Source organism: Oculina patagonica, chromosome 3, assembly GCF_052425735.1.
Source record: "Oculina patagonica isolate OP01 chromosome 3, crgOcupat, whole genome shotgun sequence".
Taxonomy (NCBI): Eukaryota; Metazoa; Cnidaria; class Anthozoa; order Scleractinia; family Oculinidae; genus Oculina; species Oculina patagonica.
Window position 1 is genome coordinate 27,954,854 of NC_135760.1, and position 144,179 is coordinate 28,099,032.

Below are 144,179 nucleotides of genomic sequence, written 5' to 3' on the forward strand. Positions count from 1 at the left end.
TGTGTAAAGTGCCACAGATCACCAGGAATAATATTCTACTCACCCTGAATCATTCTCTTCCTTGCCATTCCTTCTGCTCGCTGAAGAGCTAGTGGATCAGGAAGAGGCTGGGCAGGCTGAAAACACAAAATGCGTAGTAACAGCAGCAGCAGCTTAGGATATAAAGTCATATTACAGCAAGCTCTGATATTGTCAAGACCTTTTCTGACCAACTGCCAAAGTGCAGTGCAGTGTCAATAGTGAACTTTTAATATATAGATTTAGGCAAGCCTAAAAGCGAAGCTCCCCATTTTAACAATGTTTCCATTCGGATGAATATGCGGTCAAAGCTAGCCCATAGGTGCAAGACAAATTTAAATCGATCATCATTAAAATGAGTTTCTTACGATACAACAAAAATAATAATCTCGAGGTAGAACAACTCATGGCCTCGTAAAAATTAATTAACCCATTGACGCCTGAAGGTTTTACACACGCACCCACCCTTAAATACCTGGCTATTTTATGGCATTGAACGCAAACACACGAGTGGAAAAAATAAACCATTTGCGCAGTAAATTCAGACAAACGATTAGTTTCTAAAGTAAACTTTTATTCAAACTAGACATGTTGAAATACCAATTTATGACTAAAAAAAATTCTCAGCCTTGATAAATTGATCCCAAACCAAATTACAAGACAGCGATAAAATTTTATTCACCTCCAATCCGCGCGTAATTTTGGAGCTCGCAAAAACACGTAGACTTTGTACAAATTCTTAAGAAAAATCATAAAATAGTCGGTTAAAAGATAGGTTTTCAATCTGTTCAACTGACACTGTCATTAACTCAATAACACTGAGCTTTTTGAGGATGCTCATCCTCTTTGCCATGGGGTAGGTAATGTAACGATAGAAACTTCGGGAGCCAATCCGATCACGAACAATGCAGTCGATTTACCGTTGTGACAATCGATCATATTTCGATGGACCACAGATATATCCAATCTTCCATGCATGGCTACCGATAAATGCCCGGCAACACTCGGAAAAATTTTGTGTTGTGGTCAAAATGTGCATGAAAATAATGGCGCATTGCGAGATGAATTCACAACCTTCCAAGGTCGTGCTTTTCATCCTGAACACGGAAATTCCCTCTTTAGGACTTAAAATGAAAAAAAGGCAAAACACCAATTAATTTTAAAGTGGGTCAAATAACAAAGTTCACAAAGTACAGAGTGCTAAAACCTTGCTGGCCGCAAAAACAACCCTTCCAGTGTGGTTTGAATGCAGATCATGGACTTCTTGAATAATCGTGGACTATGTGTGGCTTCTGAAGACTTTACAAAGCAAAATGGTAATGTACAGTGTTGCTTCGAATTTGGATGGAATTTTTGGAAGGATCAGTTAAGTCGCGGCCGGCCACCGAAATTCAAAACCTTTCGCTTGTGTAAGAAATCAATTTCCATGCAGAGTGTCACGTCTTTCAAGTTTTCGATATTTTGTCGGTTTTAAATACATTCCTTGTCTTGATATGAATGAAAATAAATCTGAAACAGAGTTTCTTTCAAGTTTCTTTGATTTGTCCATCTCTTAAACTTAAAAGTTCGAAATTTTTAAGGCAACATATAAGATTTAAGACAAAATTTACAGCTGATTATAAGCATCTTTACGGCGAGTACATGTTGTGTTATTTATTTACATGTAACAGCCGTTTTTGTTTTGAATTGAGAATTATTGCAGTACTTCGAAAAGAAAATTGAGTTTTTTTTATTGAAGGTTAAATGGAAGGAATTGAAAGTATTAGGAACCTGAACCTGAGAACCTGGTTTAAAAATGTCACGCTAACCGCGAATTGTGCTATAAATTAACCTTCTTTGTATCCAAGTATTTTGAGATAATTGTAGGTGAAGAAATTTTGTTCACTGAGGGTGGGTGCGCATAAGGTTTTGAGTTTTTTTGTACCACGGTCTTCTGAACGATTCTGTCAATGCTTTACAAACTTCGGATATCTTTATACCACTACCAGCATCCTCATGCAGTCTGTGACTGCCTGTTATTTCTAGGTGCAAAAAAGCGGTAATTTGAGATGATAAAATTATCTTCAAATCACAGCGGAGTGAAAAAGCAAACAAAACGCTTACAAAATTACAGAATTCAGACCACTAACTTAACACTAGCACCACTTTCTAAGCGCTCCTTTACTTTTAATGTTAATAAACATACTCCTTTGTATATTATGAAGCACTGTTGTAATTTTCTAAAACGATAGACACAATTCAAAACAAAGCAGAGAGCTCTAAACAATGAAGTCTCCCGAAAAATACATATTCAGATAACAACAACTGCGCATCTACCGTAAAAGCCCGCAGATAAGCCGCACCTTTTTTCCAAAAAATTTCGCTCGAAATCGGGGGTGCGGCTTATCTGCGGGAACATTCGGAAAAGGTGCCGTAAATTTTCGGGAACTGACACTAATTTATGGAAAATTATGTGAATTAATATAACATAAAACTACAAGAGAGTACCGGTCATTACTTTTGCAAGTTTGACAGCTCCTATACTGTTTGCAGTGTCAACAATGGCCATTAACTTTAACAGTAATATTGATACTTTACGAGCGAGAAAATACCACGAGTATTCACGAGTAAGATGGCCAATAATTTGTTTCTTACTCATTTTGCACTTTGATGGAAAATTTGTCGAACTGATTACGAAACTCCCTTCATGCAACGAGTTTATCTCCAATAGATGGCTCCCAAATCTCTTTAATTTAACGATATGATAGCCACGAAACCCGAACGCCTCCATCGCCATCTTGTTTTGCTTTACTCTCGCCCTAGTAAGCTTTTGTTGTTGTCACACAAAAATCTATGGAAAAACTACATTGAATGAAGAAATACCTGTCAACAAATGCCAGAAAAAGATCACCCATAATATGTCAAAGTTGGATTTCATTATATTAAAGAGCTCAAATTGTGGGTAAGACTGAAGTATTTTCTGTTTCAATGTTCACTGAGTTAACGTTCGATGAAGAAGATTTCCTAAAGATTCAACTTTAGATTTTTGACTCGACTTTGGATTTTCTTTGATTTACTTTCAAAAAACTTTTTTCCAACATTCGAGTTGTTAAATTCAGGGTACCGTTGCGGCTTATCTGCGGGTGCGGCTTATCCGCGGTAATCTGTTCGCCTTCAAAAGCCTAAAATTCCGCACTCAAAATTGATAAATGAGAAAAACTTGAAAGAAACATTGTTCAGAATTTGTTTTCAGTTAGGATGAAGCAAAGAAATGTGTTCACAAGCTTCAAAGTATCGAAATATTTCGAGCCATGCTGTACTGCACGGCAGAATAAATTATCCAAATGTTTGTGATGAAGGCAAAGTTTTAATTTTAGCAGACTGCTTTTGGAGTCAATTGTACACTTAATGGATTAACCGATCCTTCAAAAAATTACATCCAAATTCGAAGCAATAAAAGTACATAAGAGAAGTCTTGAGAGGCTGCATTTAGGACGTGTTCAAGCCCGTGATTTGAATTCAAAACGCACTTGTAAGCGCCATTACGCCATGTCTTCGCGGCCATGAAAGGAAAGATGAATCCTTCTTCAACAAGGTTTTAGCACTCTGTACTCCATGGTTTTCTGTTTTAGGGCCACTTAAATATTCTATAGTGTTTCTCCTTTCCGTTTTACAGTTGATTTCAGTTTACTTTGGCCGCCCGCTTTGCGAATTTCGTTGGGAAATTGGAAACTTTTGCTTATTACGTTGCAAAGTTTGCGAATCAAATTGTGAACTTCGATACAAAGTTCCCAACTTCGGCCCGACTGAACTTTTCAAGTTTGGTAGTTGAGAAGAAACAAGACATGTTGCTTGAAATTCATGGCGATATCTGAACTCAATGATTTTAGAGCTGGTCAAGGAAAGTTGAAGCTTGAAGTGTAAGACAACGTTTCGCATTAGTGATCACGCAAGTGATTTGCTGATAAATAAATTTTATGCATGCAGAAATTTGGTGAAATTTTAACTTTTTTGTATGAAAATACACATTTAACGATTTCTGTGAGGCATCATCATCAATTTTAAGTCTTCTGCGTTTGTAAGCTGCATAAAACTGGATGGTTTACCCATATGTTAAATTGATTTTAATCGAAGCCGACGCGATGCGACAGGGAAGACTAATTTGTCAAGACAACATGTTTACGGCTCGCTGAACATAAAAGTTTTCGAACCTTTTATATTTTTATTTTTATGACATTTGTTTCCAACAGTTTAGCATAGCAAAGCCCTTTTTGATAAAATATTTACAGAAGGTTTTAATAAATTTGGGCCGAAGTTGGGAACTTTGTATCGAAGTTCGCAATTTGATTCGCAAACTTCACAACGTAATTGGCAACTTCGTAACAAAGTTCCCAATTTCCAAACGAACTTCGCAAAGCGGGCGGCCAAAGTAAACTGAAATCAACTGTAAGTCCCAAAGATGGTATTTTTTGGGTTCAGAATCAAAAGCAAGGCCTTGGAAGTTTCTAAATATGTGCCGCACGGCGCCATGACTTTCTTTTACATTTTTCAACGCACGGAATAAGACGAAAAACCTTCTTTCTAGGACCCCAAGAGTTCCCTAAAAATATGCGCAGAAAGCAAATTCTGATTGGCTTATTTGCCCTTATTATCTATAGAACAATAGGAGAACCAAAAAGTCTCCAGGGAGGGAGGGAAAGAGCATTTGCCACGATGCGGTTTTTACGGGCGGTTTCAGGCAGCACAGGCATTTTAGGGGTGGTTTTCGCACGGGCGGCACAGACCGCCAATGGGTTAAGAGTTATTAATTCTCTTCTTTCTAAGGGCCTCTTCACATGAGCCCGGTTAACGGGCTGTCTCGGTTATCAGGACAGATTTTGACGTTTGTTCATATGGAAAATTTTAGCCCGGTTGACAGGGATAAAATTCAAGAAACGAAACCAAAATTGCGACACATGAAGTTGCATCTTTTGCGACTATCGTAGCTTTATCGACCGTTGTAACTTTACTTATAAAGCTAATTCGCATATTTCTAAAGTGGAAATATATACAAGGAAAAATTATGCCATTTTGACCGGCCAGTTACGAAAGGGAAGCTATTTTTTTTCAAAAAAAGTTGCGTCCCGGCGACCGGGCTGGAGCGTTCATATGGGAAAATTTCCTTCCCGGTTGCCGATATCTCGTTTGCAGAAACCGAGATATCGGTAACCGGGCTGGCCCGCCTTCTCATATGAACACATCAAAAATTTTACAAAGAAAATAGGAGTGAGCCGATATCTCGGTAACTGGGCCAGCCCGGTCAACCGGGATCATATGAAGAGGCCCTAAGAACAGAAAGAAATATATCTGCTGGCCCAAAGGTGCAAGACAAATTTAAATCGATCATTGCTAAAATGCTTTACGGTACAACAAAATTAATAATCTCGAGGTAGAACAACTCATGGCCTCGAAAGAATTAATTAAGAATAATAAATTCTCTGCTTTCTAAGAACAGAAAGAAATATATATCCTGGCCGGCAAGACAAAATTAAATCGATCATGGTTAAAATGAATGACTTACAGTACAACAAAAATATTAATCTTAAGGCAGAACTCACAGCCTCATAAAAATTAATTACCAGTAAGAATTCTCTGCTTTCTAAGAATAGAAAATAGTTTCGCAATCTTCTTATCAACGTCAATATATTTCGTGGACAAATATTCCTGTCTCTTTCTTGCCTGTATTTGCATTAGATAATCAGTAAATCCATAGCAAAATAAAACCAACTTAAGGGGAACAAAAAACAATAAACTGACATGTAAGTATAAGCTTAAATGTATTCATATTAAAGCGACTGAAAACAGCAAAGTATTTAGGGATAGATCTCCTTAGATCTAAGCCTCGCCGACCAAATCTATCAAAACTGCGCCCAGAAAGTAAGAACATGAAATTTTCTGTCATAAAATCGGGCTCAGCAATTCATTACAGGTTGTTACCTTCAATCAGGGTCCTGTCTCTTTCTTCAGACAGTTCAGAGGACTTGATCCATGCAGTGGCTAGCTTCGTTTTAAAACTAACTATGGCTGCCATGTTGGGGCGACGTCATCACACGTGCCCGCGAGCCATGCCACTAGCCAAAATGACCATGAAAACTCAAATGCATCGATTTATGAGTATGGATGCGGGAGCTCCGCTATAAAGCTTTCTCTATTTACTAAATATTGTACCTTAGCAGAAAGTACTTTTCCTTTCCACTTGTGTCCTGATAATGATCTGATGGCCAACTGAGAAGGAGAAAAAAAAAACAATAACTAGACCAGCAGCAAAAAAAATTCCTGGCATTTTATTAAACTAAATCACAAAAAAATAACACAAAGGGATTTGTACCAGCAATGACAGAAAAATAATACAAAACTACTCTTAAATACTGGTGCTATTATGTATAGATGGTAAAACAAGTCTTACTCGTCTCTCCTCTTCATTCCTAAAGACATGGAGAGTGAGAAGGTAAAATGTTTAGTACAATGTACATATGTAGTTGGCTTCAAGGTACCAGTATAACCCAACTTCTCTCAAAAATGCAAATTCTCCTTTTTTAAAACTTGCGTTAAATTTTATGGTCTTTCTTTTGCAAAACATTTGAAAAAGAAAAGCTTTTATGGTTTCCAAGATAGAAATAAAAAATGATTTTAAATTTGTAACTACCACCAACTGAAGGTGAACAAGTTTCTGTCATTCTGTCAGAGAATTGCCAAAACTGAGACACATTGTTTGAGGTCAATGTTTGAAGAAACGGATGCCGTGTTAACCTTTTTCTCCTGCCTAAATTAAGCTTGATTTTTTTTAGATTTAACTTGATTTATGGGTTCATGAAGCTTTGTAAACATATTCACACTTTTAAAATGTGGTGAATTTTTACCATTTTGACAGATCTACCTGTAGTCATAATCTGTAATTATGGTATTAAGCTTTCAAAAAATATGTACGGTTTATAGGGTTTTTGTTAAAACAACGAACGCTAGAGCGGACCATGCACAGATGGTGAAGTGGATTAAACTGATACCTTAAGCTACACAGCGCTTTATTATATAATTATTATTATAGGTGAACCCCTATTAAGTGGCCACCTTTGGGGAAATGGTATTAAGTGATCACTTATAGGGTGAAATTCATCAGAAATTTGCATATTAGGCATGATAGTTATTATTTAGTTCTTGTTTTGTTTTTGTTTTGTTCCAACATTCACCCAAGGTCTTATTTTGCAAGAAATATTTAACATTATCCTGCAAAATCGCGCAGAATATCGCCTGATACTTAGCCGGCGAGGCCGTAGGCCGAGTTGGCTAAAATCAGACAATATTCCACAAGATAAAGCAGAATAATCAGTGTTCTCCCTAGGATGTTGGGAACGCCAGGCGGTATTTGAACTGTGATTTTTCATTGTCAAAACCTGATTTGCACAAATTTGCGATAACTTGTTCCCCCAGGTTACTATCACGTTCTGTCTCTTTTCCAGAGTAAAAAATTATCTAATTTTGCTTTGAGAAGCTTTAAGATTCTGTTTTGAGCAACCCGAGTGGGCTGACTTCACCGTTCTTTCCAAAAACGCGAGAATTTCGTTTAGTATTACATGTACGACAACTTGAAGTGCTGTTGTGTTCCTGTGACAATTTAATAAAGGTAGCTGCTGTTCAAGGAAACAAATGCATCACACTCACACGTTTGAACATATTAATTCAAGGGTAAACCACCCTTATAATGATATTAAAGGTGAGAAAACACAGTAAAAAAAATAATAAGTGATATCGTCTTTGCTTTAAATGTTAAGTGGGATGGCAACTTGGATAAAGTGAAAGTGAATGAAGAAGCGTTCTCAAGTTGAATACTCGGAAAAAAAAGATTTTTTTTTTCAAGTTCCCCCAACGGGAGTCGAACCCATGACCTTCCAGAATACCGGTTGGACGCTCTAACCACTGAGCTATGGGAGACTCGTGGTGAGCGAGGTCATATACACTGTACTAGGTTCTTATGTGTGACACCACAGGCAGACAAGTCTCTGTGTTTGAGGTCGCGTGACGTAAGTGTCACGGTATGCGCTACTTAATCCCATACATTCACTGTGACCTCCGCTTGAATTTACTGATCGTGAGAAATGCTCCATAAAATACTGAATTTCGTAATGTCTGTGATAGCAGCAAACTGCATAACCTTTTTTGCCGTGCACTGTGGGATGGGGAAAGGGTTAATTTTGTTGCTGGCTGGCGTAATCTGACCATTGTTTTCGATTAATTTGAATTTGATGAGCGACCTCTGTTGGCAGTTTCCCACATCCTCTGACGATGGCGATTTCGCAGCGAACTTGGAAATTCGCAGCGGCTTTTAAGCGTGTTAGAACCGAGCGATTGCGGAGATTTTTGGCAGAGATCTTTGAAAATAACCTATCTTTAACTTGCCCGAGGCTGGATGGCGAGCGACGCGTGGAATTGGAGAAATTGGCCAAAAACTTGGAGGCTTGCCAGCCTTGTCATTTTTTCTTACTTTAGCTGGGGGCGGTGACTACTATTGAGGAATAACGGCCTCAAAACCCAATAAAAACACAAAAGATCACATAAAAGATGAAAGGTAAGTGAACTTTATTTATCTGGCTTACAGTAGATCAAAGTTTGGGATGAAAAGATGCGAAATTCAGTATTTTATGGAGCATTTCTCACGATCAGTTGATTCAAGGGAAGGTCAATCGTTACAAATTGCAGTGAATGTATGGGCTCAAGTAGCGCATACCATGGCGTTTACGTCACGCGGCCTCAAACACAGAGACTTGTCTGCCCGTGGTGACACCTGTCCTGCCAACCGCAGGCTCAAATATGTCTAAATGATAAGTGTGGATTAATGTAAAGTGGGATGGCAACTTGGATAAAGTGAAAGTAAATGAAGAAGGGTTCTCAAGTTGAATATTTGGAAAAAAGATTTTTTTTTTTTTGAATAATAATTACTAGTATCCAATTTGAGAAGAACATGCACTACACAAGCCAAGAATATGTTTGAACATTTTTATAGAAAAAAAATTTAAAGCCATTGTGCCCGGGCCAATGCAATGGTTGCAAACAAACGGTTTGCAGTTGGCTCCTCTCAGAAGTGTTGATAACAGTACCCTGACTGTTTTTGCTTAATTACACCCTAGATTTAAAGCTTAACCGAACACCAGAATAAGTTACCGTATTTAGCCGTGTATAATGTGCGCCCGTGTATAATACGCACCCTAATTTTTGGTGTACAATAAAAGTAATGAATGCAGGAATAGACCTACAGCAGTATTTTCTGAATGTTGTGATTGAAAAACTGTATCCTTTCTGAATGTTGGATATCTTCCAATTCTAGCCACAAATATAATATAAGTTGTAATGCTGGTCGCAAAATGGTGATTTTAATTTTTTTTGTGCCCTGTCTGTAAAAAACGCTACCAAAAAAGAAAGAAAACAAATAAAAAAATTTATTCAGTAAAAAGGTGGTATAGAACATAGCTGAGCATATGAATGAATGAACTTTCTACTGAATAACATCTTTGTATTGTACCTGAATGTGACATAGGCATGGTTTGCTCCTGGGGGTAGTTTCACCTTTACAGGTCTTACATTCAGCCTGTTAGCTATCATTTTCTTGAATTGCTGGGAAAAAAGAAACAGTACACAGTAAAAGATAAGTTATGCAATAGCAAGCTTATCACTGGTCCCAATTTCCTCTGTATTTTTTCTAAAATTAAAACAAAAATAGATCATTTAGCAGGTATTATTATGCACGACAGAATGCTTTTGAATTCTAAGAAGTTTGTCAAGACAACATGACTGCCTGTAAGTCAGTGGAATCCCAATATCTCAAAACTCGAAAGAAAACGAAAATTGCTTCAAGAAATCAGGGTTAAATTGCAGAGAAGTACTATCCAAGGGAAAGGAAAATAATATTGGTTCAAGAAATCAGGAGTTTTGAAAAACCAAGGGTTTGGGAAATTGGGATTTAACTGTTTAGTAACAAGAATCTGCAAGCAGTTTGTAACCGTGCGGTTAGTGTTTGACCACCTCTTTCAGTTCTTTGGCTAGAAAGGCGCGGTGCCGCACAGTAAAAAAACTTTAGAAAAGCAGTCACTTCAGAAACACACAAGTCGTGTTTGCGTCAGTCACGGAGTGTGTGTGACATGAATTTCCTTTAGCACGCCTGGCCAGAGAAATGCCTGCTTACGCATGGAATGCAAGCAAATATTTATATTGTACAGAATGTTCAATAAAATAAACCCAAACCAGTTCATTAATGGCAAAGTGCATCGTTGCTGAGTCTCGCGCATGGTTTGATGAATACAACTACCGTGATTCCCTGCAGGCGCGCCCTATAGAGGGAATCGAGTATTGCATTAAAAGAGGTCCATTTCACGCCAAGTCATCAAATCTTGCGTGACCGTGACAAAGGAGCCGGCTGGGCCACGTGGGACTGGAACGATTTACCGACAAAAAAAAAAAAAAAAAAAAAAAAAATGCCAGCCAGACCACCTAAAAGTTCCACAATACGAGAACTGGTGAAATACATGTATAGAACACAGGGATGTAGAGTTGGCTGCCAGCTAATTTCACTGGCTAAAAGAGAGCTTATGACCAGATATATAAAGATATAAAGACCAGTAAAGTCAGCTGGGCTTTTTAATGAGCCAGCTTACGGTAGTTTTTTCTTAGCGACATCCCTGAGAACAACCTCACTTATATTGGTGGGATACAATTCATACACTTCAATTGGTTGTAATACAAATGAGTGCCTTACACAGCTATTTTTATTTTATTTTTGGTTTTTGAAGTTTTGCTTTGTTTTCTCAAAGATTAAACAATTTTTTTAGGACACAACAATTTTCATCCAGTCAGACTCAATGATATCCAAATTATATTGAAAGATTACAGTTAATATTTAACCAAACATTTTGTTCTCTTTTAAGCTTCAACTCTAATATTTTGGGTAATACAATTAAGTTCTCATTGTTTTAATTTATTTAAAACTCTTCAATCTCCCCCAGAGGGCGTGATCCTTCTGGTCTGCGCCAGGGATCAGGACCTCTGGGTTAGTCTGAAAGCCTGCCAAAAAGACAGCCAAATCTGATTGGCTGTTGAAACCTTGTTCATTTTATCCGCGATCTCAGGCACAGGCTCACAACCACACTGGAACCAGGATTTCCTGGTTGCGGTTTTAAATGTGTCCAGTGCTTTTGAGTCTCCCAGCTGCTGGTCAAGGGAAGTGCAGGCTCTAGGAACAAGACTATGTGCTCTTTGGTTTCAGTGCTGACCCGTGTCTGAGCGAGCGAGCTCAAGGTTTTGAGAGAAACAAAATTTTATTTTATTTTATTTCATTGTTCAACGAGAAAGGCATGTCTTTTTTTTTTTCATTGGACGAGATGCTTGTCCATCGCATGGTTACCCCCAGCATTAATTCGCCAGTACCCACTTATTACCTGGGTGAAGAGAGGCACTATAAGAGTGAAGTGTCTTGCCCAAGAATACAATATCATGATTCCGGCCAGGGCTAGAACCTGGACTGCTCAATCTGGAGTCCAGCGCACTAACATTAGGTCACCATGTATCCCTTTTAATGTTAAAATGTCAGAATATTTTCAGGTTTGTTGTACACAAACAATAAAAAAAATCTTATGACTGAATTTTTGAAATTGAACAATATTCAATTTTTTTTGGTTGATTTATAATAAGCTTGGTCTTAAGCGGCACCCGGGAAGGGTATGGTTTTCAAACAGTTTAGTCTGGGATGGGGTATAGAAATCAGAGAGTTTTGGTCTAGAAAAGGGTAGCATTTGGTGGGAAACTGATCGGAAGAGAAAAAGATTGACCTAATCGTAAATAAAATCATCACAGCATCTTTGTTGACAGCTGGTTTCCATTAAAACACTGATAGTTATAAAGTTCTAAAAAATGCAAGTCTGAGATAGGGTAGGTATTTTCGGTGTCTAGTCTAGAATAGGGTTGCGAAAATCAGCTGAAGGCGTTCTGGTATAGGGTAAGGGCTTTAGATTCCCAGCGGCACACCCCCACCCAAAAATATACAGGGTGCCCCCCCGCCCCCCCCGGGAGTGGCACGCAAAAAATGAATGTGTGTTTCCAGAAAATATCCATATCCCCCACGGATGGTCGTTCCGTTTTAACCCCCCAAAGGAGCTGTGGTCATGGTTCGTACAACTTCAGACAAACAAAATTCAAGGCCTTTTCAAGGACTTTTCAAGGACAAAAAATTGTTTTCAAGGACTGCGTTTTATTCACAAAATCAAAAGTCTCCGATTTCTCCGTCCTCTTTTTTATTTCTTAAACACTCAAATAAGTCATCTACAACTTTTAAATAGTTCAGGCTTGGTTGAAGAGATCATCGTGATGGCATTTAACATTTTTAAAACGACAACAGTGTTCCTTTAATGTTTCTCGCCTTTCATGTGAGACTTAAAAGCGCTTTCTCCCATGCGTTCGATGTCGATTACTTTGTTGCAAACACAACACAAAGCCTTGTGCTTGTCGCCTTTAATTAAATTCTTTAGCCCAGCTGAACTTTTCATCAATTAACCATTTACGATTGAATACACATTTGCCCATAGCTAATTTGAATCGCAAACGAAGGAATTCAAAACAACGCTACATGTTTACTCACTATCGGCCATGTTGCCCCTTCCAACAAAACCGACAACCGGACAACCCCACATCAGAGGCCTGGTGCAAGCCCTGGTGCATGAAATTGAGGCAAAAATCTAAATCATCCTTCATGTAGGGGTTCGCGTTTTATACCGACATTTTCGCAAGTTATTTCGCATTTTAGAAGTCGTTCGTGAACAAATTTTTCTTACCAAAATCATTTAATTTATCAGAAAAGTAATAGGGCGTGCAAGAAGTCCTAAATTTCAAGGACTTTTCAAGACCTAATGAAGAAATCAAGTACTTTTCAAGGACTTAACCAAATTCAAGGACTTTTCAAGACGACTGCTAAAATTCAAGACCTTTTCAAGATTGTACGAACCATGTGTGATGGACCCCCACCCCCACCCCCCCAGGAATTTCCAGGTTTCTTTTTTCACTTTTTTAGGCGGTGACGCCTATATGCTATCGCCCGGTGGACGGCCGTGTATGCGTTGTGTATGCGTGCGTGAGAGATTACTCCAACCGAGTAGCACTGGGAACTAGGCACTTTGTTGTTTACTCAGTTTCGGTACGCCATCTTTGATTGTCAATGAGTATGAATCAACTTTAAGAGCATCCATCGGCAAAACGCGTTTGATTTCTAACGTACAGTTAAACGGAGTTTTGGGGTCAGGGGAGAATGATGTACTGGATAATTGTGAGCTCGCTTAAAGAACTTTTTTACCGTTGTACGTGTATTCGAAGTCGGCATACATGATGGCAGACTAAGTTGTCTGATGTTGAATTTGACGAGTGAAGGCCGGTTAGTGTCATAACTTTTGAAACCTTTCCAAAAGGGGAACCGATGGCAGCAGTATCTTGATTAGATTGCAAAGGTGAGCTATCTGAAATCATTGTTTGCCTTGACGTGCTTTGTTGTCGATAATATTTAACTTTAAGTTAATTTTCTTTTCTTTTCCCTTCGCGACTCGCCATCTTCCTTTTACTGCTTTTGATAATATTTATTCGGGTATTTATCTCAAGCCATTAAAAATAACACAATGACGGTATCCGTACTCCTATTTGTACGAGAAGCCAGAGTTCAGAAAGAACTTCTACCCTATTGCTGATTTAGCTGATCTAAAATGTTTTGTTTGATAAGTTGCATAAATGCATGTAAGTGATTCTAGTAGCCCGGTAGTAAGCGGTGTTGACTTCATTACATTTCAGACCATTTCAATACGGAAATGTCACACAATCTTCAGTATCGACTAGGTGTGGAAATCAATCCTGGGCCTTTCTGTTGCTAAATGACGAAGTTCATAATGATTTGATGTATTTATCTTATCATACTGTAGGTTTGCAATGTATTGGAGGTTCGTTTTGTAGTCAAGGCAAATAACAATAAAAATTAATAAGAAAAATGCAATTTCTGGGATCATTGTAACATGTTGTAAAGCGTCATCGCCTGTGCATGCATGTATGCGTGCCGGTTATTTTTTTAAGCCTTAACAAATTTTTAGCATTGTACGCTTATTACAGGGCCTCTGATATTATGCGACGTAGCGATTTCGCATAAATTATTGATGTCAAATCGCAACTTTTCGCGTAGTTCATCACAAATTGCATAATTCGTACAAAATCTCACAATTTGAGAAAAAGATAAAGAAAATTCTCGCTTTAACTAAGTCTTAAAACAATTTCAACGTTGTTTCAAGGTGGTTTACCTGTCAAAAAACCTCGGGAAACCTCTGATGTGGTTAACATTACTTCGGGCAGGCAACTTCCTTTTTCAGTTTCAACTTAGCCATAACAACATTCCCATAAAATAATTTGCTCTCTGTCTTTGCTTTCTTGTAGTGCTGGAAATAATTTTTCTTACTTGAAAGGACATGTGTCCTTCTAAACTTTAATTTTGAACGGACATATTGGAAAATTGGTCTGACACTAATTTGCATAAATGTGATTTGCATAAAAAAAAGTAAAAAGAATGTTATATAAAGAGGTGAATGTTAATGAATGTCAATCAATAACTTCTGCTACAAAAATTATTCCTGTTTCAAAAACTGCTTCTGTTGAGTACATCAGTGATCAGAAGATTCTTCTTCTAATTAAAAGCAGTTAAAATCCGAAGACAGCTACTCAGAGAATCATCAAAAATCAACAAACGTGAATAAGAGTTATACAAACAGTCACCATTAGTGGTTGATTTACAAGCGACCACATTCTTTCTCCAAATCCAAGACAAGGTTTCAGAATACTTTATAGCTTGAGGATGTAACGTGAGAATAAATCCTTTGATGTTTCCTTCTGAATGTTTTGATTAAGGAAATTTAAATCAGCTTCTACTTCTACGTGTGAAAAATTCATCATGTTCATTACGAAACAACATCGAGATTCAAAGGTTGCTGGGAGGAAGACGTTGTCATTTTTAGATGTATGATGTAAAAATTTGGAGCCGACCAATCAGCTTCTCTGGTTCCCACGATAATAATGAATGCAAAACCATGATGTCTGTGCGGCAAAATTTTCACGGCACTTTTGCAAAAACGTTCAGTGTGACACAGGCTTTTCCTGTAAAATTGTTTGACATTTAAAGAATGTGCATTTTTCAGAAAATCTTTATTCTTTGTGTATTTGTGTGGATTTCCCTCTAAAAAATCTGTAAATGCGGTTCGACAAAATGCAATGTTTGTTGCCTAGCACGTGACTTAATACTTCCCCATGAGACAGGTCTCAAGTTATGAGACAGTATGTTTGTTTGTTCAACAAAATTTGCATAAACCTCACACTTTGAAAACAGTCAAAATAAATTGCTGGAACGAGAAGGACCGCTATCTGCTATCTGGCAAGTTGACAAATTGTTGACTAGATTTAAGTTTTATTGAAATGGAAGCTGCTTAAAATCACGGGAATTAAATTTTTGTCTAGAACTTTTGTGGAAAATTATACTTGTTATTCACGTAGCTAGTGTGCCTGAGTGTCCCCTGTTTCAAGTATAAAAATTCGCGCAGCATTTCGAATATAAAACATTCGAATTTACTACGGTATTTTTTAAGTACTTTGAAGCTCTTATAAATTAAGTCGATGGGTGCCAAGTCACGCTCACTCGTCACGCCCGGTAGTTTTTTTGGGAAATAATAATTATTGTTCTTAGCTGAAACATGTCAGATTTTAGACAATCACATGAACTAACGTTTCAGATATCAACCATTTTTGAGAGCAACAGTAAAAGATTTCGATTTCAAATCAGAGGCGTTAAAAACTTTCCAAGACATAGTCACGTAAGTTCTCAGACATCATGTCCGAACATATTGCAAAATTGGCCGGACATTCGGGCATATTTGATCGGACAATGTCTGATGACCGACAGTAATTTCCAGCACTGTGTATTGTATTGAAGTTTACAAGGCAAATGGCTGAATTCAGAATGTTTAAATCCTTCCATGAAGTCAAAAACATCGTAGAGTGTTTGATCGTTCGACACCGTACGCTGACATGTGCGCCTTCATTAATTCAGTCAGCGGTAAAGTCTTCGACGTTCTACTACGTTATGTAGTGTACACGGAAAGCCATTTGATATTGAAAGAAACGCAAATGAGGTGAAAATAATTTAATTTAATTCTAATACAGATATTTATCGTTCCTTTATGCTCTAAAAATCGATGGCGTCTGCAACAAAACCAAATTGTTTTGCAGTCTTCATTGTACAAGATTGCACATGCTATAATTTTTTTCGAAGAGATATACCCTTTATTCGAAAAACCGTTGGCTATCATATTTCACAAGAAAAAATACACGTTAATTAAGCAGCCATACTTTACAAAATAATTATATCATCGGTAGCATTATAAAAATCTACCAATAATATCCCAGTTAAGTTAACAGTAACAAAGGCATACCATTCCTCCTAAAAAATCTTGTAGAAAAAGTGACTTCCGGACGTTATCTTGTAGAGTACAGAGACCGTTATATACAAAAAGAAATTCAACTATTTTGAAATGTCAGTTTGTTCAAATCAACATCACGTCATGCTTAAGGACGTTCACGCTAATTGTTTATGCCCATCATTACTGCGCATGTTATTCATGTCGCAACGTCACGCCACGTCACGCATGAGCGCGCGAGCTGAGAAAACTTTTCAAACACATATAGGGTGGGTAGCCGTTGCATTAACTTGGCTTGCAGTTTCCTCTCTTGAACGGTCGGTGACCCCCACTTTTTTCAGGATATACCACTTTTACTGATAAATCTCCACTGATTGACAAAAAATAAGCGAAATTTCAATGTTGAAAGTTTGTTATTTTTTCATTTTCTCCACTTGCGCGTTACCAAATCAGCCACATTTTCCAGTCTCGAGTTTTCGCAAATCCAATTCTTTAAGGCAAGATTTTCCTTAAGGGACTTCAAAAGCGAAATATATTTGTACAATAGACCCACTAAAATAAATTCAGACAATACATCAATTTATTTAAAATATTTTGTCACCAAAGCCGCTGAGGTCATATCGAATGACAAAGTGAAATTTATCCAAATACACGCCCTCTTTCGGTTATCGTATCTCGGAAACAATGTCGGTGACCCCCACTTTTTTTTACATTTCTGATAAAAATAAGTAACAAAGTATCTTTGGTGAAATTTTAAGAAAAATTGCAATGTTGGAAGATTTTCGCGCGAACGTCCTTAAACTCTCTATTATCTCAAGCTGAACGAATGACCCCATCAACAAGGGCTCCAGTAGCATCCAGGCCATAAACCGCACGATCCTTAAAGTACCATATGTACACAACATCGTTCTCCTCGTGAAAACGTTGAACTTCTTCCATGTACCAGCCTGGTTTCCAATTTGTACCCTCTTAATCTTTCTCACTCCACAAAACCTCTAACCTTTGACCGACAACGAAAGCCTCCCTGCCTTTCAATTCTTCCGGTTGATCTCTAAGTTTCACTGGTGGTCATTTTCTTCTCTGTGGACGTTCCATACCTTTTTGACATTCCTTAATACCTTTTCCTTTTTGGCTTTAGATTTCTTCACCATTTTGCTTTGACCTCCGTCATTTATTTTGCTGCTTCTTTGTTCCAATTCATCAATTCTCAGCCTTGATGATTCTTCTTTCTCAGCAACAATAACTCTTAAGGACTCGAGAGCACTTTGTACGTTTTGCTTCTGCCCACTGTCGACATCAATGGATGGTGTTTTCTGCGACAAAACATCCTTTAGGCATGACGTTCTTGTGGTAAGAGTATTTTCTTGCCCATGTCCAAACTTTTCTCCTACGACGAACAGTAATTACATTAAGGTCATATTGGGCTTTACTTATTTGTTGAGCCTGATGTGTAATATGCACAAGCGCTCTCTTGAGAAGGCGGTTTCTGGGTACCCTGCCTTAAGAAGCCCTTCTCTTGTGACAAGTGCTTCATTGGTTCCGACCTCTAAAACACGGCGAGTCCTTAAAATAAGCCTCAGCTGAGCAACGGACAACCACATTAATCCAGCACTAGAACTTGGTATTGATTCCATATCTCCATCGTAGAGTTAACCTTCGTCCAATTTAACTTGATCCTTTTCGCGTGTTTCGTTTTCTGCAATGCGCCGCACAAGCTCATGTTTCTTGCCAGTAGTAAGTAGCCCAGACTCACTGCACATTTTCACAAGTGTCTCTCTACTTTCGTTTTTGCTTTCTCAAATCTTTGGGGTTCCTGCTTGTTTTGCCATCTGGGTGCATCCCGGTTGAAAGGTTTAGTTTCGCAGTCGACTTCCGTTTGTTAGTGACAACGAACCACAGGTTTTCATTTTCCATAGGCGTTTCTTTCCTTGTATTTGCAGCCTCAACTTGCCCCACTGAAGCTTGATTGCTTCCGTGAAACAAGGGAACAAAATGGTTTACCACGAACTCTTTAGAGCGGTCAGGCCAACCAAGCGTGTTTCTCACAATTCTGGACTGATTAAAGGATTGTCTTGGTTTGAAAATGTTCTGGAACACAGGCAAGAGTTTATTTTTCTGATCTGGGTACACCGTTTCAAAAGGAGCCCCAAGGACACTCCCTAGGGCCATTATTTGCAGAGTGCTGCTGTGAGAATAGTTCTTGCATGGTCTCATGATCTCATTGTCAAAGGCTCTTTCAAAGCCATAATCACCATAAACTTTAGAAGAACTTGACGAAAAGCAAGTAAGGTCGCACAGTGTCTCTACAGACATAACACCAGGGCCAGTAGGAAATTTCCGAAGTAGGAAATTCTTGCGTTTACCAACACAGGGTGATTTTGGTAGAACTGCCTGTTCTTGGCAAGTTCAAGACAAGTTCATAGTCGCAGTTTAAGGGCCAAGGTTTCTGATTGACAAATCGCCAGACTAGTCGAATTAAACAAGCATTTGCATTCACCGGTAGATGTGATTGGAACGACCGACATTCCGCGGATATTTGCTGGAATGATTTGCCGAGAGACTTCATCCACATGTAGTTTTTTTTTTTTTTTTTTTTTTTTTTTTTTTTTTTTTTTGTTTTTTTTTTTTTTTTTTTTTTTTTTTTTTTTTTTTTTTTAAGGTCGGAAATGTTTTAAATCATATTCACCAACTCTCCAAGCAAGACTTTAACTCCACTTTCCCTTCAGTTGCTCGCATGCCCTACAGAATGCGTAGAAATCGCTGCACACAGCTTCCAAACGTCGCAGATCTTGAGGCGCCATGCTTAACTAGCTACACCCAGTTGTCATACAATATTATCTGTACGCGAAGTAAAGCGATCGCAAACATGTCATGCACAAACAATTTTTGACAAAGCGTAACTGATTTAAAACAGGCTCTCCAATTTCCCTCTTTCATGAAATAATTTAATAGCGCACGGCACCGTTGCCCCCAATGCTTTTTGATTACATTTTGACAGCTTTCTAACAACTTTTACATGGTTTCCATTTGAGCCGGCCAATCAAAACGTACGAACTGTCAAGAGCGGAAATGTCAACTTGTCAAATCCGCCGATCAATCCCATGAGAGTTTAAAAACTGCCAGTCACCTTGTTTTTAACGTTATCACAAAGATGTCAGATCTTCTTGTTTATGTGAACGAAAGTATTTCTTGTTCAGTGAAAATCGAGAATTTTGATATTAGCCTGAAAACGTTTCGTCAGGACACTTTAGATCAGCAGGTCAGCACCGTGTTGCCACCGCATGACAAGTTCACCAGCGTATCGTCGTTGGTGTCGAACAAGAAGCGGCTATTAAATTGAGCCAGTGCATGCTAAAGGAAGAAGCAAATTTCGCAGTTTACTTGCTTAGAGAAGAAGTGATCAACTTAAAGGCCAATGAGCCGGACTTAAAACACGTACCAGCTGAATCAAGAGATGGTGATCAAGATCAAGTTCCACCACAAAAAAAACCAAGATCAGTCATCAGCCGGCACTCATGTGCGGACCCAGCACAGCAACACTACGACCTTCCTCTGCACCCTTTTCTGCGGCTAGAGCGCGCAATGTTAAGATATTTAAGGAGCAAGAGATCAATGAAAGCACAGGTATGAAAAAGTCGTACTGACTGTTTTGGAATGACAAAGCAGAAGAGTTATGCAGGAGCAACGCCCTCAAAACCTTCAAGCCTGGAGAGATCCAAGGAGCAATCAATGTTGCGTGGTCACTTAAATTTTAAAAGATGGCAGAACTCAGAAGGGCCCAGGATGCCCTTAGGAAAGTGACAGAAGCTCGAAGAAAATTTTTGAAAGTTGAAAGCCAGCCTGCCGAGAGTGATAGCGATGACTCAAGCTAAGCTAAGCGGTACCAATTTGCTACGGCGGCCATCTTGATTTATTTCGCGTGCAGAGAGCGCGAAAATGAAGTGAATTATGCCCTCTCCAAAGGATGACCGTGATCTCCCAGCAAACAAAAAGACGTTTGAGACTAACATCTTGAATTTCTTTTTGGAAAGGCCATCTGTTTTAAATTTTATGGCGCTACAAATCAAAAATTCAGGTAAGTTTGTCTAGCACACTTCACGTCGTTTGTGGACAACCCTGGAAAATTGTTCGCGTTGGCACCCCTTTACCCCTCAGAAATTTCTACCTTTTAGCCCCCCACCCCCTAGGAATTTCCATTGACCATCCGTGGGGGGGGGGGGTATGGATATTTTCTGGAACCACACAATATACAGAAGCTATCTTGTAGACCTGCCAGTTACCAGCAGTTAGCTGCAAAGGTTTGGACAGGAAAGTGAGATAAAGGATAGGTACAGAAAAGATTGGAAAACTGTGTTCAGCCACCTTAACTTATGATACTACGCTTATCAGTTGAGTATGCAACGAGGGAAGTTTCGTGTCCAAGTGCAACAGACTGCTGAGGTTAATAGCACAAGATGTTTCCAATGCAGGGTGAGACGAAAATAAAAAAGTCAGCTTGCCCATCATTGCCTCTCCTGGCAATTTAGGGGTAATTTGACAAGGGATTTTTTGGGGGGTTATTTTTGGTCCAGGGATTTTTTTTTGGGCAATGTCGGAGGACTTAGAAATTTTTTGGGGTCCTGATTTTTGCTTCCATTCGATCATCCCCGTCATTTACAAGCCGGAGTACCCCCTGGGCGGCAAAGCAATACCATGGATTGGATTATTTTGAATGTTTTAGAAGCAAAGATCTTCCAATATAATTTTCTGGAAGGACACAATTCCTCAGAAATAGCCGTTACTCATCTTAACACAGAGGAATATAGTCGCCACGTTCAAGTTGGCGACTATGAAACCAGGAGGAGTCTTAGTCGCCAAGGATGCAGTAAGTCACAGTTTCAAGCCCCAAATTTTTCCCTCTAATTTGTCTGGTGCACATTTATTTCTGAAGGTTGTCATAAAAAACAATGTTTCTTTGCTTTGTGTTGCTTGCCCGTCGGGCAACCCGTGATCAGAATACACTAGCCCGATGGATAATTCCACTAGCCCCGGGCTATCGGACAGCACTTTTGTCGCGCCCTGCAATGGAAACTAGCTGCCACCTCTGACAACACAACCCTCCAAGTTAAGACCATTTTAGTCGCCATGGCGACTAAAATTTTGGACCTGGCGACTAAATTTGAAGCAAGGTCGCCAGCCTGGCGACTAAAATTGAGAGGAATGATTGAAAGTATCAGCTTAATTTGGTGACTAAAATTTTTCACTGGCGACCAAAACTTGAGTAGTTGGTGGCCAAATGACCACTAAGGAAAAAAGTAAACTTGGAGGGTTGCAACAGCACAGTTTTAACAGTATAACTTGGGCGCGAAACTTCCCTCGTTGCATACTCAAATGTTACTTTCAAGGGACTCGCGCTATATAGTGAAAACAACTGTCTGAATGCACGCGCAAAATGGCGTAAACAAAAGTAGTACTACGCTAGTGATACAGTTATCAATTTAAAAAAAATGTGCTGCCCTTACTAACAAATAAATAAAAGCTAACCGCAAGCAAACCAGAGTGGAACTAACCGCAAGAAAATCGGAGTGGAACTAATCGCAAGCAAACCGGAGTGGAACTAATCGCAAGCAAACTGGAGTGGAACTAACCGCAAGCAAACTGAAGAACAAACGTGATGCGTTTTTTTAATAAATTTGTCATTTTGCGCGTACATCGCTTTGACAGTTAATTGCGCCATTTTTCGCGTGCATTTAGACAGTTGTTTTTCTATATAGCGCGAGTCCCTTGAAAGCCATGTGAACTACCTTGTAACCACATTTCTTTGGCAAATTCTGAAGTTCAATTTTGTATATCTCAGAAGTAAATTCGTCTCGTTTGGTGTAGAAATAAGGATCAGATTCTGCTTCTTCTTCGTCAGGTTCGTCGTTTATTACGCCATCTCCATCTTTGTCCAGTTCGATGTCGTTGTCTTCTTCTTCTTCTCCGTCTTCTTGTTCAGGAACATTTTCAGGTTTGTCATCCATACTTATCACAATATCCAAACCATTCACAGGTTTTGATTCATCAGCATTATTAGACTCTGAACTGGCTGAAAGTTCGTAGCTGTCCCCATTATCAACGGCCGACGATGTTTTGTCTGCGATTGCATCACTGCAACTCGTGAAACTTGCTGCGTTCGAACCCCAACAACTGGCTTCTGTTTGCAGTTTTGCAAACTGAAACAAAGGTGGAAACCCAGGTATCGGCGACAAAACTTCCTGTTTAACATTCGGTGTTTCCTTAGTGAGTTGAGTTGCCTGGTTAACAGTCGAGGGAGCTACTTCCTCCGCACTATCGAAGTTCTGTTCGTCGGCCATATTGTATTGACATGGAGTGGTTACATGGCCGTATTTTTACATCACTTCAGTAGATTTAGATTTCATTGCACGATGCAAACGTTACAACCACAGGCAGACCACCCTGTGTGTTCGTGGTTTAAGCGCAGTTAGTCAAAGGCCCTTTGGGCTGTCTCGTGTTAGTCAAAAAGATATTAAAATATAGTTTACTAAATAGTTATTGAGTTATTTTTTCAAAAATAGCTCTTTAGTCGGCCTGTAATAAGTGGAGTATGTTTGTTTGTCACACCAATCAGATTTCAGGTACTATCAGAACCAATCAAATTGCAGTTTATAAAGGCGAAGCAATCTGACACAGTTGTAGTGAGCGATTTCGTTCGAAGATTTTAGATAATTAGAAGGAGGCGGATAGGGCCCACAAGTGCTCGGCAACAGCAACCAGGACGAGCAACCCTCTCGAGCAACTTGTTGCATGGGCAACAGACCGAAGATCCCGAAGGATCCGAGTGTGTCAAAGGCAAACGAACGGGAAGAACGAAGTCGCCGAAGACTCGAGGAAATCTGAAGACGTTCAACTTTCTGCTCTTCTGCTACATCACAAACCTCGCAGCAACAGACATCGATCTTCACGACTCGTAAATCCGAACCAAACCCAATTGGAACGGCACTGCAGAACACACTCAAAGGGAAAGCAAAGAGAAACGAAGAAGCAGAGTGGAGGAGCAACGAGCAACAACGGAGCAACGGAGGAGCAACTGAGCAACTGAGAAATACGGGCAACTTTTGGGAAACCGAGCAACTTGTGGAAAGCCCTAGAGGCGGATCGAATCGGTGAGTTGTGAATTAACCCTGGATTAAAAACATTTTTCGTAACGCTCGCCTGCTTACAACGCACACGCCGTGAGCAAAAGGCTCAACACTAACTTGTTATTCGTCTTATTCGAGCGTACGTTTGGAGAGGCTAGCTTTCCTGACCGTAGTAAAAAGTACATAAAACATTTGCTCAAAGCAGATTTCAAAAAATGTTGTCATTACTTTTGCCGCCCGCTTTGCGAAGTTCGTTGGGAAATTGGAAAGTTTTTTACGAAGTTGCCAAATAGGTTGCGAGTTTGCGAATCAAATTGCGAACTTCGATACAAAGCTCCCAAATTCAGCCCGAATTGTTAAAAACCTTATGTAATTATGTTATCAAAATGGGCTTTGCTATGCTAAACTGTTGGAAAAAATGTCATAAAAATAAAAAACTTTTATGTTCAGCGAGCCGTAAACATGTTGTCTCGAGCAAAGTAGTCTTCCCTACCTCGTCGCGTCGCGTCGCGTCGGCTTAAAGTCAATACATATAGGGGTAAACCATCCAGAAGACAAACGCAGAAGATTGAAATTGAAGATTATACCTCACAGAAATCGTTAAATATGTGTTTTCATACAAAAAAGTTAACATTTGAGCAAATTTCTACATGCATAAAATTTATTTATCGGCAAATCACTTGCGTGATCGCTGATGCGAAACGTCTTGCACTTCAAGCTACTTCAACTTTCCTTGACAAGTTCTAAAATCTTCGAGTTCAGAAATCGCCATGACTTTCGAGCAACATGTCTTGTTTCTCCTCAACTACCAAACTTGGAAAGTTCAGTCGGGCCGAAGTTGGGAACAAAGTTTCCAATTTCCCAACAAACTTGGCAAAGCGGGCGGCCAAAGTAAACTGAAATCAACTGTAAAACGTCTCGTTCAAACATTTAATGAACCGGTACAAGTATGTACTTTGCTGTTCAAAGCAACTTCGATCGATAGCTAAAACAGAATAAGAGCGAGCGTGCCATTCCGTGACAATTTGAAAACTCAATTAGTTCTTGTTTGTTGAATAAAATTTACGTTGTGAATGAACCAAAATCTTTGTTGAAAAGTTCTGACAGGAAACAAATTCTCCAGGTGTACTGTAGACTGTCCACAGCCTCTCGATTTTTCAACGCAAAAAAGCAAAAGGAAGCGAGCGCGAAGCGCGAGCGCGCATCGCGTGCTCATCGATCGAAAAAGCACGAAAAAATAGAGGGCGGTGGACAGTCTAGGTGTACTGCGCTTTAAAGAACTTTCCCGAAGAGACTGTTTTTGATTTGATTCGTTTATTACTTCGTTTATTACAGTACTTTTCGTTCAATGACTATATGGAGACGTGTCTTTTTCGAGAAAAACAAGGGTATCGTGTTACGTTCGTTTAAAAAAAACAAAGGTATCATGTTACAAAAGTGAGAAAAACAACGGTATCATGTTACAGTGTTTGGCAAAAAGCCAAAAGTATTCCCTAACAAACAAAAGTAACACGTTACGGTTGCTACAAAGCTAGTAACAAAATGAACGCTTTAAACAGAATAAGAACGTGCCATTTTCTGACATTTTGACAATTGAATTAGTTTTTTGTTTTTAAATAAATGATGAAAATTTACGTATTGAATAAAACAGTTCTGATATATCAAAATGCACGTAATTTTTTTTGTGCAAAAAAGTGACTACGTGTGCCGCCATACACAAATAGCCCAACCCATGGCATAAACCATCTCAACAGGACAATCACCCAATTTCACCCCAAACCACCCCATAAATCGAAAAAATAACTCCTGCACGCTTAGCGTGCCTATGTTTTCAAAATAGCTCTTTGTCGCCACGATGTCCCGTGAATCAGTCACTCAGTGGGTCAGTGGGTCAGTGAAGTATGTTTGTTTGTCACACCAATCAGATTTCAGGTTCTATCAGAACTAATCAAATTGTAGTTTATAAAGGCGAAGCAATCTGACACAGTTGCAGTGGGCGATTTCGTTTGAAGATTTTAAATTTGTAGGAGGCGGAATTGGTGAGTTGTGAATTATCCCTGGATTAAAAACGTGTTTTTCATAACGCTCGCCTGCTTCCCGGGGGGGGGGGTACTCCCTATAATGGCCTATACGGGGAGGCTCCGCCCGAAAGGGGTACCTTTTTCAGGCTTCAGGTATATAAAAGGGTAGGGATTACACAAGTTTAGGTATACGAAAGGGTATAGAAATCTGTCATTTAGGTTTTTGAAAGGGCTTTTAATTAAAATATTTCGAACAGATGCAATTTATGGCTGTATTATTTCAATTTATTAAGCGCTACTTGAAAATGACAAGAAAACGTCATGTTTTAAGTCTATACCATGACTTTCAGGTATATCAAAGGGGTACCTTTTTTCATTAATAAGTATATGAAAGGGGTACAATTTCTGGCAAAATGGTATATAAAAGGGTAAGGGGTAAGAGCTCGGGGCGGAGCCTCCCCGTACAAAACTTTTTTGAGTACCCCCCCCCCCCCGGGGCCTTCTTACAACTAAACCAAGATACCATTTCATTCATATTTCCTATTCATAGTCCTTTCTCCGACTACCAGACGATTCTCACAAAGCCGACAAATCTAGTTGAAATATTTACGCTTTCAAGTTTGGTTAAGCCTACTTCAATTTCATTCAAATGAAAAATTTTCATGCGTTCGTTTCGTAGCAAGTTTTTCAAATTCGCCTCTAATTTCGTTTAAGGACGGTGACTTGTTCTGCGCATCACGCAATGCTCGCTCAAAATGACGAATTCAACTACGCGACCAAGCGCGCGACTAAAAATCAAGAAAGTTTTCTCTGCGACGAAATCCAGTTTATGGACATATCCTAAGCCAGGAACCGTGGAAAAGCAACATATCAGTAACCTCTATTGACCGCTAACCACTGAATATGGCTCACATTAACAGTTAAAAACAAATCGCTAAGCGCTAAAACGTTACCCGCAAACTGCTAACCGTGACAAATGGCGTAGTGCACGCTAGCCTGCGTTGCAGACGAACAAAACCCCGGTATAGTGCGTCTGCGAATTACTGCACGAAAGCTTGTTCCGGCCCCCCCGCGTGTTACCAGGGATTTCTATAATAACCTCTGATTGGCTTTTGAATAGGGCCGTTCTTTCGTGCGTCGTAATTGGTCGAGTGCATCATGAGAAACCATAGTTACGCGTTCGATGAATACCAGATACCAGATACTGTAAAACGGTCTTGTCATATAATTTGTAAATTTGCCGTTCTGTATTGGAATTGGTCATCCAATCTATTTCGCTTTTCACTTGTTTAGAAAGGGCACGATATGCTGTCAGTTGTATTATTTGGAGGCGTTTAAAGTTGAGTAGAGCCATAAGACATTGGTCTGCACGGCTTTCCGTTTGTATATTTTGCCCGGATATTTTGACACCTCTGTTTTACATTTGTCATATGTAATTACTATCGCGGTTAGTCTTGGAACATTCATATTTGCAAGATATTTTTTGAGCTTTTGAAATATTCCCTCTGGTCCTAAATTTTCCGTGAAGATGTCGACTACTTGCATTCTGCATTTGTAATGCCGGGTCCGGCTGTTTATTGTGTTGCAAGGTGTGTTGCTTCTCATCACGGATGACTGATGTTCGTTGTGTGACATTCTTTCACCACAAGACAAATGTAGATTATTCAACATTTATACCATGACCTTTTTGCTTGTCAGTTGTGTTTGCTTCTTGTCGTTATCGTTGTTTTCTTTTTTATCAGATAGTTCGAACCGGCTGCTTTTTTACCGCTTCAAACGCTAATTCTCACCGATCTGGTCCGATCTGCCGTGATCGCCGCCAAGTTTGTTTTGTACCTGGTCTTCGTCGAAAGCGTAACTATGGTTTCTCATGATGCACTCGACCAATTACGACACACGAAAGTACGGCCCTATTCAAAAGCCAATCAGAGGTTATTATAGAAATCCCTGGTAACACGCGGGGGGCCGGAACAAGCTTTTGTGCAGTAATTCGCAGACGCACTATACCGAGGTTTTGTTCGTCTGCAACGCAGGCTAAGTGCACGCGCGAGATGCAAATATTCAACTCGCTAGGGAGGGGATAGGAAAAATGCAACAGACCCCAAAAGCGATTTCATAGACCCTGAAAACAACTGGTATAACTTTTAAAAACGCGTGGTGACCCCTAGTTTTTATTTTATAAAATGTAAGTGGTAAGTCTATAGAGCATATGTTTAATTTTTCATTAAGTGAAAAAAAAATTAGGCCGATTTTCTGGCCGTGCAAGTGAGAGCTGCTGGAGTCAAAAATGGCTCAAACGCAATTATTTTGTTAATAAAAACGTGGATCAAGCAGTTCCGAAGAAATTATTTGTTAGTTATTGTAAATATTGTTATATTTAATGTTGATTTTATCAATGAAAACCAATTTCAAATGGAATTTGCAAGGAAATTCTATTAGCTTTACTTTATTTTAAAATGCCACGTCAGCACTTTTTTCCAGATTTCAAACCTAATTATCTCGAAAATTTGCGTGGCTACCCCCATGATTTTCTTTTTGAATTTAAGTAGCACTCGGTAACATCTACATTTCTTGTATAGTCATCGGCCGGGCAAAAATACTTTGTCCTGACAAAAATACTCCGTCCTTAAAAAGAACAAAAGTGGAGTGTTCTGTCTTCAGATTGTGGCTAAAAAAAGGTTTCTTACCTCAAAGCGTTTCTAGAGTCCGGCTTGTTTTGCTAAATAATTTCCAATCAATTTCGGGCAGTTCGCAGCAAAATAGTGGCGTACACAACTCCAAAGAAAAACAACAAATTTCAACGATTCTTTCTTTATCTGTCGCTTCCTTTGGCACTGTCTTACTTCCATTTATGCAAGTAAAACGTTTCTGATAAAAACTTGCTGCTTTAAAGCATCATTTAAACAACAAAACAAGAGAATAGAGGCGAAGTCGTTCAGCGAAATTCGACAAACAATTTGCGGTCTAGAAAAGCAGCTGAATGCCCTCGCCTACGGCTCGGGCATCCACTAGCAGCTTTTATAGACCTCAAGCGTGCATTATTTTCTTATAGAACATGGAAAACCATCTTCTAGTAGGTAAATGGAGCACAGCTAAAAGCATAACATTGCCGGTGGAATTGTGCATCAAAACCGGCCGCGGGAAAAAAAACTGTTTATTGTGTGCAGTGTGAGAACAATTGATCTATATATTTTCCCGACGAGTATAGCTAACTGTCGTGGGTCGTGGGTCGTGGGTGGAAGTCGTGGGTTGTGGGTGTGGGTAAAGTCGTGGGTGTGGGTAAAAGTCGTGGGTAACGAAAAAGTCATAAAAAATACTGAACAAAAAAAAACATTTGTGAGAAATAGTTCGTGTATTGCTTTTCTGACGTAGAGTTTCGACCCGGCCAAGAGACTCTTCAGAGGCCTTTCTGCTCAACAAACTTGTTGGTGTGACTGTTATACAAGAAACACCACAAAACACCCTTGAACACCGAAAATGTTTTAACACAGATTAAAAAAATGATTTGACTGAACTAAAATAAACGTTAAAAATCAAAATAAGGTAAAGATATTAAAGAAACAAACAATTGGTAAGTGCTTACAATATTGCATTCAGAATTCCCAAAGATTGATTGCTCACAACTGGATTAAAATCAAAGACTTCCGATGATATCAACGGAAAATTCCGTAGTCGTCCGAAAACTTTCAAGAGTTTCCCAAACATAACCCAATATTTTAAGAAAGCTGCCGAACAGTTCCGAAGTCCATTGCCGAACGTCGGTTTTCATACTAGAAACGCGTTACTCGTCGGGAAGAATATCGGGATTTTAAGCCGGACGGGGATGATATCGAATGGGGGGAAAAATCAAGACCCAAAAAAATCCCTAGGGCTTCCAAAATGACCCCAAAAAATTCCTAGATCAAAAATTGACCCTCAATAATCAACAGCAAAACACGTTTGTTTATACTTTATTCGCAGAACTACGCAGCCAAGGCACTACCACAAATCGTCAGATTGTTTTTAATACCCAAAAAATCCCTACTCAAATCAAAAAACACTTGCCAAATTTTCCTACCCAAAAAAATCCCAAAATCGAAAATTTCAAACCCCCAAAAATCCTTCGATCATCCCCGTCACTTTAAACCCCGAGTACCCCCACCCCTGGGGCCGTCCCCCTCCCTGTTCCCGATGTTTTGAGGGGAGGGAGACGGCTGTACACACTAACAGACTACAATATACTTGCTCGTTTTAAAAATAAGCAGAATAATTTGGAAGAAGTAGTATAGGCAGAGAATTCTATGCATTGCGTCGGGTGTCGGTTTAAAAAGAAAGCTCTTGCAAAATCTCTCACGCCAAGCTCTCACAAAACCAAGTGTGTTATCAGAAGTACATAATCTAGAAGTCCACATCTCTTTGTGCTATCTGATTTGCGTGTGTCCTATTTTTAGAACAGGCCTCGCGCGCGAGACGCGCGAGAAAATTACGTAGACGGCTTTTGGCGCGAACTAGTAACCAATCGCGTAAAAGTATTTTTTACAGCGCGCCTTTGATTGGTTGAACAAACTTCTGAGGTTGAGCAAAAAGAGCCTAACTGCTGAAAACAAGCGAACGGCACCACGAAATTTCTTACTTCAAGTTGTTGTTTATCAAAATGTGCATTTAGTTAGGATTTAAACCTACCGGATACGAATCACTGGTCTCCTCTTCTGTCATGATTACAGCATTGAAGTCACTAAAAACATTGGAGCATCTCCAGTAGAATGTGTTGTGTTTTGGAGTCAGAGTAGAGTTGGCAGCGAGCGTAAAAGAAACTGACTGCTTCGACCGGCTCAATTTCAAAATGTAAAGACACTTCAGATCAATGGAACTCAAGAGAAAAAGACGGCTATTACATATTGGAGATGCCTTTTTACATCTTGGTACAGGTTTATTGCTTTTGTAGAAAAGTCCGGCTGTCCCTGAAGTGGTTAAAATCGAGCGCGACGACTGTACACTTAAGATACCGTGAGCCCACTGGGCTTTAGTTACTTTTAGTGGTGCCGCGACTGGTGCCGCGCTCTTATTGCGCGACCAAAACGGTCAAAAAGCGATAAAAATGTTTCAATCTTGCGTGCTTGCAGTTAGTTTCACTCCAGTTTGCTTGCGGTTAGTTCCATTCTTGTTTGCTTGCGGTTAGTTCCACTCCGGTTTGCTTGCGGTTAGTTTCACTCCAGTTTGCTTGCGGTTAACTTTTATTTGTTAGTAAGGGCAGCATTTTTTAGGTTTGCTTGCGGTTAACTTTTATTTGTTAGTAAGGGCAGCATTTTTTAGAAAATTAATACTGAACGGCTTTCCTTACTTTTAAGGGACTCGCGCTATATAGGGAAAACAACTGTCTAAATGCTCGCGCAAAATCTGTAAATGACGAATTTAGACTACGCAATTTCTGTAAAGAACGAAGAAATTTGTATGTACAGAGGTCGCTACGATAACACTTTTGATTTGTTAGTGCGAAATATTACCTTCTTTTACTCGTTCTAAATTTGTTAATTTGAAAAAAGATTGCCTTCTTTGACTCGTTCTTAATTTGTAAATTAAAAGTAAATTCACTTACCGTTAATAATACTTTGAGGCCTTTAATTCCACTGCTTTTTGTCCTTTAGCATTAACAATGGATGGTTATGCCATTTTTGTCTTTGGAGAGCAAAACTTTCATGTCCCTTAAAAGTAAGGAAAGCCACAATATTGTGCCGTACGTAGACGCTACGCATTTCATTCAGTTTGGCACTGTTTATCAGAATAAGAATCAACGCAGAGATTATTAATTTGTTAAATACAAGTGTATTAATAGCTTGTTAAACTGCTTTTCGGTCAAAGAGTATTTTTGAATCAGACAAATAGGCTTAGCAAAGTTGCAAAGCTTCTATCAAGACTTTTCAAAACATTTAAGCTTCTAGAGAATTGTTCGGGAAGCCGAAATCGATTTAAAAGTGTTAGGTTTTGTGGCATATTTGTGCTATATTTTAGTTTGACTTCATTTACTTTTCTTAATTTTCTGCAGTGTAAATTAAGCTGAACATTTCTTGAGTGCTGTTCATTTTAAGCGAAGCTATTTTATTCGGAATTAATGTCTTGTCGATCAAGTCGCACTCGACATTGAAATCAAATCCGCGCGTATACAAACAAAGATTTTGTGAAAGATTTTTCACGGTTTCTTAAAGCCAAACAAACTTAAGTAGAAAAAAAAAATAAAAACGTTATTTACCGGCCTAGGTCGGTCCGTATTGGGAAAAACTGTACCCTCGGTCTTGAGCACGGCCCTCGGCCTGCGGCCTCGGGCCGTACTCAAGCCCTCGGGTACAGTTTTTATACCTAATCGTACCTTTTTGGTACGCTTCGGCGGCATATCAGGCGAGTTTGGTCGAGCCATGGTTCGAGAGCATGGCGAGACCAAACGAGTCTGATATGCAGCCGAAGCGTACCAAAAAGGTACGATTAGGTATTTACCGTACCCAAATTCAGCCAAAAATCCGGTTATATTTATCGCTCTGTTGAAGCCATGCTTGCAAGGTACGCACTGCAAATTGTGTTGAATTGATCTTCAACACTTTTGCCAAGTTCCTCTTCTGCCTTTTTTCTGCTCGTTTGTTTAGAGTTTCATTCTCTTAATTTTCAAAATCCAACTAAAGCGAAAAATTTGGAAATTCCGACTCCATTTTTTCAGTCTGAATGTCTCAGTACTTGTCGGCAAACATCGGCGCGGCGCAATTGGCGAGCGCGCTCAATTTTAGTTTTGGCGGGAAAGTTTTTCTCTTTTTTCGACCGCTAAACACCGCTAAACTTAAATAAGGAAGTTCTGTTTTATTGGTAAAACGCCTTTTCAATTCATCGTACAGAAAAACTACTTTACATCAAAGTGACCGTGATATGGTGGCATATCAGGTCAGTGACTTGATATCGTAGGATATCAGGACAGTAGATCGCGCTTCTGATTGGCTACTTGCGAATTTGGGTACGGTAATTCCCAATACGGACCTCCCGGCCGGCAAATAGCATATATGGGGGCAAATAGCATATATGTATCACTCGCGTAGTACTACTTTTGTTTACGCCATTTTGCGCGTGCATTAAGACATATAGATTACTTCATGGAAAGTGCGCGCGTACGGTGTTTACGCACGAGTTGTTGACGTATCAGAAATCGAACGAGTGAGCGGAGCGAACGAGTGAGATTTCTGATACAAAACAACGAGTGCGTAAACACCGTACAAAGCACTTTCCATGCTGTAATTTGTTTATTTTATAAATACAGAGATTTTTCCACGCTGAACTGTTTTTTTTTATTGTTATACGGACCCCGGTACAAGCACACAACTGATGAAAGTACCCTAATTTACAAAATGATAATAACAACAAAATCGTTGAAAAAAGACATTTCATGAGATTATTCTCGTGTCTTAAAATTGTTCTAAATGGATAAGAAATCGAATATCAAGAGTTTTTCATTCAACAAGTACAAAAATGAAATACAGAAATAAGAACTAAGACTACGTAACTGTGCTATTGCAAGGGAGGGCTATCTTCATCCGAAGAATCTAAAATACGTTTAACACGCTTGAAGGTGTGCTTTCTCGTTGCTGAGTACGCATTAGGCGACTGACTTACTGTGTTTATAGAAATGTTAAAGTGTCCTCCATTAAACACGGCTCCGCTAAATACACTTGCTCCAGGCAATGGCGCATCAGGTTTATTCATCGCGTCAGGTCTCTTTTCGGAATAAATTTTGTAAACGGCAACTGGATCTCTTTTGGGTGGACCGTTTGGTGCTGCGAAGGCCTTCAGTTTAACAGCTCTGACATTTCGAGGTTCAGCTCCCGTTCTAGTTTTCGTTTGACGTTCAGGATACTCTAGGTATTCAGTTCCGTCGGCTTCCATGTGAAGTTCCACGTCGCCCCAAGTCATCTACCCATGTTCTTCACAGCCTCTCAAACCAAAATGGACCGAATTGAAAAGCCAGACTGTGATTAGCAAAGCTTCGGCATTTGAGATTCCCAGTAAATTCTTTTCGAAAAGAACATTTTCCTCCACATCAGTCAAAGCTTCGGCTGCGTTGGGTTTGTTCCCTTTGCCTTCATTTTTCAGTTGTTTGCTGCGAGCTTCCAGACATTTTCTTGCTTGATCAAACACACGCTGAGTATTTGCGTTCTCTTTATAAATACCGGTTAAAACTTGAGAACAACCCTCGAAGGCTCGATGGTTCATAGTCTTGGCCATCTTTTCTTTTCACACTAAGAATGAATTCACTAAGGTAACGGCTGAGCTCTTCTGGTTGGATTTCTTCAATTTTTCTTTGTTCGTTTTTCTCCAGCAGAAATGTAGAAAGCAGCTTCACATCCCGCTCACTCGACCCGCTGCGTTTTTGCTCGAGTGTTTTTGTTTTCCTGCTCTGTAATATATTCTTCGATGGGTTTACTTAATGGTTTAAACCTACTGCCAGAAGATTCAGCCATAGTTGTTAATGAGAACGTTTTAAACCGTCCAAAAATAGACTGCGAAAGGCCAAGAACCCTGCAAGCGATAACTTTCAAGCAGTGAAAAAGCTAGCGCCATCGACAAAGCTAACACCGTCATTGAAAATGTTGATGCGTTTTGACAGCCGCCTTCTGATTGGACGAAACGGGTTTCTCACGTGTGAGAAAGTCGTTTCGCCGTTGTCATTGGCTGCGAGAATTTCCGAACCGTGTTTTCAACAGATCAATTCTAACTGTAAATCTCAGTATGTATATAGTTGTTTTCCCTATAGAGCGCGGCACCACTAAAAGTAACTAAAGCCGAACTTTTATTTAAGGTAATGTACCTGTTTACATATAAATGAAAATGCGAGTTAAATTCACTGAACGATCATGTTTTCATTGATGCTTTTCCAATATACCTCAAAGTATACAGTTAGTTGGCGCCGCAATTAAATAAATTATAAATTTTCTATTTGTTGTTGAGTAATTAAGCTTAAATACGACAAAACTTTATACTTTCCACATGAAAGTTTAAGGTACTTATGTTCATAACTCTCTCGTTAAAATACAAATATTCCGCATGTTTGTTTTGGGAGCTCGCTAATGGAAACCGGCGACCGGTTGCCTTTTCACTTGCCTACAAACTTCAAATTTCAACACTGTCAGACGGTTATAAATTAAAATAAAAATTTAAGAGTAATACGACTGTAAAAACGCTAGAGTTAAAAATAATGGCCAATGAAAATAATGTGTTTTCAATTGTTGTATCGCTCGCTTTTCGAAAATATTCCCAAACAATTTTCAGTTAGCAGTTTTAATATCGAAATTCAGAAAACGAGTGTTCCAAACGAGCTTCAAGTCGTGGTTGTTTTTGTAGCTCAGGAGCAAGACAATGTTATTTTGTTGATGTAAAGACGTTCAGCAAAGCGAAACATACTTTCTTTAACCAAAAACTAAATATTTTATTCTACCAAAGGTTTCGTTTTCTTTGGTTTTTGTTCCCCCGTCGAGCACGCATAATTTGCTGTTTATCACTGTATTGAAACGGAAAGCAACTTTTTCCATCTCTGGTTATCATCGGATGTTTTTCCATCACAGATCTCATAAAATTAAATCGATGCTTCCCCTTTATTTGGAGTATTTTTTTGAATTTGTTTTTAGTTTTAATTTGTTTTCTGAGTGAAATGTTTGTTGGCAAGGCCACACATCATTTTCTCACGCGTCTCGCGCGTCTCCCGCGCAAGGATGTTCTAAAAATAGCACACACGCAAATCCGATAGCACGCGCCCCAATGCTAAATGTGGACTTCTAGATTATGTACTTCTGGTGATATAGATTGTAGTAAAAATGCTGGCTGAAACATTTCCGCGACCGAATCAAACATTTTATAGCTTTGGCCAACAGGCGAAGCCTTTGTATCTATTTTGTAATAAACCAAACGTAAACAGAAGCGCCTCTTTGTAACCGCAAACGCGACCATCAAAATTTCCCACGGAAAAAATGTCGTTCAGTCTGCAACGCACAATGTCACGCAATATTTTAAAGTCACGGTTCTTGTGGGGTGGGGGAGTGTGCGAGAACAAAATGCTAATCGCAACGCAGAATAAAATAAAATTTAAAATTAGTTTTTATGTAAATATTGTATCTATGACTCTTTTCTTCAGCCGTTCTTTTCTCAGACAAGGGACTTCGTAAATGTTGGGACTTCGGACAACTTCGGAACTTTTTATCTTCAGTTTTGGTCCATTGGTAAGCGATCAATCTTATCGCAAAATTCTAGGAACTGATCATGCCCCATTTCAAATAATAAATAAATTTAATAATAATTAACTTATATTGCGCAATTATCAATTTAAAACTTAAACAACTTATTTCTTTAATATTTTTACTTTTTTAAATGTTTTAAATTTATTTAACTTTAATTGAACCGTTTTGTTCGTATGTCTTTAACATTTTCGGTGTCCCGGTGTGTTTCGTGGTGTACTGAAAGGTCCTTTGGCCGGGTCGAAACTCTACGTCAGACTAGCCGTACACGAACTAATTTGTTTAGTTGTTCAGTATCTTTTATGACTTTTTTGTTACCCACGACTTTTACCCACACCCACGACTTTACCCACACCCACGACCCACGACTCCCACCCACGACCCACGACAGTTAGCTATACTCCCGATCAAGGCGTTTCTGATCCCAGATTCTACGCGCATTTTGATTGGTTCTTACTTATGATCTATCAGAGTACAGACACATAGTTGACGTCACGCGGTGGTGTGACTCGCGCGCGTGATCAGAGTTCATAGTCCAAATCAGAGTTGTCGGCAAAGTTTTTCAAACTTGCGGGGCCACAACAAAGCAAAAAAGTTCAGCTTAATTACAAATCTTTACTGAGAAACAATACGCCAAGCATCGTTCACCTTTCGAAGCATTTAACAAGCTTGAAGAAGACAGTGAATTATTCGAGAAAATATCCGAAATCTATATGAAAGTTTGACCGGTGTTGTACAGTCTGTTCATACCACATTTTGACGTCATCTGTGATCTATTACTGAACAGACGCACGGCAAAATGAAATCTATTTGTTAATTTGAGCACGCTTACGTATACTGAATTTGATTGCACGGCTCTGCTAGCTATGTTATAATAAGGCTTCGAAAAAGAGCTTGATCGTGAAGCAGAAAGTTGTTGTCACATGCATGGATCCCGGCTGGTGTTGGCACTTTCAGTGTACAGTCGTCGCGCTCGATTTTAACCACTTCAGGGACAGCCGGACTTTTCTACAATAGCAATAAACCTGTACCAAGATGTAAAAGGCATCTCCAATATGTTGTAGCCGTCTTTTTCTCTTGAGTTCCATTGATCTGAAGTGTCTTTACATTTTGAAATTGAGCCGGTCGAAGCAGTCAGTTTCTTTTACGCTCGCTGCCAACTCTACTCTGTCTACTCTGACTCCAAAACACAATGCAACACATTCTACTGGATGCTCCAATGTTTTTAGTCAGGGACTTCAATGCTGTAATCATGACAGAAGAGAAGACCAGTGATTCATATCCGGTAGGTTTAAATCCTAACTAAATGCACATTTTGATAAACAACAACTTGAACAGTAAGAAATTTCGTGGTGCCGTTCGCTTGTTTTCAGCAGTTAGGCTCTTCTTGCTCAACTTCAAAAATTTGTTCAACCAATCAAAGGCGCGCTACTTTTACGCGATTGGTTACTAGTTCGCGCCAAAAGCCGTCTACGTAATTTTCTCGCGCGTCTCGCGCGCGAGGCCTGTTCTAAAAATAGCACACACGCAAATCCGATAGCACAAGACCCATTACCAGAGATGTGAACTTCTAGATTATGTACTTCTGGTACAATACAAATTTGCTCGCACTAAAAAGTAACGAGAAATACTTTGCGCATCGTGGAATTTTTCAACGCTACATATTGTACTATAAAAATTAGCGAAAAAATGGAGCGACATTTCGGTGACTAAAAGTAAAGGTGCGAAATAGAATAAATTAAATTGTAACTCATGTCATTCCAGTGAGGTGTCAAAAATGATAATGAGAGAAATGGTGCCAAGATGACACCAAAACGTCGTTCCGTTTTTAGTTAACTGTATTTCTAAAAAAGTTCGGTAGAAACAAGCAGTGAGAATATCGTCACATGTTTCAAAGGGCAATGTTCTGATGAGAAAGATGACGATTATGAAGTCATTGCGTTACGCATTGTTAAAATGAATTCATAACAATGAGTGAAAGCAGACGTTTACGGTGGTTGTTTCTCTCGTGAAAACAGTTGCTTTTTCCCACTCGCTTACATCTGCACTGACCCAAGAGCAAGCCCTGGAAGGCGAATTTCCTTCCTTTCAACATTGAAATGCAAAGCATTCAGTCAACCTTTCCTTAGAAATCATTTCCTTTAGTCTTTGTTCGTTATTCCTCTAGTGACGAATGTTCATTTTGCCGATGTCACACGCACACGTGGACCGTTTATTTTCCTATATTGCAGAATTAGCTGTGGCTTCTACAATCAGCACAACCAGGACTTAACGCATAAACGCAGTTATGAAAAGAAAAATGACGCTCATGCGAGCTTCGTCTACATCTTCGGCCATTACATTAGCACAAGATCACGTTGAACTCCACTGCGCATCCTGAATCTTCCATTCGCGCATAACCACAATTCCTTGCGCCTTTGAACCCATAATAATAATAATTTATTTCTAGTGCATTACATTAAAAATCTCAATGCCCTTACAAGTAAAAACGATCAACCCATGGTTGATCATTTTTAGGCGAAGATGACGTCAGTCCATCGCCTTGTCATGAAGCAGTCGCTGAAATCTGTACTCTGTTGCGCTCGACCACCGAGTAAGACTGGAAACTTACTAAACCGTACTGGAAAAACAACAATCTACAACAACAACAACAACAATCTTTTTATTTGTGCCCAGAAAAGTTACAATAAATAAATACAAGCAAGAGGAAAAATTTACAATAAAAAAAAGAGCACAGCCACTTAGAAATAGCTAAGGCTAATCGAGCTAAGTGGCTGGGCCAAGCGGAAAAAATATTGCAATTAAGGTTACACAGTATAAAAAAAAATAGGGCCCCAATGGGTCCATGTGTTTTGCTGCTAGAGCAAAGTCTTAGGGAACATGTTGATGAAAGACAAGTGAGTCGAGATTGAAATCCAACGTCTTTTATTGTCTGTCACTTGTGTGCAGGTTAATAATTGCACTATATTGTAGTCACTTTGTGTTAATTCAATCCTGATAATTTTACTGATCAAAATTCAGAAATTATAAATAATCGCACGCGCACCGGCGTACAACAACAGAAAGACGGCGTTGAACGTAACGCAAAGTTCATTTTGAAAGCGAAAGTTTACAAATAATTATTATCATTCGTCAGTCATCCCTTCACGCATGAACACTCGTCGAATTTCAGTGTCTTCACAACAAGATCGGAAGATCGATAAGGACCAATTTTTAGGCGGTGACGCAACGCCTATATGCTGTGGCCCGTGGACGGGCAATGTTACGATTACTCCAACCGAGTAGCACTGGGAACTAGGCACTTTGTTGTTTACTCAGTTTTGGAACGCCATCTTTGATTGTCATGAGTATTGAATCAACTTTAAGAGCATCCATCGGCAAAACGCGTTTGATTTCTAACGTACAGTTAAACAGAGTTTTGGGTTCAAGGGAGAATGATGTACTGGATAATTGTGAGCTCGCTTAAAGAACTTTTCTACCGTTATACGTGTATTCGAAGTCGGCATACGTGATGGCAGACTAACTTGACTGATGTTGAATTTGACGAGTGAAGGCCGGTTAGTGTCATAACTTTTGAAACCTTTCCAAAAGGGAGACCGATGGCAGCAGTATCTTGATTAGATTGCAAAGGTGAGCTATCTGAAATCTTTGTTTGCTTTGACGTGCATTGTTGTCGATAATATTTAAGTTTAAGTTAATTTTCTTTTTCTTTTCCCTTCGCGACTCGCCATCTTCATTTTACTGCTTTTGATAATATTTATTCGGGTATTTATCTCAAGCCATTAAAAACAAAACAGTGACGGTATCCGTATTCCTATTTGTACGAGAAGCCAGAATTAAGAATTAAGAAATTAAGAAAGAACTTCTACCCTATTTCTAGTAAGCGGTGTTGACTTCATTACATTTCAGACCATTTCAATACGGTAGTGTCACACAATCTTCAGTATCGACTAGGTATGGAAATCAATCCTGGGCCTTTCTGTTGCTAAATGACGAAGTTCATAATGATTTAATGTATTTATCGTATCATACTGTAAGTTTGTAATGTATTGGAGGTTCGTTTTGTAGTCAAGGCAAATAAAAATTAAAATGAATAAGAAAAATGCAATTTCTGGGATCATTGTAAAGCGTCATCGCCTGTGCATGCATGTATGCGTGCCGGTTATTGATTCTGCGAAAGTTCGTTTTCTTAAAGTTTTAGAAATTTGTGAAGTTGGAGGATTCACTGAGGACTGCGTAGCCGAAGATGCAGTGGCTCGCTGGACATCAAATTCTATTTTTCACGGCGTTTAATTAATCTTCACAAAATAAACATGTGGCGCCAGCGCGTCTGGCAGTCTAAAATTCATTTTTCAAAAAACTTTCCCTTTCCAGCTATTTTAGCGGGGCTTATACTATAGTACCTACCTGTCAGTCGTAGAAAAGCTGAAATTTAAGGATGAACTGTTTATTAAATGAAGACCGTATTATTTTTTAATAACTAGTAAACAAACTGGTCGCCACGCATTTAAACACGAACTGACGAATGTTGCATCTGATGCAGTGAATCTGGTGAATGAGAACTTCCTTTAATATTTCTTTGTTTTCGACGGTGTGCACCACTGAATAAGTTTCTTTCCCATTGTGATGTTACTAGTATTAATTCGTTTCTAGCTGTCTTTTATATAGCTCGAATACAGCTACAATTAGCGGTGCAGCCTACCAGCATGGCATATTCCTTTCCAGCTGTCTTTGCGTGACAAGTTACACGTTCATACATTTTATTTTAAAATATGAAGTTCAGAGTTAATACAGTACTAGTATGCTGTAGACAGTGTAGACAAGGTGAGGGTAAGTTTATTTTCAAAGCGAAAGTTTACAAACTGTGCACTAACCGGTCCTTTGGAGAAAATATTTATGACCTTCGGCGAGGTTCCAAGTCTTCGCTCTTTTCGTAAATGATGAAAACTGCAGAATAATTTTCTCATAAAACTGGAGTGGTCGCGCCACAGTTTGTTTTCTTTCCCAATGCGATATACTTTTAAATCGGTTTTCTGTTTTCCAACGTGTCCAACGTGGTTTGCGTTCGAATACTTTGGCCCGTAACTTCGAATGCGATCAGCGCTACGGTTCATTGGTTTCGATTTTGTTTGTTCATGGATTTGATTGACATCGGTAGTTCAGATTTCTCCTCTGTTACGGCACTTACACCTTACACCTTACGGTCCTTACGGCACAAACTTCAGCTCTCAATGTGTTTTGCTTGCAGCCCTTGCGGCTGCAGCAAAACACAAAAACGGGACACGATTACCATTCACACACACACACACACACACACACACACAGGGAACAAAAAAAAAAAATTGAGATGTCAGCAACCTGGATCGCCGCAAAGAACACAAAGCGAAATACTCCTGGGAAGTTAGAAAAGGACTAATACAAAGTGTAAACGAAAGAGAGAAATTTTATTTCATGAGTTATATAAGATTCGGTAAACAAACAACTTTACACTTGGCCTGAGAGAGTTATGATATATCAGCCTTAAACCAGATGTCACGCTATAAAGATAACGCAACTTTTGTCATACAAACAGTCAATGCGGAAGTTGTCAGCTACTTATATTTAGTATACAGTACGTTAATTTTTTTGACAAATTTTCTGAAAACTATTCAGGAACCCTTGAGAAACGTTCACCTCGGCATGCATTGCGTGCTGTTTATTGGCTGCCCTTGCGTCAGTTCGCGATGGCGGGTTTCGAAAGCTTATATCAGCAACGCACGCGTGGCAATGGATCTATATGGAGTCACCTTATATGAAAGGGTCATAGCTTTTGATGGATCACGAGTAAAGTGTCTCCTTGAGTGACTATCGAGCGTGTTTTCAAAGCTATCTTTTCTTTGTTTCTTTGGAAGCCACTACATAGCGCTGTGGTACATTGAGAGGTGGAGCGAAGCCATCTGCGTATGAAGTGTCCTCGAACGACACTGAGTAGTCATCTTGAGGCTGCAATCGAGACAAGAATAAAAAAAAGAAAAAAATGTTACCAGAGAGGTTGTATCTTGATAGCTTCTTTTATTGCTCGTTTGGTCAGAATGATACAGTACTAAGTATCAGTATTCTCAAACCTGAAGGGTGCTCATTGCAAGACAAGCATGGTTAAAAATACATGAACCTAGAGGAATTTGCACGGCAAAGTTTGTAAAAATAACTATTCAAAGTGGCTACGATACGAGCCACTAAACTCGGAAAATTTATTATGAAACAAGAATCGAAAACAACAAACTGACAAATAGAGATTTGCTAAAACAAATGATGTTTAACTTTCCACAATTCAGTTCACTTCACTTAGTTTCATTGTCATCTAGCTGCTCATCGAGAGCAGGCCGAAAGGGCAAGTGATAGAGTTCCCATCGGTTGCAAATTGTTTTCTTTCTTTTTATTTTTCCTTTTTTTGAAGATTAGGCAAAATAATAATATCATTAGAAAAAATAAGTTTTGGTCTATTTCAAGAAAACTGACATTAATACAATATTTCGGCTGGTAGTTAAGCATGCATGTACTGTATTTATTCGGCTATTAGCCGAAACCCTAGACTTTTAGTTTTTGGAACCAGTTAAACTGACAAAAAATAAACCCAAATCACTCAGCTATAAGCTAGACCCAATTTTTGCTTCAAGCTATAAAACAGTCCACATGCAGCGAATCAACATATCGTTAAATTACAACTATGTAATTGAAAAACAACAAATCACTGACAAAGAATGAATTTACTGAATAGAACCGTACACAAGCGTGACAAAACATTCACATGAGTTCAGAATCCCATCTCAAACAATCACGCATTCTTCAGAAGAATTAAGCAGTTATCGATCATCATGTCAAAAGCTACTGGTTTTATAACAACGAAACGTTCAAGTTGAAAGTTGTTGCCGAGGTAGAAACAGTTCAGAACAACTGCAAAATTGCCAGAGAATACGGGATGATTCCTGATGATTCAGTGAATCTTCAGTTCGTCGCAATTCGCCAGCGAAAAGATCAAGCAGGTCAAGCGGGTGAACTTTAAATGTCACCAAAACGAAACATGTGCTGTTACCAGTATTTGTCGAGTATCCTCAATTCAATGAAACTCTTCTGAAGTGGTTTCTTTTAGCAGAGAAGTCGTGGTATTTTTAAGTTTTCGCTTTTGAACAAAAATATTACATGCAGCCGATTTCTGTCAGATCGTGTTACAATGTTTACCAAGCGCGTGGGAACGACCGCTTCTGATTGGCCAGTTTCTGGTGTCGCGACAACTAGTCAAATAGATCGATTCCTTCTTGACCCTTCTTCTCTTGAAAAGTCACGTTAGCAGTGACTCTGCAAATTAACTAAACTTAAAGAAAGGAACAGAAGGAAAGGAACAGAAACAGTCTCAGGCAGAAATAATTATTGTAGAAGAGATTGCGAGGACATTGTTTACGACATGCGGGATTTCGAATTCCCTCGTCAGTTCAAAAGACGATCTCATACGCAAACAAAACAATAATATTCCAGTGCGAGCTGATGGAGGAATTGTTGAATTTTAACCAGTTCTCAGTAAAATTTGGTGAAAATATATCGTCTTTGTGTACTTCATATATGCGCATGCGTTCAGCACAAAATTCCGTGTGCTTGGGTCTACGCCTGGAAGAATGCATACCACAAGGAGAAAATTTGGTTTTCAGAAACAAATATATAGCCTTTGTGTACTTCATAAAAAGTAACACGGATAAAGTTCGCATTTTAGCCAACCCCCTACCCGCTTCACAAGATTAATTGATTAATTCAATTTGATATTAATTAATTAATTCAATTAAAATGTTTACAGGAATCGAGTGAAGGAGGGAAGGAGGGAAGGAGTGAAATCGGGCCCACTCACCAAAACTCGGAATTTTCCGAGTTAAAAAAAGTTCACTCGAATCGACACGAAGCTCTCTTCAGTCTAATTTTACTGCAGTTACTTGTTATGTCACGCAACAGGGGAAGTAGCCTGGTGTAAAACGTTTTGCATAGGTGATGCACAATGTGCGAGCCAGCGAGGCATGCGAGGGAGAGGTGCGAGGCACGCAAGGCATCTGAAAACAGGCGAGACACTTGAAAACACGCGAGCCGCAGTTTGTTAGTGAGTTTATAGAAAACCTACCCACAAAGAAGTGACTTGTCACTAATTACAGCTATTTTGCACACTTGAAATGATTGAAAGGTACTTACCCTTGAAGGAGGTTCGTGAATAACCGCCTTGTAAAAACACGTGGTTTGTGGGTACAGCGCCATCACAATCTACGAGTTAGAGAATCCATGTGAATTTTTGTTGTAAAAAGTAGATTCTGGTTTGACAAGACAAGATTGAAAACAATGATAAAAAACAATGATAAAAATATGTATAATACTGTTTTACGTTTTTGCCGTGTGGGTGCCCGGTTAGGAGTAGAAGTGATTGATTCCCTTTTTTAACACCTGTAAGGGTTAATGGCTTAAAGGGTCTACGTCACGAGGATTTAGCAGATTTTTTTATCCAAACCGCTCTGAAATTTGTGGAAGGCAACTTTACCCATGGAAATCATTATCTTTGAACATCTAAAGGAAGATGCAACGGTAATTTGCTGTGACGGGATCAAACCACACCTAAAAATATTGATTTTTTTGAAGACTCGCCGAAACCATTTGAAAAATAAAGCCTTAATGTTTCAAATCGCAATCCATTTCCATCTGAGCCAACCGCAGCCAAAGACAATTGTTTACAGTTGACGTGATCTAATAAAGCAATTGTTCATGAAAATGGACCATTATTTTTAGGTTTCTTACGACACAAATATAAATTTTGGCTGTTCAGAAATTTAGTAAAAGCCATGACAAAGCACCTTTAAGAAGTTTAGAAGGCAGTTCATTCCAAAGAACAGTCCCGAAATGACCAAAACTGCGTTTAAGATAATTAGTTCTTGGTTTAGGTACTTGCAGGATATTCTCAGAGTAACCGATACTGTAGAAAAAATCACGAGCGGAAAACAGATCTTGCATGTATGGGGGCGTTAGTTTGTGAAGTGTTTTGAAGACCGCAGCAGCTTCTTCCATAGGCGCATTGTGTACTGATTAAACTACCATCGTTGGACATTTTCGGCAGAAACGTGGTGGTATTTCATAACAACTTGTTGACAAGTCAACATTTGCAGTGTTTGTACTTTTTTCACATAAGAATGGTTGTTTCAGTTCATCTACAAGGATTTGGCGAGTACTGAATAGTATCAGAGTTTGGGAACCGTACAGCACCCAACACATAAAATGCAAAATCCCGGGTCTACTCCCAGGGGTTGTTTACCTGATCTGTTTGAAAAAGGGCTTGGGGGTGAGTTACCGGATTAGCCTTCATCTTGGGCAGCGGTATCACACGTCGTCTGCTCAAGTGATGACGTCTGCAACAAACAACAAATGAAAACAAAGTTTGGCTGAGGTATAGCGCAATGATTAGAAATATAATGCAATCTCGTTATAAAGGTGGTGACAAACGAGGGTGGGCAAATGCGTGGGACACATAAATGTTCGTGTCCATGCCGCTGAAATGGAGAAACATTTGCTGCGGACACAAAATGTTCCTGACAAAACCAGAAACATTTTTTGTCCGGGCAAATGTTGCGCGTGCGGGCAAACGGGAAAACATATGGGTTCTCGTTTGCCACCTCCTAAACAAAGATGCTTGGTCCAAGACAATTAAGGTCATATTCTCTTGTTACTATTCAAATTTGAATTGTCACCCATGAAGAAAACAGACCCCTTAACTTTAAACTGACAAGGTAACAATTTTCCACGAGACCCGGTATTGCAGAAAAAACAGTTTTCTTTTCTGAGGTATATACTGTATACTTAAGTAAAAAAATGATCCTCGCAGTGAAATTGCAGTAAAAGAAATTGCAAAGAAAGAAGCCTAAATAAAATTCAGGGCTTCAACGGGAAACCTTGATTTCTTTTTTCAGGCTTTTTTCTTTGCAATTTCTTTAATTGCAATTTCACTACGAGGATCACTTACGAAACATAAATTCAAACATGAATTTTCTTATATTCTTTATTCTATTCTTTCTATTGTGTATAAATCATGATAGTACAATTATACACTCTGGATGTGTATGATACGTCTAAAGTCAAAAGAGATAACATAAAAATGTATATGCTTGGACTTTATCCAACATCCCGTGGTGTCTATTTTGTAATTCACTGTAGATCTAAAAGTGCCATCTTAAGCAATTCCTTAGCAACTGCTCTAGATCTGTAGTTACCATCTTTTACTTACTCTTTGCCGTTTCTTCCGGCTTCTTCGTCAATGTCATCAACATCATATCTTACAAACCGAGTCAAGGTTATGGCAAACACATAACAAGCGTGGTCAACACAGGAACAATAAACAAACAGAGAAAAGGTACTCAAAAAAGTTTTGTACGGGGAGGCTCCGCCCCGAGCTCTTACCCCTTACCCTTTTATATACCATTTTGCCAGAAATTGTACCCCTTTCATATACTTATTAATGAAAAAAGGTACCCCTTTGATATACCTGAAAGTCATGGTATAGACTTACAACATGACGTTTTCTTGTCATTTTCAAGTAGCGCTTAATAAATTGAAATAATACAGCCATAAATTGCATCTGTTCGAAATGTTTTAATTAAAAGCCCTTTCAAAAACCTAAATGACAGATTTCTATACCCTTTCGTATACCTAAACTTGTGTAATCCCTACCCTTTTATATACCTGAAGCCTGAAAAAGGTACCCCTTTCGGGCGGAGCCTCCCCGTATAGGCCATTATAGGGAGTACCCCCCCCCCCCCCGGGAGGAAATGTTAGGTTATGTGTATTGGATTCCATCCAATGTCATTATAATATATAATACGGAACTCCAAATGGTTAATCATTGACTGTGCTGTGGACACGTGCGTAAGACATTGATATGTCCTATTAGTTCGCCTTCGTCTGCATTGTACACGTGTTGCTTTTTTTCCGAGCTTATGGCCGACAGAGACTCAGGCTTCTGGGCGGCGATGCTCATTGGTTTTTACTCCTTTTTTCGCAAGTCTAATCTTCTTCCCAAATCTGCCAAAGATTACGACTCTTCAAAAACACTGTCACGCGAGGATATTATCGTTCGCCCTTGGGGTCTAGCGATCTGTGTGCAGTGGCCCAAGACCATCCAGTTCAAACAGCGCAAGTTACTCATACCGGTTGTTCGCCTTCCCTCGAATCCCCCCTTGTACCCGGTGCAGGCCTACGAACGCCACTTACGCCTATTCCCCGCACAACCCTTCTCGCCTGTCTTTCTGCATTTTCGTGCGGATCACGCAACGCCCATCACGCACTCGATATTTACCGCCAAGTTAAACAAGTCCCTGAGCCTCGCAGGGCTCCAGGCCACTTACTACTCTGGTCATAGCTTTAGGCGTGGGGGAGCAACGTACGCCTTCCGTTGTGGTGCGCCTACCGAACTCATCAGTTTCCAAGGAGACTGGTCTTCAGATGCTGTGCTGCTGTACATAGCTCAGTCATTAGAACGTCGTTTGTCTGTGGCACATCGTATCGCGAAGAACACTATTTCATCTTCTACCTGATCCTCCCATTCAATTCACCACGCTATTATTATTATTTTTTTCTCTTCTTTTTTTTTGTCTCTGTTTGTCTGGCGGTTTGGGCGGGCCGCATCATGAGGGGGGGGAAGGGGGGGGGTCTTGGTCTCTGCTCCTCGGCTCCCCCTTTTGATGCGGCTTTGCTTTTCCTGGCAAACAATAAAGTTTCATTGTATATATTTTATCTGTGTGTTTCCTTCATTAACCTGCGTAGGATTATAAACAAGATAACTAATGAATCGACACCAAGCTGAACAGGACAAAACAGATGACTGCTGATACTGGTTTCACTAACCCAGTCATAACCTTTACGACTAATCAGGCTACCGTGTGCTACCTGTTAACAGGCTCACTTCACGGTCTCACTCAATCCAGTTCGAAGTTGGATTCTGATTTCTTTTCTTGGTTTTACCAGGTTGTCATGACAATTTTGAGGCACTCAAAAGCAAAGTCTGAATTTTGTGGTTGAGAGCAAGCAGCACCAATTTAACATTCCGTTTAACTTGACATAACTTGCGCACAGCAGTTTATGGCAAAAAATACTGCCTAGCAACAAAACAGCAACAGCACTCAATGATTCTTCACACTTCAAGATCACACACTAACACTCCCTATTAAGAGTTAAATAAGTAGTTTATTTAAAAACTAAAAAAAAAATTAAAAAGGAGTTATTGTAAATTATAGATTGCAAAAAGGTACTTATTTGAGGAAGGATTAAAAGAAACAATTTCTGCTAAGATCAACTGTTCTTCGCCATCAGGTGTCCGGACACGTGCAGCAACCTACAACAAATAGTACTAGTAATCAGTAGGGAGAGGAGGGAGAGAACATGAAACACTCAGAATTGGTAGGAAGGGGATGTAGAGTCATGCAGGGAAATTTGAAGCGAAGCACGCCAGTGGTGCACCATCAGGTCGAAGAAATTTGGTTGTCACGTGAGAGTACTACCGCCCACCAAACCACCTGTTCGACTCTGGAGAAGGGTGAGGGGAGTCACAGGGCCCCCTTGATTAACGTCAGCTTATATCTTTGGCATTGAACATCCAATGCAAATGATGTGATGGTCAATTGACAGCTGTCAAAACAAGGTATCTGCTGACTAGTAACACATGAACATATTTCGGGCTCAGGTACAAAGCTCCTGAAAGCTTGTCGAGGTCATTTGGTTTTAAGTCTACTGCTGACCAGGTAATGGTTTTCCATTGGATTGCGGACCTCAATGAAAAATTAAAATTAGGACTTGGTCAAGTCCTAATTTTTTACTTAGCCTGAAAACTGTATCATTACAGAGATTCAGATTAAAATAAAGGGCAAAATAAACAACAGGAGAGCAGCTGGAGCCACTTTTAGGGTTGGCTAAACAACATGTATAAGATATTTTTGTGCCGACTTACATGATCTCCCTGTTGAGCTACATAGTTTGCTTCAGCTTGGATGCTGCCACACAGAGGAGGAGGGCTGGGGAAGAATAATATTTGTTATTTTAACATCATTGTTCGCATTTTTAAAAATTAACATAAGAGAGTAAATAAAACTGCTGGAGCGATCTGTGGTCGTAGCTTAAAATATAAAAAATGGTTTAAACAGATCTAAAAATATAAAGGATACTCTAAATTTCTGATCGCCTTCTGCGGTCTTCTTCAGAGAATGATGGATTTAGCAAGGTTCGCAGAATTCTAATAAGTTGCATTGACGTTATTGTTCGTTGCCCCCCTGGGGAGCAACTAGCGATGCGTAAACCCTTGGGAAGGGCGCTCTTTCGTTTATAGTGTTTTTGTCGAGGAAAGAATGTAAAGACTCCAGAAACAGGCTTTTGTTCTTGCTGCTTACACCTGTTTCAAGAATTTCGGCATAACTTGGATGTATGTCTTGGCTGATTTCTGCATGATGTTTAATCGCGGAGTTGATATTTCCATTTGTTCCGGGCTTGTGTTCGGATCCTCGCGATTTCCTGCTTATTTTGCTTTCCCCAACGTATGCGAATGAGCATGTCCTGCAAGTCACTTTGTATACAATTCCTTTCAACCGCTCTTTATTCGGTCGGTCCTTGGGCTTTTTGAAGATATTTCCTAACGTTCGTACTGGTTTAAACGCTGTCTTGATGTTTTCGCGGCTCAAAATCCGTCGAACACGCTCCGCCACCACTTTGGTTGAACGGGAAAAGTTTCTAACGCTTTCTCCTCAACTTCTTGCATTACAAGCTCTGCGATCATCGCACTGACTGGCGATCCCATGGCACATCCCGATACCTGGTGGTATTGGGTTCCCTCGAATACAAAATAACTGTTGTGCAGCAAAAAGGAGAGTAGATCCAGGACCTGGTCTTTAGTCAGTTGTGTATGACTTCTCCAATTGTCAGATCCCTCGAGTTTTTGCTGAACGTTATCTATAGCCATGTCGTTTGGTATGGAGGTGAATAGTGAAACCAGGTCAAACAATACGACCAGCTCGACATCAGCCACTTCCTGGTCACTTACGAACTTTGCAAACTGTTTAGCGTTCTTGACAGAATATTCAGAAGGGAGGCCACATACTTTGATAGTTCGTAGGTCGGCGCGCCAATACAGCTGTTTATGGGCCTCAGTGGTATTCGCGTTTCAGTGTTTTCCGGGAGAGTGAAATGATCGTCCATTTGACTGTTTAAGTTCCACTTTGTGGATCTTAGGCAAACCGTAAAACGACACTGGTGTGGAATCAGAGGGGCGTAGTTTTTAGTTTCACTGAGGTTCCCAAGTTTTTCGAGGTCCGAGAATTTTCTCTGTAGCTCAAGCTCTGTTTTCGAAGTCGGATTGCACCTTTTGTCGGTGATTGGCATATAGACGTTCTGATCTTGCAACATCTCCTGGACCTGGTTATGATAGTCCACTACGCCCCTGTTTTCACATCAGCGTCGTTTTACGGTTTGCCTAAGATCCACAAAGTGAACCTTGCAAATAAAATCCATCATTCTCTGAAGAAGACCGCAGAAGGCGATCAAAAATTTAGAGTATCCTTTTTTCGACGTTTAAATAGTAGAATAGGGGTTATGTGGACAAAATTTGGAACCACATATTTGTAAACTCTCAAGGGACTTTTTTAATTTCTCAAGGGACTGTTTTAATTTCTCAAGGGATTACTTTCCGCTGTGGGTGAACACTTGCGATCTCGGGGAAAAAACGTGACTTGTCACATTTACAAACGTTATATAACAATTTTAAAAGTGACATGTCAGCTTTCTTATCTCAACGCACGTGTGTCTGAAAGGCGAACTATAAAAAGCGTCGCACAAACAATGAATTGCGTAACTAAAACACGAATAAATAATCACTAGTATACTAAAAAGAACAAATTGTGTATCGCCATACAGCTACGATTTTAATAAACTACATAGGCCTTTCGACCGTAACGGTCCTCTTCAGTGTAGTCACTAGCACTTACATCGTTTAAAAATTACAAACGTCAAAAATAAACCATACCAAAAAACTCGCTCTTTTCAAAGATATTATTGAAGTTAAAACAAATGCAAGAGATGGGGGCTTCTTTTAGCTTAGGAGCGGTTAAAAATTACTTTATTACATGAAATTTTCGCGACACGTTAATTTCGCAATTTTGAGGTGCTCATATTTCGCGACACTAAAATTTCGCGATTTTGCTAAAATTATGTATTTTCAATCACTTTAATTTCGCGTTCTTGAGTAAGACACAATTTACATTTCCTTGGCAATATTATTTAACGTGCCCTTAAATTAAACAAAACGAGTTTATTAAAGGAAAAGTAACGTCAAAATTAACAAAAAAGCAAGGGAGGGACTAAATCTCGCCAATAGCAACAAAAGAGCAGTTCTCACAATGTCTACAAGTAGGTCATGCTTGTTCGTGCAGAGTTCAGACTGTTCTTGGGTCAATTGACGACAACATATATTTACAGTTGTACATTGAAAATTCCTTCCTTCAGTGGTACTTAACTTATTCTTTCTTTATTATTGACATAATGTGAGTCAATTAATTTTCGCGTCATGTTATGTTCGCGACACTTATTGTTCGCGTCACTTTAATTTCGCGATTTTTTTGGAAACGCGAAAATCGCGAAATTAACGTGTCGCGAAAATTTCATGTAATAAGGTAGGCCAAATTTGGTCGCTACATGCAAGCGCCATTCTATTTCGTCATCAGCCTAGGTCGTTAGGGACGAGACCTCGCGTTGATAGCAATGTTGCATGAATCGGCTTTACAACATGCGATCGTATCTACGCAGTTCGAGTGGAATTTCAGTCAAAGACAGCAAAATTCTTTCGTATTTCATCTTCAAATATAATTCGAAAGCATTCACTGTATATATGGCTGTTTAATCCTGGGTCTTGATATCCGACCCTCGCAGAGCCTAGACAAAACGCAGCTTGAGTGTAACGATTTGTTTACGCCGCAATTATATGCGCAATGTTTTCTGCGACAGTAGTCGGAAATATCCGTATTTTTTTTCGTGCTTTTTCGTGGAGCAATCGTAACGATGCGGCCTTGAACACATCGAACAGCGGTCTACCTATAACAATTCAAATATGGCGTCGCAAAAACAAAGCGTCGAACGCATATTTTGCTGTTTCATTTGCTAATTTCGCTGCCGTAATCGACTGCCTCGAAAGGTCCTTGCAATTTTAAAGTATAGAATTGTCAGATCTCGGTGAAATTTGCACTGTTTATTTGTGTAATGTTAAGGAATATGTGTATAAATACCCGGCGCGGACGAGCCATTTTTGACAAAATTATATGGCTGCATTTCCTCCGCGAAGATAGGAAATTGTTAAACTAAACTACATTAAAGAAACTGTAATGATAAGTTCGAAGAACAATGCACAGGATAAACCTTTGACTCATACTTCATGCAAAAACGTCGATATCTCGAAGAGACTTTGATTATATTTTTAGATCCGTTTAAACCATTTTTTAAGCTAAGAGAGTAAAGTAAAGAGTATACTTAAGGTGGCTTAATACAGTTTTGAGAGCGCAAATCAGTCCAACCTTAAATTCTCTCGTACAATCTTCAGAAAAGTTTTGTCTTTCTCTTATCACTGCTTATTACATCCTGAAACCATCTAATGCGATATTTGGAAAATAAAAATGCTAATAAACAGGTTAAATGAACGGCCGAGTGCTTAAGAGGGGACTGGCACTAGTAGTTTAAACGGCGCTTTTCTCAAAATCTACCCATACGACCCTACCTCAAAATTTCAGAAATAAGAAATTGGCTTTGACTTATCATTCATAAAAAATAATATAAAAATCTGTAAGACAGATTTTTTGCAAAATAGGAAAATGTGATATTTTGCCGATTTATGAACTAGCTCAAAATCTGCCTTACAGATTTTTTTTCAAAATTTTGGCTGTGGACGTTGTTCACCCCTTAAATATCATTGTGAAAGTTTTATAATAGGTTGTACGGTAGGTTTTTGAGAAAATATGGGTCGAAATCACCGAAACAAGCAAAACTTCAAGAATTCTGTAACTAATACCGTACTATACACCCCGTCTACTACACACTCCGGTTAGCCTACGTTTCACTTAGGTTAGCCTACTATGCACTCCGGTTAGCCTGTTTACGGTTAGCTCTCAATAATTGTAATGGGTTTTGCTTGTTTCGGTGATTTCGTCTCGTTTCGCTCGTTTCGGCCGTTTCGGTGGTTTTGCTCGTTTCGTTTCGGTGGTTTTGTTTCGTTGTTTCGGGTTTTAGTACATGCCCTGAATAACACAAAAATAAATATTTCACACAAACAGAGCACAGGGTATTCGTAAATATTTTAAAAATAGGTAAATGATTATTTACAGCTACAGGCGAGCGATTGCGTGGAATGGGTCTGACGTACTGGTAGTTTTAAATAGCTTGGATGTGTCCAAGCGGTCTTTGGTTTCGCCATGTGATTATTCAGTCCTCTCTTCTGGTAAAACACTCGAAAGACACAAAATATACATTTCACTCTAAATAAAGGGCAGAGTGTTCATGTTTTAATCAAAGAGCTCTTCGAGCCACAACTGAATTTTTTTCACCAAGTTTAAAGTTTAGTTTTCATTCCTTGATAATATATGAGCAGCAAGTGATTCAAACATTTCTTTGATGCACATGATAACAGATAATCAGCGGAATGTCTATTATTTTTTCGTCTCACGTGACTGAGGATGTCTGATTAGCACACTCGTGTAGGTATCTGGATGGGGAGCGCAAGTTTGCGAGTTCAAATCCCAGAGGAGACAGTTTTTTTTCTTTTTTTTTCTTTTTTTTTTTAACCCGTAGCACTAAAATTGTTTGTTTATTATATCGCTCCGTAGGTATCATTGCAGAATAATTTACATGTAAGCCGTAAATAAATATATCAGAACATACAGACTGATTCAGGTAAAAATGTACTTGTGCTGTTACATCTGAAAAGCTTTTCCTTTTCTTGCGAAGCAGCCACGCACTCGATTTTAGCCAACGCTCTGGTTTCTAGATAGATCCATTGTTGATGAAACCCGATTTAGTTTTCGAATGCTCCTTCATGTACGACGCTAGCTCGAAAGATAGACATGAAAGTCATCGATCGATTAATGCTGATTAATGGCTCTCAATGTTCACTTTTTTAGCAGTCGATTACTTAATTCTACACGTAATTGTCAGCCATATTTTGTTTCTTTTCCTCCGGTTTTTCTTGTAAACCCCTTTTAAATTTCAAAGGCCACTTTTATACGGCCGCCTTGCTACACTCTTTCTACAAGTATATCTGCTGGTCAGCGGAGTTGCAAAAAATGTTTACAGCTGATGGACCAACCAACTGTGCGAGTGCCATTGGGCTACCCACTATACTCCTAAATTAAAAATTCAGTCGTAAATATGAGTGATCGCTAGTAAACATCAAATCTTGCTTGACCGTGACCAAGGAGCCGGCTGGACCGCGCGAGTCTGGAACGATTTACCGACAAAAAAATTCCGGGTAGGTTATAAACTAGCTAAGTACCATAGACAGTGTATTAATCAATTAAGATGCAGTTAAAAGACCAGCTCGAGTGTGGGCCTTATTTTAAATTGTATCAACACTTTAAAGTGCCACGTGCACTATGATCAATTTTTTTATTTTCATTTTTGGATTATTTTTTCAAAAATAGCTCTTAGTCATCGTGATGTTCCCTAGGCCCTGTAATCAGTCAGTGAAGTATGTTTGTTTGTCACACCAATCAGATTTTTGGTACTATCAGAACCAATCAAATTGAAGTTTATAAAGGGGAAGCAATCTGACACGGTTGTAATGAGCGTTTTCGTTCGAAGATTTGTTAAAAACGTGTTTTTCGTAACGCTCGCCTCCCAGGGCTCGCCTGCTTACAACGCACACGCTGTCAGCAAAAGGCCCAACACAAGAGTCGAAGATATGGAAACTGGAAAGGAATCTTCTTTAGATTCTCTAATATTACTGACTCCGCCGGCGCCAACTCCAAACTCCAAACCGTCCGAACTATTTCTGCTCCGCCTAATCAAAGTATGATCCCATTGCAAGTGAATGTTGTCAATAATTATTTCAGAGGCAAGTATTAAATATAAAATCTTGAGTTTCAGTAGCCTGAATTTCAGACGTCTCTTTCTGGTCGCTATTGAAATTCAGGCAAGAGTTTTCGTAAATAAAACCAGTTCTTAAATTTGTATTGTAAAAGTTCTGTAGTCGGCAAACAAAACATTCGACGTGAAAAACATTGCAGCCGTGAAGCCTTCCGTAAAATTATAAACAAATGGCAACTAGACGCGATGGCGCGGCACAAGGTTGCATTGGAAGTAAACGTGTTTTATTTCTTGTGAATTTGCCATAAAGTTCTTAAAACCTAAATTATTCTTGAATGAAACTTGTCTTCATTAAGGTCGCGCAGGACCCTTCCAATCATTAGTATGTATTTATTTAAAGAGTATGCACGAACTGCCGGACGACTGAAGCCGACAACCAACGAAATACTCATGAGAATGTTTGTTTTTAAACTCTTTTGTACAAGTAATTACTAGTAATTGTTCTTAGCTTTGTGCCACGTGCGCTGGAACATAGGGAATTATCATAATTAGATTCACAGCTTTGAATATATCACACGTTCAGTTGTAAACATTGATTCGGAAGGTCTTCGGAAGCCTCAAAACCTGCAATTTTGTAGCCTGCGAATACAGCCGAATGAGAGGCGGCTGTATTCGCAGGCTAGCAATTTTGTGTCCAAGTTTTCTCCGTCGATATAGAATTTCAATAGTTGATTCGCGAGGAACGTAAACTTGAAATACTCTATTGTGCTATGACTAGAGCAAATTTTTAAATTTTCTTCTCAAAATGAAGATAGCACGTTTCAAAGTTTAGATTTCAAATTTTTGCTCTCTTAAAAGCCCTTAACTTGTAGCAGTTTTTGAAATCGAAAATTTCGTTCTAGCCATAGCACAAAAGGAGTTATGATTTATCACTAGGCTATATAATCATTTAATTTGGTGCGCTGTACTAGCTGAAAACTTGGACACAAAATCGCATTATCTGCAGTTAAACTTTTATGGGTTTGTAACATCACAGACAACGGTCATCTCTCAGTATAAGGACAATCACGAGGTAATTCCATCATCCCCGAATACCCTTGTTAAATTTTAGAGGAATCGATGTTCAAAATGTAGTAAATTAAAGCTTTACAAGATAGCACTCCGTCAAGAAATTTGGCTAATGAATTTATTAATGAGCAAGGGTCCCGCGCGACCTTAAATCGGGGTTGCACTGTATTACGAACATCAGAAGTCGTTTTATTATAACATTTATTCCAGGGAATTTACGGCCGCCATTAATCAACCTTGTTCCAAGGCGTGGTTGCGAAAAAGGAGAAAAATGATGTAAAAGGCTCAAAAATACCTCACGAATTGAAATTATAATAACAATCAGCATAGAAAATTGCACGAAAAACAAGCGTTTTCAGCGCTATATTTGTTTGAGTCAGCACAAGTACATCTTTCTCTCACTGAATTGCGGCAACAGATATCCTGCAGATATGCTTCTTCATGCAGTATGTGGTCTCCTGGTGAAAACTGGTTCAGGATTAACTACTCCAGGGGCTAGTAGAAACGTACTTTTACTAGCCCAGCATGAAGTTTTACTAGTCCTGGGCTAGTGTACTAGCGTTAGTGTTGAGCACTGGATATGGTATATCTGTTATTTGCGGTTTAAATTTATCACTGGATTAAGATTTTTCAAACCAGTTTAATTATTATATTTCATTGTCTTATATTCATTCACATATTTCTGAAACAAAAGGAAATAAAAATCAAAATGGTTTGGAATTTTTTACGTCAAAGATAAATTTAAACCACAACATAATTATACAGGTTACAAATAAAACTTAAGGTAAAAGCTGTTAAAATTGATGCTAAACGTTTTCGATCTGTTCGATCATCATCAGAGTCTGATGATGATGATGAGAGATCTGATGATGATGGAACAGATCGAAAACGTTTAGCATCAATTTTAACAGCTTTTACCTTAAGTTTTATTTTTAACCTTTTATCGGCGAAATGTATATATACAGGTTACCTTTCAGAGGTTTTTCCCATCCACATGGGCAACTGAACGGCAGCTTGTTGTAACATGGTCATGAGAACTCCCCGCCTCATCACTTTTCTAAAAATGAAAAAAAAAAGAAACAATAAGCATATTTACTCAAATAAGAGCCGCCCCCGAATAAGAGTCGCCCTTGAATAAGCACCGCATTTGGAACAAAAAAGTTAATAAGCGCCGCCCCTGAAAAAACTCAGCAGTCCCGATGCAATGCTTTATGGCGGAATCCCGTAGACCGGTAACTAACTCAGAGACTCAAAGGACAGTACAGAATGCAATATGGCCAATCAATCGACAGCATGATAATAATTTTCCAGGGTAATTTCGCTTGAGAATAAGTCAAATGAGTTCACCTTTCAGTTCAGTATTGAAGCAGCAAACGTGATATTTGTGCTTTTCGTGCAAAGGTTTGTAACATGATACCTTTGTTTTTCTCTTAGACTGCTGATGCGTTTAAATCTAATTAAATTAACGCCACGGATTCTACAAGAATCATACCGCATTGTGGTTGTTAGTAATCCACGTAACGGCGGAACGCGTAACGGCGTAACGGCGGAATGAGAAACGGCGTAACAAGATTTTTTTCTGTTTTTTTTTTTTAACAAACTAACCAACAAACAAACATTAAATATATCTCACAAAATAAAGGGCATGTATATCTTCTTTATCCTTAGAGGTCAATCTAGAGCCAGGATGTCGAGTTTATTTCGAGTTAGGATTTCAAGGAGAAGCGCGGCCGGCCTTCGGACTTGCTCGCGCCGATCGATCATGATCAAGACAATGAAACGAACAAAGTCGAAGCAAGTCAACAAAGCCGTTGACAAAAAAAAAATTAGAAGGGCCTGAAAAGCTACTGATTTCGTAAGAAAAAAAAAACAGAAATGAAAAGCGTATTAGCTATTAACTAGCTAATACGGTGTTTTATCCATCGCAAATAATCATCAGGACATCCGCACAAAAGTCAATTATATTTCAGGCAACAAAATATGGCCAACTCAACATTTTACTTGCTACATGCCATTTTCAAAAGGTTATAACTTTCTTTACAAGTATAAATTGAAATGAAATGCAACTTCACAAGCGGGCACATATCAAGGTGTACTTAATATCCATCGCAAGTGTGTAGATATCCATCGCAATTACAGTTGTCGGTACATTCAGGTCAAGTAACGACACCGTTGCTATGTCTGGAAATCACTACTTCCGTTTCTGCTTACCGGATGCCAATTTTGTGGCTTCATAACTTTTGACTCCGGCCGAATCTCAAAACACAAAACTCGCAATCACGAGATAACAAGGTGTATCTCTCATCGCAATCACCTAAAAGATCATCGCAACGTTCCTCGAACAAATCTCGGTCAATAAACTACGGCCGCTAACACGCTTGACTCGCCACTTGCCATTTCCACCGAAAAGTTATAGCTTTCTATACAGATCTTGAAACCAAATAAAACATACACAAGCACGCACATACTTAACTGTGCTACCCATCGCAAGTAAGGCGATCTCTATCGCAACAACAATTATTGATTTATTAAGGTATACAACAACACCTGGATGCTGGTGAATATTATCCCACTTCCGGTTCACCCACTATGGTAGTGTATTTCGTAGCTTAATAACTCCATATTCCTTAAGAATATCACTTTAAAATTAACGGTATCCTTAGCTAATACGGTCTTTTATGCATCGCAAACAAGCAACAGGACATCCGCCCAAAAGTTAATTATATATCAGGCAACAAAATATGGCTGATCAGCTTGTGAAAATTCTGCACTGTTTTCAATTAATGTAACTGTTCCTTTCAGCTGTAACTTGTTGTTTGCTTATCACACAAACTACTAATTAAAACAAACAATGACCCAAGTTGGCGTTAATGGGGGAGCACTGCCTTGCGTTAGGTAAGCCTGTGTGACTTCCGGAGATTGCGTGACACAAGAACCTCACTTATCTCCCCAGCACTACGAGCTGACTGCAAGACAGCACGTGCTGGATTGGACAAGAGTATTGGAAGCGGGCGGTATTAAGCCAAGAAGCTTGGGGGAAGTCCCTGCGCAGACTTAACCGCACCACATAGAAGTGAACCAAGTTTATTTAATAACACATAGCAAACCAACCTATTTTAACAATAGTATGACAAGTGCTAACTGCCCTGTACAACAAAACACCAAAGTGAACTCTGAACAGTTTGTTTGAGCTTTATATAGCTAGGCGCTTGTCTCCTGGGAAAGCCAGTAGAAAGAGCTGTACTACTGGACAGCTTGGCATTACATGTGTATACTCTTAGCCAAGAATAGTGCTTTAATATTTTTGGCCAATGCTATCCATCGTTATAATATGCTAAAGGTAACAAAGTCATAATGTTTGAGCTAGAATACAATGTATCTCAGAGTCTGCTAGACCTTGGGAGCTTGCGCCTACACAATAGCTTAATTGAAAACAACGCCGCCATGAAAGGCTTACTGATTACGAGCGTCACGTTCCATTAACTATATATTTTACTGATGTGACAGTAAAATTGCATTTTTTTACCATGGTAGAAATTTAGTAAAATTTAACTTTATTACACAGCAAACACATTTTAAAGATTTTTTCGAGGCTTAAGGTCGCGGGGGATACCTACAGCATGAATAAATTCATGATGCGAAATTTTGCTTGACCTGCATCTTTTAAAACGCTTATTTTCTCGGCTGTTATGGGTGCGATTAAGCTCAAATTCTGCAGAGACATAAAGAAATGATAAAAGATTATGTGAGTCGTCTTTTATTTGGTAGATTATACTTAACGGCGATGTTATAGCCACGTTAGTGCCAAATTGGGAAGAACATGATTTTGTGGCAGAGTTTACGGAACGAGCAGGAGACAGCACACTGTGATCTTGTCAAAAACTAATCAGTCAATATCTGTAGAGTGTCATAACAGAAGGGGATTTTTTAATTTAAAATTTCCCACCATTTTATGGCGGTTTAAATGCGCAAATTTTAATTTAATGCCTTCTACCTCTTTCTAAAAGCGCTCTTTTAAAATTCCGCCTCTGTTATGACACACTACAATGTCCATAGTTTACCTATCTGCAGTGGCAAGTCATGAAGGTCTGTATCTGCGCTGTATTCTCTGCCACAAAATTGTCAGAAAAGTCCAAACTTTGAGTTTTCCGAAGGTGTCCCGACCAAAACACGATCAGTTTCCAAAGGAGAGATGTAATTATGGTAATTATATCCCACGCTTTTATAGTGAGAACAATGCGTTTTTATGAAGGACATGATTAGCTATGATTGTTTATGCCGAATATTATTGTGATAACTCTGAGTTGCAGAAACGAAAACAAATTGAATAAAAATTAGCTCATAGACTTCCTATAATCTATATAAACATATATCGCCAGTGTTGTTTTAATTTGGTTAAAATATCAAAGAAACAGGAATTTATTTTTTCAAAGTAATCACGCGCACGCACCCGCATATTTTTATCCAGTCATGAATATCTCGTAAAGTTGTCGATGTCACTTTGTCAGTCGTTGCACTTCGTGCATACGCTTTAAATAAATGCATAATGATGAGCCTAAGGTGTCCCCCGCGACCTTAAGGTGGCTCGACCCAGTTTTTTTCTATCGATACCTATCAACTTTGAAACCCTCATACTTAAAAGGATTAATGTCAATGACATATCTATTATATCACATGGATTACACATAGACTGAACTACAATATGATATGCATTTTTGGGAGATCGGATTGAATATCACGTGACAATGACGTCACATAGGTTTTTGCTCCGAATCGAATTTTAGCCTGTAACCGCATTTTCTCACGAGATCCTCCACGCTACGTCTACCTTGGGTGTTTGTCTTCAGCTCTGCGAAGTTTCATCGAAATCTACAAGAGCAATTTTGAAATATCTTGGAATTTCTTTTTAGATGGTATAATTTATGCGTAGAATAAAGACAAGACTTCATATAAAGAAATTTGCTTCTTTTTTGATGTTTTTTGAGAGGCGTTAGCCCTCATTCCTTTTAAAAATGTCCCATATCCGATATCCAAACCGTAAGAAGTAGGTAGACTTACGCGATTTCGAAAAAAAATGAAATATATGAATCATAGTGAAGCTCAAGGTTTAGCTTTTTTTACCAATTTTACGCCTACTTTCGCAAAAAAAGAGATTATTTCAAAACTCGTCGATGAATTTTCTCCAAAATTTTACAGAGTGGCAATTGATCAGTACACTAAACAATCCCTGAATTTCATGCTCATTGAAAACTTCTAAGAATGTCTAACATAAACGCAAAATATAGTAAATATTGAAGCGATCTAGTAGTTTTGAATAATTTTGTGCTCTGGGATTTCCTATTGTTTCGAGTTGAACAAAACATCGAATTCCTGTACACCACGCGTAAAATGACTTCGCTTGGCTACCTTCCGAAAGCTTACCGAAATCTTTCCGAAATATGGTCCGTTTTAAAGAAAAAAATGGAAAAGAAATTGTCACGCAACAATTTTTTGGACCCTATCTGGACCCCCCCCCCCCCCATCTGGACCCCTTCTTGACCCTCATTGTTCCCTTTTTCCCCATGGTTGGACCATAATAGAAGTGAAGTGCTGCCCCATGTAGGGAGATGGTAAGAGTGAGATACATACTAGTTATGCAACGCTTTCGAGTGGTATACTATGGAATATCCCACGATTCACTTGTATTTTCTCGGTATACACACAAGCCTTTAGGCGAGTGTGTATGCCAAGAAAATACGAGTGACAAGTGGGATATTCCATAGTATACCACGAGAAAGTGTTGTGTAACTATTTTATACCATGCCATAGAAAATACGCTCACTAAATTTCGTCGAGAATACAGTCGCAGCGCACTATGGGAAGGTTGGGTTGAATACCGTCGAATATACAACGGCTTTCCTGTATTCTGATTGGCTGTATTTTCTATGGCATGGTATAAAAAGATATACCACACGATGTTGGAGATCATTAAAAATGTTAGAAACTGTGATCAACAAATGAGGTTTGAATCACTATGTTTTTTTGCAACACCTGATGGAAAATTGTTTAAAAATGGTTCGAAACACAAAGCGATACCTATCAACTTTGAACCCTAATACTTAAAGGGATTAATGTTAATAACATATCCACTATATCACATGGATTACACATAGAACGAACTGCAATATGATATACATTTTTGGGGGATCGGAATGAATATCACGTGACAATGACGTCACACAGGGTTTTGCTCCGAATCGAATTTTAGCCCGTAACCGCATTTTCTCTCGAGATCCTCCACGCTACGTATACTTTGGGTGTTTCCCTTCAACTCTGCGGAGTTTCAGCGAAATCTACAAGAGGAATTTTGAAATATCTTGGAATTCCTTTTTAGATGGTATAATTTATGCGTAGAATAAAGACAAGACTTCATATAAAGAAATTTGCTTCTTTTTTGATGTTTTTTGAGAGGCTTTAGCCCTCATTCCTTTTTAAAATGTCCCATATCCGATATCCAAACCGTAAGAAGTAGGTAGACTTGCGCGATTTCGAAAAATATGAAATATATGAATCATAGTAAAGCTCAATGTTTACCTCTATTTACCAATTTTACGCCTACTTTCGCAAAAATAAGCGATTATTTCAAAACTCGTAGATGAATTTTCTCCAAAATTTTACAGAGTGGCAATTGGTCAGTACACTAAACAATCCCTGAATTTCATGCTCATTGAAAACTTCTAAGGTTGTCTAACATAAACACAAAATATAGTAAATATTGAAGCGATCTCGTAGTTTTGAATAATTTTGTGCTCTGGGATTTCCCATTGTTTCGAGTTGAACACAACATCGAATTCCTGTGCACCACGCGTGAAATGACTACGCTTGGCCACCTTCCGAAAGCTTTCCGAAATCTTTCGGAATATGGTAATATTCTTGAGTTCAAGTAAACAATAATGAATGAATGAAACTCAAAGCCCGTTATGTTTTGACGCCATTCCAGTCATTTACAAATGACTTGACAGCGTACTCAGAAACTTACCTCGTTTACACTTTCAAATGAAGGGGTCCACGTTTTGAACCAACCCGTAACTCACCTTGGTTCTCCAGTTTCTTGATTGCCTTGTCGGCTGCTACCACCTCGCACTAAGGACCAAACAAAACAATAAAAGTTACCAGTACCTAAAAAAAGTAGTGTGTGAAAATTGCGCACTCCGTAAAAACTAAAATCTCAATTTAAGGTGATTCCACTGAAATAGAAGGAGTATTAAAATTTTCTGAAACTTGGTCCAGGTTACAATTACGTTATAAGCATAAAAAAATGAAATAAAAATGGGGGTCACCGCGCTAGTTTTTGTGTAAAATGGATGGGCATTATAGTAAATATACGACCCGCAAGGTATATATTAGGAACCCCAGTAATCCGAATGGGGAACTATTGTTTCTAGAGAAAAAAATCATTATTGCATTAAAGTATAAGTCTACCCCTCAAAATAGACTTTGATCTTATATCAAAAACTATTCTCGTTGTACAGGACTGACAGAAATTAATATAATGAAAGAAATTAAAGATTTGCTTCGTGCGCACGCCAACAGCACTAGCTAAAAATGCGTTTATTACGGCATTAAAATTAAAATATTTCAATGTAGAATTTTAAACCTTTCTTTAAATCGCGATATATTATAGAGTAACCGTATGACATTGAAATTAATGCATTAAATCAAAGTCTCTTCGAGATACCGACGTTTTTGCATGAAGTATGAGTCGAAGGTTTATCCTGTGCATTGTTCTTTGAACTTATCATTACAGTTTCTTTGTAGTTTAGTTTAACAATTTCCTATCTTCGCGGAGGAAATGCAGCCATATAATTTTGTCAAAAATGGCTCGTCCGCACCGGGTATTTATACACATATTCCTTAACATTACACAAATAAACAGTGCAAATTTCAGCGAGATCTGACAATTCTATACTTTAAAATTGCAAGGACCTTTCGAGGAAGTCGATTACGGCAGCGAAATTAGCAAATGAAACAGCAAAATATGCGTTCGACGCTTTGTTTTTGCGACGGCATATTTGAATTGTTATAGGTAGACCGCTGTTCAATGTGTTCAAGGCCGTATCGTTACGATTGCTCCACGAAAAAGCACGAAAAAAAATACGGATATTTCCGACTACTGTCGGAGAAAACATTGCGCATATAATTGCGGCGTAAACAAATCGTTACACTCAAGCTGCGTTTTGTCTAGGCTATGCGAGGGTCGGATATCAAGACCCACGATTAAACAAAAGCCATATATACAGTGAATGCTTTCGAATTATATTTGAAGATGAAATACGAAAGAATTTTGCTGTCTTTGACTGAAATTCCACTCAAACTGCGTAGATACGATCGCATGTTGTAAAGCCGATTCATGCAACATTGCTGTCAACGCGAAGTCACGTCCCTAACGACCTAGGCTGATGACGAAATAGAATGGCGCTTGCATGTAGCGACCAAATTTGGCCTAATTTTTAACCGCTTTTAAGCTAAAAGAAGCCCCCATCTCTTGCATTTGTTTTAACTTCAACAAGACGCTAGAAGAGCGTTCACTCCGGCCCTGGAAGTGACAAAGGGGTGGAGGATTAGGGAGGGAATTGGGTACGTATCGGAACTCCCGGGTATAAGAGGCTGAAATAAAATACACCTATTGTTATTAATGTGCCAACCAGAGACCTATTGGCTAGTAAAACAAAGAGTTCTTTTGTTTTAACTCGTTGGACATTTATCAAACACTTAAATAACAAAGACAATGTTTGTAAAAAAAATATCTTCCCTATAAAAAATAAAGAAAAGCTGCCTAGATAAAACTAGGAATATAGACGTGGTTTTAAAGTGTGAAGACTTAAATGCAAACAAATAAACAAAATGATCAGTAAACTTAGACAATAAAGTGGAACCCCGATATAAAAAACAATGTACCAAGGGACTGGCGAAACCTTATATCGGGGAATCGTTAAACGTCTTAAACCGGGATTTTGTTCCGCTGTAGTAAGGACTCGCTAATTAAGACTTGTCAAAATATGAAACCATCTCAATGTGGTACTTCTTGGTGCAGAAAAGCGTTTTTCGCGAGTTATTTACGAATCACGGAAGCGTTGCGTGACCACCAAATAGCGGCTGCGAAGGAGACTAGAATATTGTTTACACAACTCTGAAACTACATGGTTCCTTCCAAAAACTAAATTGGTAATACTTTCTACGCTCTTCATTTACTTAACTATTAATGAAACTACTTGTTTGCATTTTTCTGGAGTACTGGAGTAATTTTTTATATCTTTTATTAAACACAAAACCAAAGTCTGGTCGCCGTTGAAAGATGATCAGATAACACCGCGCCTGTCTCGAAACAAAGATCGACGACCCTTCAAAACCTAAAATACCGAACTAAAGATGGACAAATGAAAGAAACTTAAAAGAAACATTATTTCAGATTAATTTCCATAGAAGATGAAGCAAAGAAATGTATTGAAAAGGTCTTAAAAGCGTCAATTTTAAAAAATTGTGAAACAACCCTTGCACGCTAAATTAAATTTATTCACGCAAAAGCATTTCTTGTACTGCAGCGGACGGCTTTTGCATTATATTTTTTTACTTGACTACTTTTACTGATCCTTCTAAAAATGCCATCTAAAATTCAAAGCAATGATATACATAACATTTGCTTTTTGAAGTCTCGAGAAGCCGCAGAAAGTCCTTGATCAAGTCCATGATTTGTATTCAAAACGATTCAAAACACACTGACAAGTACGTCGCGACACAGTCTTCACAGGCCCCGAAAGAAAGATGGATTTCTAAACACTACCAATGTTTTAGCAATCTGTACTTGCCCCAGAGAGGGAAGTCTACGTGTTTAGCATAACAAACAAGACCTTGAAAGTTTGTAATCCGTTCCGTGGCACAAAAGTCTCCGCATCAAGGACTTCACTTGCAATGGCGACTTTTCCCTGTCGAGGTCAAGCAGATGGTACGCAAAGCACAATTGAGATTACGTCACTCGATTGCGCAATTTTGCAGATTTGTGACTACAAAGAAATCAAGCCCATTTTACTACTCCTGGCCTCCAGCCGGAGTAATAATATCTTTGAAAAGAGCGAGTTTTTTGGTATGGTTTGTTTTTGACGTTTGTAATTTTTAAACGATGTAAGTGCTAGTGATTATTTATTCGTGTTTTAGTTACGCAATCCATTGTTTGTGCGACGCTTTTTATAGACGCCTTTCAGACACACGTGCGTTGAGATAAGAAAGCTGACATGTCACTTTTAAAATTGTTATATAACGTTTGTAAATGTGACAAGTCACGTTTTTTCCACAAGATCGCAAGTGATCACCCACAGCGGAAAGTAATCCCTTGAGAAATTAAAACAGTCCCTTGAGAAATTAAAAAAGTCCCTTGAGAGTTGAGAGATGGTGATACAACTTCGCAACCTAAAAGGTTGAATTATGCCATATTTACAAATTTATAAAGCTATAAAAACTAACGATAAAATGTAAAAATATTTAAAGAACTATACAAGAGTGATTAAAATCCAAACTTAAGTACATTAGAGACAATAAAACTATTTCTAAATCTATTAGTCTTAAAAACAGGGTTAAACTGGCGTGACTTTCTGAGGTTATAACTACTAAGATTCCGTGGGGGCAGTAAATTCCTCAGCCTACTGTCATTGTTCTCTAAAATGTTGTTAAACAATTTGTCCGTCAGGGCTTGTCTTCGACCTGACAGAGTGACTAGACTTGCCTTGTCGAGCGCTTCTTCATACGTAAAAAACGGAAAAATGATGCGCATCGCCCTCTTTTGCACTGCTTCTAGCTCACGAGAAAGATACGCAGGTAGACTTTCATTGAAAACTGGACATGCATATTCAGTGATAGGGCGAATGCAGGTACGATAGAACTGTACTAACTCGTTAGGACCTAGGCCTGAACGCTTTAACTGAGAAAGACAATACAGGCGTTTTCTAGCTTTCTTAACAACTTCAACGATGTGATGGTTCCATTTAAGGTCGCTCGAAACGGTTACGCCCAGAATCTTAGCATACTTAACGATATCAATTTGCCTGCCATTAATAATAATAGGATCAAGCTCGAGAGTCTTCTTGGTACTAAAACTAATCCTCAGTTCCTTGCACTTAGCCTCGTTTAGCTGGAACTTGTCAGAGCTAGCGCGCGAGGCAAAAGTGTCCACAGCGGTCTAGATGTTGCTTGCTTGTCCCTTGGGTATTGTTTCAGAGGTCGTGGTATCATCGACATACTTCCATAACTCAATACCAGGGACATCAAGGTCGTTGATCATTATAATAAAGAGCCAGGGGCCCAATTTGGTCCCTTGTGGGACACCTGCCGGGACATCACACCACTCTGAAAAACAATCCTGACCAAGTTTCACTCGTTGTTTGCGACAACATAGGAAGTTGAAGATCCAAGCGATGACGGCCTCATGAATGTCAAAGAGGCGAAGCTTTTGGATCAGGATTTTATGATCAATAAGATCGAATGCTTTCTTGAAATCGAATAGCACTACCCTCGCAGTAGCCCCGTTTCCATCGGTGGCACAGTTCCACGCATGCGTCATACTGATGAGTGCCTCTGTGGTACTTGAACCTGGAATAGTACCGGTACCAAACTGCCGAGGGTCCACTTTCGCTGATCGACTACAAACTCTTCGCCACTTTCGATAGTACAGGTGTTAGGGAAATTGGCCGCAAATGCCTGTTTACGTCATACACAGGCACCTGTTTGGGTATCGGTACAATATCGGCATGCTTCCAGGTCAGCGGCAGTCGGGCCTCGGCAAAAGAACAGTTGATGATGTCAGTAACAACTGGGGCCAACAAATCCGCGTTTTCTTTCAGCAGCCAGGATGGTATCATGTCCGGTCCTGAAGCCTTGGCTGGGTTTAGTGTGGAGAGTTTTTTGAATATGCAGTGTTCAGAGACCAAAGGTAGATTGGAGTGGCGGTGATCTGTGATAGCGTCCGGGGCCAGAGGCACGAAAATGCTCATGGGATCAAGGAAAGCTTTGTTGATCGTGTTAGCAAGGGTAGTAGGACCAGAATTAAGTCCTGTGTCAATGTGCCTTAGGACAGACATAGGATCTGATCGAGTAGCAGACTTTGTGCCCCCAAGGGTCTTCACTTCTTTCCACCAAGAGCGCGGGTCACAATTCCTCAAGTGCTCTACCTTAAAAGCATAGTATTTTGTGCGACACGACTTGCGCACACGATTTACACGATTTCGCAAACTGCGAAAAGAAGCCAGATCTCCACGAGCGAAAGCTGTTTGGCGCTGGCGGATAAGGGATTTTAACTGTTTATTGATCCATGGAGGGTCGTTGGTCATGACAGTCTTTGGTGTTAAGGGGAGCAAAAGCTCCATACCAGTCTTGATTACAGTTTCCAAGGTGTCAGTTTTATCATGACACGTCTACAAATATGAGAGAGTTTACAAATATGTGGTTCCAAATTTTGTTCACATAACCCCTATTCTCCTACTTTAGCTTGTAAACAAGCAAAAGCGTCGAAAAAATGGGGGTCACCGTGTTCGTTAAAGAGAAAACGACCATTTATTTCCCTACCGATCTTAGCCTGAAGGGAATCTCGCAATGTTCTGTGTGCGCACGCGCTCGTGCGCGCGCTTAATGAGGCCAAAACTTATGCGCAGCAAGGACGCGCAATGCAATTCAGTGGAATCACCTTAAGACGTTTCTTCTTACCTCAGCACCAGAACAATAGCTGACGTAACTTCTCAGCTATTGTTCTGGTGCTGAAATAAGACGAAGCGTCTTAAATTAAGATTTTAGTTTTTACGTAGCATCTTGCCATAAATCTATGAAAAATAATTTTATACAAAAAAAATATACATTTAATCAGTTCCCATTTTAACTAAAAATCAAAGGCTCTTCGAGCAACCTCATGGTAATTCGATGAAGTGCCAACCTTCGCATTTTTTTCCAAATAAGCGTTCGATAATCAAATGTAATGCAATCTCACTTCATAACTAATGTTCATTTCTAACGTGACCCGAGATGACGTGACACAAAACAAAAACATGCTGTGGATGTCGTGTTTACTAAACATGTCACATGGCAAGCGACTACTCACTTGTGTGGTATACACTAATTTATAATAAATTAAGCATAATTTTATCCATTTTGTGTTATAATCCCCCCAAAAATTACAGTTTACAATTGAAGGGGCAAGGCAAGAAACGCACTTCGAGTTTTGGCCAAATTAATAATTGTCACAAACAACTCCAAATTTCACACGCAAGTTCGTTTACGTGTGCTTAACATTGATCTGTATTCAAATTCGCTGGATCTAGCTTCGTTTTTTAGAAATTACGTATGCAAAGAACAAAGGCGTTTTGCAAAGCTTACGTTCTCCACAGTCAGCCAGCAGTATGAGTTTTTCGACACATCGCGTGTAAATCTTTCCTTCTAGCGTTATTTAACTGTCAGGGGAGGTTGAAAAACGTGTCAGAGCCATGCTTTTAGTTTCTAGCTCCCATTTTGAGGATTCGCTTTAAAAAAAGGACTGGATAACACATTGTGACGCGATGTCACCTGATAGGTGTCACATGAGAGAAAAGAGAAAGAAATGGCCGTTTGTTCCTGAAAATCAAAGCCTTTGGTTAGTTTTAGTGTAAGTGCGGCTGCCAGGTGGTTGAAGGACAATAGTTTAGAGCCTGGCAGAATAAAAGCCTAAAACGAGCATTTCTTGCCGGGAATTTTGTCAAGGCGAGTTTTGCAGTGTCCGCTTGGATGCTGCCGCGAAAAAGTTGCCGAGAAGTGACCTGGTTTTAGACTTATAAGATATTTGTGAGTGGCCGGAGCGCTACCTGCCATCGCAAATTTGTTTTCGCTACCTCATTAAATATGCACGTATGGATCGGTCAAAAAGTGCGTGCGATCTTGTCATGATTACGCGCGCAGTGTCTTGTAGATCTAGATCGTGTGATGTAATATTGTAAATTGAGGTCGACTCGGATCTTAACCCTTACTTGAAACGCTAAGCCTAACTTGATTTTGTAACCCTAACTTAAAACGCTAACCCCAACCCTGAGTCTCGGGGTTCGCTTTTGCCTTAGCTTAGGGTTAAGCGCTTAAGACGGAATCCACTAGGAAGTGGAGTAATATTTATTGAAGTTGGACAAAAATCAAGTACCAGAATAATTTAAATCCTATTGCGTTATTTCCTACCCTTAATAAAAGGTAAAGATGTAAGTTAATTATCTGTGATAACATAAACAACAATTTCTTATCAGAGTCTGAGAAAATGAATTTCAACGTTCACAAGGTTATTTTGTAAATTCGTCTTAAGCGATTCAGTGGAATTTAGCGGAACTTCGAAATTTGTTTCCGATGTTTGGTGTCGTTAGAAAAGATTTCTTTTGATAAGATATTTGAAGCAGTAACAAAAAAGTTTGCAATAAGGTGGAAATAATTCTGGTACAACAATTTCTGATCAGAGTCTGAGAAAATGATATTCAAAGTTCACAAGCTAAGGGCAAAAGCTCACATCTCTTAAGCGATTCATGGGAATTCAGTGGAACTTCGAACTTTGTTTTCGATATTTTGTGTTGTTAGAAAAGATTTCTTTCAATAAGATATTTGAAGCAGAAACACAAAAGCTTGCAATCAGGTGTAAATAGTTTTGGTACATAATTTTGTTCAATAACTACTCGAAGTCCTGGCGGATTTCCTCTTAAACCCTAACTTGGAACGTTAACGCTAACCTTAGGGTTAGAGTTGTTTGAGTTATAGTTTGATCCTAAAAACGTTTGCTGGTTTCATTGTTTTAAGGAACAAAAGGGTTCCTTTGTTTATCGTTTGTCAAAGAAAATTCCTTAATATGCCACCAGCAAAAACCTTGTCTTTTTCAATGTGTTATTTTTCGAAAACGAAGGAAAGACCAGCAAAATTAAATACAGGGCAGTGTTGAGCACACGTAAACGAACTTGCGTGTGAAATTTGGAGTTGTTTGTGACAATTTTCAATTTGGCCAAAACTCGAAGTGCGTTTCTTGCTCTTGCCATTCAATTGACAGTTTACAAAAAAACGTACGATAAACGATAAAAAAAATAATCACAAATATATACAAAGACGAGTTACGTTATTTCACTTTTACCACATAAAATAACGTCAACGTAATTTTAGAATAAAAAACAAAGTAGGGGAAAAACAGGGATACTGCGACATGCGGCGGCGGCGGTAATGACATCACAATACCCCAGGTGACATCATAGTTCCCCCAGGGGTGACATCATCATCATCATCTAAAAATACATCCCACAATCGTCGCTTTTTGCGGTGGAATTCATCAAAATGATGAGATCACCATCTAAAAATAGTATATTCCTCTCAATCATTGGTTTTTGGGGTGTAATCTAAAAATAGAATAGTGACGTCACAATGCCACGGGGGTAAACGTCATAAAAATGATGAGATCATAATTTAAAAATAGAATAGGGACAGTATTGCCTTCATCTTGTTTATTGTCGCAAAATAAAATAATATTTTGATATAGGTTAAAGAATCTGCATTCAGAAGTCCTTTTTAAAGGCAAAATTATCGGTATATTTTAATAAAGCTTTGTGGAGCAGCCGACTGAAAAGTCATGGGTGCGATTATTTCTCGTTTCCATTCTAACTTGGGCGATAGTTCGAATATAATGTATGCAGGTTGGCGCAATGTTTTGCCGTGAAAGACCAAAGTGGCATTTTCATAGTCCCCGCATATTTGGATCATCTCTGGTAAGTTTTTGCTTCTAGTCCAAACTAGAATTAAATAACTTTGTGAACCTCAATCAACTAACGCCAAGATTGATTGCACGCGAAATCGCATCAACTTGAACTAGTAATTAGTTTTCGAAATCAACATTTCACTGGCACTTTTTTGTTTAATGAAATTACCTTTGTAAAGTTCAATGATGTCATAGTTTAATTTTCTACTTCATGGCGGTAGCGGTTTTCAGCATTTCACAGTACAGGCATAAGTACCGATTCATTTCGGTCAAAGTTTTTAGCTTTGTAATTATACAAGTTGTCTTGTCGCATACATTTAGTACTGCTAACATACCGGTAATCGTTTTAAAAACAATGGTAAAGACTCGATGTGCTCTTGTGAACAAAGCATAACCAATCGAAAAGTAAAACAATAGAGTGAACACGCTTCAGTGACCTCGGATATAAACACAAGTGTTCGGTTAATAATAAAACACTAAACATACAGATTGTAAGTAAAATAAACTTTTATTTCGATCGTACAACATTACAATGATTTAATTTAATAATCCTCTTCTTGTCCTTCCTAAGATTTGTAAGGCGAGTTTTTGTGTATTCGCCGGGAGCGTCTGGAAGGTCTTTTCGGTTCATCATCCCAGTAATTTACGAATCGGATGTGAGGTCGTTTCCGCTTTTTAGGCGGAGATAATGATTCCACCGTGGGAGGAGGTGTCAAGATCGATGGAGGAGGGGAGGGAGGTAAGGGAGTAGAAGTTGCCATGGAAGTAATTACTTGTTGGTTTGGCGTTTGAACAGGAGCTACTGGTATTGTTACCGGTGATTCTTGAAGGGGGGTTGGCACTGTTGGTAAGTTGCCTGCGGTAGATATTTGTTTCTGCTCTTGGGGTGCTTCTGGTATAGAATTGAGCTGGTGTTTGTATGTCAAAAACCTGTTTTGCAGCTGCAAATATTGCATTGCTTTTTCGTCTTCTGCAAGGTCTCTACGAGAGAGAAAGTCATTCATATTGTTCTGCAAGCGTTGCATTTTAGAAATTACCGGTGGAGTCATCAAGTTTTGCTGCTTTAGATATTGCACTAGTTCCTTAGAAACGTCGCCTTCTACTTCGCCTTTATCGAATCGTTCTTCACCAGGTAATACGTTTGTTCACAATCTGCAATTGTCCTGAGTGGTTGGTTTAAGATCAACAAACAGATAGCCAAATGGTCTCTGTACCGCGTCTTCGTACTGTTTCATAAACCAAGCAGTTTGTCCAGGATACATTTGTTTTGCTAGAGTCAAAATCTCGCGGGGGTTCTTGAAAAGTACCAAGTAATGGCTGTTTAAGCTGATGTTTCGATTGCCTTTGCCTTGATAGAAGAGGTTTTGCACAATGTAATTACTTACTTACTTATTCCTCTTCGTCCCTGGTGGGACATAAGGCGGCAACGATCTGCTTCCATCGGGACCGATCTTTTGCTACAAGTTGTGCCTCACCCCAAGTCAAGCCCATCTCGTTTAGCTCGGCCATCACAGTACGTCTCCAGGTTGTCTTGGGCCGCCCTCGCTTCCTTTTTCCAGGTGGTGTCCATCTAAGAGCGGTTGCACAATGTAAATGACACTCAAATTGCGATGATGCGATCCTTTAGTAAACAGGTTCACGACTCGGTTATCACTTCCGGCTTCGATCATTTGGTCGTCGATGACAATCAAGTTTCGTATATTAACATCAAAGTAAGAATCTTGTTCTAAGGTCTCAGGGATACCCTTGTTCAATTCAATTCCAGGAATCGTCATCAACAACTCGCTGTAGGCCGGTTGCCACTGAGAATAGCACCAAACAATCCTCTCAGGGGGTAGGTGAATTGTCTTGTGAGACTGTTGCAACAAAGATTTAACCCAGAGCGTTTTGCCCGAACCTGTCATTCCCGCCACCATACAGGTAAACGGATGCCCCAAGTGAAACCGCTGACACTTTTCTCGAGAAATCGACATAGCTTGAAATGGAGGAAAACCAGAAGTACTATATGTTTACTGCTCATGTGTCTTTGCATGCTATCTTTCCTTGAAAAATCCTTTTGACATATAGGACAGGACCAACTCATGTCAACTCCCTCACAACTTAACGAGAACTGAATTTCTGTGCAATGTTTCACAATTATATTGTTAATCTCCACCACCACCACCACCACCACCACATTTCTATTGTTTAACTCTACCACCACCACAATTCTATTGTTTAACTCTACCACCACCACCACCACCACCACGAAATCCCTCTTGATCGAAAGCACGGAAAGGATACTTTGCGTCGATGTTAAGATTGCGGAACTATAACACACAAGAACGTGAAGACATCAAAATCCACATTTTATCCCCCAAGTAATGAGGAGGACGAAGACGATTAAATTAAATCATTGTAATGCCATGTTGAACGATCGAAATAAAAGTTTATTTTACTTACAATCTGTGTGTTTAGTGTTTTATTATTAACCGAACACTTGTGTTTATATCCGAGGTCACTGAAGCGCGTTCACTCTATTGTTTTAACTTTTCGATTGGTTATGCTTTGTTCACTAGAGCACATCGAGTCTTTACCATTGTTTTAAAAACAATTACCGGTATGTTAGCAGTACTAAATGTATGCGATAAGACAACTTGTATAATAACAAAGCTAAAAACTTTGACCGAAATGAATCGGTACTTATGCCTGTACTGTGAAATGCTGAAAACCGCTACCGCCATGAAGTAGAAAATTAAACTATGACATCATTGAACTTTACAAAGGTAATTTCGTTAAACAAAAAAGTGCCAGTGAAATGTTGATTTCGTAAATTAATTACTAGTTCAAGTTGATGCGATTTCGCGTGCAATCAATCTTGGCATTAGTTGATTGAGGTTCACGAAGTTATTAAATTCTAGTTTGGACTAAAAGCAAAAACTTACCAGAGATGATCCAAATATGCGGGGGCTTAAATATACCGATAATTTTGCCTTTAAAAAAGACTTCTGAATGCAGATTCTAATTAACCTATATCAAAATACTATTTTATTTTGCGACAAATAAACAAGATGAAGGCAATACTGTCCCTATTCTATTTTTGAATTATGATCTCATCATTTTTATGACGTTTACCCCCATGGCATTGTGACGTCACTATTCTATTTTAATTTAGATTACACCCCAAAAACCAATGATTGAGAGGAATATACTATTTTTAGATGGTGATCTCATCATTTTGATGAATTCCACCGCAAAAAGCGACGATTGTGGGATGTATTTTTAGATGATGATGATGATGTCACCCCTGGGGGAACTATGATGTCACCTGGGGTATTGTTATGTCATTACCGCCACCGCCGCTGCCGCATGTCGCAGTATCCCTGTTTTTCCCCTACTAAACAACTTAAAGGAAAAAAAGACCAAAACTACCACCAAGTCAAATTACACTTCAGGAAAGGTAACCTAAAGAAAGATTACTGTAGATAAGCATCTCACTTCATTTGCCCTTGAATGTTTTCTTACGTGAATGGGTCATTGATAGCGTATGCTTGGTGGCTTTGTACAGGGAATTCTATTCTCTTTTATCACCAGAGGATAAGAGAAACTGATCCTCTTTTGATTTGTTTTGTGAAATTTCAACCTTGTTCCCTAGAAGAGAGAGACCATGGGAACGAGGTTGGAGAATAATTTGCTTTTGATTGACACGTGCTGAATGATAATAATAATAATATCAGAATGGAGTGAGTGAGTGATCCATGCAGTGAGGGAAACATGTCACTTCGAGAATGATCACTAAAACCTCATTACCATGAGGTAAAAATGATGAATATTTAGTAGGTTTTGAAGTGTTTTATCTCAAAATAACAAAATAACACAATATAAACGTCACCATTCATTGTATCAAACAATCAATCAATCAAACAATCAATCAAAAACTTTGTTAACATGTCTAAAAGAACCTTAGGGAAACACCCTCTACTAATCGGGGAATACTCTTCTACTGCCTGTAATTTTAGATTACTCTTGCCTTGAAGGTCAGTTAGGTTGCAATTGAGATGAAAGGTCTGTTTCTTTTTTCTGCCACACCTCTCTTTCCCAATAAAATTATTAAAGTATCTCTAAAAAGCTTTATAAAATTAACTTTACCTATCCTCCTGTCATTTCTGAGTGCCTTGATGATGGCTATCTTATCTACTGCTTTTTTAATTATGCTATAAGAAAAATAAAGAAAATGAGCTTTTGAAGACATCATCAATATTAGCAACTCATTCTCATAGTGATGCCAATCAAACTTTAAATTACAAAATAATAAACCAATGCTTTTGCATGTACATGTGTGTTGGGAACAGCATAATTTGATGATATTTTTTAGCTGTCGCATCTGTTGCAATTAATTGAAATCAAGGGTGGGGTTGGTATTAAATAATAAATAATAATAATAATAATAATAATTATTTTGTTTATAGTGGTCATGCACTTAGCTTCTAGAAAGCTACTTTAAAGATCTTTGTAGGATAATACATACATACATACATACATACATACATACATACATACATACATACATACATACATACATACATACATACATACATACATACATACATACATACATACATACATACATACATACATACATACATACATACATACATACATACATACATACATACATACATACATACATACATACATACATACATACATACATACATACATACATACATACATACATACATACATACATACATACATACATACATACATACATACATACATACATACATACACACATACATACATAAATACATAGACTTTATTTTTTCTCGAATTTTAGAGTGGCTAATAATATTAATATTATTCGAAGCTAATATCTTCGAGAAATACAATAAAATACACTAAAATGTGTTACAAAAATACATTGTACACACATTGAAGAAACTAGAATCTACAAGTAAATAGCGAAAAAAAAACTATCAGATATATTTAAAGCAAAATGTGTCTAAACAAAAGTCATTCCCTGAATGTTACTTTTAAACTCTGTAAAGCCATTTGTTCTAATACAATCTGCTGGTAACACATTCCATTGCTCGCTGAGAAATACGAAAAAAAACTAAGGCAAAAGCTTGTTGTTCTAGGCTTACAAAGGGAAAAAATGTTATTGACACGTAGATCAGGAGGACTAAAGTGAAAACATATTATTTTTTCATGTAAACTGGAAATGCATGCCAATGAAACAGAAGAAACAAATATTCTAAATGAACATAACATGATTTATAAGTATGCCTCGTATACTTGTAAGACTCTTAGGGGCAGGGCCAATAAAGCATGGCAAAAATATGGTTTGTAGTGTATTTAGATTTTTATTTGCAGAGTTCACTAATATCACCTTATGAGAGCTCCAAGACAAAAGAAAAGATTAAATCTTCCCCCTTGAAAGTGTCTGCATCCACTTATAGGATAGAGTTTTAATTTGTCAAGAGGTGGACATTGGTAGATCGAGCTGTTGTGTTGAAAGAGCCTCGACTAAAATAATTTTCTATTTTATGTGTAGTTATAAACCCTTTGCTTATATATTAATTACACCTTTAAAAGTTTTTTAAACTGATTTGATAAAATTACTTACTCTACTTCAGTTTCTGCATCAGTGCCTGCTGTTTTGTACAAACCTCGCAATTTAGACTTGAAGTAAGAAGATACTACAAAAAAAGATACACAGAGTTAACAAGGAAACTATGTCAAAAAACCTTCTAAATATATCACATCACACTTCCTCGTCAGCCCTTAACTCAAAACATTACTTCTACTTCCTGAATATTTAACAAAAGAACGAATAAGGAACTGATGAAACTAAAGGATTTGCTTTGCTTTGAAGCCAATTACATTTCTGTGTTGCTAATGCATCTTTTTCTAAAATATGTGTCCAGCCAATTTTACATTAAAAATGAAAATCACACAATTCCCCAACACCATGGTTAATTTGTGGCTTGACTTGTGAGACAAAAGAGATCTAATGGTCTCTAATTAACTGTGCATGGTTGTTGCTCTGCAGGAGGTTTATTTTTCGTTTTGTCGTCGACGAGACCCAAACCTCCACTTGGCCAAGCTTTGTCAGAGTCACGCAATTTTTAAATGCTATTGTAATCAGTTACTAATGGAAATTTAACGAATCCTTTGGTCGTTATTTAGCATGTTTAGTGTAAAATGTTTGATTTTTTAGCATTTGACTCAAAGAAAATACTTATTTTTTATGCTATGTAAACAAATACCGTAAATTAATATGTTTCAGCAGGCTAGAATTTATACTGTAAACACAATGACCTTCATGTTATGGAATGTGCTGATATAACTTTCACTTTCATCAGCCAAATTTTTAGTCACGTATTTGAATGTAAACTTCACAAATTATTTCTTCTTTACTTAGCATGTTTAAAATGATTTCGATTGGAAGATCTAATAAAAGTAAAATTATCAAGACAAACATGCCCAGACTTGTAAGGTTTACGTTATTCAGGGAAAATTCCCCACTTTTCTAAAAACAGCTCAAGCATTCTCCTCAGATTTGATTTAATTATTTGCTTCAATATTCCATTCTTGGAACAAGTAATTCACTATTTAAATGGTTATTTTACTTGTTAAAATTAATAGAGTTAACTAATGGAGCTTATTGCAACCTTTATTTTGTCATCGTTTACAGTTTATTTTGGATTACAAACACTGTGAGTGTTGTACAAAGGACACCGCGCGTCTCTGCTCTGTTTTAAGAGCGGCTTTATTATGGTATGCCTGTGATTTCACAATGCTACACCTAAAAGATTCATTTGTTTTTCGTCCCAAACGAATGCTGTTTAATTTGGCTTTTACTAAATCTAATTTGAAACCCTGGGGAAATGTACTTTTCTCCAACAAACCTCTCACTTCTGTCTTCATCTTCTCATGGGTCTTTGCAATGGTAGAAAGATTTTGTTCACTTTGTGTTCGTTGCTCCTGAAATAAATTACAATATAAACATGTGGTAAAAATTATGCTCATTTTAAGCAAATGAAAAAATCAAGCAGGTAAGTCACTGCAGAATTCTCAAACTATAACTTTTAGCAGTGTAACTTTAAGTTAAACATTCAACTTAAATTTACAACAGCTTTGTTCATTATAAGTGCTCAATATGTGACAACTATCGCTCAGTGATTCAAGGTTAGTGAGTAATAAGTCAGAGTAATAAGTTTTGGCAAATCTTCATTAAAGCACCCAAAACGTTTTCAAATGACGCTCACGCTCTTATTCTTTTTTTTGCTGTCAATCCTAATTGCTTTTAATAGCCAAGTTAATAACCTTTACTGGTTCATTAAATGTTTGAACGAGATGTTTCAAAGATATAAACACAAATGCCACTTCTGAATTGGTAAATTGTGCAAGACACTCAAGAGACTAATAATTAAATTAATTGCAGTTTGCATTTGGCGCGACAGAGTCTCCAGTAATATTTAGGAATCTAAAGAAGATTCCTTTCCATTTCTTCGACTCTTTGTAAATCTGCCTACAGTAATAAAACATCATAATGACAACATTATTCTTTAAATCTGCTTTGTGCAAATGCTTTATGTGATTTTTAATTTTCACTATGGTCAGAAAAGCTAGCCTCTCCAAAACAAACGCTCGAAAAAGACGAATAACAATGTGTTGGGCCTTCTGCTGACCAGCATGTGCGTTGTTAGCAGTCGAGCATTACAAAAAACACATTTTTAAACCAGGGTTAATTCACAACTCACCAATTCTGCCTCCTACAAATCTAAAGACATAATTGCTCACTACAACTGTGTCAGATTGCTACAATTTAATTGGTAATCTGATTGGTGTGACAAATCGAATTTTTCCGCGTTTTTGAAAAATTAGCGGAAAAATATTCTCTCGTCGGTATGAACTGTCTAGGGATTTGGTAGAGTATTTTAGGAGTCGTTGTATGCTAATTTCTTCATCTTGGTGTTCTTCTCTGGAGGCGACTGAATTTTATATTTATCTTCTTATGATTAGAATTGTTTCTTTCCTTTTCAGATGATTAGGACGATGTACCTTTGCTTTGTAGTTTTTAGGAGGTTATGTCCGTCTGTGACCAATTACTTATTTATTTTTGGGAGCCTTTTTTGCGCCCGAGAAGAATGGGACCATCTGTGCCCAAATCTTTTAGGGGCTTTTTTGTGCCCCCGAGGGTTATGGGACCATCTGTGCCCAAATATCTCAAGGGCCTTTTGCGCCCGTGAAGAATGGGACCATCTGTGCCCAAACTTTTTAAAGGTTTTTTGTGCGCCCGAGGATTTTGGGATCTGTGTCCAAATGTTTAGAAAAATGAGCTGTCTTTTTTCTGCCCCGAGGAGAATGGGGCCTTCTGTGCCCGACAGGTTGGGCCTAAGAAGTTCAAGACCGTCTGTGACAAAATTTCATAGGCTTATTTACGCTCCAGAGGAATCGGACTTCCTGTTCCTTGAAGGCAAGAGGCCTCTAGCGTCCAAGAGGTATAGGACCTTCTGTGTCCGTCCGGGACGTTAGTTATATTTGCGTCTGATGAGTTTTGGACCATCTGTGCATGATATTTTTTGGCTATTTTTTTGCGCCCAGAAAGTTGGGTTATTTTTCATTTTGTGCCTGTTTAGTTTCAGTTTTTGGTTGTTAGTTCTTTTTTAATTTTAGATGTGTTCCAGTCGGAGATGTGGCGTGAATTCTATTCGTCAATTCCTGATCATCTGCAGCCGTTGGCTAGCCGCGTCCAGGAAACCGTGCTGGCGTCCAAAGCAGATGGTACTATCCGCAGTTACTTGGCCGGTTTCAAACGATGGAAACTTTGGGCTTTGTCCAATTGTTTTATCCACATGCCAGCCAACTCTTTCCATGTTGCGGTCTACCTTCAATGCCTTATCCTCGATGCGAATTCTCCATCGCCAGTTCTCAATGCACTTTACAGTATCGACTGGGCTCAACAGTTGGCCGGTTTGCCGAAGGTCTCAGTACATCCCATGGTTGCTTCTTTGGTCAGCGCTTCCCAAAGGATCCTGGGGAAACCGAAATCGAAGAAGGAACCCGTCACTCCGGAAATGTTAAAGACGCTTGTTAATTCCAAGATTTCAGATAAGTGTCCTTCTTTATCAGATCTGAGAACAGTAGCTCTATGTCTTATAGGTTATGCTGGATTTTTTCGTTTCAGTGAGCTATGCGCCATAAGAGCTTGTGACATAAAGTTCTTTCCTACTTATGTGTCCATATTTCTAGAATCGTCCAAGACAGACCAATTTCGTGACGGAGCTTGGATTGCAATCGCGAGATCAGACCGGGAAACTTGTCCTGTGAAGGCCTTAGAGCAATACATTGCTGCCGCAAAAATTGATCTTTGTGAGGATTTACCCTTGTTCAGAGCCCTCTCGTCTCCTCGGTCCACTTCGACAGTTCGGCGCCAGGGCTTTTAAAAGCTACACTAGAGCCAGGGAGATCGTTAAGGACGCTTTCAAGGACATCACTGACGTTTCCTGCATAAGTCTTCACAGTCTTAGGGCCGGAGGAGCCACTGCTGCCGCCAATGCAGGGATTGTTGATAGACTCTTTAAGAGACACGGTCGTTGGCAAAGTGAAAATGCTAAAGATGGATACGTTAAAGATCATTTTGAATCTTTGCTCTCTGTTTCGAAATCATTAGGAATTTAATAAGACCGAGCCCAGCAGGTCGGAGAGTACTATCCATAGGGCTGGGGTTTTTCCTCTACGTTTCCGCTACGAGCACGGTGAGGTTTTTTCATCCTATGGATGCTCGTTGGTACTTTCCTAGTTTGTTTTTCTAGGTTCTTTATGTCAATCAGGTTTTTTCGTTATTTTCAAGATATTTGACTCCTTGTACGTCTGCAGTCAATAATAAACCGTGCGGCCTCCAGTGAGCACACAATAGCAATTAAAGTTGTTTTTGTGCTGTTGCGCACGGGTGGTTTATATTTAGTGAATTTAGACGAGAGCAAACATACTTCACTGACTGAGTGACTGACTACCAGTCCACCATGACGGCTAAGAGCTATTTTTGAAAAATTTAATTCACAGCCAAAACAATCCCATAATAGCTTTGAATTACAACGATATATTTGACAAAAGTTCATTCACAGCCAAAACAATCCCAAATAGAGTAACAATGATATACTTGACAAAAATTCATTCACAGCCGAAACAATCTCGAAATAGTGTAACAATGTGATATTTGACTAAATTACATTCACTGTCTGAACGATAGGCGTAATGGTGTAATCGATAAGAAGCGGAAAGTTTGAGGAGAAATTATTTGAAGAACATGTTTTAAGTAAATAATAAAGATGGTAGATTTTTAGCTCGGTGATAAATAGTGAAGAATATTATTCTACATGACACGAGCGTGGGACAAAGTTCTTTGTCCCACGCTCATGTCATGTAGAATAATATTCTTCACTATTTATCACCGAGCTTAAAATCTACCATCTTTATTATTTACTACAAATTTGAGGAATTTCGACATTGCTGATCCTAGCAGTATGCAGGAGGCGTGTCACTTATCAACCTAGTAAATGGCCTAGCTCACAGCGAGTCTCACGTAGCTCAGTTGGTTTAAGAGCGCCCAACCGGTATCTGGGAGGCCATGGGTTCGATTCCCGTCGGGACTCAGATTTTTTCTTTGTCCCACGCTCATGTCATGTAGAATAATATTCTTCACTATTTATCACCGAGCTTAAAATCTACCATCTTTTTTATTTACTACAAATTTGATGATTTCGACATTGCTGATCCTAGCAGTATGCAGGACGCGTGTCACTTATCAACCTAGTAAATGGCCTAGCTCACAGCGAGTCTCACGTAGCTCAGTTGGCTAGAGCGCCCACCGGTATCTGGGAGGCCATGGGTTCGATTCCCATCGGGGACTCAGATTTTTTCTTTGTCCCACGCTCGCGTCATGTAGAATAATATTCTTCACTATTTATCACCGAGCTTAAAATCTACCCTCTTTATTATTTACTACAAATTTGATGATTTCGACATTGCTGATCCTAGCAGTATGCAGGACGCGTGTCACTTATCAACCTAGTAAATGGCCTAGCTCACAGCGAGTCTCACGTAGCTCAGTTGGTTAGAGCCCCCACCGGTATCTGGGAGGCCATGGATTCGATTCCCGTCAGGGACTCAGATTTTTTCTTTGTCCCACACTCGTGTCATGTAGAATAATATTCTTCAACATGTTTTTACTAGGTTGTTTGCTTTGCTGAGACGTGTCAACATTGTGGTTACGAGCGTTCTTCTGATTGGATAGTAGTCCCCCGCTGTGTAAATAGTTCACATCCAACTCAAAACAACATCGTGAGGAACGAAACTAAAAAAGAGAAGAGTTCAAGCTTCGCTCGAAAAACCATGGATGGTAAAAAAAAGTTATCCGCTGCCATGAAAAAACAAAGTTATCCGCTGCTTTTGGAAAGCACTCACACAAGTCATACAAACGCCAGTGCTTGCTTACGTGACTCATATGGCGGATTCCCCATCGCCGAACGTTCGGTTCCAATTAGCTCAAAACGCATGAATAAAATAATAATAATAATAATAGTCTTCCACTAAAAATAGGGGAGCATCCAGAAAATTGCAGGGATTGGGTCCTGGTCGAATAAAACGAGTCAGATAAACGTACATCAAGAATAAAAGAAAATGTGTATCAAAAACATCACACGGTGCCTCAATCTATAAATAGATGTTGTTCATTTCAAAAGCCTAAAAATCGCAACTAAACGTAAACAAATGAAAGAAACATGAAAAAAAACATTCAGATGAATTTTTATTCAAAATTGGGTCAAGAAACATTTTGAAAGACATTAAAATTTCGAAAATTTCAAAACCGTGAACTTTTGCATGGCGTGTAGAGTAGAATTTTTTTTAATTACATGTATTTACCCGCATCAAGATTTCATTTTGCAGACCATTTGTTTTACTCGATGGCTTTACGGATCGTTTTAAAAATTCCATCATAGTTCGTAGAAATACTATACATTACCATTTTGTTTTCTGAAGTCTTGGAAGTGTGTAAGTAAACACTGAAGTAAAGCTATTACATCAAGAATCAAAATAAGATTATTTTGCTGTGCAAACATTGAATCCTCTCTGATACGCGACTTTGCTGGCTCAAAAATGAAATGAAAATGGACATAATTTGGAAAGCATCTTCAAAGTATTCTGGAGATTAATTTCTAAATAGAAGAGTGATTTAACAGCTCCTGCCGAGTAAATATCAAAAGTGCGTGTTGTGAATCCTGGCCAAGGAAGTAGCCAAGCGGGTCTGAAACAATTTACCGACAAGACTACTACTACGACGAAAAAATTCCGGGCGATTTATGAACCGGGCCCAGTCCCCGCCCAGTTAATTAGTTCAAAGGAACTCAAGTTACATGTTATCTAAGTCAAAACACTTGAAGCTACTTAACCCTTCCACTCCTAAACGCGCATTCAGGCTCTATTTGGAGGTGCAGTCATTGATTCACTTGTGACGTCATTAATTAGCACGTCAGTGGAATTTCGTGATAAGAATCTGATAGAGCTTGAATCGACCTTTCTACAGGACTGTTCATTTTGAATATCAGTTGCATTCTGACAGAGCTAATCAAAGAAAAACAAAATCCATTTTTGGTGCAAAATCGTTGCTAAACAGGCCAGCACACCTGTAATTGGTCAAGGTCCCCTTATCAGGGTTTCCCATTGATAATGTCAAAACTTTTTTGGCCAAAAGATAGGATATGAAGAGTAGAAAGTAACGAGAATAAGAAAGCGAAAAAAAAGGAAGCAAAAGGGGCAAAATAAAAATTTGGAACGGTTCAGCAAAAAAAAAAAAAAACAAGTCCAAATTTTGGCTTATGCACATGCACCAAAGTAAAATATTGTACATTTTTACACAGAATCTTTATGAAAATGTTGCTGAATTGTAAAAAAGTGCTTCTTTAGCAAAGTTGAGGTAAATTCCAGACCATAGCACCAAAATTTCAGTTTAGCGGCTAAAAAAACGCATTTTTGAGGAAAATTTGGGGGTCAAAGGGTTAAGTAGAACTTTCTAGAATTGTGACTAATAGCTAATTGCATTACACAACAAAGATGAGAGCTGTTGTAAAAAGCTGTTTAAAGTGTTTGGATTGAAGTGAGGTTGTAAGTGCTAGAGGTCGTTACATTGATGGCCAATTTATTGTTAAGGTACCTTAGTTTGTGCTTTGATATTTTATTTTTAGTTAAGCTTAAGTATGGGACGGGTTGCATTAGAGAGTATATTAAACTGTTTTTGCTGGATGAACAATTTTACTCAAATTTCTGTTTGCAGTAAAAAAATCTATTTTGGTAAGTGTGCTAGGGTTGCACCAATTTACACATATGTCAAACAATGTGACAAGGAGAATATTTTATTTATCACGCAAACAAAAATATGGAACAGGAAAAGACTTCTGAATTTTTGTGAATTTCTTGTGAAGTTTGTTTATCATAATTTATTAAAATTCTGGTGTTATCAGGGAATTATATTATCAGTGTTATGCGAGGAATCTTCATCTTTAATTAGTTATCGATGTGTTTTAAGTGGACAGTCTATGAAATATACGTGGCTTTAAATGAGATTTTCTACAAGGTTTACTCTCCCCAGGCCCTGTTACTCAGTATTGTTATCTTCATTATGGCGCCTTTCACTTGAAAAAAAAATCTCGATGATTTGGTAAGTGCAGAATGCAATATGGAACAATTGAAAGTATGATGTTTTATATATGTTCGTGTTTATTTGCTTTATTTTACTTTCGGAAAAACTGTTCACAGGCTACTTGTATTCTTTCCCAGGTGTTCCTTACGCTAATCTTTGCAAACGTATCACGACACTTTTGTTCGTTTGTAACAAAATACTTTTGTCTTCCTTGAAAATGCGATAACATGAAACTTTTGTTTTTTGTTTGTTTTACTGCGGCATAGATGACATTTGTTTAATTTAATTAAGTTACGGTTTAGACTGCACGAAAGACGATTCTCAAAAACTAAAGAAACAAATCTACCGTAAACACCCGCGTATAAGCCGCACCCGCAGATAAGCCGCACCCTGAGTTTAACAACTCAAATGTTGGAAAAAAAGTTTTTTGAAAGTAAATCAAAGAAAATCCAAAGTCGAGTCTTTAGGAAGTCTTCTTCATCGAACGTAAACTCGATGAACATTGAAACAGAAAATGCTTCAGTCTTACCCACAATTTGAGCTCTTTAATATAATGAAAACCAACTTTGACATATTATGGGTGATCTTTTTCTGGCATTTTGTTGACAGGTATTTCTTCATTCAATGCAGTTTTTCCATACATTTTTGGGTCACAACAACAAGAACTTGCGTTTGCCGAACGTTCGTAGCTTAGTAACCAGGAGGCTGTAACCAGGCATTTGATCGGACGCGAAATATGGGACTAGGGCGAGAACGTAAGGAAAACAAGATGGCGATGGAGGCTTTTGGGTTTCGTGGCAATGATATCGACAAATTAAAGAGATTTGGGAGCCATCTATTGGAGATAAACTCGTAGCATGAAAAGAGTTTCGCAATCAGTTCGACAAATTTTCCATCAAAGTGCAAAATGAGAAAGAAACAATTGGCCATCTTACTCGTGAATACTTGTGGTATTTTCTCGCTCGTAAAGTATCAATATTACTGTTAAAGTTATAGGCCATTGTCGACATTGCAAACAATATAGGAGCTGTCAAACTTGCAAAAGCAATGACCGGTACTCTCTTGTAGTTTTATGTTATATTAATTTACATTATTTTCCATAAATTAGCATCAGTTCACGAAAATTTACGGCACCTTTTCCGAATGTTCCCGCAGATAAGCTGCACCCCCGCTTTCGAGCGAAAATTTTTGGCAAAAAGGTGCGGCTTATCTGCGGGTTTTTACGGTAATCAAAAAACATATTTTTCGACAGGTTTTTTAAAACGCAGTACAGCTAGGATATTTGTTTCCTGGTTATCAGGTGTTCACGCCGAAAATCCCGGTGCAAGTTTTTGCAGACCTAATTACGAAAGCGATGTGAAAGTCTCAAAATCTAATTTAATTAATTTGCGGTTTTTACTTGGCGCCAAGAAGTCTGCAGGAAGCCTACCGCAAACACGCAATACAAGCGATGTTCATGATAGTTCCAGAAAACAACGAAGACTAATCTGCGCATGCGTTTGGTGTAAATTACGTTGAGTAGTACCACAAGGAGAGCAAAGGGTTTTCTGAAACAAATATATACGTTTGAGATCTTCATATGAAAGTAACGTAGATGTGCTCCAGGTTTTACCTAGGGGTACGGTCAGGTGCTCCCCACCCCCACCCCCTTCACAAGAAATAATTAATTAATTGATATTAATTAATTAATTGACTATTAATTAAAAGTTAACACCATAGCGCTTTAGGGGTTTAGCGGACGACAGCCCCAACAAACCATCACAATAGTGCATTCTGCACTAATCAAAGGCTCTTCGAGCAACCTCATGGTAATTCTATGAATGAAGTGCCGACCTCCGCATTTTTTCTAAATAAGTGTCTAGTAACGTAAAGCAATCTCACTTTGCTTTATTTTTCCACATGAGTTGCGTCATTGATGGCTCGTGCTCGCAGGGGTCGTAGCGCTATTCAGTTTTCACAACCAAAATATTTACTGGTTATTGTATTACCTTTGATCCTTTTAAGCATTAACTAAAGTAAATTTGTTTTGTGAATATGTTTACTTTTCTGTCAGCACGTATAGCGTTATTTTTGAGCAGCGGAAAAAAATTGAGAGAAAAGATACGCCCGAACACTTCGTGTATCTGCTCGACTCAAAAAGATGAATCAAAGTCTCTTCGAGATACCGACTTTTTTGCATGAAGTATGAGTCGAAGGTTTATCCTGTGCAATGTTCTTCGAACTTATCATTACAGTTGCTTTGTAGTTTAGTTTAACAATTTCCTATCTTCGCGGAGGAAATGCAGCCATATAATTTTGTCAAAAATGGCTCGTCCGCGCCGGGTATTTATACACATATTCCTCAACATTACACAAATAAACAGTGCAAATTTCACCGAGATCTGACAATTCTATACTTTAACATTGCAAGGACCTTTCGAGGCAGTTGATTACGGCAGCGAAATTAGCAAATGAAACAACAAAATATGCGTTCGACGCTTTGTTTTTGCGACGAAAAAGCACGAAAAAAAATACGGATATTTCCGACTACTGTCGGAGAAAACATTGCGCATATTATTGCGGCGTAAACAAATTGATACATTTAAGCTGCGTTTTGTATAGGCTCTGCGAGGGTCGGATATCAAGACAGCTTCTTCGTGGGCTTAAGAAGGATTAAACAAAAGCCATATATACAGTGAATGCTTTCGAATTATATTTGAAGATGAAATACGAAAAAATTTTGCTGCCTTTGACTGAAAATCCACTCGAACTGCGTCGATACGATCGCATGTTGTAAAGCCGATTCATGCAACATTGCTGTCAACGAGAGGTCACGCCTCTAACGACCTAGGCTGATGACGAAATAGAATGGCGCTTGTAGCGACCAAATTTGGCCTAATTTTTAACCGCTCCTAAGCTAAAAGAAGCCCCCATCTCTTGCATTTGTTTTAACTTAAAAAATATCTTTGAAAAGAGCGAGTTTTTTTGGTATGGTTTATTTTTGACGTTTGTAACTTTTTAAACGATGTAAGTGCTAGTGATTATTTATTCGTGTTTTAGTTACGCAATCCATTGTTTGTGCGACGCTTTTTATAAATCGCCTTTCAGACACACGTGCGTTGAGATAAGAAAGCTGACATGTCACTTTTTAAATTGTTATATAACGTTTGTAAATGTGACAAGTCACGTTTTTTTTCCACGAGATCGCAAGTGATCACCCACAGCTGAAAGTAATCCCTTGAGAAATTAAAACAGTCCCTTGAGAAATTAAAAAAAATCCTTTGAGAGTTTACAAGAATGTGAAATTTTCCCTAACATAACTGTTATTCTCCTACTTTCGCTTGTAAACAAGCAAAAAAGTCGAAAAAAACGGATGACGTGACACGAGGTGACGTGACGCGAAACAAAAACGTGCCGTGGATGTTGTGTTGGCTAAAACACGTCACAAGGCGAGCGTAATAATTTTTTATAACAGTTTATGCGTAACTATATGTAGTTCATAGCGCCAATTCCGTATTTTATCACAAAAATATTTAAGTGTAACCTTTGAATCTTTTTAGCATTAAGTAAATTTGTTTTGTGAATATGTTTACTTTTTTTTTGGCAGCCGATAAAATTTGAGAGGAAGATGCGCGTTTCTGCACGGCTCAAAAAGATCAAGAACGGATGACGTGACACGAAGATGATGTGACGCGAAACAAAAACGTGCATGAATGTTGTGTTCACTAAAACGCTTCTTTGAATGTTTTCTTACATGAATGGGTCATTGATAGCCTATGCTCTGAGGCTTCGTTGAGCGAATTCTATTCTCTTTTATCACCAGAGGATAAGTGTAAGTGATCCTCTTTCGATTTGTTTTGTGAAATTCAATTTAGTTCCCTGAAAGAGAGAGACCCTGGAACGAGGTTGAAGAATAATTTGTTTCTGATTGACATGTGCTGAATGCGTTTAAAGGACCCTTCTGTCAGCACGTTTCTCGTTTAATGATGAATTAATTGCGGTTTGATATCAGAATCCAGTGAGTGATTGAGTGAGTGAGTGAGTGTTCGAGTGAGAAAATGCGGCCCATAACATAACCTCATTACCATTCGGTAATCAAAGGCTCTTCGAGCAACCTCATGGTAATTCGATGGATGAAGTGCCGACCTCCGCATTTTTTCTAAATAAGTGTCCAATAAAGTAAAGCAATCTCACTTTGCTTTATTTTTCCACGTGAGTTGCGACATTGATGGCTCGTGCTTTCAGGGGTCGTAGCGCTATTCAGTTTTCACAACCAAAATATTTACCGGTTAGTGTATTACCTTTGATCCTTTTAAGCATTACCGTAAGTAAATGTGTTTTGTGAATATGTTTACTTTTCTGTCAGCACGTATAGCGTTATTTTTGAGCAGCGAAAAAAAATTGAGAGAAAAGATACGCCCGAGCACTTCGTGTATCTGCTCGAGTCAAAAAGATGAAAAACGGATGACGTGACACGAGGTGATGTGACGCGAAACAAAAACGTGCCGTGGATGTTGTGTTGACTAAAACACGTCACAAGGCGAGCGTAATAATTTTAACAGTTTTTAAGCGTAACTATATGTAGTTCATTGGTGCTATCAGTAATGTCACAATCTCACTTAATTTGCCTTCGAATGTTTTCTTGCGTGAATGGGTCATTGATAGTTTTTTTCTTCAAATAAGCGTTCAATAATGTAACACAATCTCACTTTATTTCCCTGTGAATTTCCATGGGAATTGCGTCATTGATGGTTCGTGCTCTCAGGCTTCGTAGCGCGAATTCTATTTTATCACAAAAAATATTTAAGTGTAACCTTTGATCCTTTTTAGCATTAAGTAAATTTGTTTTGTGAATATGTTTACTTTTCTGCCAGCACGTATAGCGTTCTTTTAAGCAGCCATTAAAATTTGAGAGAAAGATGCGCGTTTCTGCACGACTCAAAAAGATGGAGAACGGATGACGTGACACGAAGATGATGTGACGCGAAAAAAAAACGTGCATGAATGTTGTGTTTACTAAAACGCGTCTTTGAATGTTTTCTTACGTGAATGGGTAATTGATAGCCTATGCTCTGAGGCTTCGTTGAGCGAATTCTTTTCTCTTTTATCACCAGAGGATAAGTGGAAGTGATCCTCTTTCGATTTGTTTTGTGAAATTCAATTTAGTTCCCTGAAAGAGAGAGACCCTGGAACGAGGTTGAGATTTGATTGACATGTGCTGAATGCGTTTAAAGCCCCGATCAAACGGTCATGATAGTTGATGATAGTTGATGAGAGTTCCAACTATCACGCGCGTTTGAACACGAACTATCATGCACTATCATCAACTATCACCAACTATCATGCAGTTTGGACGTGCTCAAATTCAACATGATAGTTGATGATAGTTTTTACCGTTTGATCGCGGGGATGATAGCGCATGATAGTTTGTCGGTCAGTGGTTCAGTCAAAGACGGGCTCAATCCAAGATTCATGGCTGCCGCAAAGGAAATTCTATCGTTCGGTGAAGAAGAAAACCGAAATTTAGATTAATATTTGGACTATAGTGAAGCTGAAAACGAGAAAGTGAGTGGGAAGAAGAAGAGTAAAAACATTGCCGAGAAAGCACTGAAAATATCACTGCCAGAAGCAAGAGATGGCGTTAAAGTATCGAAAACAAGGAAAAAACATGAAAACATTTCTGCACCAAGTGATAGTGGAGTTGAGAACGAGAAAAACAAAAAATGAAATGGAGCGTTTGATCACAAACATGATAGTCAATATGATAGTGAATGATAGTTGGAAGCAGCGAACTATCATCAACTATCATGACCGTTTGATCGAGGCTTAAAGGACCTTTCTGTCAGCACGTTTCTCGTTTTAATGCTAAATTAATTGCGGTTTGATATCAGAATCGAGTGAGTGAGTGTTCGAGTGAGAAAATGCGGCCCATAACATAACCTCATTACCATTCGGTAAAAATGGGATAACGCTAGCCCCACGCGAGCACTCGGCAAAACTTGCCAGGATAAAATGGTGCGTATGGAATATCCGCAAAATATAATTACATATGACTAATTTATGCTACTTTGCCTCCAATATTACCGAAAACAAAAGCAAAACGGGTTAAACGGTCTTTATAAGAGTAATTGCTTTATACAAAGCTTTACAGTTCTACAAAGAGCACACCTGAATTTGCAGCACAAGACCGTGAAGTTCTTTGAGCAGGGAAGGAACTGTGTTTGTGCTGTTACTGTTGCCTGAAGAACCAGTTGCTAAGCTGCTAGACTGACTTGTTGAAGAAGAAGTTGGATTTCTCGATCTTCTCATTTTTGCTTCTGAGAAGACGTCAACAACACAAGTTACACTCTTATTTTCTCAGTGACATGACCAAGTCGGAAAACATTATCGGTTCTCCGAGTAGTCTTCGTGACATTATCGGAAGAGTGGCGTGAGCCAAACCGATGACCCCCGACTGACCCCCGAGCACTGACAGCATTTTCGCGTGCATGTGAAATCACGTCGCGAAAATGGTGGGGTTGTACTTGTTTACTGCCGGCTTCTTCGCTTTTCCGTTGTCCCACATACTCTTCACATATCTTCAAAAGTTTATTTTTCCAAGACTAAATTATGTCGACAGATTTGCCATTAGCACACGGTAGGTGAAGAACTGCAGATTTTTTTTTTGAAGCGACCGAGTGACAAACTTTTAATATCGCCGATGCACTGTTTGGAATATTTCTCATACTTTTATAGGGTATATTTTAAAGGAGTCGAATAACTTTTAACTTCAAACGTTTTTCTTTTTAAATTTGTACAGGCTTGTTTCGTCCCTTCAAGCACTAGCTGCTTCCATCGTTGGTTTAAAAGTTGTTTTCACTTCTGCCGACATTATGCTGCACAGGTAAAAAAGCGACTTCCGTGAACAATTAATTACTTCAACTGATAAGCTGTCATTTTCAACATTTTGCTGTTGATTATTTGCCGTTTCGAGAGCTTGTCTGTTTTGCTATTGTTGCGAACATTCACTCGCAAACGATATCATACGCTTCTATACCTTACTTTTTTGCCTCTTTTCGACAACCCTTGAACATCTGTTGACAGTCGAGGTAAATTTAGACAAATTGTTTGTTTTGATCTCCGAGTCTGAGAAACAGGTGAATTTTGGGAGCATACGCTCTATTCAAACTATCGCGCCTTTAGAATTTGAAATTTAAGCTAATACCTTCACTGTTAGCTTCCACCAAAGAGGGAGAGATGAAATACTTCTTTAATTTATTTTTTGGTGTAAAAAAGGTAATTAATGACCACCGAAATTTTCGTAACACCCATTTCTGTGCGCGTTTTGTCATGTATTATAAATCGCCTTAATAGCAACAATCCTTTTTGTGATTTGACATCATACAGGCGAGTATCTTTACAAATAAACAACAGAAGATATTTAGCTGTGGCTTGAAAGTTTATCTAATCCAAAGTCAGCGGGAAACAAATTTTACCACCCAATTTGATATGCTATACTCAAAATTTAGCGTATCTGATCACAGGATAGGTTTGGAAATTTTGGCGGATATTGCTTTTACGGTCTTTAACTTCAAGTTAAATTGTAGGTCTCGGATGAATATGTTATGAATATGTAAACCTCGCTCTTGCAAGATATTTTTTTTCAATTTTTCGTTTTAATTAAGGTTATCATTCTTTTGTACTAAACCACAAATGCACACAGGCTTTGAGATCAAGAGAAAGGCCGGCTTAGGGCCTCTTCACATGAGCCCGGTTTACGAGCTGTCTCAGTTACCAGGACGGATTTTGACCTCTGTTCATATGGAAAATTTTAGCCCGGTTGACGGGGATAAAATTCAAGAAACGAAGGCAAAATGGCGACACATAAAGTTGCATCTTTCGCGACTATCGTAGCTTTATTGACCCTGCATGTAACTTTATTAATAAAGCTAATTCGTATATTTCTGAAGTGGAAATAGATACAAGGCAAAATTAAACCATTTGGACCGCCCAATTACGAAAGGGAAGCTAAGTATTTTCTCAAAAAAAGTTGCGTCCCGGCGACCGGGCTGGAGCGTTCATATGGGAAAATATTCTTCCCGGTTGTCGAGATCTCGGTTGCAGAAACCGAGATATCGGTAACCGGGCTGGCCCACCTTCTCATATGAACACATCCAAAATTTTACAAGAAAATAGGAGTGAGCCGAGATCTCGGTAACTGGGCCAGCCCGGTCAACCGGGATCATATGAAGAGGCCCTTAATATTAAAAATAATCTGCATCTTGTTAATTAAAACTTGCAGAATATTAAAAACTGAACCATACACAAAAGAATTAATTACAATCGATAGATCAACAAGGTGATTTACACAATAAATCTATATTTTTATATATAGTTCCCTGGGAATATATCTAAATAAACTACTCCATAAATCAGGACACACCACTTTCTTTGTTGGCAAAAAGAGAGATTTATTTAATTTCCCATAGTGACGAAACAAACCAATATGGACAACAGAAATAAACCCCCAAACAAAGTATTGGGAAGTCCCGCAAGTCAGAAATTAAAACATAATAAGGTGATCTTATTAACCCAGAAACATCAAGTTTCCTATAAAAGACCGTTTTCTAAAACATTGAGCGGTCTTTATATCATTTGTGAAACTTATTTGCAAAGAATTTTGATCTAATTTTGCATTGAGGTGTGTTTAAATAAAGAAATCTGCCAGCTGGTAGTGATATTTTAACATAGCAACATCCATAAAACGGTTGTTTACAATAAAAAGGTTGCTTACAAATTAGAGACAATTCAACATATTTCAAATAGACTTTAAAGGAAAGCTTGGAAGTGAAACGCAATGAGAAAACAACTATCATTGTCTTGAACATCGTTCCAATTTCCATTTCATAGTAAGCCCATTTTCCCAAGCTACCATTACCATGACTTGTGTGTAATTTGGTGTTGAATGTAACATTAATGTAATTTCTCTTAATCCACGACCCTTGCTTTCCACCCCCCTCCCCCGCTTGGTTCCCCCCCCCCCCCCACCGTTGGAAGGGCTACTTTGGTCTCTTAAGGTCGTGGGGGATACCTACAGCATGAATAAATTCATGAAGCAAAATTCTGCTTGACCCGCATCTTTTAAAACGCTTATTTCTCAGCTAGCTGTTATGGGTGCAATTTATAAGGCTCAAATTTTACAGAGACAAAAATATGATGAAAGATTATCAATGTCATCTTTTATTTGGTAGAATGCATTTAACAGCGATGCTATAGCCTCGTTAGTACCAAATTGGGAAGAACATGATTTTGTGGCAGAGTTTGCGGAACGAGTAGGAGACAGCACACTGTGATCTTGTCAAAAACTTAAATCAGTCAGTACCTCTAGAGTGTCATAACAGAAGCGGATTTTTTAATTTAAAGCTTAGTGCCAGGAAGTTATGATGGTTTAAGTGTGCAAATTTGAATTGAATGCCTTGGAGCATCTTTAATCTTAAAGCACTCTTTTAAAATTCCTCTTCTGTTGTGACAGTCACTACACTGTACTAGTATTCATAGTTTGCATATCTGCAGTGGCAAGACATGAAGTTCTGTATCTGCGCTTAATTATTCTCTGCCACAAAATTGTCAAAGTCCAAACTTTGAGATTTCTGATCAGAGGTGTCCCAACCTACCTAAACACGATCATTTTCCGGACCTTGATAATTTATCCGGATTTCTCGATTATCTGGACTTTGTTCTCTGGTCCCAATTTTTTCATGAATATTTTATATGCAGTCACATTCAAGACCAGATATAGTACACATGTACTTGCTTTTACTAAGTTCTACGGTGATTTAAACATTATTTCAAGGTGGTTTACCTGACAAAAAAAACTTTGAAAACCTCTGATGTGTAGTTTCAAATCGAACAACATTTAATACTTCGGCAGGCAACTTCATTATTCAGTTTTCACTATAGCCTAACATTCACACAAAAAAATTTGCTTTCTGTCTTTGCTTACTTGTGTTATACTAAAGTTTACAAGACAAAATGTCTTAATTTAGAATGACTAAATCCTTCTATGGAATCGAAAACATCGTGGAGTGTTCTTTATTAGTTTAGTTACTTTATTAGTTTACCTATGTAGTGACGTCACCGGACAGCATTATGCCCAGATGTGTTCAGATGTCCCTTTTGGCGAGCAGGTGAGCACAGAGGGATGTCCGAAGTTCAGGCTACCGGAGGTCCAAATTGTTTGCGAACGAAGTGACACGTTTTCATCACCTTTTTCTGAGAAAAACTGCCTCGAAATGATCAATTCATCGCTATTATGAAGTAACTTTTCTGTTTTATGCGCAAAAATGCTCCAAAAGATGCGGAGGATGCGGAAATTAGCGAACTATGCAGATCTGCACCACTGCATCCTGTCAGATGCCCTGGTTTTATTTTTGGCTCATTAATATTCATACTTTTGATTATCTGAACTCTCGATTATTCGGACTATTTAGCCTTAAGGACGTTCGCGCTAATTGTTTATGCGCATCCCTACTGCGCACGTAATTCATGTCGCAACGCCGTGCCACACCATACTTTGAGCGCGCGCGCTGAGTAAACTTTCTAAGAACATATAGGGTGCAGGGACCGCGGAGGGGGAGGGGCTGGTAGGGCTATAGCCCTACCACTTTTTTGGTTGGGTTGATATTTTAGGGCTCATGAAAATGATAATGTAATATATAGCTATAGGCAAGCCGAAAAGCGGAGCTCCACATTTATTTAAAAAATGACCTAAATGGATAAAAACTAAACCTTGCCCACGCGGAATCTATCGAAACTGCGTTCAGAAAGTAAAAACATCATGGAATTTTCTGTCATAAAATCAGGCTCAGCAATTCAGTAGAGGTTGCTAGCTTGCATCAGGGTCCTGTCTCTTTCTTCAGCGGACTTGATCTATGTAGTGTTTAGCTTCGTTTTAACACAATCATTTGCTATTTAAAAGTTATTATATTCTTGATGATGACAGCCGCAGATTCAACAGCAAACAACAGAAACAAGCAAACTGTACTTGCACAAGGAATATCATTCGCAATTATTTCGGATCTCCTCGTAAACAATTTTCGTTTTCCACAATTTCACGGACTGATATAGATGACTTTTGAGGACATCTTGGGAGAAAGAATTTTCTCTGTCGCTCTTTTTACTCGCGGTTTCATTCAGCCTACACAGCAAACACCGTGCAACAAATTTCCCGCGTTTTCTTATTATAACTTCGTTGAGATCTAACTGAAACGTCCACATCAGCCAGTCGATAGAAAATAACGTCAATTGCTCGTTGTACGGCTACGAAAAATGCGACCAGAGACCAACAAAATTAAAATTTAACCGTGCAGCGATGAACGAGAGCTAAAAAAATTTTGGAGTAAAGGCGCATTGAGGTTTCGATACACTCACACTTAAAAAAAAAACAAAAAAAAAAAACAAAATAGGGCACTTGGATAATAAGCCTCTCAGATCTTTTGCTGTGTAGTGTCGCTGAGTAATTTTACCCGTTATCTACATTTTGTCTTGCCCTGCGAGCTTTATTTGCTGTTTGTAATTTCCTTTCTTTTTTCAGCCACGGGCGGGAAACCTCCTCGTCCCCAGGCCTAATTTGTGCGTACGTACGGGGGTGGCGGCGACCCCCAAATTTTTTCGGCTCGATGGATAACCATTTGCTTATGGATGCTTCGCTCGTCGCGCCTTCTGTGCGCGCGGGAGCTCCGCTATGAATTTTCACATGATAAATAGCGGAAAAGTGACCCCTAATGTTTGCTTGTCTTAGCCAGCTTTTTAGCCCTACCACTTCAAAATGGTCTCCGCGGTCCCTGGGGTGAGTTGCCGTGAGTTCCGCTTGCTTCGCCTGCAATTTGCTCTCTTAAATGGTCGGTGACCCCTACTTTTTTCTTAATGGACTACTTTTGTTAATTGATATCTATGTTTTGTGAGAAAATAATAAAAATCTATCGAGTGGAAGTTTGATTTTTTTGTCACACTGACGGTTTAAATTCCACTTTTTAAGCTTTCCTTTTTGCCGTACGACAGTTTCAAATTCGTTTTTCCAGGGTTAAATTTTACAAAAAGATGGCAAAACTAAGAATTATTTACGCAACAGAGGCACTTCTACAAAATGTGATTAAGATCGTTAGCCTCCGTTTACTCATCTTCGATATTTTTAACCGCAAACCCTGCAAACCATGCTGAATTACCGTGCGCCAATTTTTCAAAATCAGGTTAGTTTTCCACACACTTTTTCTCTGAAACGAAGTCGGTGACCCCAACTTTTTTTGGAATTTTTGACACAAGTAACACATTATCTGATCGCAACAAAAAAATTAAAGAAATCTATCGAGTAGAAAAATTTTGGCGCGAACGTCCTTAAGTCCCAACAAGTCAGGATAATCGAGGTTCCACTGTAACTATATATTCCATGCTTTTATGGTGTGATCGAACAATGCGTTTTTAAAAAGGACTTAAAAAACTCATTAATAATTCATAAAGAAAATACAAAAGAAATTAATGTTTAATGAGTGTCTTAAGTTTATATCTGATAAAGGCACGGCTAAACTTTACGCCCAATTTTCTAGGCCAAAATAACCCCAAATCTAAATATTTGTTAGTGCAAGAATGAGTTGATCTACATCAGAAGATTTTTAAGCCATTCAATAAATGAGCAGTTCCTGTTTTATCAAGTCTAAAACACTCGGCTGCGCCTCGTGTTTTAAACTTGATAAAACACTGCTGCTCATTTATTAAACATTACATGATTGTAGTAAAACTACTTTAAAGCATGATTTCTTGGATATATAAGCACAAACAGGCAGATCATATAAAGCAGGGCTGCAAATAACAGTCGGTCATCAGACTTAAGCCGACCAAAATTTGCTCATGTCTGACAAAATCCCAATATTGTCGGACATGATGTGTGGACAATTTTTTGATCGTAAATCATTTTACGGCAACGATGAATAATAATATGTCCGACCACAATTTAGTTTTGTCCGACCAAGATGGTGTCTTAGTAGGCCTAGGACATATGTCCTTTCAAGTAAAAAAAAAATATATTTGCAGCCCTGTAAAGGGTTTCAACCATGCAAATGTTCTGAAATTTTCAGAATTGAAAAAATACACCATTTTATAGGTAATAAACCTAAAACATATTAAATTTATTAAATAATTGCCCTATTTTGAAGTTAATATTACCTAATATTAGTTATTATAGGGTCTAATTTTCAATAAATATATTACTCAAAACACTGTTTTTAGAGATTTGTTACCTGGAAAACTAGGACAATTGATACCATTTTTAGGGCTATGCATCTCCAAAAATGACACCCTTTCAGGGAAAACAAAAACTAAAAATATTGTGTAAGGGTAAACTTTATTTCTTTTGTGTAGCAATGGAAGTTTAACTTCCTGTTTTGGGCATATGTCATGTCTTTTTTGGTATATAAAAGGGGTACCTTTTTTCAGGGTGCCTTTTCTGTCAAAATGGTATATATACTAGTTATGCAACGCTTTCGAGTGGTATACTATGGAATATCCCACGAGTCACTTGTATTTTCTCGGTATACACACGAGCCTTTAGGCGAGTGTGTATATACGAAGAAAATACAAGTGACAAGTGGGATATTCCATAGTATACCATGAGAAAGTGTTGTGTAACTATTTTCTACCATGCCATAGAAAATACGCTTACTTAATTTCATCGAGAATAAGATCGCAGGGCATGATGGGAAGGTTGGGTTGAATACCGTCGAATATACAACGGCTTTCCTGTATTCTGATTGGCTGTATTGTCTATGGCATGGTATAAAAAAGGGTTAAAGGGGTTTAATTTTTATGTATCCTCCCGCCCCGGCCCCCAGGGTCAAAATAGGCAATCCAATTTATCCTATCCCACAGCACATACCTATACTGTCGATTGCATCTATACCTGTGAACACACGCGCCAAAAACATGTTTTCACATTCCGGTTTCGAAATGGCGGAAAGATTAGATATAGAAACTTCTTCTAAGAAAATGATGCTGATCTGTGTCGATATGCATACACAGGTTCACGTGAATCATTTCTAGTGTAAAGTTTCACCCGTACTAAGTATTTATGGGAGTATTTTGAGTGCAAAAAATCGCGTTTCGGTCTGCTAAACTTCAAAGTTTGACACCTGAAACGCTGACGTTTGACGTCATTTGAAAACATGTTTTTAGCGCGTGCGTTCACAGGTAGATGCAATCGACAGGCCATGTATGGCCATGTATGAGAGAACCCCCACCTGGGCCAGATTACTCAAAAAAGTTTTATTTGGGAAGGCTTAGCCTTAAGCCCTAACCCCTTTACACTTTTATAATACCATTTTGACAGAAGTTGTACCCCTTTCGTATACCATTTACTGATAAAAGGTACCCCTTTCATATACCTGAAAGACATGGCATAAACTTAGAACATGACGTTTTCTTGTACATGTTATTTTCAAGTAGCGCTTAATACCGGTAAATTAAAATAGTACATGCAGCCATAAATTGCATCTGTTCAAAATATTTTAATTTAAGGCCCTTAATTAACCCTTTCAGTGCTAAATTTCTCCAAAAACGGGTATTTTTTCTACTGTTAAACTGAATTTTTGATGCTACGATCCTGAATTTCCTATAACTTTGCTTAAAAAGCACTTTTCCACAATGCATGATGAAGATTCCATCGAAAAATGTACAAAATTGTACTTTGGCGTACGTGCATAAGCCAAAATTTGGACTTGTTTTTTTTTTCTCCTTTTTTTGTTTTGGGAAATCGTTTCTATTTTTTTTTCTTGCTCCTTTTCCTTTCGTTTCTCTCGGCTTTGTTATTTCCACTTCTTTCTACTGTATCCGTACCCGTCCTTTCTTTAGACCAAAAAAGTTTTGATTAAAACATTGGTAAATCCTGAAAAGAGGACCTCGATCTTTTACAGGTGTTTTGGCCTGTTTAAGCACCGATTTTGCACTAAAAAGTGATTGACTTTTTCTTGATTACCTCTGTCAGGATGCGACCGATGCGCAAAATGAATAGTTCTTTGAAAAGGTCAAACCTATTAAGCCCTATCAGATGCTTATCACTAAAATCTGCTGACTTTCAAATTGATGACGTCACAAGTGGTTCATTGACTGCTCCTCCAAATGTCGAGAAAAGTCGACTTTAGCAGTGAAAGAACTAAAAAACCTTAATTACAGATTTCCATACCCTTTTGTATACCTAAACTTGTGACATCCCTACCCTTTTATATACCTGAATCCTGAAAGATACCCCTTTTGGGCGGAGCCTCTATTTTTCTTGTGTGATTGGTCGAATCCACCAAAACAGTTTGATACCATTTAGCCTAAACAAGACCTGGATGGTTTAAAATGTTGGCTTTCTTTTCTCAATCAATCAATCAATCAATCAATCAATCAATCAGTCAATTTATTAAAATTGTGATGCAGGATATAGGTTGCCCTCCATATCCAAGCCAGAGGCTCATGTCATGTCAAAACGCATGAACACCCTAAGTGAGACTAGAATTAATTCACACCCTTAATTAGGTGAGGCATACAATGACATCCCTGTCCTTTTCATATGGGGTGTGCCGCTTTAGTCTCCAAGACTCTGGACCTATTCCAGAGAAAAAAAGCTGAATTTGTGACCCTGTTGCAGACAAACATTGCAAAATAGGTACCCTGTTCCAAACAATATCCACTACGTAAATATATGCAGATAGCTATAAAAACACTGGCCTAATATCACAAAGCGCTCACCTGACTTTGTCTGTGACTCGGAGGAGATAAATCGATGAGAAGAGCGGAGTTTCATAGCTAAACTTGGTCTGGGAAAAAAATCAACCCTGTTCCAGAGTCAAAAGGCTGAATTCTATACCCTCATCCCGGGGGGGGGGGGGGGTACTCCCATAAATTTCGGATAGGGGTGTGCCGCCAAGGTTCTTAAACCCTGACCCTATTTAAGGATAAAGAAAGCGAAAATTGATACCCTTTTTAAGGCCCAAAACCGAAAAATGACACCCTATTCAAGAGAGACACACAAGAGAAGCGTTCCGTGACGACCCAAATAACGGCTAACCGCGCACGGCAAGACACAAATCTTTATAAATTCGCTTTTCTAATACCTAAACAGAAAATTCAGTTTTAAGATATCTTTTTTTTCGTTTAGCTGGGCATTTATTTTAGCTAATAGAATTTAGGTACCCTATCTAAGGATCACACCGGGAACACATTGCCAAAAGGAGCAAAAATGATACCCTATTTAAGGACCGAGAACCTCAAAAACCATACCCTATCGGGCAGCACATACCTATATAGGCCACATATGGGAGTACCCGCCCCCCCCCCCCCCGGGACCCTGCTCCAGAGTCAGAGAGGCAAAAAGCATGCCCTGTTGAGCGGCACATATCCGTATAGCCCTTTTATGGGAGTAGTCCCCCCAGAGACCTTGTTGAAACAAGTTGGAGAAAAGAAGAGGTGTTTCTGAACTTCCAGCTTCCTATACCTTTTACTCTCTGGTTCCCATCTCTCTTTTTGCTATTTTTATTGCAAAATTTTATGCAATATAGCAAATTTCTTCTGGTTTCTTTTAGTTCCTATTTTTTTTCAACTCTCCAAGTTAAGTCCATTTTAGTCGCCATGATGACTGAAATTTTGAAGCTAGCGACTTAATTGAAACCGAGGTCGCCAGCCTGGCGACTTAAATTGATAAGTAAGATTAAAATTGTAAACTTAATTTAGCCACTAGAATTTTTTACTGGCGACTGAACTTGAGCAGTCGGTGGCCAAGTGGCCACTGAGGAAAAAAAATGAACTTGGGGAGGGTTGTCTTAGGAATCCCACTTTCTGATCCCTCTCTTTAAATGCCTCCTTTTCAGACTTCTGAGATCAAAAGCTTGCATATTTGTAACTTGTCAGTAGTTCTGTCAAAGAGTTCACTTTACATATACCCGGTATGTGGAAAGCATATGGGTGCTTTTGGGGTGATAAATTAAATGAAAATACTGGTAATGGCTTCATTTACTTGTCCTTTGTTTTTGTTTTTTGCCTGATTATACCCTCTTGGGAATCACTAGGAGTGGTCTTAATTAAATATTGTATATTGCAGGCAACCAATCTTAGTTCTTTATGGATGCTTTGGACTGAGTTATTTCTACTATGATGTGGTGGCGATGTTTATTGGAGCCTATCTAGAGGATAAACAGGAAGATCCAGAGAGAAGCCTGCACTACATATGGACAAAGTTCTACAGAAAGAAGAAACTCATCATTCTGCATCACTTTCTTCTCCCTATAGTAGGGTTTCCAGCTATAACTGTAAGTATCTATATCTTAATATATGTTTTGATCAGTTGATGGTATTTATGAGGCCTTACATAGGGGGTAGCTGTATCGCAATGTTGCATGCTTCTGAGGACTACGTTATGTATTGTCATATATGTGACCCTCCACGGGAAAACAGGGAAAAAGGTGAACGCACGGACACGCGTGTCATGGCACGGCACGCTAAGCGTGTCACACATCGCACGGATATGCGCATATTTAATAAGTAAAACAAAGAATGACACGGTTGATATTGTTTCACACGCTAAAGCTTTTATCTAAGGGCAGTGTGCTATTTGACACGCTTAACGTGCGATATGACATGCGTGCGAAAGGACACGCTGGGACACGCTTGCGATAAGACACGCTTCGCAAACCAGCCTTCGTTTGTAGCTTTTACATCCGTTTAACTTCTTATGGCACGAACGGGTCGAAGCTATCTAAAGAAAAACATGCTAGACAAAAAAATGCTTTTCAATTTTTTGCTATCATACGAAGACAAACAAGGTCGCATAACTTACGTACTTACCCGACGAACGTGCATAACAGTAAGCTAATTCCAGATCGTACGAGGCTTATGCATGAGGCGAAAATAAAATTATCCGTCCCAATTATCTGCCTTGGGCGGGAAAGTAGCAATCGCTGCTTTTTTATATTTTTTTTTTTTAACAATACCAGCAAAATATTATACACTTATGGTACTTCTCCGTTTCCCGTTTCCTCGGCCGCGCAAAAACTGGGACAATAACTATGTTGTCAACATGGCGAATCAGTCGGCGGGTGAAACGTAGTGACAACGTTTGTGCCAAGAAATTTGGCTTCAGTTTCTAACAACATTAGGGTTAATGACTTCACCTTTACACACTTATTTGAATTCTTCTTGTGCCATCTGAAATCATTGATGTTTATCTTCAATGCATCGACAACATTGCCGAAAGTGAGGGATGCTTTCGCAAACCTGGGACACGTAAGCTTTTGTTGGCTTAATCTCCGTTTAGCGATTTAAAGAACGTCAAATGTAGCTGAAAAAAATTTACTGTCGTACTTTGAAATTGATACTCAACTAAAAGGCTCGCTTCGTCGAAAATATGCGATTCAATGTTCGTTTGCTTTATTCGAAAGTCGGCTTATACGGCTGCCGGGTAAAGCTTGTACGTGTGACAGTTTTACAAGACGAGAGAACGGTAAGTTAAACCTTTCTCTTGGACACGGCTAGCGTGTCATTTTGCACACTTGAATTGCGTGCTATTTGACACGCTGGTGTGCCATTTCGCACAGTACAGTGCCACACGCACAGACGCGCCGTCGTGCGCAACAACAAAATTATTAGGCGGGACACGCGCCGAAGCGGTGGCCTCCAGAGCGCAGGCGTGCCCCCCCCGTCCGACAGTGTCCGCGAGGAGGCCGGTCCGGCCCACCAAAAAGGAGGACCAGCGCGAGGTGGAGGAGCCTAGCCCAGGCGAGAAAGAAGGGAAGACACAAAAAGAGAATGGCATTTACCGTTTTAAAAGATCTTCTTTCGTTTATGAGATATTCACGTTTTTGTGTTATGCAAATTAGGAAAGTGATGATGTCATAAATAATGTTCCACTTAACAATTAGACTACGAGCCCAAGTTTTCTATGAAAACACGCTCATAGAAAACGAGGGCGAGTAGTCTAATTGTTTTAGTAGAAACTCTAAAGGATTGCAGTCCAAAACCTACAATATTGTGCACTTTGAAGACAAAAATCAAGAAAATTTACCGCTTAAAGAGCTACGCGAGCGCGCGACTGTTTTCTATCGGCGAATAGAAATCAGTGGGAGAACCAATCAGATTCGCGGATTTCCATTAGAACACAGCTGAGTTTCTACTAATAAAAGATAGATCACAAAATCAAGGATATCTCTGAAAATATAAAGGTGATATTTCTGAAACTTAACATCAGTAGTGACCTTCCTTAAAGGTGCAAGATGGCTCATACTATGATGTAACCATGGCAACACTCTTGGTTCCAGGCTCTTTCTGTCATAAACCAAATATCTCAATTTGCAACCCTTTAAAGTGGGACAGAGGGTCCAGCTTGGAACACACATAATGCCTTATTACCCTAACTCTCCTCATTAGCTTGTTGGGAGTGGATCATCTTTGATTAAGCAAAAACTGGGGATATTAGTATTAATTAAAATAGGTATTTGCAGCAAAACTGTTGCCAAAGCAACGGCACGACAGGTGTCATTTTGTGTCTTTTGTGGTGTACAAGTACATTAATCGTGCCAAGTTTGAAGAACACAGCTCAAATATTCCAAGAGATATTTTTGATTCATGCTTCATCTTTTTGTGGAACAATTTTAAAGTGACATCATCACTCCCCTACAGAAAAGGAAAAAAACTTTTGAAAAAAGGAAAATGCCATTCTTCTTTTTTTTTTCTAAAAGCCTTTAAAATAACCAGCAATTATTCTTTACTTCATTAAGGCACTTTAAGAGAAACTGTAATTTGTCAGAGGGACTTAGTCACACCTGTGAATGTCAGGCTAAGCAAAACTTAATCATTTTGTACCAGTGCATATATTTTGAATTTGTATTTTTGAATTTGAATTTTGAATTTGCAAAGTGCCTCCATGAAAACGCAAGTTTTTGTCTTCGTGGAACACAGACTTTCCATGGATTTGTGAAGATAAACCTATTTTTTCCGATTTGTCACTGTCTTTTGTCTCCGCTGGCTTGGGAGAAAAATCAAAGTCTCTTTGAGATATCGACGTTTTTGCATGAAGTATGAGTCGAAGGTTTATCCTGTGCATTGTTCTTCGAACTTATCATTACAGTTTCTTTGTAGTTTAATTTAACAATTCCCTATCTTCACGGAGGAAATGCAGCCATATAATTTTGTCAAAAATGGCTCGTTCGCGCCGGGTATTTATACACATATTCCTTAACATTACACAAATAAACAGTGCAAATTTCAGCGAGATCTGACAATTCTATACTTTAAAACTGCAAGGACCTTTCGAGGCAGTCGATTATGGCAGCGAAATTAGCAAATGAAACAGCAAAATATGCGTTCGACGCTTTGTTTTTGCGACGCTATATTTGAATTGTTATAGGTAGACCGCCGTTCAATGTGTTCAAGGCCGTATCGTTACGATTGCTCCATGAAAAGGCACGAAAAAAAATACGGAGAGTTTACAAATATGTGGTTCCAAATTTTGTCTACTAACCCCTATTCTACCATTTTAGCTTGTAAACAAGCAAAAACGTCGAAAAAAATGAAAACCATGCTTGAAAGTTCTGGCTAGTAGAATATTGGTTTTGGCTAGTGTTCATCAAAGGTGTCACTAGCCACTAGGCTAGTTAGCAAAAAAGTTAGTCTCCAGCCCTGCCTTTAGTGTGCAAGACGTTTGTCATTTGTAGCGCTTATTAAAACAATACAGCCATAAATTGCGTCTGTTCGAAATATTTTAATTAAAGGCCCTTTTAAATAGCCAAAATGACAGATTTCCATACCCTTTCATATACCTAAACTCGTGAAATCCCTACCCTTTTACATACCTGAAGCCTGAAAAAGGTACCCCTTACGGGCGGAGCCTCCCCATATAGGCCATTATAGGGAGTACCCCCCCCCCCCCGGGTAACCGCTATTCTCCTTCCTTTTGCTTGTAAACAAGCAAAAAAGTCAAGAAAAGATCATTGAAATATAAAAGTAAGTACTAGTTTAAAGCTTAAATCACATTGGTATACTGATTAGGAAAACAGTTTACTATGTGTACAATAATGGTTGGTAATTTTTCTCTATAGATATGGAGGAAGAATAAAGGGGACTTTTTCTTAGCTTGTGTATATCTTAATGAGATGAGCACACCATTCTTGTCTTTTAAAGCAGTTTTAGAAAAGGTAGGTTCCAATTTGTTGTGAACACTGGGCTAGTGGAGATATCATTGAACGAGTGTAAAACAACTTTAAATGTAATAGTTTATGTTTTAGCACTCACAATTAGTTCATTTATCATACATTGTAGTCACTAGCTGTCTTCCCATTGCCCATTGGCTAAGAGCCTACAGCTAATGCTGGGAATCCATGCAACCCCGCGCAACCTACAGATGGGGGAATAATCTGCTAGCAGATTATCTGTCGATTGCGCGCTTAATGCATGATTTCCAAGAGCACTGTTCCAGGCATCTGGCGGTGAAGGAAATTCACAGTTCGTCGATTCACTTCTTCAACCGAAAAAATAGTTTGACCAAAGTTCAAAAATTGCTGGACATGCAATAAACTTTCGGAAAATACAAAATGACTAACAACAATTGGGAAGGAACTATTCCATGATTAGTAGGCGCGACGACCAGCCGGAATTAACACAAGTTTTGAAACAGGTTGAAATTGTTTATCATTACTTCCTTTTCCTGAAAAACAATGTATAATAAAACAATTATTAGATTTGGTTTATGTGATATTCGAATAATCAAGGTCTCTGTAAGTGTTATCAGCCTCAGCCTTCGGGTTTGGCTGATAACACTTACCTCCACCTTGATTGTTCCGGATATCACAAAAACCTCATCCAATAATTGTTTATTGAATGATATACCAGTATGTGTGTGACCTAACAAAACCTACAGACTAGTTCAAACTTTTGTTTTGATTTGTTGTTAGAAATAATAATTTGTTGACATCTATTGTTGATTAAGGCCTTACACTTGACATGGCAAAATAAACAACAGCTGTTTTAGCACCTGAGTTTCAAAAAATAATATTAGACCTGATTTTAAAATTGATTTTATTTATAATGGTGTAATAATATTTTAATGGGGATTACAATATACCAGAGAGAGTATATAATCCAGTGTGCTTGTCTTCTCCAAGAACACAACACAATATGACCATGGGCAGCTGCATGCAGACATGGAGTTAAAGGCCTGCACAACACATGCTGCTACTAATACTGGCATACAACATTGTTCACTTGATGTTGCCAAGTGCAACATTTCACAAAACATTGCTGACAAGGCAAGATAGTTCTGATCATGACCACCAAAATGGAAACGAAAACCTGAACTTGAGTTTATGAGAGGAATATTAACTACCTGTTTTAAGTGCTCTTTAATTTGCTCTTTGAGAAGCCCGGAAAGTTGAAAAAGAGAAAGAATTTTAATTATTGTGTTTTAATTAGAGAGTGGATGACCAAAAAGCAGAAAATAGCTAATAGTTCAGTCACATCATTGCAGCAGCAATGTTGACAATAGTGGACACCCATTAAAATGGTTACAATAATGCAGTAGTAGAAGAAGGAGATTCTACTTCTGCTACATTATATTGCACCCAACAATTTCCTATGCCTTGACCCATATATGTAGGTGTCTAAACATGTCCATGCAGTTAAATTTGTTTCAGCCAATCTGATGACCTTTTTATTTCTTTTTCAGCTTGGGAAGAGAAAATCAGCCTTGTACGTAGGAAATGGTGTTCTTTTGGCAACTATGTTTCTGTTTTGTCGAGTGCTTATCTATCCTTACATGTACTGGTGCTATTCCAAATATGCTAATATTCCTTTTCTTGAGACTCCATTTAAAGTACCACTATTCTGCAATACATTTTGTTTTTTCCTCCTGAGTGTACAAGTGTACTGGTTTCTTGTCATAATGCGTGGAGTCTTAAGGTTCTTCCAGCGGCCCACAAATATGCCAAAAACACTTATTTCAAAAGTAAATGGGGAAAACGGTTACTTGCATAAAAATCATAGCAATTCTGTTTACAATAACGCTAATGAAAAGATGAAGTAACAGCTGGGGCCAATTTAATTTGCACCTGTACATGATGTTACATTAATCTTACATTTTTATGAATATTCAAGACGTCAGGATTGTACAGAATCTTGATGCTAATATACTCAATATTAATGGAATGGGTGTAAAAATAATTGAATTGAAAAAGTACCTTAAGGTAACTATTGTTAGTGGCTACTAATAATTTAGTGATTTTAGCGAGTTGGGCTCAAATTGCTAACTTTAGTGCTCGGTAAAATTTGTCTCTGTCAAACTTAATACTCATTAAATTTAAGTGCATCCCCTCCTACCGCAAAGGGAAACATAAGCATAATCGACTTGAAAAGTTCTTTTAAAAATAGATGTTGGTACAGTTTGTTCTTTCTGGTAATGCATTAATGTTTGTTCAATTTCAAGTGAGTTTGTTCTTTTACCTAACGTTTATTTCATCTCCGCTACATTAATTGTATATGTTCATTAAAAACTAGCCGCTTAAAATAGTAACCTTAAGGAAGTTAAGGTACTACACTGATAAACTGCCGTCAAAAAAGCCAAATTTGGTAAAATATTTATAAATTATAGAGAAAATATTCATTTTTTTTTTTCATTTGAAAGTAAAAGAGAGAAGTTAAGCAAAGAACCTGGAAGTTATTTGAGACCCCTTGCCTTGGTAGTAGGGTGACAAGCTATGGAGCTTAAAGTGCATTATTTTGCTATAATTTCTCAGTTTTTGACTTATTTATAAACATTCAAACATGGAGTGTCCACGAGTCAGAGACATTATTTATAAAAATTATTGTAATGATAAAAATTGATATTTAATAACCTGAAGTTGTAATGTTCCTATTCTGACAACAATCTGTTTTTAAATAATCGTTACAGAACACTTCAGGATGTTCCATAATTATCTTTAAAATGTTGACTTTTTATATTTATTGTATTGCAAACCACAGTGTAATAAAAGTGCTGTAAATTTGTATATTTATCAATGTAGAAGGCATTTAAATAGTTTGAAAAAAATTTAATTGGACATTTTTTATTTATTCATATTTATTGTTATTATTTTGCGGTGATATACTTTATCGACCTTAAGAGGCAAACAGAGTTAAGAAGCGTTAAAACTTTTTGGTTATGGTTATTTTTGGTGGCATTTATTATGCAAGGATATTTATCATATAAAGCTTCAAGTTGCGACCCTTATATTTTAAGATTGTGAAGTGAGCTGGTATTCCTTGGTGGTACACCTAGGCCTATTGAATGATGAGAATCAGTCACATGGTAAGGTTCAAATACATGACATCATGCAGTACCTCTGGCAGGTTTATTTGAACCTGACATTTATTTGGGGTTTAATTGGCATTTAATTAAGAACATATGATGCTGGAAGCTGTTCTATCAACTGAGGTCTGCTGCAAGAAATTGAACAAAACAAATTAAATTAAATTTAGTGATCAATTCTGACAATATTGTTAAGTTACCGTAATACCAGGGCACACTACTAAATATAATAGTTGGATGTTCCTCCAGTCAAAACTAGAGTGTGGTAACAATTATTATACAAATAATACCTTATTATAGGAATTTTATTGATGTAAACACGTTAACTATAAGCAACTAACCAGAACTTTTCTTAGATTCGCGTTAATTTTATAACACATAAATTTTGTTCACATTGTTAAAATGCTTGGTATTATTCCTATGAAAAGGTAGTTGTGATCCAGTAGTAATGTGCCATAAACCAGTGATGTAACCAGAAAATTCTGTGGCGGATTCTTTTTTTTTTTCAGTGTTAAGCAAGGCAGTAACCAGACCTTTAATGCTATATAGACAAGGCAAGATATTGCTAGGGGGTTCTGGGGGCATCAGCCATCCAGAAAATTTTGAAATCAAGAAGCTCTGGCACATTTTGTTTGTCATCTTTCATAAGGTATTCTTGAGAAAAATCAATCTTGTTCAACTTGGCTTTATTTTCCCAACAAAACATATTTTTGTCCTGTTTTGGGTTCAAATCTAGACAGTACCTCGTCTTGCCTCTTGCTAGTTACAGCCCTGTTAAGAATCTTGTTTGAAATGGGAATTTTCAACACAGCAGCATTCTCATGCAGACATCTTAATATTTATTATTATCTTATATTTATCTTATTTACATACAGTAAACTACTTATTTATTGTTGATGGGATTGAACAGTAGTCATGAGCTGAACATCGTTGGCTAAATCAAAAACTTGTAATTATTTAGTTAAGAACTGTAATTGCAACTTCCAATTCTCAATCATTACATTCACTTTTACTTTAATTTAATGGAATACCATCAAATCAAGTTTGGATCCGGCTTAAAATCTTCTTCCTGCAACTTTAGTTGTATGTCACAGGTCTCATTAGTGAGGTTTAAGCTGCATAACTGAATTCATTTACTGTGCAGTAGTTAATGGCTGAAAACAGTTTTTCAATCTTTGGAGTACCCAAACCGTTGCAGTTAACAAGCTCAAATTTGGCAGTTAAAATCAACCAAAAAAGTTGAATTCAGCTCGATTTCAGGAAATTCAGTCATTAGATTTTTTCATCATTTGTGTACACAACAAACTTGGAAAAATTCTGAGATTTTACAGTCAAAATACTCAGTGCGTGCCGCCTAATATTTCAAACATTCAAATTCAACTTAATTATTGCAAATCATCCAACCGTAAACATGCAAATTCGCGAACCTGTCAAAAATTAACCAATCAAATTGGTTTATTTTTGACAGGTTCATGTGTTTCCAGTTGGATGATTTGCAATATTCAAATTGAATTTAAATGCAATCGGTTCGCCATTAATCAAAACTATTCCAGAATATTAGGCAGCACCCGCTGAGTATTTTGACTGTAATATGAAGAAGTAAAGTTTTAACATAGGGAATTTTTATCTTTCACAGCTTCATGTTTTATCGTAATGTCCTAGAATGTTTAAAAACTCCTTTGTTAAATTTCTGATTTATTTGTTATCAACAGTTACAATGCTTTCCTAAGTATGACCTTGCAAAATTTCTTTAAATTCTAATGACGGGTTTGTAAGAAATCGTGCCTTTTTGGAAAGACTAAAATGTGCGATTGCAGCTTTTTTATCAACTGCCCACGCGCAGCATTTAAATTTTGTTTGTCTCAAAGCCTTGAGCACGCGCCACCTTAAACTGATGTTAAGTTTCTTTTCTGAATAGATTATTGATTGCTTGAATGCGTTGTGGTAGATATAATCAGTTTTTCAGTAGTTTTGTGCAGGTAAACGTTTTATGGCACATGCAAATAGCTTGCATGTGGAAGTCTCTTTGCAGGAGATATGATAGCATTTTGATTACATATGTGTTTAGCTGTATACATATATAATTACTGAAAAAGCCAATAAAAAGCATTTGCTGGTTTACTTTGTGTGGTGTTATTTACTATGATTGCTGAAACCATACCATCTGTAACATGATAATTCCATCAAGTTACAAAAATAAGTTGAATCCTGGGAGAACAAGCATGCAATGTTACACAACCTTTTTGAGTTTATGAGTATTGCTATAACTCAACAAAAACACAGAGAAAATGTTTTCTGTTTCATTTAGAAACTAATGGGAGGTGATGAGAAACCTGAGATCAACCTTCACAGAAATTAAACTACAACAAACTTTAATAAACCCAAATTGAATTATTTTAAGGTACTAAAAATTACATAATATTCAACCTACAGCACATAAGATGACCCTGTTCAGTTTTGTTGTTGTCAGTTAAATAACACTTGGTATACTGTAAAACTTTTCTAAATAATGAAAGCTTGACATATGCAAACCCCAAGAGGAGGAAAGAGGAAGGCATTGCATTTTGTAACAGATGGAGCTGGAGATGTCTTGCAAAATCCAAGACTGTCAGACTTGTCAATAGTAGACTTAACACTCAAACATTTTTGAAATATTTTGTTCTGGTGTTGCCAGTCTGTCTTATAAAATCCAAACAAAAAGGTATTGACATGTTAAGGCTGCCATGGCTGAAAAATGGAATTTCCAGCCAGATGTTAAAATTACCTCATGTGGGAGCAGTGAAACTTGGTAAGATGCTAACTGGTGCAGTTAAACTAGAACACGAGTGACCTACATTTTATTGTTTTAAAATCATTTCAAGAAAAGCTTTCAGAGACAATTATGTAACTTGCAGTATAATAAATAAAATCAACCAACTCGAATCTGTTACAGTTTACACAAACAAAATAGTGTCGGTAGAAAGACTGCAATAGCTATGGCAATTGGAATTAACATGCTTGACTCGTCATTGGCATAAGGATCAATAGCCTTGGGGCCTGATAACTTGCGCTGTTTCTTGGGTTTATCATCTTTATTCTCTTCATCATCATCATCCTCTTCATTTTCCTCTCCTGGGCGAGGCAGGGGAGGCAACTTTGGAACATCTGTAGATACGCACAATGTAGGTGTTTAAACACAGGCTTACCATCCTGTGTTTGTGAAGTCACAGTATTCCCATACAAATATTCAAATTTCTTCACTAACTGCTATTGTGAATATTTAAGCTTTCTAAAATCGGCTTTTACGACTTGTATTCGTAATAAAATGAAATAGAAATATTTTTGCATTGTTTGGGTTTGTTTTAATGCCATTTTCTTAGCGATTTGTAGCGTGCGAGAGCAGTTCTAGGAGTTTAAGTTTTCGACTTGTGTATAGAATACAAATATTTACACAAGGCGTGCAACTTCAACATCGACGAATCGGGTACCACCTATGGAATGTAGCTGAAAAAACATATGTCCTCGAATCGCTTTCATTGGATATCTCGGTCCTCAAAAGAATAACCTTTGAACTATAGTCTGGCCCAATTTTGAGTGCAATTGATCAGTTTGTGCCGTTGTCCTTTAAAACTAGCTGGAATATCTAATTAGGTCGTAAATTTGCCGTTTTACAATGATCTGTACCGCCTACTTGGACAATTTATGCAATTTACATGCTTTCCCCAGAATGTAAAACGTGTTCCACGACAAAACATCCTCAGGGGTACCTGAAAGAAATACTGTTCGGAACTCACAACGGCAAAGCCGAAGACAACGTAAACTGGAAATTTAATTTGCACCTCAACTTTTAATGTTTTAAATCACATAAACAATTCTTTACATTTATAAATTATTCGTTAATTCCACGTAAAAGCGAGTACAAATTAATTTCCTAGTTTACGTTGTCTTCGGCTTCGCCGTCGTGATGTCCAAACAGTATATCTTTGGGGTACCCCTGAAGACATTTTGAAGTGGAACACGTTGGCTTTCAAGGAGAGGGCATAGACAAAAAATTTGACCAATTTCAGTGAAGATTGCATAAATTGTCCAAGTAGGTGGTACAGATCATTGTAAATCGGCAAATTTGCGACCCAATTTGATATTCCAGCTAGTTTTAAAGGACAACAGTACGGACTGATTGCACTCAAATTGGGCCAGACTATAGTTTGAAAGCTATTCTTTCGAGTACTGAGATCTCCAATGAAAGCAATTCGGGGAAATATGTTTTTTCGGAAACATTCCATAGGCAGTACCTGATTGGTCGATGTTGAAGTTGCACGCCTTGTGTAAATATTTGTATTCTATACACAAGTCGAAAACTTAAACTCCTACGTAGAACCGCTCTTGCCCGCTACAAATCGCCAATAGCAATTAGTGAAGAAATTTAAATATTCATATGGGCATGCTGTGACCTCACAAACATAGGATGGTAAGCCTGTGGTTTGAACATACAGTTTCTGCCATACTTTTAGGGACTATGCTGGTTCTTCTCTGGTAATTAATGTTATTCATTATTTGTACTGTGTAATAATTTTATTATCATTTTTGAGTGGGGGGGAAGGTAAAGTTATTTTCAAACTGTTAAGGTAATAATGTTTTTTCCAAACATTCTAGCATCATTTTGGGAACATGCATACTGCAGTGCTCTCAATTAATGAAGTACTTTGGTGAGAATGTTTAAATAACGTACAGAGAAAGTTGTCAAAAAGAGGAAAATGAGTTTTTGAGGGAATATCGTTTATTTGCAACCATATAGTGTCATTTGAGGCCCAAGTGTAAAGTACAAAGGCCACAAATGACAGTACAAGGGAGTAAATAAAGGCTTACGGTACTTTGCGAAGCAAAACGAAACGAAACGAAATGGTACTTTGTGAGTGTAGGTAAAAATATGGGGTGGAGATCGATCAAATAACTATCGCGAAGTTGTTGCAGAAAATGAAGACCAATTCGTTGATCGCCGACAAGACAAGTTTTAATATGTAAGTGATGGAAGTTATGAAGTTGAAGTTGAAGTTATTCATCCAGTTGTTTTCCAGCATGGAATGTCTGAGACAGCGGAACAGGATTCACGTGCTTTGTCTTGCTGACTACTATCGAGCCGTAAAAATCGTATTCACTCACTCATCCTCTTTGCTCCTCTGACTGGAGCATAAGGCTTCCCAAAAACGTCCTACATCCTTCACGGTCTTTTGCTTGCTGTTCCACCTCATTCCAGCTGGTCCAGCCCAGGTCTTTACGCTCACCTTCCACAGTTCTTCTCCACGAAAACTTGGGTCTTCCTCGCTTTCTCTTACCTTCAGGGGTCCAGGTGAAATCAACTCGGCAATTGTTGTCTTTTTCCCTCCTCAAGATATGACCTATCCATCTCCATCGCCTGACCTTCACGGTTTCTAAGATGGGTCTCTGCTTAGTTCTTTCATAGAGATCACAGTTAGAGATGGTGTGTGGCCAGAATATTCCGAGGATTCTTCTTAGACATTTTCGGTGGAAAACGTCTAGCTGCTTGAAATCTGTTGATGTAATCCTCCACATCTCAGCGCCGTACAGGAGAACAGGTCACACAGCTCTTGAGGATTTTCAGCTTGGTGTGCTTGCTGTACATCTTTGATCTCCAGACAGGATTGAGGGTGGCATACGTCCTTCTTGCAATTGACAGCCGCCTCAGTTTGATGTCTTCATGTGATCCACCTTCCCCTTGGACTGTGGCTCCTAGGTAGATAAAAGAGCTGACTTCTTCAACGTCTTGTCCATTGATGGAAATTGGGTTGGCAACCTTCGTGTTTGTTCGTAGCACCTTTGTCTTGGTGGTGTTGATGCAAAGACCAGTTTACCTCGAGACCTGATGGAGGCGGTTGCACTTCTCTTGGAAATCTTTGTGCTGGCTTGAGAGAAGAGCTATGTCGTCAGCATAGTCAAGATACTCAAGGACTGTTGTAAACTTCCATTTCAAACCCCTTCTTGCATTGTTGGTGTTTTGCATTATCCAGTCAATGATGATGTTGAAAAGAAAACCAGACATAACACAGCCCTGCTTGACACCTGACTCTACAGGAAACCAGTCTGATGTCTGCCCGTGTTCAACAACACAACAGGTGCTTCCATCATAAAGCTCTCGTATGATGTTCACGAAGTTTTCAGGAATACCATTATGCTTAAGGAAGTTCCAAAGCCTGTCACGTCTTACACTATCGAAGGCCTTCTTGAAGTCGATGAAACCAATGTACAAGGGTGCTTGCCACTCAGCGCTCTGTTCTAAGATGTTTCTAAGGATGAAGATCTGTTCAGTTGTTCCTCTACCTCTCCGGTAGGCAGCCTGTTCCTGTCGCAATCTCTTCTCCACTCCTTCCTGCATCCTAGACAGCAGCAGTCGGCAGAAGACCTTGTAAGGTACTGATAGTAAGGATATCCCACGGTAATTATCGCAGATAGATGGATCACCTTTCTTGGGCACTTTGGCCAGGAGAGATTTTTTCCAGTCAGATGGAGCTTTACACTGGTCAAGAGTCTGGTTGCAGATGTTCAGAAGCTGGTACAAGGCAATTGCAGGGCTGGCTTTTAGCATTTCTGCACTGATGTTGTCCACACCGGGAGCTTTACCCTTCTTTAGTCAAGATATGACTCGTCTCACTTCTTCGATTGTGAAGGGGCTCGTATCCATCTCTATGGGTTCTTTGCAGATGTCGAGCTGGCAACCTTTAGGAAAGCCAGTTTATTCGCAAGCCACATTTAAGACTTCGTAGAAATGTCCTTTCCACCTTTCAAGCACTTCTTCCTCCGTGGTGATGACTGTACCATCCTTAGCCCGTATCCCAGTGCTTGGCTCTCTGCCTAAGAGTTTCAGCCGCTGTGCTGCGGTAGATGTCTCGATACTCAGTCCATGCATCATCTTCACTCAGGTCTTCACTAGCCAAAGCTTCAAAACGGTTCTTCAGAGCTATGTTAAAGTTCCGCTTTTGTATAGGGTCTTTTAACTTTTCAGTGTCATAGATGGTTCTTGACATCTGTTTCTTTCTATTTCTTGCCAGTTTTAAGCGTACCTTGCATCTGACAAGGTGATGGTCACTCGCGGCATCAGCTCCTCTTTGAACTTTGACATCGAGCAAGGATCTCCTGAATCTTCTTCTGAATGTTATGTGGTCAATCTGATTCCTGTCACGACCATTTGGGGATGTCCATGTGTATTTGTGGATGTCTTTGTGCTGAAAACAGGTGCCACCTATGACAAGACTGTTTTCGGTGCAGAGAGATGCAAATCTTAGGCCATTATCATTCATGATGCCAAGTCCTTCATTACCCAGGGTGCCTTCCCAGCAAGTGTTATCGGATCCTACCTTAGCATTTGCATCTCCGAGAAGGATCAGTAGGTCATGAAGTGGTGTAGCATCGATCTCTCTCTGGAGCATCTCGTAGAAAACGTCCTTGTCCTCATCACTAGCCTCGTTGGTAGGGCTGTAGATCTGGATAACTGTCATCTTCACGTACTTAGAGTAGAACCGCACGCTGATAATCCTGTTCGAGATGGGGTTCCATTTCATCATGCATTTCCTTGTCTCATCGTTCATCGCCAGGGCAACACCACTGTGGTGTCCTTCCTCACCTCAAGAGTAGATGATTGTCTCACCTGTCGTTGTCCTCACTTCCCCAAAACCTGTCCATCTTACCTCACTGAGGCCGAGGATGTTTAGTTTGTATCTCTCATTTCCTTCAAAAATCGTATTACTAAACACTAATCACGAACATTCAATGCGAACCCGTGAAGATATTGCATGCAGTTCAACGGAGAAACGGGTTGCAAGACTTTTCATTTCCTCTCAGGCATCACATTTATCCATCACGCAAACCTGGGTCGACTTATTCCTGTTTTGCAATCAATGTTTATTTTCCCAAATCAAAGTACGATTTCGCAAAGTACCATTCCGCAAAGTACCATTTTGCAAAGTACCATTTCGCAAAGTACTGTTTCGCAAAGTACCATTTTGCAAAGAACCGTTTCGCAAAGTACCATTTCGCAAAGTACCCTTTCGCAAAAAGTACCTTTTTCGCAACCGTTTTGTTTCGTTTCGCAAAGTACTGTAAGCCATAAATAAACAATATTCCCCCAAAAAGTCATTATTTTTTGTAATCATTATCAATATATACAAGGCTAAATATATAACATCTAGATAGCTAACAATTTTATAAGCTTAACATTTTCAATAATGTAAGTACTTCGTCAAATTGAAAATTGAAACGAACTAGCAGTGTCTCTGAAAATAATCAGTGATGAGTTGAGAATTCATGGATAATACTTCATGAACATACATTTTCTAATAGACCATTTGCATTATGACGTAAAAGCGCAAAGACTTCTGGTAGTTGTAGTTAAGTTCGCGGAAAAACACCACTTCTGGCTTGTGATTGGCTAAGGGAAGCCAAGCGAGAAGGTGGTCATCTATAACAACTAACATTGGAGCTGAGCTGAACTTGAGAAAATTTTGTAATAGTAAAGTGTAATTTTTTATTATCATATTTATTAATTAGCTTTATTTTATTTATTTTTTCATTATAATTTTTTTTCCTATTCCTAAAATGTATGTAACTTTACTGTGTAATTAATGTTCTTTTTTGTAATTGCAATAAATAAATAAAAAAATTAAAAAAAATTAAAAAAAAGTCATAACATTGCCAAAGTGTTGTAGCTCTGCGAGCCGATAGGCGAGTGGATCTACAACAAACTTTGACAATGTTATGACAAAATTTATCATCAATAACAGGACAGATTTGTTTTTTATAATAACAAAAAGCCAAAACTGATTTTAAAACGAAGGAAAGAAATGCACGTGGAAGATTCCGTTGCTGAATGAATCACATTCACAGGCTCGTACGCTGTAAATTAAACGTTTGGTAAGAATACGGACAGAAATACAAGAGAAAATTTGAATGGTTCAACTAACCTTTTATCCAGTGAAAAGTGTTCACAAAATAATTGGCTAAAACGCGCGCGCGGTTCAGCTTCGTAATTTCATTGACAGCACACATTGCCGCTCAACGCCAATTTTCAGATCTGAATCCTCAATAAACATCCTCATCTTTTCGCTCTCAGGTTGCAATGATTTTTCAGTTTTAACCGATAAATTTTTATGATTTTCTCATTGAAGACTTCTAGTTTCGTGGAATAATTCCCAACTCACCAAAAATACAGCGCTAAATCAGCCCTGAAAAGTTTGACAAACTCTTCGCTGATTGCGTCAGCAACGAGTTTCATGCGTCTGTCCTCTTATTGACAATGAAAATTAACCAAAAAAACTTCATTCATCGCGGCCGACAACTAATCTTCGTATAAAATTTTAGCCTGAAATTAAGGACGGGTCGATACAGGTTTTTAAAAACGATGCGACATTGATAAGATATTTGCCTTTTTTCGCAATAAAATCGATATCGATATTATGACGTCATTTCAGTACTGATGTCATTGGTACATGTATGTCACGTGATTCGTCTGACCATACAAAGGACAGTCCTGGCATTTGTCCTAATATAAATATTAGCCAGGAATGTTGATTTTTGGTCATTTTGTTTCACTGTGGACTAGATAAAGTCAAGGCAACAGAAAAATCCAAATACAATCCAAATATTGACAAGAAAATCAATATTTGTTTGCACAAAAGTGCATTTTTAAACCTCAGGTGCTGACCAGGAGGCCGCATGCTCAGGTCACGTGTGCAATATCGAAAACGTATCGAAAGTGTGATATTTTTCGAAAGTATGGATACTTTTCAAAATTGTCAAAATTTTGATGTATTGAATATTTGGTATCGAGTATCGGCCCATCCTTACCTAAAATCACAGCTTTAAAAAATCGGGCACTGGAAACAGATTGCTTGAAAGGACGAGAAATTTGTGTAGAATCAAGTGAAAGTAAGGCAAGCCATTGACTTTGTTCGTCATCTATTTTCAGACGTTTAAGAAACAATCGCTTCCATCGATCGCAGGTGAATTAATTCTTCCGACTGAAAAGCTTAGAAAATTTACCATAATTTTATATCATTCATGATTGCTCAGCGGGACGGTCAGTTTAATTTATTTTTACAGTGAGACAGAGAAACAAGTGAAAAATTTTTCCTTGTTCAATCAAGATTCATCGATGAATCATGAAGGATCAATGATAAAGGATTTCCAAGCTGATCAATCAAAACTTCCCTGTGCAGGTGAATACAGATTATTTGTTTATGTATCTTAAAATAGTATTTCTTTTTTCGTCAAATTAGAACTGTATTTGCAATTTTCTTTGACAAAGAAGCTTTCTTGTTTTTTGTACTGGAAATGTCAAATTGTCGATTAGGAGTTGTGGTTTCAATACAAGCGAGGGCCGTGTGGGCAAATATCACTTTATTTCTTGTGAGACTCAAACGATGAGCCTCAAAGATTTTAATGAGTGTAGACATCATGTACTCCCCCATGTTTAGAAAGGGTAAAATATTGCGTCTTCGTAAATTATTTCAAAATAAAAAATATATATTAAGCTTACATATTACCTTGCAAGCAAAAGTTTTAGGAACTTAAATAAATAACCACGCGACTGAAACTCCACTGGAGGAATTTGAAACACCCGTTGAAATTTCACTATAAAATGCAACCAAGCAAATAAACGATATCTTGCATAACTTTTTTCATTTAAATGGACTTGGTTTAAGCTTGGTTTAAGGACTTGCTTTTTGCCTTTTGAATGAAGTTACAGGGACGTCTTCTTCGTTGACGGTAAGTTTGTTTATCTCCATCACGATTTTCTTGGCCAAGCGGGCTTGATGACAATTCAAAATTTCCCGCGAACTTAACTACAACTACCAGAAGTCTCTGCACATTTACGCCATAATGCAAATGGTCTATTGCATATTGAACTTCAGTGTTTAATTCCCACAATATACTTTACCTTTATTTAGTTCGACTGGAGAAACACTAGTGAAAGTCAATGTTTCGTTTCTCACAAGACAACAAGCAAGAAGTTGCTCTCTTCGTATCTTCACTTTGTGCTTTTGCTTCTAAATCCAATTTTTTTATGCATTTTGTTAACATGTACAACAAAATAGTCTTTTATTTTTTCTTTTTGAACACAATTTGTTCAGTGAGATAAACTGTTCAAGGCTGCTGATAAGACATTGTATGGAAAATAAAATATCGTTAATTTAGAAAACTAAATCCCAGGGGGGTACCCCGCCTTGTAAATGACGGGGATGATCGAAGGATTTTTTTGGGTTTGAAATTTTTTATTTCAGGATTTTTTTTTATCTTTAAATTTGGCAAGTATTTTTGGGGGTTACTTGATTTACATAGGGGATTTTTGGGGGTATTAAATACAAACTAAAGTGCCTTGGCGTATTTATGGTATGATGAATAAACAAACACGAGCACTTAATTTTTTATGGTTTTCTTTGTGTTATATTATTGCCTCTCCTGGCAATTTAGGGGTAATTTGACAAGGGATTTTTTGGGGGTTATTTCTGGTTCAGGGATTTTTTTAGGATAATGTCGGAAGAATGACTATTAATTACCCATTGACTCCTGAACCGGCCTAAACCGGCCGTAACGGATTCAGGCATTTGCCCTGCTTGTGACGTCATCACCTTTCACCCAGAAAGGCGACATCTATGCTCAAATTGTGAAGCAGAACAAGACCTTTCCAACCATACCTAAATTAGCGTGATTGGATTGATGGAGCTTGAAATATGCACCAAAACGCTTCAAAATTTTAGTGAAAAACTCAGAGGAAAATTTCCCCTTTCCACCTTTTGCTTGTCCATGGTAAGTAGTTCTTGCCTTATTTGCGCTTTCGCCGAAATTCTTCTACTAGAAAGAAGCCTGGTTGAAGGCCAAACACTGCAGCAAAAAGAAAGGAAGAAGAGAAAAAGGAAAAGCCAAAAAAAAAAAACGAAAAGCCTAAAGTTTGATTTATGCGCATGCATGAGCGAAAAAGTTGTTAAACGTGATTCTGGCGAAAAACAAGGATGCATTTTGCGTTTCGAGGGCCGTTTCGAGTGATTTGGAGCTATTTTAGCTTATAATAGACCTTACAAGGTCAAAAACATCTAAAAAAATTTCTTTTTCTTGGAAAATATCCAGGAGTCAATGGGATAAAGATGTTTAATTTTTGGATGTAGTTTTACAGTGGTCAAATGACTTGTGAATCAAAGTACATAAATTTGGGCATACCTACTAGCTGTCAGTTGCCCAAGACAATAAAATAAATTTTGTTGCTTACATAGAAAATATTTTAATAGCTTACCATCTAATTTTCCTTTCATAACCAAAACAGCATTGACTTTGGGATTGTCATAGTAGCCCTAAATTTGAACAAAAAGATCATGATTTTATATGCTGAAGTGAGAATTACTTATTAGAACGAATAGTTATAATTTTATTTCACTAGCACTTTAAACTAAGAAAAAGTTACCTAGTAAACTAAGCTGCAACATTGTTCAGAAGGCTTAGGATTGCACTAGACTACGAGCAGTCTCTATTTTTTTGCAAAGTCCGTCGAGCTTGAAGGGAAAAAAATTATGCGCGGGGAAAGGAGGCGGGGCGAGGCGAGAAGCAAAAAAAATAATTTGCAGTTGTGTTTGTTTTAGCACACGGTGCAAACCAGCAGGGCTGTGCTCTAGCACAGCCCAGGTGCCTCAGGAGTCTTACTTTTGCCTTCAGGCGACCTGTAAAACTTTCTGTTGTGAAAGCTCTTAAGAGCTGGGCACCCAAGATTTCTTACAGAAGATCCTTCGGGCACCCTACAATTATTATTCTTAGTAGGACAGCTTTGGCCAGGTGCAAGAAAATGGTCAATTCTCCATTCCTTGCGCTTGCATTTGCATTGGGCTAGTTAACATGTACTTTTCCTTGCATCTGCATTTTGGTTGCACTGGGCTTGGTTAGGTTTAAGATTTTCTGGTATTATGTTTGATTCCTGAACACAATTGAACTACCATTTTAAGATTGACTTAGTTTGATAATTTTAAGGGCCCATTACAGTATCTTTTGGGGCCGTTGCTAATTCATTTGGCTGTAACTTGATATATCTTTTGTTTTATTTAACCAAATTTAGACTGTAGTTTTAAAGTGTGAGTGCAAGCCAGTTGATGACGTCATCGGGGCACGTCTAATGTCACGTGACCCAGAACAAAAAACTGAGTTTTTCACAAGAAACTTACGGTTTTATTCATAGTTTGTAGTATTATTTTAATCCGTACGTTGATCTTAAAAAATGCAAGCATGCGTTTTTCGTGAGCACAAAAACTTAAAAAATAAGGACGGAAAATGTGTTCTGTTGACCACCTTTTTAACACAACTTTTACATTGTTTTGATTTTCCGAAAACGCATGCTTACATTTCAAGAAAATTGTATTTTCTTTCGATTTACTGCAAAAAACAGAAGGTACGCTTTCTTCGTTCCGAGAAAAGTACGCATTTTCGTCCGTACCGGAAGTAAAATTTTACGGTGACTGATTGGTTGAAAATTATCATCGTAATTGACATTGCCAATCTAAGTTCACTTGGCTTTCCCCACGCTCACGTACGCTTCAAAAACTATAATTTTTCGACACGGCAAGCTTTACTTCTTGCTTGTATTCGTAACTTTAGCTTTAACGACGTTTACTGTCGCTCAACTAACATGTACAGACAATGACAAATGTAAACAGAGTCCGTCGTAAGTATTAAAAAGAGTTTAGTGTGAGTTTTTTATTTTCGGTTCGTAATTTGCAAATTAGCGTAAACGGCGTTATTATGCTTCGTAGTTCGGTTGAATAAATACTTTAACGTTTGTGAGCTGAAATGTTTTTATACAGGTGTTTTATATAGTTTAGTTTTCGCAGTTTTGTACCTTTGTGAATTTGTCATGTGGTAGGACTGCTGTACTAATCATTTTAGCAGTTTCTGCAAGCAATTTTATACGGCAGATAAATCGAGTTCATTCCTAAATATTTATTCGGTAACTGCGTAAAAATTACCTTATCTTCGTTTCGCGGACAAAATGAATCGCTGTTTTTCTATGAGCCTGGTTTAGTTCAAGTGACAATGCTTTAATTTTTGCCGGTGGCTTTCACAGATTTCTTCAGTGAGCTGAATGGTAAACCGATGAAAACATGGTAGCGCCGCACATTCGCATGTTTTCTAATGCATCGGCACTGCTGTTAAAAATATTTTGGCGGTTTCGGATACTTGCTTCGAGCTTCGTATATGTTTTGCAATCATTTAGTATGAGAAACGATTTTTAATTAATTTTCCATTTACCCAGTTTGCTTTTACTGCAGAACAAATTTCCGTGATAGGAATATGATTCAGAATCAACTGAAAGGGAACTAAACTCACCTCAAATTTAGCCGCTAATGCAAGAAAACTGGAAATAAAATTGCACTTGCGTGGCAACCGCGTAGCTTGGCAACGAGATACTGTAATGGGCCCTTAATATCCAACTCACAAAAATGTTAAATTTATTAATTAAGTTTGATTGATCACTAATAACCCAACTAATGGAAAAAAAACTACATCAGGGCTGCAATGTCATCGGACATTGGCCGACCAAAATTTACTCATATCCGACGAAATCCAATTTGTGGTCGAACATGATGTCCAGACAATTTTTGATCAGAAATCATAAGTGATAACTTGTAAGTGGCCTTTTGTTTTTGGTGATAGCAGACCATAATTTTGTTTTGTCCGACCAAATGGGGGTTTTAGTAGGACATATGTCCTTTCAAGTGAAAAAAATTATTTGCAGCCCTGCTACATTCAATTAAATTTTGGTATGAATGACTACGTATGCCAAACAAATAAATGATTGGCCATCCAACCAAAAATAGCCCAGAATTTAAAGGGGCAGTATCACGAGCATCACTTCGAATAGTCAAAAGAAATATTTACATTAATGAAAGCTTAAAACAAATGGTAAAGCTTTGTTAAAATGACTATAACAGTCCACTAAAGTAACAAAAGAGGTATCATCATGAGTTTTACAGCCATGATATTTCAATTAAAAATTGAAAACGTCTGGCGGACATAATTTTTCAAACTCTAACCATGTGTCTTGGATAAATCGTTAAATCTACCGGAAATTACACTTTGCTCCTTTTTGAATGATTCACTTGGTATCTTCACCTTGGTTTTCTAGGTGCATCTTGTGAATGAGCAAGATATTCAGTCGTAATTTTAGCTTTGTTATGGTCACAAATGCCTCCAAAGCCCCTCCAAATTGAGCTTAAAAAGGGTTGGATTCACAGATTGACTATGCACATTCCCCTCTTTAACTAGAATCACTTCGTGAATTTTACCGGGGCCACATTTGGCTTGGCAACCCATGTTTACACTAGCATGCATAAGGGTCGTTTATATCAATAGGTTTGTCGCGTGACATGAAAATATATTTTAACGCAAATATTCTTTAGAGAACTGAAAAAAACAATGTGTAAATGAATAATGTGAAAAGAGAAAATGTTAGGGAATCCCTCATTTTGAACAGTTAAGATTTTAAAATCTGGCTAACGTAAATATTGCGCGATGAAGGTTATTTGAAACATTCCGTTTTGTCGCATCATAAGTCAAAGCAAGATTTTTACCGTAATTGCATTACATTGATTCATACGAAGACTTGTTTCAATATAACAGGGTGCCCGCGTTTTTAACTCAGAGACTCAAAGGACAGTGCAGAATGCAATGGAGTTGACAATTGAAAGTATCATGTTTTATGTTCGTGTTTTCTTTTTTGCTTTATTTTACTTTCAACTAGACGTTGAAAAACCACTTGTATTCCTTCCCTGGTTTTTCTTACGCTAATCTTGCAAACGTAACACAACACTTTTGTGCGTTTGTACCAAGATACTTTTGTTTTCCTTGAAAATACCGTAACGTGATACATTTGTTCGTTTTTGTTTTGTTTCACGGCGACATCGATAGGATTTGTTTTCCTTTCTTCAATAAAGGCAAATATTTCATTTTAATTTAATTAATTTACAGTTTAAACTGCACGAAAGACGTTTCTCAAGAAGTAAGGAACAAATCTAATAAAAAAACATCTCTTTCGAGAGGTTTTTCAAAACGCAGTAAAGCTAGGATATTTGTTTCCTGGTTATCGGGAGTTTCAAGCCCAAAGTCCCGGTGCAAGTTTTTGCATTTCCTAATTACGAAAGCGCTGCAAAAGTCTCAAAATCTAATTTAATTAATTTGCGGTTTTCACTTGGTGCCACAGAGTCTGCAGGAATCCTACCGCAAACACGCAATACAAGCAGCGTTCATGAGAGTTCCAGAAAAAACTTTGACTAAACTGCGCATGCGTTTGGCGCAAAGTACTTTGCCCTATAAAAGAGAAGTACCACAAGGAGAGCAAAGGGTTTTCTGAAACAAATATATACCTTTGAGATCTTCATATGAAAGTAACGTAGATATGCTCCAGGTTTTACCTGGGGGTACGGTCAGGTACTCCCTACCCCCTACCCCCTTCACAGAAATAATTAATTAATTGATATTAATTAATTAATTGACTATTAAAGTTTACACCATAGCGCCTTAGCGCGTTAGAGGTTTAGGGGTTTAGCGGACGACAGCCCCAACAAACCATCACAATAGTGCATTCTGCACTAAAAATTGTAAACTATGACAAAATTAAATTTACTTCTTTTGGATATCCTTAAGAATCAGCCTTTTGATTCAATTATGCCAATTTTTATGCGACAAAGCATAGGCGCCCTTGGCTTGGCTCAGACACAATGCTATAACGTTAAAAAATTTGCTTCATACAAGGCAAATTATGACATCATACTAACCAATTTACACTGAGGTTTCTCATACGTGACAGCATACGCGAAGTATTTTGCGGTATTCTTCTCTGAGTAATAGTAATCGATAATCACTCGTTATTGCCTCGTAACCCAAAGTAAACAACCGAGCTAACGTAGAACAAACGGAACAAGTCTAATTTGAGATAGTTAAGTCATTAACTAAGTCAACAAACGTCAACACAATGTGCTCTCGTGCTATCTGTTAACTCGCGCCCGCTCAATCAATTGAATATCCACTCTTAAGTTTTCGCTCATGAAGTAGTCTCTCGTTAAGATTGGGGAACTTGTCATTCCCCCAAAAGTTATAATCTTTGTCTTGAATGCCCTCCTGCTTTTCGCAAAATGGCGAATAATAATTCAACTGAGCCAGCGATACATCTAAGCAAGTAAAGTTACTATGACAACGATTTGGTCAAAGCGGAAAGCGGTGCCCTGGAAACGAGACGTTGAAAAAACGAAAGGAACGGACAGCATTTTATGACCAGTGCTTGTGCCCCGGTAAAAAAAACAACTTTAAACATGAGTACAAAAGGAATGTGGTAAGATAAAAGACTGTGTTCAAGTCTTGTGGCCCATCAGGCTGGCACTAAACTTAATTTGTTTATTGTAGCATGAAGTAACTAGGAGAATTTCTTGTGGGATGCTAGTCCACTGCAGGGCTACGATGACCAGCAGCATTGAAATTGCAGGTACTCATTCATTACACCTGGGTGGAGAGAGGCACTGTGAGAGAAAGGTGTCCTGTCCAAGAATACAACACATTGACCCCTTTCAGCACTTGAAACCAGACTGCTCGATCTATGAGTCCAGGACCCTGTTGTTCAAAGCATGTTTAAGCTAATCCAGGATTACAGTTAAATTTGCTTTCGGTTAATTTACAACTTTCAGTTGGGTTTTGAACACTATTAAGTTAAACTGAAAACACTATTAACTTCGTTAATAGTGTTTATATTTTCTGATGTGGTTTTCTGTTTTTATTTTTCAACATGGACCAATCTTTAAAATTCCCAAAATATTAGCAACAAAAAAACCTTTTAATTTATACAATAGCAATTAAAACCCTTGGTTAACTTTTACGGTAATCCTGGGTTTGTGTTAATTTGCCTTTTAAGATGGATTCCGCTGAAAGTTCGAGCAATGAGTGCGAAAATTAAGTACCAAAAATCTACTCATAGCAGAGCAACATTTTGTATACTATTTAAAAGATCTTATCGAAATTCATTTGTCTTAACTTGACCCCGCAATTAAATACTAGAGCATTCTCGAGAAAATTAAAGTCAAACCTCGTAAAAAAAAAGTTTAAAACCTGCGCCATTTTGTTTTGATCTGGCGCAAAACATCCGTTTTAACTGAAATATACCGGTAGACAACTTCAAATCCATTTTTCTCTTGCGGGGTCAGCTTGTCATGAGTGCTAAATTTTTGGCAGGTTTTTGTTAGCTTTACTTACCGGTAAACTGTTGCCGTACTAAGAAGTCTTTTTGGTAACTTTATTTTTGCCCGTATTGCTCAAAAGTTGTGCGGAAACCATCTTAAACAATCCCACCCTGTGTTTACTAACCATAAGACCACTGACTGCGCCTCCTGATACAAGGAATATTGAAATGCACATGCGGTTTAAGTTTATCTTTCAAACCAGTTTGATTTTTTTTTCAAATCAAAATTTAAATCAAAGATCAATTTAATCCAAAACAAACATTTCAATTGTTAACCAACTTACCTTTAACAATTCAACATAGATGGAACCACTAAATGGTACTGTTTCACCATCAATCAGTACTTGGTTATTGTTAACTCTAAATGGAATGTACTCATCATGCCCAACAGCCCGGCCAACTCTCTCATATATGTCTAATCCCTTGATCACAGTATGTTGATTTACTGCTACATCAAAAACCTGTGAAAAACAGCATTTGTAAAAGAAAGCAGTTTTTCTTGTTTATTTTCATTTTAAGTTTTGTGAAGGAGAATATTTCATGGAAGGGAGCAGGGAGCATTTTGAAATCAGAAATTCTTGTAAAAAAAAAATTGTGGTGCCTGTGTTTTTTTTTTTTAATTCTAATAGACGATTAAAAAAAACATTGTGTTTATTGTTGTTGTGCCAGTTACCTAGTGGAGAGTAATTACAATGGATTTCATCTATACCTGACAGACTTCAAACCAACAATAATTAGACAGCCGATACGACAAACTGACAAGAACTGTGCCAAAAATAAAAGTTATTACCCTTGCTTCTTTTTGAATTAGCAGTTTTTTCCTTATAAAAATAATGTGTACCTTGTTTCATGTAAATGTAAAATGTGAAAATTAATAAACTAAAAACAGGTAAAAACTGTTATCTTACAGTGTAATAGGCATAATAGAGAGTGAGATCGTCACAGTCATATTTTGACTCAAGCAGTAGAAAAGGCAGACTAAATATTCATTTTATAATTTTTGTTCTTCAACATACTGTGGGTTAAATTCTGAAAGTAACAGCCCTCTTTATATTCAGATTTAGCAACCATTTTACTTTTGGAGTCCAACTTTCAGTTCGCCAAGACACATTCCTTAACAAAACAAAATTGTTTTCAATATGTGAAGGGATAAAAAAAACCTTATTGAAAATAGCTTTATATGTGTTTAGACCAAAGTGAAATATTACTTTTGGAATATATAAGCCAGGGTCACCTGATTCAAACAACAGATCATTTTGCTACAGCTTGTTGTACAGCTTGTTCCATTGTTTGTTAAAGTTATGTTTGAGGTCACTGCTGAGGGTCACTACTTCTGGGATTTGCTTACAAATGTGAAATTTTAATTTATTGTTACTTTAAAGGAGGGTCTCTACTTTTGAAGGGGGGAGGCAGCATTACTGTCAGAACTTTACGGTATATGATTTACTTTTCATCACTAATTTTAAATTAAACTTGGGCTTCCACATTTATGTGGTCGGTGGTATCTTGTGCATCTGTCCTAAAGGCAAACATTTTTTGTTTTATAGAAGAAATTATTCTGACTTAATATAATTTTTGTTTTTTGATCAATAATTTTAAAACTCACTATGAAAGTTAAAATTATTTTAACCTTTTCAGCCCTTATGAGTAACTACTGGTCCATTTCATGAGACATCATCAAAAATTCAAATCCAAAAATCACAAGGCCCCTAAGTTTTTATCATTCTATGGCAGCTATATTTAAACATCCTTAATATAATCATGTCTTGTTGAAGATTTAGAGTATACATTGCACACCTCGACTCTGATTTCATTTGATATGAAAACATCCATTTCAAAGTATCTGGTCATAGTCTGCTCCAGTCTCTGTTGATCTGAGCAATCCAGCAGGATTTTCAGATTGCTGTTCATGGACAGTTTGAATGTCTTAGTTTTTGAAAGTGGGAATATTTTGTTTGGAGTTAGAGTTGGATTGAAATTTATTTCGTCAATAAGTGCTTTCTTTGTTGAATTTAATTCCTGGTAATGGAGACCTTTTTTATTGCAAAAAGGCCAAATTGAAAACATATTTTAAGGATCTCTATGTGAATTCTCTGTAGGGATTCCAAACCGTGGTATGGAAATAGCCAATGAAAGAATGAAATAATCTTCACTGCTCTTATTTTACATCCTGGCTTGGAAAGTATTTTAAGCACACTACATGTACAGTAAGTACTGTATATTCTGTATGTGCTTCTGAAAACTGTTCAGCCCAACAATATTTCAAAAACCCACATCGCAATCCATTTCAATCTTCCTCACTTCTGGCCATAATGCATCCAAGCCTTCTTTTGTATATTTGGTGTGTTATTAAAATGTCCCTTCACTGTTTTAAGAGGTTATTTTTATATTTCATTGAATTTGATGGTCATTTCCATTGACTAAATTTTGGCTAAAAATCAAAGCCTTATGCGCCAACTTGGCACCAGGGGACAGGTGAAAGTGAAATTGGGCTAAAAATACGTGACACAGTCCCATTAAAGTTGAGCATTTTTAATTTTGGCATTTTCGCACCACACATTCACAACATCAAGATGGCTGCCAGAAGGCTGTCACATATCTCTAAAAAAATGGCTCGTCCTGTGACTTTTAGCAATCTCAACAGCTGAGGTACTGTACTGTGTTTTGTGAATGTTTACTTGTTTATGAGGATTTTTCATTGATTTCCTGCCTCCATTTTTGTCCCCCTCAGCTGGGTACAAATATAGCATTTCTGTTGTGGTTTTCATATTAAGCTCTCTAAATTTGTGTGGAACATTTTGATGGATCACAAGAGTACAGAACACCCCACAGACCTGAGTTTCTGAAACTTACTTTTTCATGGCATAACAATGAAAACCAGCAATTCAAGTTTTCCTAACGCTAGTCCGAGCACACGCGCACTCAAGGCTTTGAGAACAGAAAAATTTAAATGCTGCGTGTGTGCAATTGCTCAAAAAGTTGCGATCAGGCATTTTTTGTCCTATTAGCAAGGCATGATTTCTAGCGAACCAGTCAATAGATTTTGCAAGGCTGTACTTTAGAAAGCAGGAAAACTGCTGATTACAAAAAATCTGCAATTTACAAAGGAATTTTTTTAAACTTTCGAGGACAACACGTAAAAACATTAAATTTGAAAAAATTAAAATTTCCTCTGTTAAATCTTTATTACTTAGACTGTCAATGGTAGAATGTCACAATTTCTCCATGTTAGTTGTACAGAAACGATGAAAACATTCTACCGACTGAATTTTCTGAAATCGTTACGAAGGCAGTCTTTTCGCTTGATTTATACTTAATAGCTGTGTAGCCATGGTTATGCATCATGATCTAAAGTGGGAAGTAAAAAAATTATTACGAATGCAGTAAATCATCTTGTAACTTGCCAATTTTGAGCTCACCAGCTGCAACCGTTTGGTTGTGCGTGCAAAATTAAGGATAGGTACTTCAAAGATTGGAAAGCTATGTTCAGCCACCTTAAGGGCCCACTGACGTATATTTTTGGACCTTTTGCTAGGGACATTCACCGTTATAAAGTTTTAGCAACTTTTCCTGTTTAGGTATGGTTGAATCTTTTACTCAGTCCACAATGTAAATATGATGTCATTTGGTCAAGCCCATGATCATGTGACCAATAAAGAAAAAGTCTAAAATTTTTGATGTTTTGCATGTTATCAGAAAATCATTCACGGTGTCATTATGATCTTTGTTCATTTTTGTATCTTGGTAAGTATGGATTTCATTTCATTATGAAAAATAATTTTTTATAGTTTTAAAATATTGATTTGTCTATAAAATTTTTATTAAAAATGATTTAAGCAAATGAATACTCAGTTATAATCCCAACCCAGGTCGGAATAATATAACAAATCAAAGACCGCCAAGAATTTAGATTTTTTTCTGTAAACCGGAAATCATTTTGTTAACGCATGCGTGATTTATCTGACAGGAGAACAGTGCGCACGCTTGTTGTACATCGACACTTTTGAGATTCTTTGCATATGTAAAAAAACTGCTTAAATTCCTGGATTAAATTTAATCTGACTGATTCTCAGATGTGAAGTCAACTATTAGTCAGGAAGCTTATCGGTAGTTTCTTATTGTTTCATCTTATTTTAATTAGCGAGTTTGAAGAAATGCTCAAAAGAAATTTTTTTTTGCACATCTGGCGCGTACAGAAAGCAGCAGTAGCCTGTACATGCAATATAGCGTGCCTGCTTTAAGCACCCTTAAGCAACAGGTGAGATATCCGTCTGTGGGCCCTTAAGGCGGTCCTAAGGTTGATCTACGCATGCGCAGTTAATCAAAAAGCTGCGATCGGGCGTATTAGTATCTTTCCAGAAAGGCACGAATTCTAACGAACCAGTCATTAGAATTTTAAGAAATTTTGCAGGGTTGTACTTTAGAAAGCAAGAAAACTGATGCTAATAAAAAATCTGAAATTCAACAAAGGAATTTTTAAACATTCAAGGACATTACAATAAAACATAAAGCTGCGGAAAATAAAAATTCCCTCTGTTAAACTACTTCAGTCTTAAAATCTAAGGGCATTCATTATTTATTTCAGAGGTTGGGCTGGCAAAATTCATTATAGACAAAACCAACACATGTTGACCCCCTTTTAAACAAAGGAAAAACATAATGACCCCCCCCCCCCCCAAAAAAAAAAAAAAGAAAAAAAAAACAGGAACTAGCCTACTGACAACCAGTGTTTATTTTGTAACAAACTAGTGACGAAAACACTAGACTAAGTGAAGGAGAAAGTGACAGTGAGGAGGACATTGTTCAATTTGTTTTTGTGCACTACAGTAGCTCTGTGTCCTCAGAGAGTGATAACAATATCAAGGAAACTCCCCTGGTGCCAGTAATATTCCGCAATACATGATCTAGACACAACATTGCAACATCATTTTTATGAAATCAAGACTGTTTTTTGTATTGACATTAATACTGTAAGACACAATATCATAATTGAATAGAAGTGTTAATCAGAAAACTGATAACCCACCTCTTTGTCTGCTGTGCAACATTTGAAGGTGACCCCCCTCAGAACATCCTGGATTTTTCATGACACCCCCCTCAATTCTTGCCGGCCTACCCCCTGGCATAAATAATGAATGTTCCCTAATGACTGAATTTTCTGAAATCAAGCAGAATTCAATTTTTTGGCTGATTTTTAAGAACTGGGGTTGCCATGGTAAAGCAACATGGTGTTACGCAACATGCAAAAATTACAAATGCATTAGCTGATCTTGTAAACTGCCAAATTTGAGCTCGCCAACTGCAACAGTTTGGGCGTGAGAGCAATATATAAGATACGTACTCCAAAGATCGGAAAACTGTGTTCAGCCACCTTAATCCCAGGCCTGAATATCTGTCTTGATTTACAAAAAAGGTGGCTACAGTCTGGCTGTTAAGAAAATAAATGGGGTTGAGAATTTTTTTTTTTAAAGGACATGGGAAATTATTTGGCTTACTTTCAATGGAAATGAAGTGCTTTCAATTTTATACTCATCGCTTTTATCCCTTCTACCTACCCCCCCCCCCTTCCATTAACTTTTGGTTAGTTTACCCAGGCTTCAACTCGCCAGACTTTAGGGCTGATTTGAAGGTGGTCATGGCGATATTCGGCTTGAAATCTTCCTTGGCTGGAAACAGAAAAATTCCATTGTAATGTCGCGAGGTATTGGTTCCCTTTTTAACGATTTTTTCCACATCCGGGGTATTACATTGTGAATAAGATGGAAAGGTTGCAAAGAGCGCAGCTGATAGCCGAAAGGAAATCACTTCAAACCCTTATGTGAGTAGAATTTTCTTCATTTGATAATTATTTTGCCATTTGGCTGAGCTGGCAATCAGAACGCCCTGTGATTTGATAGCGAGCAACAATTCGATATGCGGGGTTTCCGGCCGTGAATTGACATGAACTATGACCGAATGCTCTCGCTGAGTCGTGCATTATTATTTAGTTATTTTAATCCCGAATTCCTTGAAAATGAAGCGACCGATCGTCGATGTAAAATGCTTACTGATAGTTCATTTTAGACCATGCATGGATTTAGAAAGCTTCAATCAGTCCATCTCTCGCTCTGGTGCTTTAAAAATTGGTTTTCATTTGATGTTATTTCATGTTGTAAACAGAGTAAATTAAATTGGTAGAATTCATGATTTGAACAAAATGCCGTAAATGCAGTCTTTTTGGTTCATAAAGAGATTTATTAGAGTAATTCACGTTGAACATGAGCTATAACTAGTTGATTCATTCAAAGCTCCTTGCAAAAATATGTCTTTAGAACTAGAGCAGTGTCAAAATCTTTAGACACCTTTTATTAAATCAAGACAGATTGCTCACAGAAAATGCGAGTTAAGGCAAATTTTGGATAAAGTATTCCAACAAAGTAGTGATTTCACTCTTGTGTGCCCGTCCCAATGTCAAAATTAGCTGACATTCTTGTTTACTGTAGGGTTAAAAGGTTATATTATGTGTGTGTTTTTCTTTTCTTCTCAGTGAGGTCTCATAGATTACAGGGAGATTACAGCTTTTCCAAGGAGACTTCACTGGAGCTAATTCATTAGTCCTCAAATATGGCTCTTTGAATCCATTCTTTTCCAATCCGATGGATTTAACATTCAACGTAGAACTAGAGCTGTGTCAAAAGCTTTAGACACCTTTTATTAAATCAAGACAGATACAGGCCTGACTTTTTTAGTATATTGAGGATTTGGGGAAAAATGATGAGCATCACCCTTGTGGTTAAAATGTTTAAAAGGAAGCCATTCAGGAGAATAATCCAAGAGTTTCCCTTTTGTGTTAAACTTTTACCAATTTGCCCTAAACTGGCAGATGACTGCAAGCGCCATTTGCATTTTTTTGGATTAAACTTGCCGACCGGATGTCATTTAAAACACTTTACAGTCGCACATGTTACTAGCTGATCATTTTGACCACCTACATCCCTAACAAAGTGTCGACATCAGGACGGAAATATAAGTAACTGATTGCCTTGCTCTCCCTTGAAAATGCCATAAAAGTTTCAGTTAAGTTTATCGAAAACAAACCTAAGACAATGGAGCGAATCCAGTTCATAAATTGGTTTCAAGTTAGCATGCATATTTCATGTAAATAAGGCAACCTACGTACCAGTTGAAACCTACAAAAAAGCACAACCACCACAAACAAAAATAGATTATACGAAAAACAGGCTATAAAGAGCGTAACCAGATATAGAACTCATCTGAAATAAATCGCCAGCAAGTTCAATCAAGAGACTGCACGTGGATCGAAAATTATAATCCACTTACCTTGAGCCGTGGGCCTTGAAAGTACACTTCGCAAAACTTCAAAATCAATACATAATCGCCATTTTCTTTTATGGGAATGTTGTAGCCAAAGTTCGAAAAATGATATCGTTCCGTTTGATAAAGTATTTGATCTGCAGGAGCGACTCTTCCGATCGACAACGACTTGCCAAAATCAGACGCGGTTCCTACGGTCAATTTATCAGCTTGAAAGTGAACTCCGTTCAAATCGGTATGCGCCGGTCCACCACTATTTACAGCGTACACAACTTCCCCTGTGCTTGAAACCTCTCCACAAAGTATTCCCAATAAAAGGGTGATAAAAAACTCAAAGAACAAACTTTCCATGTTGCTTTACCCAGTGAAGACTCCCTCGGGCTAGATTATGAATTTTCGAAAAGATCCGCAAAAGCCCTGCCGGAGACTGGTGACAATTAACTCATATTTTAGTCCCAGACCTCCCTCTATTAAATTAAATGGGCTGCATCCCCCTTGAGCATCCCCCCCCCCCCCCAAAAAAAAAAAAAAAAATTTTGGCAGCTAGAGAAATTTGGGCAAAGCCAGTTTTTTCGAAGAGATAGATATTTTCTATTTTAAGGGGATCATTTGTTGATATACATATTTGTATTTTTTTTTACTGTTGGGCACTGTACTGCAAATATCTGTCTGGTCACAGTTAAACACCTGATATAGAAAGCTTCTCTGCGTTGCTAAATTTTATAAAATCGACGGAGACATTCTGGAAGCCGAGCAGAACATGTGCGCGAGTTTTCGTCGTGTGCACGGATTAGGCTACATGTCTGTTTCAGAAATGCAAGAGAATGATCTATTTGATAAGTTTTCAGAGTTTCCTTACGTTGTTCATATTCGTGAGTGATACCTGCAACATCGTGTTCAGTGCGTTGCGCAGATTGAAAACTGACGGGGCAACAAAGTGTCAGTAAGGCCAATTTAAAAAAAAAAATTGTTTCTCGTCCCCGCCCGCTTCATTTTTTGGGCCGCCTCTCTTTTTTATTTTTGGAAAAGTTAGAACGAACAAAAACCAACAATGTTTACTTTCACTTTGTACGGAGTAAGACATGGCTTTTGTCTGCGTTTAATACAAACTAAGGCCCAAAACTTTTAAATCCTTGTTACGCTAGGTTGGTATTGGATAGGTCAATTGCCTTGCAGGATTTATTTTGGTAGTAAAAAATAAAATAAAAATGCGCCCGGTCGCTCTCTTTTTTTATAGAAATCGGGACGAGAAACATTTGTTTTCTTTACTCGACCTAAATTATTACTTGCCATCGCACATATTAGCTTTTAATGGGCATATTCCACCTCTGTAGTCAACAATGACATGGATCGTATTGTTGATATCTTCGGCCGTCGAAATGGTAGAGACAGCTATTTCTTTTAGCGTGTTGTATGAGCTCATATGATAGACTCTTATATAAGATTGGACAAAATGCATCACGTGGTACAAAATCGGACGACGGGTATCAGCGAATGTACCCCGTCCGATTTGATATCCGTCGCCCGATTTTGTAGGCAGGCATAAAACAAACGAATGAAGTCACCTTATTTAATTCTAACTTTTAATGAAATCAAAGAGTTCAAAATCACGTAAACCAATCAACTTACATTTGTTTCAACCACAGTTACCAGCCATCAACCCTCGCGCTCCCCGGCTGTGCTCCCTGTTTTCCCGCCTTGATCGTCATATTCAGCACGCACTCAGTGATGATTGCGGCGTTAGTGTGAAAACATCGGACATGTTTAAGCTTCCTTCTTGGTGTGATCAAAACGTTTTTTAAGAATATATCAAGTTGTGTTATCAATAACGGTTTTTCCATAGTGTTTTAGTTTCTGGAATATTGTAGCTATGGGGGGGGGGGGGTGCTGTCCGGGGGCATGCTCCACCAGGAAAATTTAAATTTCAATTTCTATAAGATAGCGGAAATGCATTCGAAATTAAAAATTTAAACGTTCAGCGCCTATTTTTTTGGTAAAGGTATTGCTTAAAACGACACAACATTGTGATAAAGGGACGTTGCACGACAAAACGTACGATATAACTATTCACTGACCCTTTAAACCTTACATCAAGCAGGGCCCTTGGAGTGGGGGGGGGGCTATACACTATAAAAGACGGACGCGTGAGCAAAATTAGCGGGGGGTATATACTTGAAAATTTTGATGTTAATTCCTCTAAAATAGCGAGAAATGCATTTATAAATAGCAAACTAAATTTAATTTCCATAAAGAAACCTTCTCAACAAAACTTGCGATGGGACCGTCATTGCTCACCAATCCGTTAAACAACTGGACTATCTATCAACTGGTGATAAAAGTTCAAAACCCTGCGCAGCGTAGGTGCTGAATGTAGAAATGATAAAAATGTAAATACTACGCTGTAGTCAAAAAACTATTCCCGACGTTTCGGCAATGCTGCCTTCTTCAGGGGGACAAAACTATTTCGCCGTTAAAATGTTTGTTGTATAACACGCGCATTTAAATAAATGCTCGCGCGCGAGAGAGCGCATGATAATACAACGAAGTCAATTCACGTAAAGCTAAAGTCTTGGTTAAGTCCACTCGGAGCCAGAGTTCCGTGTTGGAAGATGTATCTCATGTTGTTGTCGCCGTAAATGGTGATGCGCAAATCCTTACTAACACGGATAAGCTAGTTGTGACTAACCCAGAGGATCTTCCATTGGGTGATGATGAAAGATCTCTATTGGCTAAGGGCGTTAATTTCATTCCCACAACTTCTGCCACAGACGAATTTCAACTGAAAGAAGACAATGAGAAATTTTTCAGACGTCTCCTTTTAAAAGCCCACTTCCATGAAACAAATGAAAACACGAACGTCGAAGAACAGAACAACGAGCACGATGATACGGTTGATGTTATTACGTCTAACACCAATGGAAATACCACTAACCAGCAGCAAAACACGTTGACAGAAAGCTTTTTAGAAAGCTTAAAACCCAAACAAAGCAAGTGGACTCCACCACCTGGTAAATTCACCGCTGTTGATCATTTTATCGACAAATGTCGCAGGGAAGTAAATCAAATTGATTTCAAGCGCAGACTAACACAACACAACTTGTCGTTAAATGAACAGCAGGCTTTACGCAAGTTAAGAAATAGAAGGGATGTGGTGATCAGACAGGCTGACAAAGGAGGAGCCTTCGTAGTGTGGAGAAGAGATCTCTACATAGCTGAAGCAAATAGACAACTCGAAGACCAACGGTTCTTCGAAAAGATCCCAAGTGATGCAACACAAAGCTCCCAACAAGCGGTTAAGACTTTTATTAACACAGCTGTAGAGAACAACCATCTTCCTCCATCAGCTACCAATCTCATTGTTGAACACCCACGCACCTCCAAATTCTACCTTTTACCAAAGATTCACAAGCCTAACAACCTTGGCAGACCGATAGTATCCGCTTGTTCCTGCCCCACTGAGCTACTGGCCGTCTATCTCGATCATGTAACGGCGCCTTTTGTGCGAAGCCTGGACAGCTATGTTTAAGACACCACCCACATGCTGAGCATCCTGGATTCCTTCCGTTTCAGTGATGATGCCACACAACGCTTGGTGTTTACTATGGACATTAAGTCGCTGTATACAGTCATACCAAACGGTGAAGGTCTCCGCGCACTTAAATACTATCTTGACAAAAGAGAGGTACTTGAACCACCCACAGACACTCTCCTTCTTATAGCAGAACTAGTATTGACACTGAACACTTTTGAATTTAACAGCGAATTTTACAAACAAACAGGCGGAGTGGCTATGGGTAGTCGACTAGGGCCAAACTATGCGTGTCTTTTTGTTGGCTACGTTGAAGAACGTGGGCTATTGAGTTATGCGGGTACAAAGCCAGACCTCTACAAACGGTACATGGATGATGTGGCCGGTGCTGCTTCATGTAGTGAAGAAGACCTACGCCAGTTCCTGGAATTTGCTTCTTCGTTCCACCCAAATCTTGAGTATACTTGGACCATTTCCACTGACAAGCTTCCGTTCCTGGACATCTTCTTGAAGCCTCGAGATAATCACATCTCCACTTCTATATACTACAAGGACATGGATAGCCACTCTTACCTCAACTTTGGCTCATCTCACCCATCTAGCTGCAAGTCATCCATTCCTTACAGTCAGTTTCTCAGACTGCGCAAGATCTGCAGTGAAAACGATGACTTTGAGAGCGAGGCTAATAAAATGGAGACCTTTTTTGAAGCACGTGGTTACCCGAATGACCTGATAAGGAGAGGGAGAGAACGAGCATCAATTAAATCGAGGGCTGAGCTTCTAGAGAATAACTCTGGAAACAACACCGCCAATGACAGAGTACCATTAGTCACCACCTTCCACCCCATGAACCAGGACGCCTGCAAAATCATTTCAGGAAACTTCAAGATCCTTCACGATGATAGCACGACCAATAATATCTTCCGAAAACCACCATTGATGGCTTTCAGACGTGCCAAGAATCTGAAGGACTTGTTAGTCAGAAGCAGTCTACCGCAGGACCCACCAAACCATCCAACGGGTACATTTCAGGACCGTTTGCAGGACCGTTTGCCGCACATGCCCCCATGTTAACTCATCTAACACAATTTCTACACCCAAGGGGCATGTCAACATCACAGGTCACTTTACCTGCACAACGGAGCATGTAGTATACTGTGTATCATGCGAGAAATGTCCATCGACCGCCTACATTGGGGAGACCGGGCGCAGGATGGCAGACCGTTTCAGGCACACCGCAGGGATGTGATCAACGGCAGAAATGACCTTCCTGTACCAGCACACTTTAACCAGCCGGATCACTCCCTGCAGGATATGAAGGTCGCTGTCCTGAAAGCAGGCCTGACAAACCAACAGTACCGCAAGAAACAGGAGATGAGATACATCTTCCAACACGGAACTCTGGCTCCGAGTGGACTTAACCAAGACTATAGCTTTACGTGAATTGACTTCTTTGTATTATCGTGCGCCCTCGCGCGCGCGGAAACGTGCGCGAGCATTTATTCTAATGCGCGTGTTATACAACAAACTTTTTGTCCCCCTGAAGAAGGCATCATTGCCGATACGTCGGGAATAGTTTTTGTGACTACAGCGTAGTATTTACATTTTTATCATTTATACATATCTATCAACTGGACTCGACAATCAACTGAACAATAGACTGCAAAACAGTCGTATCTATTGCGAACGCGCTCGGTCTTCGAACGAGAGCGAGAGGTCTAGAGCCAATGTGAAAGCCATTAAAAAGACATAAACCTGTACTATACTAGCACAAGGCTAAAACTGACAAATTATTTGATACTTATAGCGACTTAAAACTAATTTATGACAATGTTTGTTAATAACTCATCTGTGCGTCTACTTTTCCAGTAAATTTTGTCCCTTACGACTGAATAACGATTTGTTTGCTTTGTTATTTATTTATTTATTTATTTACTTATTTATCTATTTATTTATTTATTTATTTATTTTATTTTTGCACAGAAGTGGGGCATGGGGGGCTAAAGCCCCCCTTAGCACCTACCTCTGTGCGGTCCCTGTCAAGACATGAACTTTTCTCACCATGTTGAAGTGCCGGAGACTGCGATGTTACCAGAGGAATGAAGACATAAAAGACAATTTCACTTTCACTGTTACAAAATGAATTACCTTTAGCATGAGCCCGAAATTCGTTCAGATCGAAACTGACCAATGAAGAAACAGGCCTTTTTCATGAGAAGTCCATTTGCCCTTGAAAAGCCAGTTTTTAATAAAGGGCACGATCCTGTGATAGCCTAACATTTTCCCATAATAACTGAAAACCTTTAAGACAATTGTCCGCATTTACTTTTTTTATGTATCTAAGTTGAAGGCGAGTCTATTTTGGTAATAGTTACTGCTGTTACTTTCGTCCTTCACAAACTAAATCAATAATCTGTCATCCAGAAACGAAATATTTTCAGACATTTTTCTCTTGTTTATTAATTTATTACAATTTTTTTTTCATGTTACTGTGCAAAAGTGGGGGGGGGGGGGGGCTAAAGCCACCCTAGCCCTTCTCTCGGTCCCTGAATAATGAATAGTTTGTTCCGTTGATATATAACCAGTTAACATTTGATTGACGTTTGATTTCGTAAATAGCTTTTGATTGACATTTAGCCGAGTAACCGCTACGGTCAATCGACCTTTGAGCTCGGATAAGTTAGTTTTTCGCAGATATTTTCACTGAGAACACATGTTTGTTGCTGACCTGTTTCGCTGACGTGTTTTCTGCCGTTTTCAAATCTGTTTTATCTGTTTCCTGATCTAGAAAAACGGTAAAACAATCTGATTGGATATCGCCAAACAGGAGCGTAGCTAGGATATTTCAGGGGGGGTTACACTGAGTCACACCCAGGATACTTACCAGATTATCATAGCTAATTATCATGTCGACAACCACGTTGCTTTACAAAAAGTGGATTTTTTACAGATGAGCAGAAAGGGATTTCGCTAACATTTGACAGTACTGGATTCAAAAGTATAACTAGCGGACGTGAACGACGCAGGCGCAAACACGAGGGCTGGAGGCACGAGCTTCTAGGGGGGGGGGGGGGTCCGGGACATACAGCCCCTGGAAAATTTTTCAATTGGACTCTCTAAAATGCCATTTCCTGCTTGGTTAACCAGGAAATTATTTGGGGCATTAAAAATGCTCACAAAAAATAAAATGTTTGATTTGGAAATTATTATTATCAGTCTGCAGTTGTCCATGCAGTTTTTAGTGGCGAAATTTGTCAACATACATTTTGAACGCACGTTTTACGTATATAAATATTTACGCGACAGTGGAAATTCACCTTAACGGTTAACCTCATTGAGATCCATATTCGTTTTTTCGACTTTTTTGCTTGTTATCAAGCAAAAAAATGAGATATGTGGATAACTAATTCCCTCTCTTACCGCATATTTGTTCACTCCCAAGAGACTGCTTTAATTTCTCAAGGGAATACTTACCGCTGTGGGTGATCAAAGCGCGTGACTTGTAAAGTGTCAGTCTGTAGTTGTGCTTCAACACTTCCGTTCTTGTAGAAAAAACTTGACTTGTCAAATTTACAAACGTTATATAACAATTAAAAACGTGCGTAGCCCAAATTTTACGTGACATAACCAATTAAGAATGTGAGGGGTTCAGCGCTCGAAGGCAATGAAGTTTAAAACGATTATTAAAGAACGCAATTTGTACTGGTACAAGTCTTTAGGCGCTTATATTAATTTAACCTAAAACGATCAGATTAACAACTCAAATTATTCCCTCTCTTACCGCATATTTGTTCACTCTCAAGGGGCTGCTTTAATTTCTCAAGGTAATACTTTCCGCTGTGGGTGATCAAAGCGCGTGACTTGTACTGTGTCACTCTAGCTATAGTTGTGCTTCAACACTTCCATTCTTGAAGAAAAAAAGTGACTTGTCAAATTTACTAACGTTTTATAACAATTAAAAACGTGAGTAGCCCAAATCTTACGTGACGTAACCAATTAAGAATGTGAGGGGTTCAGCGCTCGAAGGCAATGAAGTTTAAAACGATTATTAAAGAACGCAATTTGTACTGGTACAAGTCTTTAGGCGCTAATATTAATTTAACCTAAAACGATTAACAACGCAAATTTGTACATCACAAAGTCTTTTACACACTAAAACGTTGCTAATAGTTAACCAAAGGGAACTCATTTCGTGACAATTGATTATTTCTGCTGAGTTGCACAATTGAGAATTACAACATCAGTTCAATGAAGGTGTGAAGTGATATTTACAGCCTGTTGTTAAGGTACTTCCGGTGGAAGCAGTAAACGCTAAAAGTTTTTGTTTCTGTTCAGAAGTTAATGCATCGCCATTAGAAATCAAAGATCTCTTCGAGATATCGACTTTTTTGCATGAAGTTAGTATGAGTAGAAGGTTTTACCTGGGCATTGTTGTTCGAACATATCATGGAAGAATTCAAACGTCTTTCAGTTCAAGCATTATTTCGCGGAGGAAATGCTGTATTTGTCAGTCGCGACGGCTGGGTGCTTTGCGACTCATATACTTTGGCTTGGTTAAAAATGGCAAACTTTGACGTTTACCTTATATCGAAATAGTTGTTTCCTTTCGAGTTAGAAAGATTTCTATCGGCTTAATGCAGGGTTCCCGATAAAGGTTATACACGACAGAGTTACCTTTTGTCTCGTCACGCAATCTTAACCCCACATTGAGAAGTAAATTTTCGTTTGGATATTACCAAAAGCCGCTTTTCCTCGCGTTATTCTTTACCTTACGGCTACACATGCCATTTCTAACGACTACATTTCCAGTAAAACAATTGCTGAACAGAAGCAAAAACGTTTAGCGTTTACTGCTTCCACCGGAAGTAATTTCACAACAGGCTACAAAAAACACTTGTAAATATCACTTAACACATTTAATGATGTTGCAATTCTAAATTGTGTAACTCAGCAGAAATAATCAATTGTCACGAAATGAGTTCCCTTTGGTTAACTATTAGCAACGTTTTAGTGTGTGAAAGAGTACAAATACCAGTACAAATTTGCGTTGTTAATCGTTTTAGGTTAATTAATACCCTTCCCGGGGGGAGGGGAATACATAATTTCCGGTAGGGAGGTGCGGCCCGGCCTTCTAAACCCTGACCCTGTTTAAGACACGAACCTCTGATTTTCCTACCCTGTTTAAGACAGAATGCCAATTTTTGATACCCTGTATAAGACATAGAGAAGTACCTCACTGGCTTGTTAATCGTGAATTAAGCTAAGTATCAATGCCGAA

The 144,179-nt window shown here is 38.4% G+C and overlaps 4 protein-coding genes across 5 annotated transcripts in view; 1 reads left to right on the forward strand and 3 right to left on the reverse strand.

Moving 5' to 3' along the window:
* Nucleotides 1-22,968, reverse strand: part of LOC144647369 (tRNA (uracil-5-)-methyltransferase homolog A-like) — a 75,100-nt gene extending 52,132 nt beyond the window's left edge. Inside the window, exons 1-5 of the mRNA XM_078507171.1 lie at nt 22,289-22,968; nt 9,551-9,642; nt 6,443-6,461; nt 6,205-6,261; nt 44-116 (exon numbers count right to left, since the gene is read on the reverse strand). Of these exons, the coding sequence (XP_078363297.1) occupies nt 44-116; nt 6,205-6,261; nt 6,443-6,461; nt 9,551-9,642; nt 22,289-22,840 (793 nt within the window). The 5' untranslated portion in view covers nt 22,841-22,968. The remainder of the gene's footprint in view (nt 1-43; nt 117-6,204; nt 6,262-6,442; nt 6,462-9,550; nt 9,643-22,288) is intronic.
* Nucleotides 22,969-41,308: 18,340 nt separating this feature from the next.
* LOC144647390 (SAGA-associated factor 29-like) lies at nt 41,309-91,780 on the reverse strand. Of its 2 annotated transcripts, none has more exons than XM_078507196.1 (12): nt 91,640-91,780; nt 78,699-78,774; nt 77,414-77,486; nt 75,934-75,998; nt 63,122-63,170; nt 57,019-57,105; nt 48,880-48,943; nt 48,185-48,267; nt 46,165-46,212; nt 45,199-45,292; nt 44,094-44,162; nt 41,309-41,867 (listed from the first exon to the last, which is right to left on the reverse strand). In XM_078507196.1, exons 1-12 carry the CDS (start codon nt 91,778-91,780, stop codon nt 41,751-41,753), a joined length of 966 nt encoding a protein of 321 aa, XP_078363322.1. In that variant the 3' UTR covers nt 41,309-41,750. The 2 variants fall into 2 exon arrangements, 1 of the variants encoding a protein (XP_078363322.1); XR_013569582.1 differs by having other exon boundaries at nt 41,809-41,867; nt 44,094-44,209.
* A 169-nt stretch (nt 91,781-91,949) lies between these two features.
* On the forward strand, nt 91,950-109,526 carry LOC144647394 (TLC domain-containing protein 3A-like). Its single transcript, XM_078507199.1, has 5 exons — nt 91,950-92,108; nt 92,271-92,354; nt 102,579-102,786; nt 106,570-106,665; nt 108,192-109,526. Exons 1-5 carry the CDS (start codon nt 91,981-91,983, stop codon nt 108,546-108,548), a joined length of 873 nt encoding a protein of 290 aa, XP_078363325.1. The 5' UTR covers nt 91,950-91,980; the 3' UTR covers nt 108,549-109,526.
* A 2,637-nt stretch (nt 109,527-112,163) lies between these two features.
* LOC144647399 (malectin-like) lies at nt 112,164-135,775 on the reverse strand. Its single transcript, XM_078507205.1, has 4 exons — nt 135,379-135,775; nt 128,343-128,519; nt 122,086-122,143; nt 112,164-112,952 (listed from the first exon to the last, which is right to left on the reverse strand). The coding sequence occupies exons 1-4, from the start codon at nt 135,721-135,723 to the stop codon at nt 112,735-112,737; spliced, it is 798 nt and encodes a 265-aa protein (XP_078363331.1). The 5' UTR covers nt 135,724-135,775; the 3' UTR covers nt 112,164-112,734.
* Nucleotides 135,776-144,179: the final 8,404 nt, after the last annotated feature.

Coding starts and splice junctions, on each gene's coding strand:
- LOC144647390 (XM_078507196.1), bottom strand. CDS start 91,780: ATGAGAAGATCGAGAAATCCAACTTCTTCTTCAACAAGTCAGTCTAGC. Junction 46,213..48,184: donor TTTAATCCTTCCTCAAATAA/GTACCTTTTTGC, acceptor TCGGTTTGTAAG/ATATGATGTTGATGACATTG. Junction 41,868..44,093: donor TTCACGAACCTCCTTCAAGG/GTAAGTACCTTT, acceptor TCTCGATTGCAG/CCTCAAGATGACTACTCAGT.
- LOC144647399 (XM_078507205.1), bottom strand. CDS start 135,723: ATGGAAAGTTTGTTCTTTGAGTTTTTTATCACCCTTTTATTGGGAATA. Junction 128,520..135,378: donor TTCAAGGCCCACGGCTCAAG/GTAAGTGGATTA, acceptor TGTTTTTCACAG/GTTTTTGATGTAGCAGTAAA. Junction 112,953..122,085: donor TATGAAAGGAAAATTAGATG/GTAAGCTATTAA, acceptor GCGTATCTACAG/ATGTTCCAAAGTTGCCTCCC.
- LOC144647394 (XM_078507199.1), top strand. CDS start 91,981: ATGGTGGGGTTGTACTTGTTTACTGCCGGCTTCTTCGCTTTTCCGTTG. Junction 92,109..92,270: donor AGATTTGCCATTAGCACACG/GTAGGTGAAGAA, acceptor AAATTTGTACAG/GCTTGTTTCGTCCCTTCAAG. Junction 102,787..106,569: donor TAGGGTTTCCAGCTATAACT/GTAAGTATCTAT, acceptor TTTTCTCTATAG/ATATGGAGGAAGAATAAAGG.